The following is a 144,179-nucleotide window of genomic DNA, read 5'->3' as shown; positions in this document are numbered from 1 at the left end:
CTGCCAACTTCACTATTAACCTTTGGATAAAAGCCTGGCAGAATTATCTGGAATGGTTCTTATTGCTGGCGCTACTAGGGAATTATTTTATTGTATAATCAGGTGCTCCAATGCAAACAGTAACATTACACTAGGACACACGATGGTAAGATGTAATGAGAACTTAAAGCAGGGGGGGTGAACATTTTATAGAAAAAAATGCAAGATTAATAATACCTGTTGGTCCTGGGGTGATGGAAAAAAAAACTGCCTGTCTGCCACTGGATGTCCAGGGCATTAAAGGACCACTCTAAGCACCCAGACTACTTCAGTTAATGAAGTGGTCTGGGTGCCTGGTCCAGCTAGGTTTAACCCTTTTTGCTGTAAACATAGCACTTTCAGAGAAACTGCTATGTTTACATTAGGGTTAATCCAGCCTCTAGTGGCTGTCTCATTGACAGCTGCTAGAGGCGCTTCCGCACTTCTCACTGTGATTTTCACAGTGAGAAGGTGCCAGCATCCATAGGAAAGCATTGAGAATGCTTTCCTATGGACTGAGTGAAATATAAACAGGTGAGAGCACTCTAAAATATTTAAAAGGTTTTTACCAATACTTCATAGGACTTATTCCTGAAAATGAGATAAAAAGACCATAGGGTAATACAGTAAAACACTAATATTAAAACACCTCTTATTGGTCAAACTCACATTTGTCTGAGTCACTTAAAAGCTGACTCAGACTAAACAGCAGAGAAGAGCATCTGTATTGGTGGATATCTGTTCAGAATTCGGGATACTTCCTTTAGTGCCACACGGAAACCACTCCAAAAGACCCAGGATGCAGGATCACTTTAAGGTTACTTTATTGCACACAAATAACAAATTCTCTAAAAACAAGATGAGTCCACCAAAAATATCGCCACCTGACGCGTTTCGGCGTTACAGCCTTCTTCAGAAGCGGTGATTCTGCTCTTCTCCATTCCGTTGTTTTTAAATCTAAAGTTTTGGCGCCGTTTTTCCCTCCGGTAAAGTACTTCCGCATTCGTCATTGGTACTCGACAGACCTGTTCGGCGCATTTGTTTGGCATCCTTGCGCTATGACGTCGGGTCGTGATAGTAATCCCAGGGGTTGCCGGCGGCCATCTTTAAAAGTCCGTTTGCAATACTGTTTGCCAGGACTGTTCATTCTAAAGTTCTTTTGACATTAAAATTCAATACTGTGAAATATCTTTATACCAATATTCACATAAACACTAGATTAAATAGGAGACTTCCCTCTATACAAATAAATAAGATGGTTAAATTACACAAATAAAACTCATCTATAATACAAATTCAGCTTATAATGGATATACCCCAATCCTCCTAACAGGGACAAAAAAAAAAAAAAAAAAAAAAAAAAAAAAAAAATGGACTGGACCTATGGACTGGATGAATGCGTGCGCAGCTCTTGCCTTGCATGCGCATTCAGCCGGTGACGGAAGAAGAGGGAGGAGAGTTCCAGCGCCGAGGGAGCCCGGTGCTGGAAAAGAGGTAAGGGATTAACTTCAGCGCAGCGGGAGTGGGACCCTGAGGGTGTGGGCACCCTCAGGGCACTTTAGTGCCAGGAAAATGAGTTTGTTTTCCTGGCAATATAGTGGTCCTTCACAGTGGCGTACTAAGGGGGGGGTGGGGGTGGGGGGGGGGCGGCCCGCCCCGGGTGCCACTGACTAGGGGGGTGCCATGACGTCCAGTGTCATGTGTCACCCCCCATCATTACGCTGCGGCGGCTGCGCACAGCCGCAGCACCTTTGCGGCCCGGTGGGACTTACTTCAAGGATGAGAAGGGGGAGGAGTGTTGCGGGCCGCGGCGTTGCGCAACGTGATTACGTTGTGCGCAGCGCGTCAGCCCGCCTTCACGGATATTCAGCGGAAGGATCCAATATCCGGGCGGTGAGGCACCCAGTCGGTCAAGGCATCATCAAAATGTGAGTAGTCATTTTATGTGATGGGGCTAAATTAATTAAAGGGGGGGGTGGATAATGGATTAATTAAAGAATTAAAGGGGAGGGAGGTTTAATTAAAGGGGTGAGGATTAATTAAGGGGGTGTATTAAGGGGTGTGTGGATTAATTAAGGGGGTGTATTAAGGTGTGTGTGGATTAATTAAGGCGGTGTATTAATTAAGGGGGAGTGAGGATTAATTAAGGGGGGTGTATTAATTAAGGGGGAGTGAGGATTAATTAAGGGGGTGTATTAAGGGGGGTGTGGATTAATTAAAGGGGTGTATTAAGGGGGGTGAGGATTAATTAAGGGGGTGTATTAATTAAGGGGGGAGTGAGGATTAATTAAAGGGTGTGTGTTTATTAAGGGGGGTGTGGATTAATTAAGGGGGTGTGGATTAGTTAAGGGGGTGTATTAATTAAGGGGGAGTGAGGATTAATTAAGGGGGTGTATTAATTAAGGGGGGAGTGAGTATTAATTAAGGGGTGTATTAATTAAGGGGGGTGTATTAATTAAGGGGGGTGAGGATTAATTAAGGGGGTGTATTAAGGGGGGTGTGGATTAATTAAGGGGGCTGTATTAATTAAGGGGGAGTGAGGATTAATTAAGGGGTGTGTATTTATTAAGGGGGTGGGGATTAATTAAGGGGGGTGTATTAATTAAGGGGGGTGTATTAATTAAGGAGGTGTGGATTAATTAAGGGGGTGTATTAATTAAGGGGGTGTGGATTAATTAAGGGGGGTGTATTAATTAAGTGGGAGTGAGGATTAATTAAGGGGTGTGTGTTTATTAAAAGGGTTGTGGATTAATTAAGGGGGTGTGGATTAGTTAAGGGGGTGTATTAATTAAGGGGGAGTGAGGATTAATTAAGGGGTGTATTAATTAAGGGGGTGTATTAATGAAGGAGGGTGTGGATTAATTAAGGGGGGTTTATTAATTAAGGGGGAGTGAGGATTAATTAAGGGGGTGTATTAATTAAGGGGGAGTGAGGATTAATTAAGGGGGTGTATTAATTAAGGGGAGTGAGGATTAATTAAGGGGGTGTATTAATTAAGGGGGAGTGAGGATTAATTAAGGGGGTGTATTAATTAAGGGGGGAGTGAGGATTAATTAAGGGGGGTGTATTAATTTAGGGGGGTGTATTAATTAAGGGGGGAGTGAGGATTAATTAAGGGGGTGTATTAATTTAGGGGGGTGTATTAATTAAGGGGGAGTGAGGATTAATTAAGGGGGTGTATTAATTAAGGGGGGAGTGAGGATTAATTAAGGGGGGTGTATTAATTAAGGGGGGAGTGAGGATTAATTAAGGGGTGTATTAATTAAGGGGGAGTGAGGATTAATTAAGGTGGGTGCATTAATTAAGGGGGTAGTGAGGATTAATTAAGGGGGTTGTATTAATTAAGGGGGTGTGGATTAATTAAGGGGGGTGTATTAATTAAGGGGGAGTGAGGATTAATTAAGGGGGTGGATTAATTAAGGGGGGTGTATTAATTAAGGGGGTGTGCATTAATTAAGGGGGGTGTATTAATTAAGGGGGTGTATTAATTAAGGGGTGTGTGGATTAATTAAGGGGGGTGTATTAATTAAGGGGGATGTGGATTAATTAAGGGGGGTGTATTAATTAAGGGGGAGTGAGGATTAATTAAGGGGGTGTATTTATTAAGGAGGTGTGGATTAATTAAGGGGGGTGTATTAATTAAGGGGGTGTATTAATTAAGGAGGTGTGGATTAATTAAGGGGGTGTATTAATTAAGGGGGTGTATTAATTAAGGGTTGTGTGGATTAATTAAGGGGGAGTGAGGATTAATTAAGGGGTGTGTGTTTATTAAGGGGGGTGTGGATTAATTAAGGGGGTGTGGATTAGTTACGGGGGTGTATTAATTAAGGGGGAGTGAGGATTAATTAAGGGGGTGTATTAATTAAGGGAGGTGTGTATTAATTAAGGGGGTGTATTAATTAAGGGGGGTGTGGATTAATTAAGGGGGGTGTATTAATTAAGGGGGAGTGAGGATTAATTAAGGGGGGTGTGTATTAATTAAGGGGGGTGTATTAATTAAGGGGGAGTGAGGATTAATTAAGGGGGTGTATTAATTAAGGGAGGTGTGGATTAATTAAGGGGGGTGTATTAATTAAGGGGGGTGTGGATTAATTAAGGGGGTTGTATTAATTAAGGGGGAGTGAGGATTAATTAAGGGGTGTGTATTTATTAAGGGGGGTGGGGATTAATTAAGGGGGGTGTATTAATTAAGGGGGTGTATTAATTAAGGAGGTGTGGATTAATTAAGGGGGTGTATTAATTAAGGGGGTGTATTAATTAAGGGGTGTGTGGATTAATTAAGGGGGAGTGAGGATTAATTAAGGGGTGTGTGTTTATTAAGGGGGGTGTGGATTAATTAAGGGGGTGTGGATTAGTTACGGGGGTGTATTAATTAAGGGGGAGTGAGGATTAATTAAGGGGGTGTATTAATTAAGGGGGTGTGGATTAATTAAGGGGGTGTATTAATGAAGGGGGTGTGGATTAATTAAGGGGGGTGTATTAATTAAGGGGGAGTGAGGATTAATTAAGGGGGTGTATTAATTAAGGGGGTGTATTAATTAAGGGGAGTGAGGATTAATTAAGGGGGTGTATTAATTAAGGGGGTGTATTAATTAAGGGGGTGTATTAATTAAGGGGGAGTGAGGATTAATTAAGGGGTGTGTGGATTAATTAAGGGGGGTGTATTAATGAAGGGGGGTGTGGATTAATTAAGGGGGGTGTATTTGATGTAGAATTATTAAAAAAAATCTTAATTGAACTTGTATTGAATTATTGTACTTTTTGTCCTCATTACCTGACAGATCCTCCATCTTAAACTACATTACATGACAGAGTTTCCCAGCACATTTAATACAATGAACAGAGACTGTATTTTCTATAAAGACATAGCTGACTGCGGAATTATTGAATCTCCTGTAACATGCAACAAAGTATAACCAAGGCCAGAGTCAAGGCCATGAGAACACTGTACTAATGAAATGTTCTATTCATAAGAGAACCTTGCACCTGACCACAAGACCTGACATCACTGACTGTGTAAAATGACGCTCAAGCCCCCCTTTCCACCGAGTAAACCTCATGCTGGGAAAGATGGCGCTTGAGCCTTCTGTCCACACCCGTGTCCAGAACAATACCACCTCCCGGTGGGAGGACACCTAGCTAGTCACTCAAATCCCTGAGCCAATTAATAATATTGATAGGTGGACACTAACCCAGACACTTAACATTTAATCCAATTAATGATGTTTATTTGTTATTATCTGATATTCAATGATGATGTCATTTTGCCTTTAAAAGGGTCTGCATACTCGTTTTCTAACCAGATGCCATTAAATTTTCTGAAGTGCTTTTAACCTGAACTCCATGTGTCAGTGTGAACTTACTTCTGCGTATACGCAATTTAATCATCTCAGATTTGGACAGGAACAGATAGACATTTAAACATATTTGTTTATTTCTAAATTAATCTACATCAATTTGGCGCACAGAACGTGGGGCATCGGGCTATGTCTGGCCGGTGAGCCGTCCTAAGGAAGACGCTGTTGGACGGAGGAATCCGGGGGGAAGGAAAGGAGATTGATCACCTCCAGGTACACGGTAGAGACTTCTGCAGAGCCACCGGTATGTTCCGGCCCCTTTGATTAACCCGTCCACGTGTCTGTGACTGCTTCCCGGGAGGACATCAAAGACAGGTAATATCTTGCCCGGTGTCTTGTTACTCACTTGTTTACCTGCATTTAGTCTATCTGTTGCCTGGGTGTGTTTGTATTGGCCTATTTTAGCTTAAGTGCCCGGGTAGAGTGTTTGTCTTTTTACCCCTTTTGGGATAAAGGGGGGTGGACCTGAGGGGATTTGCCTGGGTCTTCTGTTTGAGTGTTTGTCTTTTTACCCCTTTTGGGATAAAGGGGGGTGGACCTGAGGGGATTTGCCTGGGTCTTCTGTTGCCTGTTTACTCCTTTTAGGAGCCACGTGGCTGTGGCTGTAGGGAAAAAGGGGGGTGGACCTGTGGAAGTTTTCCTGGGGGTCTTCTTTGCCTGTTTACCTCTTTTATGAGCCTTGTGGCTGTGGCTGTATGGAAAAAGAGGAGTGTTGGAACTGTGGATTTTGTGTAGACTCATAATTTCCTGTGATCCTTCTTGTGTCACTTTGATAGCCTAGCTAGCTCCATTGTGCACGTAACTCTGCTTGCAGAGAGGTGGTAACCCACAGCTTCGAGCGCTGAGGCTGGTGGAATTCCAATTTTTTTATTTGTGGCGGGCGGATTCAAGCAGGCATTGCTTGTCTCCAGCACCACGTAGTAGTGAGACTTATGAGTGGGTTCATAGGGGCACTACGGGAGTGAGGATAGAGGTGGCCACTGCTAGTGGACTGCTGTAACGAGGGAGGCTATACAGGATTCGGGTCGGAGATGGTTGCTGTTTCCTGTGGCCGCTGGTAGTGAGACTTACGAAAGTCGTTCTCCGAGGTTGAGGGAGGTGACTTACTTTGGTCGCACGAGTAAAGGAAAGGAATTACTGTTGATTTTATTTGAACTGTGATGCATGCACTATATTTCAATTGTATTGTTGTCTTGTTTGTTTAATTGGGAGTCATTCAAACTCCTGTGTCTGTCTCTAAAACTTCTCCTTACTTTTTACTTTTCCTATACTTCCTGTATTATTTACACTATCCTCTACTATTTCTCTTGTGAGAGAAGTGATTGGTCACACACTTCTCACCCCGCTCCAATCCGTGGCTACCACCTCGGGTACAGTACACGGAATTAGTGACTAGTCTGCGTTTTGGGAAGATGCACTTGGAGGGACCCACCCTTCTGAGTGGCAGCCGACCATTGTAGATAATCTGTTTCATCTTCTTTCCCCTATATCTGGGACGCCTGTATAGGGAGGGATATGGGACAGGAATTGAGTAAGCCCAATAAAGGGCTGGCTAGCGCGTGTGATCTAGTTGAAGATAGAGATTGCTAAAGTGTGTAAAATTGCTGTGCCTTCATGTGGTAGATTGCAGCCAGAAAGCTGGCGTAGATTGCTGACAATGAAGAAAGCAAGCTTACTGGTACAGAGTAACAATGCTCTTCAGCAGGAAGGTTGGGTTGAGGAAGAACTAGATCACAAAGGGTTAAGAATGTATGTATATCATAATAATTGTTTTTGTATTTTGTATTAGCCATTACCCTGGTAAAGGGTGGGGGTTTTGTATTGAGTTTCACTGAGAGTATTATTAAATGTTGTGTTTTTGTGTCTCTTTGCTTTTGCAATAGCTGTAACGTGGCTATCCTTCTGTCTTGTTACTGTACAGCATTGACATGGTTAAAGAGATTCTGCTGGCAGTCTCTCTCTCCCACTTCCCCCGCCTTCCTCTCTCTCTCTTGCTTTCTGTGAGGGGGGGTTGCGTGCTTGTGGATTCAGATTTGTGTTTCGTAGAGTTACTACTGATAAGACTTAGCAATGGAATTTTTGCTAGAAAATATTCTAATTGTGTATTTTGCTACTTACATAGGAGTGATGTGTCGTATAGGAGGTTTCTAGGGTTTGTGTGTTGTTGTTGCTGCTATTTGTGCGACGCCAGCAGGTTCCGTGGCGTTGTATATGTATTTGGACGTGTTGGGTGATTAATAGCTGGTGAATGATGGGGGAGGTTAGTTGCATCCCGTGAGTTTATTTTTGCACCATGTTATTTCAAAGCTTTCATTTTGCCTAACAGAATGTTGCTTCTCTGATTTATTTTTATTAAGCTATAATTTAGTGTAAAGCTAATGCAAGCTGAAATGCCCTAAAAGAAAATGGCCCCTAGAACAAAAGAAGGTTGTCCTTAAAGAGACACGTCAGTCCAGGCTCCTGCCCTCATATCCGCCCATATATCGTGTCAATTTGAGATCTACTTCTACCACGCTCATCCTATCCTAAGACATGCTGTCTTCCTTAATTCCCATATATTATGAACAAAAAGTTACAATTACTAAAATAATCCTACTATTAGTTTCCCTATATCAGGAAAGTGTCTGTGACAAGTAATGGTTAATATGTAGATGGAATATATATGTCTATCGATTCACGTATAAGTAACAAGTGTGTTTTAACTTTGTGTACAAAGATTGATAACATGCTGAAAGAAGGGTTATCTTAAAGAACATTTACTAAAAGAAAGTTCTAATAAACCAAGATTTCTTGAACAAATGGTGATACAATTAAGGATTGGTTTCAAAATGTCTTGATCTAATTGAAAAGGAACCAGTTAACATTATAAGCATAACTATTAACAAATGAATAAGGTGGGAGTGTGTTCCAATCTGGTTTTTTTTTTTACTAGATAATGTTTGCCTCCAAGATTAAAAGACTGACTAACATAATTTTTGTTGTAAGCCCAGATATTTTATTATTGCATATGCATAGGAATTGAGACTTTGGGCATTATAGTGTATTAATTCTAGATCTGTTACTAGCAGCAAGTGCTTAGCCTTATGCCTATCCCACGCATGCTTAAACACTTCTACTGAGTTAACCTCTACCACTACAGTTGGAAGGCTATTCCATGCATCCACTACCCTCTCAGTAATGTAATACTTCCTGATATTATTTTTAAACCTTTGTCCCTCTATTTTTGAGACTATGTCCTCTTGTTATGGTAGTTTTCCTTCTTTTAAATATAGTCTCCACTTTTACTGTGTTGTTTCCCTTTATGTATTTAAAATGCTTTTATCATATTTCCCCTGTCTCGTCTTTTCACCAAGCTATACCTGTTAAGATCCTTTAACCTTTCCTGGTGAATTTTATCCTGCAATCCATGAACCAGTTTAGTAGCCCTTCTTTGAACTCTCTCTAAGGTATTCATATCCTTCTGAAGATAGGGTCTCCAGTACTGTATCCAGTACTCTAAGTGAGGTCTCACCAGTGTTCTGTACAATGGCATGAGCATTTCCCTCTTCCTACTGCTAATACCTCTCCCTATGCAACCAAGCATTCTGCTAGCATTTTCTGCTGCTCTATTACATTGTACATTGTCATTAACAGCCAGAAACTGGAGAACAAGAAATGTGAATTAATGTATAGCTGTTTAACAATGCTTAACAAAATCTCCATTATCTTTTTCATTTATTTTGCAGAAGACAATGTTATTTGTCTATTTTGTATGTTTGAAAAAAAAAAAAAAAAATAGTAATAATACATTATCAGTGAAAAGTAGAATAAGTTTTATCCCATTTGCAAGACATAAAATTGTGATAATGTATATTTGTGATATAAATAAAATAAAGAACGAGAGTCAGGGATAGCGTCTGTCTCCACGGGCACAAGTCTGGTGTGGGAGAAGTGGTGGGCTAGCCGCTGCGGGACACCCACGGAGTGAAACGTTCGAGGCTTGTGGAGACAAGATGAGCATGTTAGCCTTTTATTATTTTTCTCTAGGGAAAGCATAGGGCCAGTTAATAGTTGTTGTACATGGGCTATTCGCAGCCTCCATTGCATTTCTACCTAGTCTTGATTTCTGATGTAGCCTCCATTGCTACATCACCTGTCTGCTTCCTTACCTGCCCACCCCCGCTTACTCCTTCCACCGATCCCTCCCCTTCATCTACAGTCTCCCACTTTCTCCTCCTACTCCTCCCTCTACTCCACCTTCTCCTCTTTCCTCCTACTTCTCCTCTACTCCTCCTACTCCTTCCTCCTGCTCTTACTCCTCCCTCCTCTTCCTACTCCTCCCTCTACTCCACTTTCTCCTCCTACTCCTCCCTCTACTCCACCTTCTCCTCTCTCCTTCTACTTCTCCTCTATTCCTCCTCCTACTCCTCCCTCTACTCCACCTTCTCCTCTTTCCTCCTACTTCTCCTCTATTCCTCTTTCTACTCCTCCCTCTACTCCACTTTCTCCTTCTACTCCACCTTCTCCTCTCTCCTCCTACTTCTCCTCTATTCCTCCTTCTCCTCCTCCTACTCCTCCCTCTACTCCACCTTCTCCACCTCCTACTCCTTCTTCCTGCTCTTACTCCTCCCTCCTCTTTCTACTCCTCCCTTTACTCCACCTTCTCCTCCTCCTACTCCACCTTCTCCTCTTCCCACTTTCCCTGTCCTTCCTACTCTACCTTCTTCCCCTCTCGCTCTATCCACTACTCATTCCTCCACCTCCCCACTACCATATCTATATCCTTTATATGCTTCCTCCCTTCTTATTCCTTACCAATTTCCTCCGCTCATATACAACTCTGCCTCTACCTGACAACATTATATTTTGAAGAAAAGTTGCTCTGGCCACTCTTCCGCCACTTCCCAGGGGGGAGTACTACACTAACGAAAAATTATTCAGACTGGTGGAGGTGCACTTCATCATGAAAGAACTGTTTTGGACACTCTCAAGGAAATAGTGCGGTCCTGACCCAGATTCCCATGGAAGTAAGACACCTGTAAGGGAGGTGGCTGTCCCTCATGTTTTCTTCACTAAGTCCCCAGAAATATCATGAAAGGAACCTGACTCATTAGAACAAAACATGAACAATCAATTTACAACTCTCTACAGAGGGGGGTCAGCAAGAGAACTGTAAATAGAAAGACAAATACCCCCCAATCTCACACAGAAATAGGTGAGGAAACCTCTTCTACTGCTCCTCATGGTTGCTTTGAACAGATGAAAGAAGAAACAAGACACCTTTCAACAGAGCATGCAGTAGCTTTACCAGATCCTGACTCCACTCTGTTTGCGGATAAAGAGGAAAGGTACCATACTGGATTTGCTGTTGCTACAGAAGATCAGGTACGTCAAGCAGGGCCGCCATCAGGGCATGACAACCATAACAGTTGTCATGGGCCCGGCGGTCCTGGGGGGCCCCGAGCCCCACATACTGCTGCAGTAAGTAATGGCTGAGCTGGGGAGTTAAACAATCTCCCCAGCCAGCCTGCACTCAGCAAGGGGCCCGCATAGCCGTCCGCGGGCCCCTGCTGCTACTAATCATCTCCTCCGTGCAGGGCACACTGAGGGACAGCTAAAGGGCCCTCCCAAAGACCCCACTAGGCTGCCCCTCAGTGTGCCTGTCTCAGAACACAGCCTCACTGAGCTGCCTGTAACACTGCTCAGGGCAGCTCCGTGCGGCTTGTTCTGCAGGAAGTGACATCACCAGTCACAGTGCAGAGTGAGCTGTGCGGAGCTGCCCTGAGCAGACTTACAGGCAGCGTGTCAGCATTGTGAGGTTCCTTCAGAAGAGGACCACCAGAGAGGTAAGGTTTGGGAGGGTTTTGGGAGCCCCTACCCCCCCCCCTTGCTCCCACTGCATCCCCTACCCCCCCTGCATCCCCTACCCCCCCTGCTCTCACTACATCCCCTACCCCCCCTGCTCCCACTGCATCCCCTACCCCCTTGCTCCCACTGCATCCCCTACCCCCCCTTGCTCCCACTGCATCACCTACCACCCCTGCTCCCACTGCATCCCCTAACCCCCCTGCTCCCACTGCATCCCCTACCCCTTGCTCCCACTGCATCCCCTACCCCCTTGCTCCCACTGCATCCCCTACCCCCTTGCTCCCACTGCATCCCCTACCCCCTTGCTCCCACTGCATCCCCTACCCCCCTGCTCCCACTGCATCCCCTTCCCCCCTGCTCCCACTGCATCCCCTACCCCCCCTGCTCTCACTGCATCCCCTACCCCCCTGCTCCCACTGCATCTCCTACCCCTCTGCTCCCACTGCATCCCCTACTCCCACTGTATCCCCTACCCCTTGCTCCCTCTGCATCCCCTACCCCCCTACCCCCCTGCTCCCACTGCACCCCCTACCCCCCCTGCTCCCACTGCATCCCCTATCACCCCTACCCCCATGCTCCCACTGCATCCCCTACCCCCGCTCCCACTGTATCCCCTACCCCCCTGCTCCCACTGCATCCCCTACCCCCCTGCTCCCACTGCATCCCCTACCCAGGGCCAGCGCGTCCATAAGGCGGCACAGGCGGCCGCCTTAGGGCGCACCGGCTCTGGGGGCGCAAAATTCCAGTGACCGGCAGGAGGTAAGTGCTCCCTCCTGCCTGGTCACCTCCTGGATCCCCGGAGCGGCGCTGAAGTTCATTAGGAGGCGGCGAGGGAGCTCTCTGACCGGCTCCCTCGCGCGCCTTTTGCTGATGCCGCGGGAGCCGGAATATGACGTCATATTCTGGCTCCCACGGCATCAGAAAACAGCCTGCGAGGGAGCCGGTCAGAGAGATCAGAGAGCTCCCTCGCCGCCTCCTAATCAACTTCAGCCGCACGCCTCCCAGCAGCCCCACTGGACCACCAATGAAAGACCCACGCCAGCACTCCAGGTAGGGAGGCTGGGTGGGAAATTTAAATTTAATTTAGATAATTAATTACTGTGTGTGTATGTGTGTGTGAGTGTGTATGTCAGTGTGTGTGTGTTCGAGTATGTGTCTGAGTTTGTGTGTGTCTGTCAGTGTGTGTGTGAGTGAGTGTGTGTGTGTCTGTCAGTGAGTGTGTGTGTGTGTCTGTCTGTGAGTGTGTGTGAGTCTGTCAGTGTGTGTGTGTCTGTCAGTGTGTGTGTGTGTGTCTGTCAGTGTGTGTGTGCATGTGAGTATGTGTGTCTGTCAGTGTGTGTGTGCATGTGAGTATGTGTGTCTGTCAGTGTGTGTGTGCATGTGAGTATGTGTGTCTGTCAGTGTGTGTGTGTTCGAGTATGTGTCTGTGAGTTTGTGTGTGAGTATGTATTTTTCTGTAAGCCTGTCTGTATGTATGTATCTGTATGACGGTATGCCTCTGTATGTATGTATGTGTCTGTATGTCTTGTACGTATGTTTCTGTATGTCTCTGTATGCATGTATGTAACTGGATGTATGTTTGTCTCTGAATGTCTGTATATATGTCTCTGTATGCATGTATGTAACTGTATGCCTTTATGTCTCTGTATGTACGTATGTGTGTGTGAAGTTCATTAGGAGGCGGCGAGGGAGCTCTCTGACCGGCTCCCTCGCGCGCCTTTTGCTGATGCCGCGGGAGCCGGAATATGACGTCATATTCTGGCTCCCACGGCATCAGAAAACAGCCTGCGAGGGAGCCGGTCAGAGAGATCAGAGAGCTCCCTCGCCGCCTCCTAATCAACTTCAGCCGCACGCCTCCCAGCAGCCCCACTGGACCACCAATGAAAGACCCACGCCAGCACTCCAGGTAGGGAGGCTGGGTGGGAAATTTAAATTTAATTTAGATAATTAATTACTGTGTGTGTATGTGTGTGTGAGTGTGTATGTCAGTGTGTGTGTGTTCGAGTATGTGTCTGAGTTTGTGTGTGTCTGTCAGTGTGTGTGTGAGTGAGTGTGTGTGTGTCTGTCAGTGAGTGTGTGTGTGTGTCTGTCTGTGAGTGTGTGTGAGTCTGTCAGTGTGTGTGTGTCTGTCAGTGTGTGTGTGTGTGTCTGTCAGTGTGTGTGTGCATGTGAGTATGTGTGTCTGTCAGTGTGTGTGTGCATGTGAGTATGTGTGTCTGTCAGTGTGTGTGTGCATGTGAGTATGTGTGTCTGTCAGTGTGTGTGTGTTCGAGTATGTGTCTGTGAGTTTGTGTGTGAGTATGTATTTTTCTGTAAGCCTGTCTGTATGTATGTATCTGTATGACGGTATGCCTCTGTATGTATGTATGTGTCTGTATGTCTTGTACGTATGTTTCTGTATGTCTCTGTATGCATGTATGTAACTGGATGTATGTTTGTCTCTGAATGTCTGTATATATGTCTCTGTATGCATGTATGTAACTGTATGCCTTTATGTCTCTGTATGTACGTATGTGTGTGACTCTGTATGCCTGTATGTCTTTGTATGCATGTTTCTGTATGTATGTATGTGTCTGTATGACGGTATGCCTCTGTATGTATGTATGTGTCTGCATGCCTGTATGTCTCTGTATGTATGTTTCTTTATGCCTGTATGTCTGTATGTATGTGCCTGAATGTCTTTGTATGTATGTTTCTGTATGCCTGTCTGTATGTATGTGTCTGTATGACGGTATGCCTCTGTATACATGTATGTCTTTATATGCCTGCATGTCTCTGTATGCATGTATATCTCTGCTTGTATGTCTCTGACTGTATGTGTCTGTATGTCTCTGTATGATTATTTCTGTCTTTGTATGACAGTGTACCTGTATGACTTTGACTGTGTGACTGAAAAATTATGCCTGTGGCTTGGGAGGAAAGACACAGGTGAAGATGCATTTTTTTTTTTTAATGAGGGTTGGGGGCGCCAAAATGCATCTTCGCCTGTGTAACTAAAAATCCTAGCACCGGCCCTGCCCCTACCCCCTGCTCCCACTGCATCCCCTACCCCCCTGCTCCCACTGCATCCCCTACCCCCCTGCTCCCACTGCAGCTCCTGCCCCCTGCACTGTTCACTAACACACTCTGCACTACATTCACTAAACACACTCTGCACTACACATACACTACATTCACTAAACACACTCTGCACTACACACACACACTACATTCACTAAACACACTTTGCGCTACAGACGCACACTACATTCACTATACACATTTTGCTCTACACACACACACACACTACATTCACTATACACATTTTGCACTACACACACACACTACATTCACTGAACACACTCTGCACTACATTCACTATACACTATCTGCACTCACTACAAACACTACATTCACTAAACACACTCTGCACTACACACGCACTACATTCACTAAACACACTTTGTACTACACACACACTACATTCACTAAACACACTTTGCACTACACACACACACACACACACACACTACATTCACTATACACACGTTTCACTCACTACAAACACACTACATCCACTACAAAAACACACACTCTGCATTCACTATACACACACCTGCATTCACTACACACACACTCTGCATCTAATGCATGCATACAAACATTACATACATTACACAAAACGTACAATCTGCATCCACTATATACACTGCATCCATGACACGCATACTGCATCCACTATACACACTGCATCCATGACACACATACCGCATCCACTATACACACTGTATCCATGACACACATACCGCATCCACTATACACACTGCATCCATGACACACATACCGCATCCACTATACACACACACACACTTCATCCTTGTGGGCGGACTCGGGGCTGGCCCCGGGGGCCCAGATCTTAAGCTGTGTCAGGGGCCCTAGAATTTCTGATGGCAGCCCTGGGTGTTGTGTACTCTGGAATAAAAGGTGTACAACCTCTTTGTTGCATGGTGAAGCCTCCATATATCATATAAATGATATATGGAGAGTAGTTTCTGTATTGATTTACAGTGGCGGTGTAGTGGTCTGTGCTGTGTACTCTTTGGCTATAGGGTTGTTTCTACCCTTGCATCCAGGACGTGATTGAAATCACCACAGACTATGAGCCACCCTTGCTGAATTTTGGATAGTTTAAGTAGGACCTGGTGCAGGAAATTCCGTTGGTTTGTGGTGGGAGCGTATATGTTAGCTATCATGTACAGGTGTTGGGTCTTTGACAGGTGGGGCCCAAGAGGCCGTAGTGAGACAAAGGTTAGGTACCAAATAAGGATAAGACAATCTCGTAGTCAGGTTAAGCCAAGGTCAGGGACAGGCAGCGCAGGTTCAGGAAAGGTACAACAGGCAAATAGGTAACGGGTTGGATGTTGACAGGATTCACAGAAGTGTGTATACCGAAGAGCACAGTAAAGCACTGTCCTATAGGAGAGAGCAAGAGACAGGTATGTAAGGTAGAGGTTTTAAGGCCCTTCTTAAATGATTGAAGACTATGGGAGAGTCTGATGGCGGTAGGCAGGCTATTCCATAGGAAATGAGCCGCCCGTGAGAGGTCCTGCAAGCTCGAGTTGGCCATTCAGGTGCGAGCAGCGGTCAGGAGGTGGTCACGGGGAGAGCAGAGGGAACGAGGAGGGGCATACCTATGGATCAGTGAAGAGATATAAGAGGGGCTAGAATTGTTCAGTGCTTTAAATGTATGGGTTAGCACTTTGAATTGACTCCTATAGGATACAGGGAAACAATGTAAGGACTGGCAAAGGGGTGTGAGAGGACCGACTAGAGAGGAAAATCAGTCTAGCTGCAGCATTCATTACAGACTGTAGCAGGACAATACAGCTTTTGGGGAGACCAATCAGGAATGGGTTACAGTAATCCATGCAGGAAATTACTAGAGCATGGACAAGCTCCTTGGTAGCATCTTGTGTAAGAAAGGGGCGGATGCGGGCTATGTTTTTGAGTTGGAACCTACAGGATTTGGCAACAAACTGGATGTGAGACTCAAAGGTGAGGCCAGAGTCAAGTATGACGCCAAGACAGCGCGCTTGCAGGGATGGACATATGTGGATTGAAGGGAGAGCAATAGAGGAGGATCAGTATTAGGAGGAGGAAAGACAAGGAGTTCAGTTTTAGAGAAATTGAGTTTCAGAAAGCGGGAGGACATCCAGTCAGAGATGGAAGAAATGCAAGCAGTGACATGTTGCAGGACGGCAGGTGAGAGGTCTGGGGAGGAGAGGTATATCTGAGTGTCATCAGCATTCAGGTGGTAGCGGAATCCAAAAGACGCAATAAGTTTGCCAAAATAGGCAGTATAAAGAGAAAATAGGAGGGGACCAAGGACAGAGCCTTGGGGAACTCCAACCGAGACAGGATGAGGGGAGGAGGTATCCTTGGAAAAGGAGACACTGAATGAGCGTTGGGAGAGATAGGAGGAAAACCAAGAGAGGACAGAGTTACAGAGACCGAGCAATTGAAGAGTTTGAAGGAGGAGAGCATGATCAACGGTGTCATAGGTAGCAGAGAGGTCAAGGAGAATTAATATGGAGTAGTGACCTTTGGATTTAGCTGAGATTAGGTCATTAGTAACTTTGATAAGAGCAGTATGAGTAGAGTGGAGAGGGCGGAATCCAGATTGAAGAGGGTCAAGGAGAGAGTTAGAATTGAGGAACCGAGACACATGGGTAAAGACAAGTCTTTCCTAAAGCTTTGATGAGAAAGGGAGCAGGGATATGGGACGGTAGTTAGACAGGGAGGACGGGTCAAGAGATGTTTTTTTCAGGATAGGTACTACAGTGGCATGTCAGCAGGAACAGTGCCAGAAGAGAGAGAGCAGTTAAAGATGTGTGTTAGGGTAGGCACAAGACAAGGGGAGAGAGATCTGATGAGGTGAGATGGGACAGGATCGAGCGGGCAACTGGTGGGGTGAGAGGAATGTTCAGTAGCCGGGGAGAAAGTCTGAAGGGTAGGAAAGGCATGATTTATGTGTGGTTGAGAAAGAGAACGGCAAGCAGGGGAGAATTGTTTCCTTAGCTGTTCAATCTTGTTGGTAAAGTAACATGCAAAGCTATCAGCTGTAAGGTTAGTTTGGGGGGTGGCCACAGCAGGGCAGAGAAGGGAATTAAAGGTGTCAAAGAGACATCTGGGATTGCGGGAGCATGAACTAATGAGAGAGGAAATGTATGACTGTTTGGCAAGGGCAAGGGCTGCGCTGTATGAACGCAGCATGAATCTATAATGGAGAAAGTCTGCCTGGGTGCAGGACTTCCTCCAGGAGCGTTCAGACAGTGATTAGGCCTTTGAGCTGTTTCAGATGTTCTGTCCCTTTAAGAAGCTGGCTATCGGGCTCTTGTGCGTCTAGAGTACGTTGAGTTTACACGTAGGTTCGGCTAGAGCTTCCCGTGGGTTGCAGCGTGGTGTGGGGAGCCGCGGCATTGAGTCCACGTGTCACAGGGATGCCTGCTATCTGTCCTTGCGGTCGGACAAGTCAGAGTCCTCACCATGCAGTAAGGGGGAACTGCTGTAGCTGTGGACGGAGACACGGTAGGGGACTCCCAGGTAAGTGTGGTCGTGACAACACAATATTGTTTATCGTTCTTACTATAAAGACATAACGACCCTGGTCTTCAATTTCATGGGCATGAATGGTGAAAGATAATCCCTTGTTGATTAGTATCGATGTCCCCCTGGATTTTGCAGGTGAAGGGGCATGAAATTGTATGGGGTAATCCCTAGTTAATATCTGTGGGTGGTCATTAGTTCTGATAAGCAGTTGTATCTAAACGAGATTTTCTTTAAGCTTCTCTCACGGAAAGCAATTAAAATGAGAGAGTGGCAAAAATTTTCCTTTAAACTCAGAAGAGCAGTTCCAAGGATTACCAGTCCAGCTTAATTACAATGAGCATTGGAGTGATTAGATATGGATTAGTTACTTTGCATTTGCTTTTCAGCAGATTTTTAAGTATGCCCAGCTACTAAATCAATTACGTAAATCATTTACACACTCACATCATTTAGGTAGCTTTGTGGCTTCTGTTGTACTTTATGATTTGCAGTCTCCACCTACTCGACCAAACAGGGTCTGGGCCAGCCATGCCACGGAGGAGCTCACAAAACGATGGTCGAACCATGTCAGCTGTCTCTAGGCGTTTCCCCCACTCCACCTCCGTAATCTCGGGTATCCCTCAGCTTCCCAGCATTCGGCACCCCAGCGTTCTTCACAGCCGATGCTCGCTCACTCTCCCATTACTTTATCTTGCATCTTAAAGGGTTACTCCAAGCGCTGTTATTGGACGCACTCATGATGCTTGGAGTCTGTATGTGTGAATGCTTTTAAACGCTACACATACAGAGTTTAACACCTTTGCTGTCTGCCATATGCGTAACACCACCTCGGTCAGAGTCATAGGAGCGTCATTAGCCAGTTTGGAATACCGTAAGCGTTCCAGGCTGGCTAGTGTCAATTATGTGCATATTCCTATATACAGCATTGCATTCAATGGTGACTGCACTAGCCACTGGAGGACCCTCGGCACCTAGCGAGGACCCAGTAAAGGGGGAAAAAAGATGCAAAATGGTATGCCCCATTACCGAAAAATGGGGTCATGGTACTCCTAGCGAGCTGTAGTCAGGGCCGGATTAAGAGCACACTGGGCCTGGTGCTGACAATTATGATGGGCCTAATTACGGGATCTTATTGACCAAAAACACTAAAACAGTCATGCCTCCCAAAAAGGGGGCATGTCTGTCTAAAGAATTTGAAGGACAGCCTGGCATGAATGCATGTCAGGCTGCCAGCCAATCCTGCAGGCTGTCCAACTAAGGGCATACTATGCAGGCAGCACCCTGAGCTTGACATAAATGTATCCTAAAATGCGCTCACTCCATGCTTTCTAAGGACGGTCCCCTAGCACTCACATGTCCACTTGTCTTCTTACTTTCTTACTAGCAGGCAGAAGTTCCTGGTATATAGTCTGAGACAGAGAAGGTGTATGTAGTGAGTGTAGAAGAAAGGGGACATGCCACAGTGTTAGAGAGACCAGCGTCTGCATTACCCAAACTAATTTTATTGTCAGCCAGTCCACACAAGTTTTGTTCCCATACATCCCTCTTAAGCTTCCAAACTTAAAGGGACACTATAGTCACCATAACAACTACAGCTTATTGTATTTGTTCTGATAAGTAGAATCATTCCATTCAGGCCTTTTGCAGTAAACACTGTCTTTTCAGAGAAAATAACTCCACTGGGCACACCTTAGATGGCTTCTAGAGGTGCTTCCTGGGGCTTCCTAGTGTGCAGCACTGCCATTCAGTGTCTCCACCCTCGGCATGCAGACACTGAACTTTCCTCATACAGATGCATTGATTCAATTTATCTTTATGAGGAGATGCTGATTGGCCAGGGCTATGTTGGACTTGTGCTGGCTCTGCCCCTGATCTGCATAGTTGACAGTCTCAGCCAATCCTATGGGGAAGTATTGTAATTTGCTCAGACCACCACTTCTGATGATGTCAGCAGACAGTCAGTTCAGAGGCAGAGCCAGCAGCTGCAGACTTGAATACAAGTTATATTTTACTATACTTAGGGAGGCAAGAAGGGGCCAGGGTGGTGGTTTTAACATAATAGGGTCAGAAATACATGATTGTGTTCCTGACCATATAATGCTCCTTTAAACAAGAGTATGTGAAGAGTAGTTAGGGTTGCCACCTTTCTTGGAAAAAAATACCAGCCTTAATCATTTGTATAATCACAAGGAGTGACATCAGAGAAAATTCTGTAAAATCACCAACAGACTACTCACAGTTTGAATCTGCTGTATAGATGGATTGCTCCCAGTGTCTCAGTCTCACAAGTCACCCAGTGTCTCAGGGTCCCTATGTATCACAGTGTCAGTGTCCCCATGTCGCCCAGTCCCCTAGTCTCTCAGTGTCTCAGTGTCCCCATTTCTCCCAGTGTCCCAATGTCTCAGTGTGTCTCAGTCTGAGAGACTCGGGGACACTGAGAGACCCGGGGACACTGAGAGACTGGGGGACACAGAGACATGGGGACAAACTGGGAGAAATGGGGACCACTGAGACACTAGGGAGACATGGGGACACTGAAACATTTGTGGACACTAAGACACTAGGGACACAGAGACATGGGAACACAGACACTGAGAGACTAGGGTAAACTGGGAGACTAGGGGACACTGGGGACACTTGCTGGGAGACAGACACTTGGAGACACTGGGAGACATGGGGACAGTTGTGGACATAGACATGGGGACACTGGGACATATAGGGACACTGGGAGACATGGGGACACTAGGCACACTGAGACACTAGGAACACAGACACTGGGAGACATGGGGACACTGAAACATTTGGGGACACTAAGACACTAGGGACACAGAGACATGGGGACACCGGGAGACTATGGGACACTGGCTGGGAGACAGACACTTGGGGACACTGGGAGACATGGGGACAGTTGCGGACATAGACATGGGAACACTGGGACATATAGGGACACTGGGACACATGGGGACACTAGGCACACTGAGAGACATGGGACACAGACACTGGGAGACTTGGGGACACTGAGACACTAGCGACACTGGATGGGGGACATGGGGACACTGGGAGAAATGGGGACATTTTGTCTCGGTGTCCCAATTTCTCAGTGTCTCCCAATGTCCCTATGTTTCACAGCATCCCCATGTGTCTCAGCATCCCCATGTGTCCCAGTGTCCCCTAGTGTCTAAGTGTCCCCATGTTTTCCAGTGTCCCCAAGTGTCTCAGTGTTTCCAGGTCTCCCAGTGTCTGTGTCCCCATGTGTCCTAGTGTCTCAGTGTCCGCTAGTGTCTGTGTCCACATTTGTCCCCTAGTGTCTGTTTCCCCTAGTGTCTCAGTGTCCCCATATGTCCCCTAGTGCCTCAGTGTCCCCTAGTGTCTCAGTGCCCCCATGTGTCCCTGCTGCCTTTCCCCCCATCCCTCTCTTAGCTGAGCTGTAGAGCTGCTGTCTGGACTCTGTGCTGTATTGCTGCTCCCCCACGGATCAGTAAGTAGTAGAGAGAGGCAGGAATATGCTGTAACTTCCTATCCCTGCCTCTCTCCACACACAGTGACCCCTACTGGCCAGTGCTGGTATTGCAGAGTAGTCTCCATTTATTCTAGAAAAATACCTGCATTTGTATTGCCGGTATTACTGCAATACTGGCACGGCCAGGCAGCCTCAAATACCAGTCAGATATCAAACCTAAGAGTAGTGTGTAAAAAAAAAAAAATGTTTATTTTTTTTAAATGGGCCTATTCCATGGACCTGGGCCTGGAGCTGCAGCTCCATCAGCCCCTATGTTAATCTGGCCCTGGCTGTAGTGGTTTTTAAGCTTGGAGTAACCCTTTTATAAATTCCTCAGGTGGGTTTAATAGGGTTAAATAAATGAGAAAACTAAAAAGATGAAACATGAAATGACTTTAAAAAACAAACAAAAACAAAAAAAACCAGAAAATCACATTTGTTGGGTGGTAGGCCTGAGCTAGTATTTAACCCTTATAATCCTGCAGTAGATGGCTTATTGTCCTGTACAGCTGTTTTCTACTCCGTGCAGGTTTGGAATAATAGTTCTTTGCTATAATTTAGGTTCAAAGCATGAATTCGGCTTGGTAGATGAGCAGAGCATTAGCACTAAACCCAGACTGCACGCAGAAAGGTTAGCTTTGGTTGGTAGTTATTTGTACATAGAAAGCAATTATATCATAAACCCTGTCTGGATTAAACACAGCTGGATTAAACACAGCTGCCTATAGAAATTAATTCCGCATTGTATGAAACAATGCTCAGGCACCGACTGTCAGAACTCTGTTCCAATTGTCAATTCCCACCAGCATCACGAAAGAATAGATTTAAAAAAAAAAAATGTTTACACCAATAACAAAAGACACATAGCAAGCAGAATTCTGGCAAGTTTCCCGACATTGTAACACAGCAAGCATTGGTTCTGCCAACTTCACTATTAACCTTTGGATAAAAGCCTGGCAGAATTATCTGGAATGGTTCTTATTGCTGGCGCTACTAGGGAATTATTTTATTGTATAATCAGGTGCTCCAATGCAAACAGTAACATTACACTAGGACACACGATGGTAAGATGTAATGAGAACTTAAAGCAGGGGGGGTGAACATTTTATAGAAAAAAATGCAAGATTAATAATACCTGTTGGTCCTGGGGTGATGGAAAAAAAAACTGCCTGTCTGCCACTGGATGTCCAGGGCATTAAAGGACCACTCTAAGCACCCAGACTACTTCAGTTAATGAAGTGGTCTGGGTGCCTGGTCCAGCTAGGTTTAACCCTTTTTGCTGTAAACATAGCACTTTCAGAGAAACTGCTATGTTTACATTAGGGTTAATCCAGCCTCTAGTGGCTGTCTCATTGACAGCTGCTAGAGGCGCTTCCGCACTTCTCACTGTGATTTTCACAGTGAGAAGGTGCCAGCATCCATAGGAAAGCATTGAGAATGCTTTCCTATGGACTGGATGAATGCGTGCGCAGCTCTTGCCTTGCATGCGCATTCAGCCGGTGACGGAAGAAGAGGGAGGAGAGTTCCAGCGCCGAGGGAGCCCGGTGCTGGAAAAGAGGTAAGGGATTAACTTCAGCGCAGCGGGAGTGGGACCCTGAGGGTGTGGGCACCCTCAGGGCACTTTAGTGCCAGGAAAATGAGTTTGTTTTCCTGGCAATATAGTGGTGCTTCACAGTGGCGTACTAAGGGGGGGGTGGGGGTGGGGGGGGGCGGCTCGCCCCAGGTGCCACTGACTAGGTGGGTGCCATGACGTCCAGTGTCATGTGTCACCCCCCATCATTACGCTGCGGCGGCTGCGCACAGCCGCAGCACCTTTGCGGCCCGGTGGGACTTACTTCAAGGATGAGAAGGGGGAGGAGTGTTGCGGGCCGCGGCATTGCGCAACGTGATTACGTCGTGCGCAGCGCGTCAGCCCGCCTTCACGGATATTCAGCGGAAGGATCCAATATCCGGGCGGTGAGGCACCCAGTCGGTCAAGGCATCATCAAAATGTGAGTAGTCATTTTATGTGATGGGGCTAAATTAATTAAAGGGGGGGGTGGATAATGGATTAATTAAAGAATTAAAGGGGAGGGAGGTTTAATTAAAGGGGTGAGGATTAATTAAGGGGGTGTATTAAGGGGTGTGTGGATTAATTAAGGGGGTGTATTAAGGTGTGTGTGGATTAATTAAGGCGGTGTATTAATTAAGGGGGAGTGAGGATTAATTAAGGGGGGTGTATTAATTAAGGGGGAGTGAGGATTAATTAAGGGGGTGTATTAAGGGGGGTGTGGATTAATTAAAGGGGTCTATTAAGGGGGGTGAGGATTAATTAAGGGGGTGTATTAATTAAGGGGGGAGTGAGGATTAATTAAAGGGTGTGTGTTTATTAAGGGGGGTGTGGATTAATTAAGGGGGTGTGGATTAGTTAAGGGGGTGTATTAATTAAGGGGGAGTGAGGATTAATTAAGGGGGTGTATTAATTAAGGGGGGAGTGAGTATTAATTAAGGGGTGTATTAATTAAGGGGGGTGTATTAATTAAGGGGGGTGAGGATTAATTAAGGGGGTGTATTAAGGGGGGTGTGGATTAATTAAGGGGGCTGTATTAATTAAGGGGGAGTGAGGATTAATTAAGGGGTGTGTATTTATTAAGGGGGTGGGGATTAATTAAGGGGGGTGTATTAATTAAGGGGGGTGTATTAATTAAGGAGGTGTGGATTAATTAAGGGGGTGTATTAATTAAGGGGGTGTGGATTAATTAAGGGGGGTGTATTAATTAAGTGGGAGTGAGGATTAATTAAGGGGTGTGTGTTTATTAAAAGGGTTGTGGATTAATTAAGGGGCGTGTGGATTAGTTAAGGGGGTGTATTAATTAAGGGGGAGTGAGGATTAATTAAGGGGTGTATTAATTAAGGGGGTGTATTAATGAAGGGGGGTGTGGATTAATTAAGGGGGGTTTATTAATTAAGGGGGAGTGAGGATTAATTAAGGGGGTGTATTAATTAAGGGGGAGTGAGGATTAATTAAGGGGGTGTATTAATTAAGGGGAGTGAGGATTAATTAAGGGGGTGTATTAATTAAGGGGGAGTGAGGATTAATTAAGGGGGTGTATTAATTAAGGGGGGAGTGAGGATTAATTAAGGGGGGTGTATTAATTTAGGGGGGTGTATTAATTAAGGGGGGAGTGAGGATTAATTAAGGGGGTGTATTAATTTAGGGGGGTGTATTAATTAAGGGGTAGTGAGGATTAATTAAGGGGGTGTATTAATTAAGGGGGGAGTGAGGATTAATTAAGGGGGGTGTATTAATTAAGGGGGGAGTGAGGATTAATTAAGGGGTGTATTAATTAAGGGGGAGTGAGGATTAATTAAGGTGGGTGCATTAATTAAGGGGGTAGTGAGGATTAATTAAGGGGGTTGTATTAATTAAGGGGGTGTGGATTAATTAAGGGGGGTGTATTAATTAAGGGGGAGTGAGGATTAATTAAGGGGGTGGATTAATTAAGGGGGGTGTATTAATTAAGGGGGTGTGCATTAATTAAGGGGGGTGTATTAATTAAGGGGGTGTATTAATTAAGGGGTGTGTGGATTAATTAAGGGGGGTGTATTAATTAAGGGGGATGTGGATTAATTAAGGGGGGTGTATTAATTAAGGGGGAGTGAGGATTAATTAAGGGGGTGTATTTATTAAGGGGGTGTGGATTAATTAAGGGGGGTGTATTAATTAAGGGGGTGTATTAATTAAGGAGGTGTGGATTAATTAAGGGGGTGTATTAATTAAGGGGGTGTATTAATTAAGGGGTGTGTGGATTAATTAAGGGGGAGTGAGGATTAATTAAGGGGTGTGTGTTTATTAAGGGGGGTGTGGATTAATTAAGGGGGTGTGGATTAGTTACGGGGGTGTATTAATTAAGGGGGAGTGAGGATTAATTAAGGGGGTGTATTAATTAAGGGAGGTGTGTATTAATTAAGGGGGTGTATTAATTAAGGGGGGTGTGGATTAATTAAGGGGGGTGTATTAATTAAGGGGGAGTGAGGATTAATTAAGGGGGTGTGTATTAATTAAGGGGGGTGTATTAATTAAGGGGGAGTGAGGATTAATTAAGGGGGTGTATTAATTAAGGGAGGTGTGGATTAATGAAGGGGGGTGTATTAATTAAGGGGGGTGTGGATTAATTAAGGGGGTTGTATTAATTAAGGGGGAGTGAGGATTAATTAAGGGGTGTGTATTTATTAAGGGGGGTGGGGATTAATTAAGGGGGGTGTATTAATTAAGGGGGTGTATTAATTAAGGAGGTGTGGATTAATTAAGGGGGTGTATTAATTAAGGGGGTGTATTAATTAAGGGGTGTGTGGATTAATTAAGGGGGAGTGAGGATTAATTAAGGGGTGTGTGTTTATTAAGGGGGGTGTGGATTAATTAAGGGGGTGTGGATTAGTTACGGGGGTGTATTAATTAAGGGGGAGTGAGGATTAATTAAGGGGGTGTATTAATTAAGGGGGTGTGGATTAATTAAGGGGGTGTATTAATGAAGGGGGGTGTGGATTAATTAAGGGGGGTGTATTAATTAAGGGGTAGTGAGGATTAATTAAGGGGGTGTATTAATTAAGGGGGTGTATTAATTAAGGGGAGTGAGGATTAATTAAGGGGGTGTATTAATTAAGGGGGTGTATTAATTAAGGGGGTGTATTAATTAAGGGGGAGTGAGGATTAATTAAGGGGTGTGTGGATTAATTAAGGGGGGTGTATTAATGAAGGGGGGTGTGGATTAATTAAGGGGGGTGTATTTGATGTAGAATTATTAAAAAAAATCTTAATTGAACTTGTATTGAATTATTGTACTTTTTGTCCTCATTACCTGACAGATCCTCCATCTTAAACTACATTACATGACAGAGTTTCCCAGCACATTTAATACAATGAACAGAGACTGTATTTTCTATAAAGACATAGCTGACTGCGGAATTATTGAATCTCCTGTAACATGCAACAAAGTATAACCAAGGCCAGAGTCAAGGCCATGAGAACACTGTACTAATGAAATGTTCTATTCATAAGAGAACCTTGCACCTGACCACAAGACCTGACATCACTGACTGTGTAAAATGACGCTCAAGCCCCCCTTTCCACCGAGTAAACCTCATGCTGGGAAAGATGGCGCTTGAGCCTTCTGTCCACACCCGTGTCCAGAACAATACCACCTCCCGGTGGGAGGACACCTAGCTAGTCACTCAAATCCCTGAGCCAATTAATAATATTGATAGGTGGACACTAACCCAGACACTTAACATTTAATCCAATTAATGATGTTTATTTGTTATTATCTGATATTCAATGATGATGTCATTTTGCCTTTAAAAGGGTCTGCATACTCGTTTTCTAACCAGATGCCATTAAATTTTCTGAAGTGCTTTTAACCTGAACTCCATGTGTCAGTGTGAACTTACTTCTGCGTATACGCAATTTAATCATCTCAGATTTGGACAGGAACAGATAGACATTTAAACATATTTGTTTATTTCTAAATTAATCTACATCAATTTGGCGCACAGAACGTAACACAGCAAGCATTGGTTCTGCCAACTTCACTATTAACCTTTGGATAAAAGCCTGGCAGAATTATCTGGAATGGTTCTTATTGCTGGCGCTACTAGGGAATTATTTTATTGTATAATCAGGTGCTCCAATGCAAACAGTAACATTACACTAGGACACACGATGGTAAGATGTAATGAGAACTTAAAGCAGGGGGGGTGAACATTTTATAGAAAAAAATGCAAGATTAATAATACCTGTTGGTCCTGGGGTGATGGGAAAAAAAACTGCCTGTCTGCCACTGGATGTCCAGGGCATTAAAGGACCACTCTAAGCACCCAGACTACTTCAGTTAATGAAGTGGTCTGGGTGCCTGGTCCAGCTAGGTTTAACCCTTTTTGCTGTAAACATAGCACTTTCAGAGAAACTGCTATGTTTACATTAGGGTTAATCCAGCCTCTAGTGGCTGTCTCATTGACAGCTGCTAGAGGCGCTTCCGCACTTCTCACTGTGATTTTCACAGTGAGAAGGTGCCAGCATCCATAGGAAAGCATTGAGAATGCTTTCCTATGGACTGGATGAATGCGTGCGCAGCTCTTGCCTTGCATGCGCATTCAGCCGGTGACGGAAGAAGAGGGAGGAGAGTTCCAGCGCCGAGGGAGCCCGGTGCTGGAAAAGAGGTAAGGGATTAACTTCAGCGCAGCGGGAGTGGGACCCTGAGGGTGTGGGCACCCTCAGGGCACTTTAGTGCCAGGAAAATGAGTTTGTTTTCCTGGCAATATAGTGGTCCTTCACAGTGGCGTACTAAGGGGGGGGTGGGGGTGGGGGGGGGGCGGCCCGCCCCGGGTGCCACTGACTAGGGGGGTGCCATGACGTCCAGTGTCATGTGTCACCCCCCATCATTACGCTGCGGCGGCTGCGCACAGCCGCAGCACCTTTGCGGCCCGGTGGGACTTACTTCAAGGATGAGAAGGGGGAGGAGTGTTGCGGGCCGCGGCGTTGCGCAACGTGATTACGTCGTGCGCAGCGCGTCAGCCCGCCTTCACGGATATTCAGCGGAAGGATCCAATATCCGGGCGGTGAGGCACCCAGTCGGTCAAGGCATCATCAAAATGTGAGTAGTCATTTTATGTGATGGGGCTAAATTAATTAAAGGGGGGGGGTGGATAATGGATTAATTAAAGAATTAAAGGGGAGGGAGGTTTAATTAAAGGGGTGAGGATTAATTAAGGGGTGTGTGGATTAATTAAGGGGGTGTATTAAGGTGTGTGTGGATTAATTAAGGCGGTGTATTAATTAAGGGGGAGTGAGGATTAATTAAGGGGGGTGTATTAATTAAGGGGGAGTGAGGATTAATTAAGGGGGTGTATTAAGGGGGGTGTGGATTAATTAAAGGGGTGTATTAAGGGGGGTGAGGATTAATTAAGGGGTGTATTAATTAAGGGGGGAGTGAGGATTAATTAAAGGTTGTGTGTTTATTAAGGGGGGTGTGGATTAATTAAGGGGGTGTGGATTAGTTAAGGGGGTGTATTAATTAAGGGGGAGTGAGGATTAATTAAGGGGGTGTATTAATTAAGGGGGGAGTGAGTATTAATTAAGGGGTGTATTAATTAAGGGGGGTGTATTAATTAAGGGGGGTGAGGATTAATTAAGGGGGTGTATTAAGGGGGGTGTGGATTAATTAAGGGGGCTGTATTAATTAAGGGGGAGTGAGGATTAATTAAGGGGTGTGTATTTATTAAGGGGGTGGGGATTAATTAAGGGGGGTGTATTAATTAAGGGGGGTGTATTAATTAAGGAGGTGTGGATTAATTAAGGGGGTGTATTAATTAAGGGGGTGTGGATTAATTAAGGGGGGTGTATTAATTAAGTGGGAGTGAGGATTAATTAAGGGGTGTGTGTTTATTAAAAGGGTTGTGGATTAATTAAGGGGGTGTGGATTAGTTAAGGGGGTGTATTAATTAAGGGGGGGTGAGGATTAATTAAGGGGTGTATTAATTAAGGGGGTGTATTAATGAAGGGGGGTGTGGATTAATTAAGGGGGGTTTATTAATTAAGGGGGAGTGAGGATTAATTAAGGGGGTGTATTAATTAAGGGGGAGTGAGGATTAATTAAGGGGGTGTATTAATTAAGGGGAGTGAGGATTAATTAAGGGGGTGTATTAATTAAGGGGGAGTGAGGATTAATTAAGGGGGTGTATTAATTAAGGGGGGAGTGAGGATTAATTAAGGGGGGTGTATTAATTTAGGGGGGTGTATTAATTAAGGGGGGAGTGAGGATTAATTAAGGGGGTGTATTAATTTAGGGGGGTGTATTAATTAAGGGGGAGTGAGGATTAATTAAGGGGGTGTATTAATTAAGGGGGGAGTGAGGATTAATTAAGGGGGGTGTATTAATTAAGGGGGGAGTGAGGATTAATTAAGGGGTGTATTAATTAAGGGGGAGTGAGGATTAATTAAGGTGGGTGCATTAATTAAGGGGGTAGTGAGGATTAATTAAGGGGGTTGTATTAATTAAGGGGGTGTGGATTAATTAAGGGGGGTGTATTAATTAAGGGGGAGTGAGGATTAATTAAGGGGGTGGATTAATTAAGGGGGGTGTATTAATTAAGGGGGTGTGCATTAATTAAGGGGGGTGTATTAATTAAGGGGGTGTATTAATTAAGGGGTGTGTGGATTAATTAAGGGGGGTGTATTAATTAAGGGGGATGTGGATTAATTAAGGGGGGTGTATTAATTAAGGGGGAGTGAGGATTAATTAAGGGGGTGTATTTATTAAGGGGGTGTGGATTAATTAAGGGGGGTGTATTAATTAAGGGGGTGTATTAATTAAGGAGGTGTGGATTAATTAAGGGGGTGTATTAATTAAGGGGGTGTATTAATTAAGGGGTGTGTGGATTAATTAAGGGGGAGTGAGGATTAATTAAGGGGTGTGTGTTTATTAAGGGGGGTGTGGATTAATTAAGGGGGTGTGGATTAGTTACGGGGGTGTATTAATTAAGGGGGAGTGAGGATTAATTAAGGGGGTGTATTAATTAAGGGAGGTGTGTATTAATTAAGGGGGTGTATTAATTAAGGGGGGTGTGGATTAATTAAGGGGGGTGTATTAATTAAGGGGGAGTGAGGATTAATTAAGGGGGGTGTGTATTAATTAAGGGGGGTGTATTAATTAAGGGGGAGTGAGGATTAATTAAGGGGGTGTATTAATTAAGGGAGGTGTGTATTAATTAAGGGGGGTGTATTAATTAAGGGGGGTGTGGATTAATTAAGGGGGTTGTATTAATTAAGGGGGAGTGAGGATTAATTAAGGGGTGTGTATTTATTAAGGGGGGTGGGGATTAATTAAGGGGGGTGTATTAATTAAGGGGGTGTATTAATTAAGGAGGTGTGGATTAATTAAGGGGGTGTATTAATTAAGGGGGTGTATTAATTAAGGGTTGTGTGGATTAATTAAGGGGGAGTGAGGATTAATTAAGGGGTGTGTGTTTATTAAGGGGGGTGTGGATTAATTAAGGGGGTGTGGATTAGTTACGGGGGTGTATTAATTAAGGGGGAGTGAGGATTAATTAAGGGGGTGTATTAATTAAGGGGGTGTGGATTAATTAAGGGGGTGTATTAATGAAGGGGGTGTGGATTAATTAAGGGGGGTGTATTAATTAAGGGGGAGTGAGGATTAATTAAGGGGGTGTATTAATTAAGGGGGTGTATTAATTAAGGGGAGTGAGGATTAATTAAGGGGGTGTATTAATTAAGGGGGTGTATTAATTAAGGGGGTGTATTAATTAAGGGGGAGTGAGGATTAATTAAGGGGTGTGTGGATTAATTAAGGGGGGTGTATTAATGAAGGGGGGTGTGGATTAATTAAGGGGGGTGTATTTGATGTAGAATTATTTAAAAAAATCTTAATTGAACTTGTATTGAATTATTGTACTTTTTGTCCTCATTACCTGACAGATCCTCCATCTTAAACTACATTACATGACAGAGTTTCCCAGCACATTTAATACAATGAACAGAGACTGTATTTTCTATAAAGACATAGCTGACTGCGGAATTATTGAATCTCCTGTAACATGCAACAAAGTATAACCAAGGCCAGAGTCAAGGCCATGAGAACACTGTACTAATGAAATGTTCTATTCATAAGAGAACCTTGCACCTGACCACAAGACCTGACATCACTGACTGTGTAAAATGACGCTCAAGCCCCCCTTTCCACCGAGTAAACCTCATGCTGGGAAAGATGGCGCTTGAGCCTTCTGTCCACACCCGTGTCCAGAACAATACCACCTCCCGGTGGGAGGACACCTAGCTAGTCACTCAAATCCCTGAGCCAATTAATAATATTGATAGGTGGACACTAACCCAGACACTTAACATTTAATCCAATTAATGATGTTTATTTGTTATTATCTGATATTCAATGATGATGTCATTTTGCCTTTAAAAGGGTCTGCATACTCGTTTTCTAACCAGATGCCATTAAATTTTCTGAAGTGCTTTTAACCTGAACTCCATGTGTCAGTGTGAACTTACTTCTGCGTATACGCAATTTAATCATCTCAGATTTGGACAGGAACAGATAGACATTTAAACATATTTGTTTATTTCTAAATTAATCTACATCAATTTGGCGCACAGAACGTGGGGCATCGGGCTATGTCTGGCCGGTGAGCCGTCCTAAGGAAGACGCTGTTGGACGGAGGAATCCGGGGGGAAGGAAAGGAGATTGATCACCTCCAGGTACACGGTAGAGACTTATGTTCCGGCCCCTTTGATTAACCCGTCCACGTGTCTGTGACTGCTTCCCGGGAGGACATCAAAGACAGGTAATATCTTGCCCGGTGTCTTGTTACTCACTTGTTTACCTGCATTTAGTCTATCTGTTGCCTGGGTGTGTTTGTATTGGCCTATTTTAGCTTAAGTGCCCGGGTAGAGTGTTTGTCTTTTTACCCCTTTTGGGATAAAGGGGGGTGGACCTGAGGGGATTTGCCTGGGTCTTCTGTTTGAGTGTTTGTCTTTTTACCCCTTTTGGGATAAAGGGGGGTGGACCTGAGGGGATTTGCCTGGGTCTTCTGTTGCCTGTTTACTCCTTTTAGGAGCCACGTGGCTGTGGCTGTAGGGAAAAAGGGGGGTGGACCTGTGGAAGTTTTCCTGGGGGTCTTCTTTGCCTGTTTACCTCTTTTATGAGCCTTGTGGCTGTGGCTGTGGCTGTATGGAAAAAGAGGAGTGTTGGAACTGTGGATTTTGTGTAGACTCATAATTTCCTGTGATCCTTCTTGTGTCACTTTGATAGCCTAGCTAGCTCCATTGTGCACGTAACTCTGCTTGCAGAGAGGTGGTAACCCACAGCTTCGAGCGCTGAGGCTGGTGGAATTCCAATTTTTTTATTTGTGGCGGGCGGATTCAAGCAGGCATTGCTTGTCTCCAGCACCACGTAGTAGTGAGACTTATGAGTGGGTTCATAGGGGCACTACGGGAGTGAGGATAGAGGTGGCCACTGTTAGTGGACTGCTGTAACGAGGGAGGCTATACAGGATTCGGGTCGGAGATGGTTGCTGTTTCCTGTGGCCGCTGGTAGTGAGACTTACGAAAGTCGTTCTCCGAGCGGGGACACTACGAGGTTGAGGGAGGTGACTTACTTTGGTCGCACGAGTAAAGGAAAGGAATTACTGTTGATTTTATTTGAACTGTGATGCATGCACTATATTTCAATTGTATTGTTGTCTTGTTTGTTTAATTGGGAGTCATTCAAACTCCTGTGTCTGTCTCTAAAACTTCTCCTTACTTTTTACTTTTCCTATACTTCCTGTATTATTTACACTATCCTCTACTATTTCTCTTGTGAGAGAAGTGATTGGTCACACACTTCTCACCCCGCTCCAATCCGTGGCTACCACCTCGGGTACAGTACACGGAATTAGTGACTAGTCTGCGTTTTGGGAAGATGCACTTGGAGGGACCCACCCTTCTGAGTGGCAGCCGACCATTGTAGATAATCTGTTTCATCTTCTTTCCCCTATATCTGGGACGCCTGTATAGGGAGGGATATGGGACAGGAATTGAGTAAGCCCAATAAAGGGCTGGCTAGCGCGTGTGATCTAGTTGAAGATAGAGATTGCTAAAGTGTGTAAAATTGCTGTGCCTTCATGTGGTAGATTGCAGCCAGAAAGCTGGCGTAGATTGCTGACAATGAAGAAAGCAAGCTTACTGGTACAGAGTAACAATGCTCTTCAGCAGGAAGGTTGGGTTGAGGAAGAACTAGATCACAAAGGGTTAAGAATGTATGTATATCATAATAATTGTTTTTGTATTTTGTATTAGCCATTACCCTGGTAAAGGGTGGGGGTTTTGTATTGAGTTTCACTGAGAGTATTATTAAATGTTGTGTTTTTGTGTCTCTTTGCTTTTGCAATAGCTGTAACGTGGCTATCCTTCTGTCTTGTTACTGTACAGCATTGACATGGTTAAAGAGATTCTGCTGGCAGTCTCTCTCTCCCACTTCCCCCGCCTTCCTCTCTCTCTCTTGCTTTCTGTGAGGGGGGGTTGCGTGCTTGTGGATTCAGATTTGTGTTTCGTAGAGTTACTACTGATAAGACTTAGCAATGGAATTTTTTCTAGAAAATATTCTAATTGTGTATTTTGCTACTTACATAGGAGTGATGTGTCGTATAGGAGGTTTCTAGGGTTTGTGTGTTGTTGTTGCTGCTATTTGTGCGACGCCAGCAGGTTCCGTGGCGTTGTATATGTATTTGGACGTGTTGGGTGATTAATAGCTGGTGAATGATGGGGGAGGTTAGTTGCATCCCGTGAGTTTATTTTTGCACCATGTTATTTCAAAGCTTTCATTTTGCCTAACAGAATGTTGCTTCTCTGATTTATTTTTATTAAGCTATAATTTAGTGTAAAGCTAATGCAAGCTGAAATGCCCTAAAAGAAAATGGCCCCTAGAACAAAAGAAGGTTGTCCTTAAAGAGACACGTCAGTCCAGGCTCCTGCCCTCACTCTGCCCTTAGTGAGGTCATATCCGCCCATATACCGTGTCAATTTGAGATCTACTTCTACCACGCTCATCCTATCCTAAGACATGCTGTCTTCCTTAATTCCCATATATTATGAACAAAAAGTTACAATTACTAAAATAATCCTACTATTAGTTTCCCTATATCAGGAAAGTGTCTGTGACAAGTAATGGTTAATATGTAGATGGAATATATATGTCTATCGATTCACGTATAAGTAACAAGTGTGTTTTAACTTTGTGTACAAAGATTGATAACATGCTGAAAGAAGGGTTATCTTAAAGAACATTTACTAAAAGAAAGTTCTAATAAACCAAGATTTCTTGAACAAATGGTGATACAATTAAGGATTGGTTTCAAAATGTCTTGATCTAATTGAAAAGGAACCAGTTAACATTATAAGCATAACTATTAACAAATGAATAAGGTGGGAGTGTGTTCCAATCTGTTTTTTTTTTTACTAGATAATGTTTGCCTCCAAGATTAAAAGACTGACTAACATAATTTTTGTTGTAAGCCCAGATATTTTATTATTGCATATGCATAGGAATTGAGACTTTGGGCATTATAGTGTATTAATTCTAGATCTGTTACTAGCAGCAAGTGCTTAGCCTTATGCCTATCCCACGCATGCTTAAACACTTCTACTGAGTTAACCTCTACCACTACAGTTGGAAGGCTATTCCATGCATCCACTACCCTCTCAGTAATGTAATACTTCCTGATATTATTTTTAAACCTTTGTCCCTCTATTTTTGAGACTATGTCCTCTTGTTATGGTAGTTTTCCTTCTTTTAAATATAGTCTCCACTTTTACTGTGTTGTTTCCCTTTATGTATTTAAAATGCTTTTATCATATTTCCCCTGTCTCGTCTTTTCACCAAGCTATACCTGTTAAGATCCTTTAACCTTTCCTGGTGAATTTTATCCTGCAATCCATGAACCAGTTTAGTAGCCCTTCTTTGAACTCTCTCTAAGGTATTCATATCCTTCTGAAGATAGGGTCTCCAGTACTGTATCCAGTACTCTAAGTGAGGTCTCACCAGTGTTCTGTACAATGGCATGAGCATTTCCCTCTTCCTACTGCTAATACCTCTCCCTATGCAACCAAGCATTCTGCTAGCATTTTCTGCTGCTCTATTACATTGTACATTGTCATTAACAGCCAGAAACTGGAGAACAAGAAATGTGAATTAATGTATAGCTGTTTAACAATGCTTAACAAAATCTCCATTATCTTTTTCATTTATTTTGCAGAAGACAATGTTATTTGTCTATTTTGTATGTTTGAAAAAAAAAAAAAAAAATAGTAATAATACATTATCAGTGAAAAGTAGAATAAGTTTTATCCCATTTGCAAGACATAAAATTGTGATAATGTATATTTGTGATATAAATAAAATAAAGAACGAGAGTCAGGGATAGCGTCTGTCTCCACGGGCACAAGTCTGGTGTGGGAGAAGTGGTGGGCTAGCCGCTGCGGGACACCCACGGAGTGAAACGTTCGAGGCTTGTGGAGACAAGATGAGCATGTTAGCCTTTTATTATTTTTCTCTAGGGAAAGCATAGGGCCAGTTAATAGTTGTTGTACATGGGCTATTCGCAGCCTCCATTGCATTTCTACCTAGTCTTGATTTCTGATGTATCCTCCATTGCTACATCACCTGGCTGCTCCCTTACCTGCCCACCCCCGCTTACTCCTTCCACCGATCCCTCCCCTTCATCTACAGTCTCCCACTTTCTCCTCCTACTCCTCCCTCTACTCCACCTTCTCCTCTTTCCTCCTACTTCTCCTCTACTCCTCCTACTCCTTCCTCCTGCTCTTACTCCTCCCTCCTCTTCCTACTCCTCCCTCTACTCCACTTTCTCCTCCTACTCCTCCCTCTACTCCACCTTCTCCTCTCTCCTTCTACTTCTCCTCTATTCCTCCTCCTACTCCTCCCTCTACTCCACCTTCTCCTCTTTCCTCCTACTTCTCCTCTATTCCTCTTTCTACTCCTCCCTCTACTCCACTTTCTCCTTCTACTCCACCTTCTCCTCTCTCCTCCTACTTCTCCTCTATTCCTCCTTCTCCTCCTCCTACTCCTCCCTCTACTCCACCTTCTCCACCTCCTACTCCTTCTTCCTGCTCTTACTCCTCCCTCCTCTTTCTACTCCTCCCTTTACTCCACCTTCTCCTCCTCCTACTCCACCTTCTCCTCTTCCCACTTTCCCTGTCCTTCCTACTCTACCTTCTTCCCCTCTCGCTCTATCCACTACTCATTCCTCCACCTCCCCACTACCATATCTATATCCTTTATATGCTTCCTCCCTTCTTATTCCTTACCAATTTCCTCCGCTCATATACAACTCTGCCTCTACCTGACAACATTATATTTTGAAGAAAAGTTGCTCTGGCCACTCTTCCGCCACTTCCCAGGGGGGAGTACTACACTAACGAAAAATTATTCAGACTGGTGGAGGTGCACTTCATCATGAAAGAACTGTTTTGGACACTCTCAAGGAAATAGTGCGGTCCTGACCCAGATTCCCATGGAAGTAAGACACCTGTAAGGGAGGTGGCTGTCCCTCATGTTTTCTTCACTAAGTCCCCAGAAATCTCATGAAAGGAACCTGACTCATTAGAACAAAACATGAACAATCAATTTACAACTCTCTACAGAGGGGGGTCAGCAAGAGAACTGTAAATAGAAAGACAAATACCCCCCAATCTCACACAGAAATAGGTGAGGAAACCTCTTCTACTGCTCCTCATGGTTGCTTTGAACAGATGAAAGAAGAAACAAGACACCTTTCAACAGAGCATGCAGTAGCTTTACCAGATCCTGACTCCACTCTGTTTGCGGATAAAGAGGAAAGGTACCATACTGGATTTGCTGTTGCTACAGAAGATCAGGTACGTCAAGCAGGGCCGCCATCAGGGCATGACAACCATAACAGTTGTCATGGGCCCGGCGGTCCTGGGGGGCCCCGAGCCCCACATACTGCTGCAGTAAGTAATGGCTGAGCTGGGGAGTTAAACAATCTCCCCAGCCAGCCTGCACTCAGCAAGGGGCCCGCATAGCCGTCCGCGGGCCCCTGCTGCTACTAATCATCTCCTCCGTGCAGGGCACACTGAGGGACAGCTAAAGGGCCCTCCCAAAGACCCCACTAGGCTGCCCCTCAGTGTGCCTGTCTCAGAACACAGCCTCACTGAGCTGCCTGTAACACTGCTCAGGGCAGCTCCGTGCGGCTTGTTCTGCAGGAAGTGACATCACCAGTCACAGTGCAGAGTGAGCTGTGCGGAGCTGCCCTGAGCAGACTTACAGGCAGCGTGTCAGCATTGTGAGGTTCCTTCAGAAGAGGACCACCAGAGAGGTAAGGTTTGGGAGGGTTTTGGGAGCCCCTACCCCCCCCTTGCTCCCACTGCATCCCCTACCCCCCCTGCATCCCCTACCCCCCCTGCTCTCACTACATCCCCTACCCCCCCTGCTCCCACTGCATCCCCTACCCCCTTGCTCCCACTGCATCCCCTACCCCCCTTGCTCCCACTGCATCCCCTACCACCCCTGCTCCCACTGCATCCCCTAACCCCCCTGCTCCCACTGCATCCCCTACCCCTTGCTCCCACTGCATCCCCTACCCCCCTTGCTCCCACTGCATCCCCTACCCCCTTGCTCCCACTGCATCCCCTACCCCCTTGCTCCCACTGCATCCCCTACCCCCTGCTCCCACTGCATCCCCTTCCCCCCTGCTCCCACTGCATCCCCTACCCCCCCTGCTCTCACTGCATCCCCTACCCCCCCTGCTCCCACTGCATCTCCTACCCCTCTGCTCCCACTGCATCCCCTACCCCCTGCTCCCACTGCATCCCCTACTCCCACTGTATCCCCTACCCCTTGCTCCCTCTGCATCCCCTACCCCCCTACCCCCCTGCTCCCACTGCACCCCCTACCCCCCTGCTCCCACTGCATCCCCTATCACCCCTACCCCCATGCTCCCACTGCATCCCCTACCCCCGCTCCCACTGTATCCCCTACCCCCCTGCTCCCACTGCATCCCCTACCCCCCTGCTCCCACTGCATCCTCTACCCAGGGCCAGCGCGTCCATAAGGCGGCACAGGCGGCCGCCTTAGGGCGCACCGGCTCTGGGGGCGCAAAATTCCAGTGACCGGCAGGAGGTAAGTGCTCCCTCCTGCCTGGTCACCTCCTGGATCCCCGGAGCGGCGCTGAAGTTCATTAGGAGGCGGCGAGGGAGCTCTCTGACCGGCTCCCTCGCGCGCCTTTTGCTGATGCCGCGGGAGCCGGAATATGACGTCATATTCTGGCTCCCACGGCATCAGAAAACAGCCTGCGAGGGAGCCGGTCAGAGAGATCAGAGAGCTCCCTCGCCGCCTCCTAATCAACTTCAGCCGCACGCCTCCCAGCAGCCCCACTGGACCACCAATGAAAGACCCACGCCAGCACTCCAGGTAGGGAGGCTGGGTGGGAAATTTAAATTTAATTTAGATAATTAATTACTGTGTGTGTATGTGTGTGTGAGTGTGTATGTCAGTGTGTGTGTGTTCGAGTATGTGTCTGAGTTTGTGTGTGTCTGTCAGTGTGTGTGTGAGTGAGTGTGTGTGTGTCTGTCAGTGAGTGTGTGTGTGTGTCTGTCTGTGAGTGTGTGTGTGTCTGTCAGTGTGTGTGTGTGTCTGTCAGTGTGTGTGTGTGTGTCTGTCAGTGTGTGTGTGCATGTGAGTATGTGTGTCTGTCAGTGTGTGTGTGCATGTGAGTATGTGTGTCTGTCAGTGTGTGTGTGCATGTGAGTATGTGTGTCTGTCAGTGTGTGTGTGTTTGAGTATGTGTCTGTGAGTTTGTGTGTGAGTATGTATTTTTCTGTAAGCCTGTCTGTATGTATGTATCTGTATGACGGTATGCCTCTGTATGTATGTATGTGTCTGTATGTCTTGTACGTATGTTTCTTTATGTCTCTGTATGCATGTATGTAACTGGATGTATGTTTGTCTCTGAATGTCTGTATATATGTCTCTGTATGCATGTATGTAACTGTATGCCTTTATGTCTCTGTATGTACGTATGTGTGTGTCTCTGTATGCCTGTATGTCTTTGTATGCATGTTTCTGTATGTATGTATGTGTCTGTATGACGGTATGCCTCTGTATGTATGTATGTGTCTGCATGCCTGTATGTCTCTGTATGTATGTTTCTTTATGCCTGTATGTCTGTATGTATGTGCCTGAATGTCTTTGTATGTATGTTTCTGTATGCCTGTCTGTATGTATGTGTCTGTATGACGGTATGCCTCTGTATACATGTATGTCTTTATATGCCTGCATGTCTCTGTATGCATGTATATCTCTGCTTGTATGTCTCTGACTGTATGTGTCTGTATGTCTCTGTATGATTATTTCTGTCTTTGTATGACAGTGTACCTGTATGACTTTGACTGTGTGACTGAAAAATGATGCCTGTGGCTTGGGAGGAAAGACACAGGTGAAGATGCATTTTTTTTTTTTAATGAGGGTTGGGGGCGCCAAAATGCATCTTCGCCTGTGTAACTAAAAATCCTAGCACCGGCCCTGCCCCTACCCCCTGCTCCCACTGCATCCCCTACCCCCCTGCTCCCACTGCATCCCCTACCCCCCTGCTCCCACTGCAGCTCCTGCCCCCTGCACTGTTCACTAACACACTCTGCACTACATTCACTAAACACACTCTGCACTACACATACACTACATTCACTAAACACACTCTGCACTACACACACACACTACATTCACTAAACACACTTTGCGCTACAGACGCACACTACATTCACTATACACATTTTGCTCTACACACACACACACACTACATTCACTATACACATTTTGCACTACACACACACACTACATTCACTGAACACACTCTGCACTACATTCACTATACACTATCTGCACTCACTACAAACACTACATTCACTAAACACACTCTGCACTACACACGCACTACATTCACTAAACACACTTTGTACTACACACACACTACATTCACTAAACACACTTTGCACTACACACACACACACACACACACACTACATTCACTATACACACGTTTCACTCACTACAAACACACTACATCCACTACAAAAACACACACTCTGCATTCACTATACACACACCTGCATTCACTACACACACACTCTGCATCTAATGCATGCATACAAACATTACATACATTACACAAAACGTACAATCTGCATCCACTATATACACTGCATCCATGACACGCATACTGCATCCACTATACACACTGCATCCATGACACACATACCGCATCCACTATACACACTGTATCCATGACACACATACCGCATCCACTATACACACTGCATCCATGACACACATACCGCATCCACTATACACACACACACACTTCATCCTTGTGGGCGGACTCGGGGCTGGCCCCGGGGGCCCAGATCTTAAGCTGTGTCAGGGGCCCTAGAATTTCTGATGGCAGCCCTGACGTCAAGCATCTTCACTTTCCTCACCCACATCTGCTCAAGACGCTGAATTGACAGCCTTCTCAGTGGCATACAAAATGCCTGAAGGAAGACATGCCAATATCTACACTGACTCAAGATATGCCCTGGGTGCAGCACATTATTTTGGATCAATCTGGAAGATAAGAAGCACCACTCAGCTGACCAAGCTGCCAACCAAGCCACAAGTGCACCAAGGGAAGTGGACAGAATGGTGTCCGCTAAAGAAACTTCTATACTCACCATGTAGGCCCTACCCGCAGATCTCAGGCTTCTGAAAGAATGACCCTGAAGAAATACAAAGCTGGAAAAACAGAAAGGGGCAACCCTTGAAGACGGGCTGTACTCCAACACTCTCAAGTTCTGTTTACCCAAAAACATGTACTGGGCAGTGGGCCCATGGAACTTTATACCTATCCAAGACCCTCATGAACTCTTTGATCTCTAAATACTCTAAAGCACCTAGAATTACTCCTCTAATCATCAGTTACTGCCGATCCTGTGTTATTTGTGCCAAGGACAACTCAGGCAGAAGAGGAGGAGAATCTTAAGCACCCAGCTAACTCTCACCATCCCTTTCAAGAATCCAGGTGACAAAGAGCTGCTGGGTCAAATATGCACTAGTTATAATAGACATTTTGTCAGGATGGCCAGAAGCCTAGCCGGTCATCAATTTGACAACCAAGACCATACACCCAATAGTGCATTGTGAAAGTTGCAGAGATCACTCAGTGGATTCATTGTTCCAGATTCAAGACTCTCTCTCTCTCTGCAACATGGGAAGTAACATTTGTTGATTTTGACACACTTTTGACTCTAAAGAAAAAATGACTTGTTAAAAAAAAAAATAGGGGGGCGGAGCCTGACAGCCCAGCCGAGAGGTCGCAAGCCAGAAGAGCTCCGGGCTAAATAGCCCAATTTAAGCATAATTTAAGCCTGAAACACCTCCACACACAACGAACTACTCACCTTTAGACCCCAGAACTAGGGGCCTATAACGAGAGGAAGGCCAAATTGACGAATAGACCCGACTGGGTGACCACGGCCGATGGATGGCCCTGAGGCCTACGCGAGGCCTACCCGGGAGGCGCGGGGGAGGCGGCCGATCCCTCCGCAGACTGGGACCCGCTACACTGGAGGTCTCCACGGGCCAACCTCTCTCCCCCCCCCCCAGCCGGTGAGGGATATCCCGGCAACTCCAGCATGCAATCCAGCACGAGGGCATCACACTCAAACGCACGGCACCACCGTACCAGGGACAAGCAACATGGCGGACGCCACGTGGGCCTCCGAGCCGGAGCCCGACCTGCCCCCGCTATCGGTGAGGCTGGATCGCATCTTTGCCGACTTCTGGGCCAAGCTCTCCAGGCGTGAGCACACCCTGAACGGAAACCCAGGGACCGCCCCAAGAGTACCAAAGAGAGCGGGGAAGAGCCGACCAAAGTCCCAGCACACCGACCAACAACCACGGGTGACCCGTCTGAAACTTCGACCAGCGGTGAGTCGCCCCAAGTTCCCACAGAGACTCACTCCTGTATTGCCCCACCGGCGCCTCGCACTTCACCGGCGATGGGCTGGGAGACCCCGGACACCATGGCAACCTCCCCGAGGTTCTACCACACGCCAACCCGGCAAAGACCCTGCAGCAGCTGCACAGAGGACAACATACCCACTTCAGTGCTCTATAGTGCTTGGAGCTTCCTATAATACCTCACCGCGGTCTCTAATGCCCGGTCCGCTAGCAATTCCAAGGAAGATGCAAGTACGCGCCAACACCCACAGAGACAGCACCACCCGGAATACACACCTGCCCACACTAAGCTTCACGACCCGGGGCATAGGCTGACTGCTCACTTGTGTAGCAGGGCAGTTTCACCGTGTGTACCTTGGACTTACCGATCCGCGGCTGTGGACAACCGGTCCCGTTTGGACTGTGAAACTAACGAGCATTTTGACCTGCCACGTATGATTATGATTTTTGTGCTTTTATTTCCTTTTTCTTTTATTGGAAACCAGATATAACCGTTGTTTACTGTTCTCTGCTACATCATAGCTTAGACCAGAATAGCAAAATACATATATTGCATATTTTCTACCCTATTGAGCCTGTGTAGTTACTCGTGTCTTACACACAAACGCAATGGTTTAGCATGTATATAACGCACTGATATCTAAGCATAGTCCCACTAAACAATACTATAGACACACGACGATTATTAAATGCTAGGGTACAAACACCTGACAAACCCAGGAGAGACGCTTATATGCCTCCACTAAATATGACTAATACAAAGCGTAACCACACTAGGCTGATTTCTTACATAGCATTGAATACATGCATTACATAAGTCAATACTAGACTACCACACGCACTAACCAAGCCTGCGTACCGTACAAAGCAACTTACATTAAAGTCAACGTTCTAACGTTAACAAGTTTGTTTTATTATGATACTACCTTAGAAGCGTAAATATGTTTATAGCCAAACCAAAAAATGTGCTTGTTCTAACATGTACCTCTGTGTCTAACTGTTTAAATGCGCTAGAGGATTGCCTTTGGGGTACCTCACATGCGAATGTTATAAGCTTACGCACAACAAAAATAAAGAATTAAAAAAAAAATATATATATATATATATATAAAAAGATACCAACAAGTAGGTGTTTGATGGCCATAATAATGCCTGACCACCTGCCATCGATGGAAAGCCGAGGACCCCAAAAGGAGACCTCGTGAAGCTAAAGAGATCCAAACGCCAAGCTTCCTCAGGATTATTTGCCCATCCTGAGTTTGTGGTGATATTAATATTGACTAAATGATCCGAGTCCACCTACGCTGATGTAGCGTGGGACAGGTTTAATACTACAATGCATAAGCAAATGTGCCCTAGCCAAGGTTATTATGTCCATACACATAATACATGACAAGGTACTCTTGACACACCACATTCATGCTTCAGAACATAAAAAGGAGCACCCCTCTAAAGGGAAAGTTTGACACATATATATATTGATGCCATAGGTGTGCCAAGGGGGGTACCAGATGATTTTGCAGTAAAAGGAAAGTTTGAGTCCATTTTCCCAACCGTCACTGCTAATAATAATATTTTGATTTGCATTTATTATATCTATTGCAACCAACAACGTTTACCTGTCACCATGACTTGTTGTGCCTATACTCCAGATAACACAGGTCCATATGGTAATGTAAGCTTGTCTATTTATGATGTCCCTCTGAAGAACTAAGAAGACTTTAAGAACCGTTACTTCATAGGGTTTTGTGCCTTTGGGCTAACCTGTCTTCTGAAACTAACCAATAAAGTTTATCTCTTAGAATCTAACATTTCATAGGGGGGACTGATGTAGAATTATTAAAAAAAATCTTTATTGAACTTGTATTGAATTATTGTACTAACTCCATTTTAACCTCACATTGTGACAGACCCTCCATTTTGTCCTCATTACCTGACAGATCCTCCATCTTAAACTATATTACATGACAGAGTTTCCCAGCACATTTAATACAATGAACAGAGACTGTATTTTCTATAAAGACATAGCTGACTGCGGAATTATTGAATCTCCTGTAACATGCAACAAAGTATAACCAAGGCCAGAGTCAAGGCCATGAGAACACTGTACTAATGAAATGTTCTATTCATAAGAGAACCTTGCACCTGACCACAAGACCTGACATCACTGACTGTGTAAAATGACGCTCAAGCCCCCCTTTCCACCGAGTAAACCTCATGCTGGGAAAGATGGCGCTTGAGCCTTCTGTCCACACCCGTGTCCAGAACAATACCACCTCCCGGTGGGAGGACACCTAGCTAGTCACTCAAATCCCTGAGCCAATTAATAATATTGATAGGTGGACACTAACCCAGACACTTAACATTTAATCCAATTAATGATGTTTATTTGTTATTATCTGATATTCAATGATGATGTCATTTTGCCTTTAAAAGGGTCTGCATACTCGTTTTCTAACCAGATGCCATTAAATTTTCTGAAGTGCTTTTAACCTGAACTCCATGTGTCAGTGTGAACTTACTTCTGCGTATACGCAATTTAATCATCTCAGATTTGGACAGGAACAGATAGACATTTAAACATATTTGTTTATTTCTAAATTAATCTACATCATATTAATTAAGGGGGAGTGAGGATTAATTAAGGGGGTGTATTAATTAAGGGGGAGTGAGGATTAATTAAGGGGGTGTATTAATTAAGGGGAGTGAGGATTAATTAAGGGGGTGTATTAATTAAGGGGGAGTGAGGATTAATTAAGGGGGTGTATTAATTAAGGGGGGAGTGAGGATTAATTAAGGGGGGTGTATTAATTTTGGGGGGTGTATTAATTAAGGGGGGAGTGAGGATTAATTAAGGGGGGTGTATTAATTTAGGGGGGTGTATTAATTAAGGGGGAGTGAGGATTAATTAAGGGGGTGTATTAATTAAGGGGGGAGTGAGGATTAATTAAGGTGGGTGTATTAATTAAGGGGGTAGTGAGGATTAATTAAGGGGGTTGTATTAATTAAGGGGGGTGTATTAATTAAGGGGGAGTGAGGATTAATTAAGGGGGTGGATTAATTAAGGGGGGTGTATTAATTAAGGGGGTATGCATTAATTAAGGGGGTGTATTAATTAAGGGGTGTGTGGATTAATTAAGGGGGTGTATTTATTAAGGGGGTGTGGATTAATTAAGGGGGGAGTATTAATTAAGGGGGTGTGTATTAATGAAGGGGGAGTGAGGATTAATTAAAGGGGTGTATTAATTAAGGGAAGTGTGTATTAATTAAGGGGGTATATGAATTAAGGGGGGTGTGGATTAATTTTTAAGGGGGGTGTATTAATTAAGGGGGAGTGAGGATTAATTAAGGGGGTGTGTATTAATTAAGGGGGGTGTATTAATTAAAGGGGAGTGAGGATTAATTAAGGGGGTGTATTAATTAAGGGAGGTGTATTAATTAAGGGGGGTGTGGATTAATTAAGGGGGTTGTATTAATTAAGGGGGAGTGAGGATTAATTAAGGGGTGTGTATTTATTAAGGGGGGTGGGGATTAATTAAGGGGGGTGTATTAATTAAGGGGGTGTATTAATTAAGGGGGTGTATTAATTAAGGGGGGTGGGGATTAATTAAGGGGGGTGTATTAATTAAGGGGGAGTGAGGATTAATTAAGGGGTGTGTGTTTATTAAGGGGGGTGTGGATTAATTAAGGGGGTGTGGATTAGTTACGGGGGTGTATTAATTAAGGGGGAGTGAGGATTAATTAAGGGGGTGTATTAATTAAGGGTGTGTGGATTAATTAAGGGGGGTGTATTAATGAAGGGGGGGTGGATTAATTAAGGGGGGTGTATTAATTAAGGGGTAGTGAGGATTAATTAAGGGGGTGTATTAACTAAGGGGGAGTGAGGATTAATTAAGGGGGTGTATTAATTAAGGGGAGTGAAGATTAATTAAGGGGGTGTATTAATTAAGGGGGTGTATTAATTAAGGGGGAGTGAGGATTAATTAAGGGGTGTGTGGATTAATTGAGGGGGTGTATTAATTAAGGGGGGTGTGGATTAATTAAGGGGGAGTGAGGATTTATTAAGGGGGTGTATTAATTAAGGGGGTGTATTAAGGGGTGTGTGGATTAATTAATGGGGGTGTATTAATTAAGGGGTGTGTGGATTAATTAAGAGGGGTGTATTAATTAAGGGGGGTGTGGATTAATTAAAGGGGGCTGTGGATTAAAGAATTAAAGGGGGAGGTTTAAATAATGGGGGTGCAGGGTTTTTTTGATTAAGGGGGTTGCAGTATTCTATTTATTAAGGGAGGATGTGCACTGCAGATTTTTGTTTTTTGTTACGGGTGTGTGTTAAGGGTTTTTATAAGGGGTGTGTGCAGGTTTTTTGTTATTAATAGGGGTTGTGCACGTTTTTGTTTTTTATTAAGGGGGTGTGCAGGGTTTTTTATTAAGGGGGTGTGCAGGATTTTTATGTGTAGGGAGTGAATGAAATTTATGTGATCGGGGTGCAGGGTTTTTATATGAAGGGCGAGACAAGGGGCTTTGTAGAAAGGGGCAGGGCAGGAGTTTTCTAGAAGGTTCTCACAAGCCCCTTTCTACAAAAGCAATGGTCTTCCGCCTTCTACAAAACTGGCGCATTTTACAAATTTTACTAGCAGTTTACAAATTTGTGCAATAAATATTGAAAACATTGAAAAAAATGTGGGTGTTTTCTTACATTTTTATTATGGGGGAGGGGGGGGGGGAGTGCCACACTCTGGGTCCGCCCCGGGTGCCAAATGCTCTAGGTACGCCCCTGGTCCTTCAAGTGATATAAAGATCACACCCCTGTTTAGTAAGAAAAGATATAAACCTAACAGAAGTAAATTGTTTCTTAAACTTAAAAGGGAACTCATGGTAGAGTTGGCCCGCCATTTTAAATGCAATGAAATACATTCAATTATGCAACAAATTTTCCCTTATGCAGCAAATCTGATGCTGGGATATTTTGTTCACCTGGAATGTTGTGCATAAGAGCCATGCCCAGCCAGGATTCTTGAGATATGTTTATAACATTGTATGATGGTTTATGATCGGTAATCAATGGAAAATGTCTGCCATGAAATATTTTTCACTGCTAGTGTATCTGCTAGTGGAGGGGCAGTACACAACAATATACATGATTTGTGTGACAATATTGCCCCAAGAAAAGAGATGCGGCATGAGCTAATATGGAATTAAAGTGATACTCCACTTCACTTGTTTTTTTTTTTTAGAATAAATATACCCATAATGAAAACATGCATGCATTTAATTGTGCAATTTTTTCATTAAGGGTGTATCTAAAAAGAGCTTGCAGAAGCTTCAGATTTCTTGTCTGTAGCCTTTGCAAGCCCGCCCATACTAACCTCACCAAGACTCTCTGTGTCAGGGTACCTGTTGTCTCTACCTCAGAGGAGGTGAGACACTTAGACGTTCATCCTCTCAGAGGGGCTGACTCACTCGTTCCTCGCAGTTCTCTCGGTCGTTTACACGCCGGCCGCGAGGGACCCACTTCCTTTTATGACGCGGCGCTCAGTAGCCGACGTCATGACGACAATCCGTTCCGACCTGTCAATCAAGTCCCGAGCACGAATCAGGACTCGTCGGGGGCGTGATTACCTATCTAGAACCAGGGTATAAAGTAGGGCTTTCTGCATTTGTTCATTGCCCTGTCGTGGTTCTAGCTTGTCTAGTCACTCAGTGCTCTTGTTATCTATTTGTCTCTTTGGTTTTGACCCGGCTTGTTTGTTCTACCCTGCTTACCTCTGTTACCCTTTGACTCGGCTTGTCTCTCGCTTATCTGCTCTCTCGTTCCCTCGACCTCGGCTTGTCTCTAGACCATTCTTTGCTAACTCCTTACGTTAGTCCGGCCATTCTAAGGTCCGGTATACGTACCTACCTCCTGTTTGTACTTTGCGTGTTGGATCCCTGTCCCGATCCTGACATTACGACAGGGCCAATGGATCCTGCAGGTACAAACACTCAGGTTGGTTCTTCCGACTCTAGATTTGAGGCCATGGATCATAGAATGGATCAGATGGCTCTAGCGCTGCAGGCTTTATTATCTCGTTCTAGTAATCAACCAGAAGAGATGCGTACTACATCCATCTCCCCTGTAAGTTCAGGTCTAGAGGTAGCCACAGTAGGTGCTTCTTCCCGTATTACTCCCCCTGTACGTTATGGTGGCTCTCCGGATAAGTGTCGTGGTTTTTTAAACCAGATAGGTATTCATTTCGAATTACAACCCCGCTCCTACCCTACAGATAGGGCGAAGGTTGGATTCATTATCACACTAAAGCTCTGAGATGGGCCAATCCATTGTGGGAGAATGATAACCCGTTAGTCTATAATTATAATGCCTTTGTCGCTGCTTTTAGAAGAACTTTTGACCCTCCAGGTAGAAAGGTCAATGCAGCTAGATTACTGTTGCGCCTTAGACAAGATAACCGAACCCTTGTGGATTAAGCACTAGAGTTCAGGTCCTTGGCGGCAGAAGTTAAGTAGAATGAACAGGCTTATATAGACGTATTTTTAAACGGATTATCAGATGAAATTCTAGACGAGGTTGCTACAAGAGAGCTTCCTGAAAATTTGGAGGATTTAATTTATTTTTTTTCTCGTATTGATGAACGTTTAAGAGAGAGGCAGAACACTCGAGATAGAACCCGCAGACCTTCCTTTAAACTAGCTCCTTCATTTCAAAGTCCTGAATCCACAACCTCAGCTTTTCCAGAACCTATGCAGATAGGCAATACTCGCCTCTCAGAAGAAGAGAGACAGTACAGGAGAAGGGAGGGGTTGTGTATGTATTGTGGAGTAAGAGGGCACCTACGCCTAAATTGTCCTAATCGCCCGGGAAACGCTCGCACCTAAGTTTCTCTAGAGGACAGGCCTTGGGTGTTTCTATTTTGTCCTCTATACACAATTATAAAGATCACAGGCTTTTGCTACCTGTTTCTTTAGCTTGGGAGAAGGGAGTACTAAAAACTATGGCGTTGGTAGATTCCGGAGCTGCTGAGAGCTTTATTGACCAAGTTTTTGTTACTAAACACTCTATTCCATCCCAGCTAAGGGATACACCCTTGGCCGTTGAGGCCATAGATGGTAGACCATTATCTGAACCTGTTATTTTTCGTGAGACCATACCTGTTAACTTAACTGTTGGTATCCTACACGAGGAAGGTATATCTCTTATGCTTATTTCGTCTCCTTCTGTTCCTATAGTCCTGGGGTATCCGTGGTTAAAGAAACATAACCCTATTATTGATTGGGAACTAGGGGAGATAGTCTCATGGGGCCAGGGTTGCCAGAGCAGGTGCTTACAGAAAGTCTCACCGGTTTGCGTAGTTAACGCACCGGCTAATTCTACCCAGTCTACAGACGTACAAATACCGCCTCTGTACCTGGATTTAAAGGCAGTCTTTGACAAAAAGAATGCTGACACTTTACCTTCACACAGGCCCTTTGACTGCAAGATCAGACTCCTGCCTGGGACCATGCCTCCGAGGGGTACGGTATACCCTTTATCCACTAAGGAGAACTTAGTCTTAGAGGAGTATATTCGTGAGAACCTAGACAAAGGATTCATTAGGAGATCCTCCTCTCCTGCCGGCGCCGTTTTTTTTTTTGTGAATAAGAAGGATGGTACGTTAAGGCCTTGCATTGATTATCGAGGCTTGAATAAAATAACTATTAGAAATGCCTACCCGATTCCTTTGATTACTGAGCTCTTTGATCGTCTAAAAGGCTCCAAGATTTTCACCAAGTTAGATCTCAGAGGGGCGTATAACTTGGTGAGAATTCAGCTGGGAGACGAGTGGAAAACAGCGTTCAATACCCATTATGGGCACTATGAGTACACGGTAATGCCTTTTGGGCTCTGTAATGCACCGGCAGTATTTCAGGACCTGATCAATGAAGTTCTTAGGGAATTTCAACATGATTGCGTTATTGTATATTTGGATGATATACTAATACACTCTAGAGAAATTGAGACCCACCACAGACAAGTCAGAAGGGTATTGCGCAAACTTCTACAACATGGGTTGTACTGCAAATTGGAGAAATGTAGTTTTGACCAATCTCAGATAAACTTTCTTGGTTACGTGATTTCTGGGGACGGGTTTAAAATGGATCCGGATAAACTCCAGTCTATTTTAGATTGGCCATTACCCAGGGGTCTCAAGGCCATTCAGAGGTTTATTGGATTCTCCAATTATTATAGGCGTTTCATTAAAGGATACTCTTCTATTATTGCTCCTATTACCAATATGACCAGACAGGGGGCTGACACTAAGACTTGGTCTACTGAAGCTCTCGTTGCTTTCAAGACACTCAAGGAACTTTTTACTTCTGCACCGATTTTAGTTCACCCTGATACGACTTTGCCTTTTCTACTCGAGGTAGACGCCTCAGAGACAGGTATAGGCGCTATCTTGTCTCAAAGGTTAGGTGTGGATAAACCGTTACATCCATGTGGTTTTTTTTCCAAGAAATTATCTGGGCCTGAAAGCAGATATGACATTGGTGACAGGGAACTACTAGGGGTTATCATGGCTTTAAAGGAGTGGAGACTTTTATTGGAAGGGACCTTGCATCCTGTTACTATTTTGACAGATCACAAGAACTTGTCCTATATTGGGGAGGCCAAGCGCTTGTCCGCCAGGCAAGCTCGTTGGTCCTTGTTCCTCACTCATTTCAATTACGTGCTCACTTATAGACCTGGTTCTAAGAACTCTAAAGCCGATGCTTTGTCTCGCCAACATGAACCTTCTACTATATCTGAGGCGGTTTTGTCTTCTATAGTTCCCAAGTGCAATATTATCGCCAACACGAGTCTCAGGATTCATTCTCCGTTGCTTGCCGAGATCATGAAGTTACAGCATCTGGCTCCTAGACAGGGTCCTGGGGCACGGTATTTCGTTCCTCCTGAACTCCAACTGGAACTGTTACAGTGCTTTCACAACAGTAAGGTGGCTGGGCATCCTGGCATTCGCAAGACGTGTGCCTTGATTTCTAAAGATTTCTGGTGGCCTTCACTACGTAAGGATATTAGGGATTTCATCGGAGCATGTGAGGTCTGTATGAAGACTAAACAACCTCATACGCTTCCATGTGGGTTTTTGCATCCCTTGGAAATTCCCGAGAGACCGTGGTCCTGTCTGGCTATGGACTTCATTGTCGATTTGCCTGTTTCTAAAAAACAGACTGTTATTCTCACGGTGGTTGACAGGTTTACTAAGATGGCTCATTTCGTGCCCTTACCTAAACTTCCATCTTCTCCCGAATTGGCTGAGATATTCGCGAGAAAGATTTTTCGTTTACATGGGATACCCTCCGAAATTGTTTCTGATAGAGGTTCCCAATTTGTTTCCCGTTTTTGGAAATCCTTCTGTTCTCAACTGGGCATCAAATTGAATTTCTCTTCTGCCTATCATCCCCAGTCTAACGGAGCTGCTGAACGCACCAACCAAAAGATTGAACAATATTTGCGTTGTTTTGTTTCCGAACACCAGGACGATTGGGTCGGTCTGATTCCTTGGGCGGAGTTTGCACACAACAATCTCGTTTGTGATTCTACTCGTTCTAGCCCCTTTTTCATGAATTATGGCTTTCATCCTTCCATTCTTCCCTCGGTTTCTCCTTCCCAAGGGGTACCGTCGGTTGATGTTCATGTTGCCAATTTGAGGAAGTTGTGGGATCAAACTCGACTAGTTCTCCTGCATAATTCCGCGTTGTTCAAGAAACACGCTGATAAGCGTAGAAGGGCGGCTCCGGTTTTTGTTCCAGGTGATAGGGTATGGCTGAGTACCAGAAACATTCGCTTGAAGGTTCCTTCTATGAAATTCGCCCCTCGTTACATTGGTCCTTACAGGGTTCTGACTCGAATTAACCCAGTTGCGTATCGTCTGGTCCTTCCATCTGCCTTACGCATTCCTAACTCCTTTCATGTTTCCTTGTTGAAGCCTCTAGTATGTAACAAGTTTTCCTCCACTGTATCCTCTCCTCGCGCTGTTCAGGTTGAGGGTCAGGAGGAGTATGAGATCAACTCCATCCTCGATTCTCGAATCTCTCGGGGGAGGTTACAATATCTTGTTGACCGGAAGGGATATGGTCCTGAGGAGAGGACTTGGGTACCTCAGGAGGATGTGCATGCTCCTCGCCTCTGCAGGGCTTTTCACTCTCGTTTTCCATCTTGCCCCGGTTCCTTCCGCCCGGTGGGCGTTTCTGAGAGGGGGGGTACTGTCAGGGTACCTGTTGTCTCTACCTCAGTGGAGGTGAGACACTTAGACGTTCATCCTCTCAGAGGGGCTGACTCACTCGTTCCTCGCAGTTCTCTCGGTCGTTTACACGCCGGCCGCGAGGGACCCACTTCCTTTTATGACGCGGCGCTCAGTAGCCGACGTCATGACGACAATCCGTTCCGACCTGTCAATCAAGTCCCGAGCACGAATCAGGACTCGTCGGGGGCGTGATTACCTATCTAGAACCAGGGTATAAAGTAGGGCTTTCTGCATTTGTTCATTGCCCTGTCGTGGTTCTAGCTTGTCTAGTCACTCAGTGCTCTTGTTATCTATTTGTCTCTTTGGTTTTGACCCGGCTTGTTTGTTCTACCCTGCTTACCTCTGTTACCCTTTGACTCGGCTTGTCTCTCGCTTATCTGCTCTCTCGTTCCCTCGACCTCGGCTTGTCTCTAGACCATTCTTTGCTTACTCCTTACGTTAGTCCGGCCATTCTAAGGTCCGGTATACGTACCTACCTCCTGTTTGTACTTTGCGTGTTGGATCCCTGTCCCGATCCTGACACTCTGTGGCTGTCCAATCACAAACGTCCCAATGCAGCTCAATTAGAAGTCTTTGCAAGGCAGGTGCTCTGAGAAATTGCTGCCTCTTGAGTTCAGCGCAAATAAGCTAACCAAACCAGGAATTAATAGAACCTGTTGTCTGATTGGCAGCCAGGTGGGCGTAACCAAGTTAGTTTATAAAAGTGCCAATTTTTATTCAAATCTGCACTTTTTGTAAAATGAGAACAAACCCTTCACACAACCTTTTCAGCAAGAGCTGCTTTTGGGCTGCTTTAGGGGTCTGGAGTGTCCTTTTAAGTAATTTCTTGCTTTTCAACCTATCAAGCATAATGAGTATCAACATTCGGCTAGGATAGGTGAAAACGTGACTGAAGAGGAGAAAATGGTCTAAGACCCTCACTTTACTCTTTGTGATATGGAGGCTACGGTGCTGCATGCTATAGGCACAAACTACAATGCAGTCACATATTTCCATTTTCTGCACAGGCACAGTCCGGGAAAGCCCCCTCTGTGTGCATGTAAACAATCACATTCTTTTTTAACTTTTACCATGTTTTCCTGAACACATATCACTAACACACACTAAAGCACATGATTAAAGCAGTGTAGGCCATAACGTTGTTCTGTTCTGAAATTTACCCAAATAAAGTTTGATTTTATACCATCCGTGGAAGCCCGTTCCTGCATGTTTTGTTGGTTACTGGAGAAGGCATGGTGGGTTTAACACTATAGGGTCAGAAATACCTGTCTGTGTTCCTTTAAGTAAGCTATACATGTGACAGTCTACCATTTAATTTTGATAATCTGTTTTAAATACCAAATAAACCTTTTTGGCCATATTTGTCTGTTTATTTCTATAGATGGTGCATTTTGCAATATGTAATGGCGACGTACCTACAGGGTTTAGTAAAGTGAGAATTCAACGTGAATTTTAAATTTACGTCCAGAGTAGTCGGACTGAACGCATAGCTGGCTTAGAGAATGATTCCAGTTCAGCTCACCTGGAATTCTCACTTTGGTGACTAACCCTACTAGTGTTCATTCAGTAACTTCCATATTAAATGAACACTTAGTACGCAGCCTAATTGCTGCAGCTCACTGTAGTGGTTAAGTTGCCACGAGTTCCCTGATGCCATCCCTTGGTTTAATATTTAATAACTTCAGAATAATTTATTATAAACATGGAGTCTCTCTGGAGCTAAGGGACAGCCCTTATCGACCTATTGATAATGTAAAATTAACACTTTTTTTTCATTCAATTTCATCCTACCTGCACAACACTGACTGGCTGAACGTACTGGGCTGACTCCCACCACTGTCAGCCAACCTAAGTCGCACAAAATTTACACTGATAATGCAGAAGTGCTAAACTTAGGGATGGCACCATAGATTCCCAACAGTCCATATTTAGAGCCGAAATCCCTATTTTCTATCCTAATGACCCACTTTTCTAGGAGCTCCCTAGTGTCTGTCTGCGTCTATAATTACTGGGAGTATTATTGCTGTGGAGCTCTGTTATACACTCAGACACATTACTGGGAGTATTATTGCTGTGGAGCTCTGTTATACACTCAGACACATTACTGGGAGTATTATTGCTGTGGAGCTCTGTTATACACTCAGACACATTACTGGGAGTATTATTACTGTGGAGCTCTGTTATACACTCAGACACATTACTGGGAGTATTATTGCTGTGGAGCTCTATTATACACTCAGACACATTAGTGGGAGTATTATTGCTGTGGAGCTCTGTTATACACTCAGACACATTACTGGGAGTATTATTGCTGTGGAGCTCTGTTGTACACTCAGACACATTACTGGGAGTATTATTGCTGTGGAGCTCTGTTATACACTCAGACACATTACTGGGAGTATTATTGCTGTGGAGCTCTGTTATACACTCAGACACATTACTGGGAGTATTATTGCTGTGGAGCTCTGTTATACACGCAGACACATTACTGGGAGTATTATTACTGTGGAGCTCTGTTATACATTCAGACACATTACTGGGAGTATTATTACTGTGGAGCTCTGTTATACACTCAGACACATTACTGGGAGTATTATTGGTGTGGAGCTCTGTTATACACTCAGACACATTACTGGGAGTATTATTGCTGTGGAGCTCTGTTATACATTCAGACAGATTACTGGGAGTATTATTACTGTGGAGCTCTGTTATACATTCAGACACATTACTGGGAGTATTATTACTGTGGAGTTCTGGTGTACACTCAGACACATTACTGGGAGTATTATTACTGTGGAGCTCTGTTATACACTCAGACACATTACTGGGAGTATTATTGGTGTGGAGCTCTGTTATACACTCAGACACATTACTGGGTGTATTATTACTGTGGAGCTCTGTTATACACTCAGATACATTACTGGGAGTATTATTGCTGTGGAGCTCTGTTATACACTCAGACAAATTACTGGGAGTATTATTGGTGTGGAGCTCTGTTATACACTCAGACACATTACTGGGAGTATTATTGCTGTGGAGCTCTGTTATACATTCAGACACATTACTGGGAGTATTATTGCTGTGGAGCTCTGTTATACACGCAGACACATTACTGGGAGTATTATTACTGTGGAGCTCTGTTATACATTCAGACACATTACTGGGAGTATTATTACTGTGGAGCTCTGTTATACACTCAGACACATTACTGGGAGTATTATTGGTGTGGAGCTCTGTTATACACTCAGACACATTACTGGGAGTATTATTGCTGTGGAGCTCTGTTATACATTCAGACAGATTACTGGGAGTATTATTACTGTGGAGCTCTGTTATACATTCAGACACATTACTGGGAGTATTATTACTGTGGAGTTCTGGTGTACACTCAGACACATTACTGGGAGTATTATTACTGTGGAGCTCTGTTATACACTCAGACACATTACTGGGAGTATTATTGGTGTGGAGCTCTGTTATACACTCAGACACATTACTGGGTGTATTATTACTGTGGAGCTCTGTTATACACTCAGATACATTACTGGGAGTATTATTGCTGTGGAGCTCTGTTATACACTCAGACAAATTACTGGGAGTATTATTGCTGTGGAGCTCTGTTATACACCCAGACACATTACTGGGAGTATTATTGGTGTGGAGCTCTGTTATACACTCAGACACATTACTGGAAGTATTATTGCTGTGGAGCTCTGTTATCCACTCACATGACTGGGAGTATTATTGATGTGGAGCTCTGTTATCCACTCAGACACATTACTGGGAGTATTATTGGTGTGGAGCTCTGTTATCCACTCAGGCACATTACTGGGAGTATTATTGGTGTGGAGCTCTGTTATCCACTCACATTACTGGGAGTATTATAGCTGTGGAGCTCTGTTATACACTCAGACACATTACTGGGAGTATTAATGGTGTGGAGCTCTGTTATCCACTAAGACACATTACTGGGAGTATTATTGGTGTGGAGCTCTGTTATCCACTCAGACACATTACTGGGAGTATTATTGGTGTGGAGCTCCGTTATCCACTCAAATACATTACTGGGAGTATTATTGGTGTGAAGCTCTGTTATCCACTCAGACACATTACTGGGAGTATTATTGGTGTGGAGCTCTGTTATCCACTATGACACATTACTGGGAGTATTATTGCTGTGGAGCTCTGTTATACACTCAGACACATTACTGGGAGTATTATTGGTGTGGAGCTCTGTTATCCACTCAAATACATTACTGGGAGTATTATTGGTGTGAAGCTCTGTTATCCACTCAGACACATTACTGGGAGTATTATTGGTGTGGAGCTCTGTTATCCACTATGACACATTACTGGGAGTATTATTGCTGTGGAGCTCTGTTATACACTCAGACACATTACTGGGAGTATTATTGCTGTGGAGCTCTGTTATACACGCAGACACATTACTGGGAGTATTATTACTGTGGAGCTCTGTTATACATTCAGACACATTACTGGGAGTATTATTACTGTGGAGCTCTGTTATACACTCAGACACATTACTGGGAGTATTATTGGTGTGGAGCTCTGTTATACACTCAGACACATTACTGGGAGTATTATTGCTGTGGAGCTCTGTTATACATTCAGACAGATTACTGGGAGTATTATTACTGTGGAGCTCTGTTATACATTCAGACACATTACTGGGAGTATTATTACTGTGGAGTTCTGGTGTACACTCAGACACATTACTGGGAGTATTATTACTGTGGAGCTCTGTTATACACTCAGACACATTACTGGGAGTATTATTGGTGTGGAGCTCTGTTATACACTCAGACACATTACTGGGTGTATTATTACTGTGGAGCTCTGTTATACACTCAGATACATTACTGGGAGTATTATTGCTGTGGAGCTCTGTTATACACTCAGACAAATTACTGGGAGTATTATTGCTGTGGAGCTCTGTTATACACCCAGACACATTACTGGGAGTATTATTGGTGTGGAGCTCTGTTATACACTCAGACACATTACTGGAAGTATTATTGCTGTGGAGCTCTGTTATCCACTCACATGACTGGGAGTATTATTGATGTGGAGCTCTGTTATCCACTCAGACACATTACTGGGAGTATTATTGGTGTGGAGCTCTGTTATCCACTCAGACACATTACTGGGAGTATTATTGGTGTGGAGCTCTGTTATCCACTCACATTACTGGGAGTATTATAGCTGTGGAGCTCTGTTATACACTCAGACACATTACTGGGAGTATTAATGGTGTGGAGCTCTGTTATCCACTAAGACACATTACTGGGAGTATTATTGGTGTGGAGCTCTGTTATCCACTCAGACACATTACTGGGAGTATTATTGGTGTGGAGCTCCGTTATCCACTCAAATACATTACTGGGAGTATTATTGGTGTGAAGCTCTGTTATCCACTCAGACACATTACTGGGAGTATTATTGGTGTGGAGCTCTGTTATCCACTATGACACATTACTGGGAGTATTATTGCTGTGGAGCTCTGTTATACACTCAGACACATTACTGGGAGTATTATTGGTGTGGAGCTCTGTTATCCACTCAAATACATTACTGGGAGTATTATTGGTGTGAAGCTCTGTTATCCACTCAGACACATTACTGGGAGTATTATTGGTGTGGAGCTCTGTTATCCACTATGACACATTACTGGGAGTATTATTGCTGTGGAGCTCTGTTATACACTCAGACACATTACTGGGAGTATTATTGCTGTGGAGCTCTGTTATACACTCAGACACATGACTGGGAGTATTATTGCTGTGGAGCTCTGTTATACACTCAGACACATTACTGGGAGTATTATTGCTGTGGAGCTCTGTTATACACTCAGACACAATACTGGGAGTATTATTACTGTGGAGCTCTGTTATACACTCAGACACATTACTGGGAGTATTATTGCTGTGGAGCTCTGTTATACACGCAGACACATTACTGGGAGTATTATTAATGTGGAGCTCTGTTGTACACGCAGACACATTACTGGGAGTATTATTAATGGGGAGCTCTGTTATACACTCAGACACATTACTGGGAGTATTATTGCTGTGGAGCTCTGTTATACATTCAGACACATTACTGGGAGTATTATTACTGTGGAGCTCTGTTATACATTCAGACACATTACTTGGAGTATTATTACTGTGGAGTTCTGGTGTACACTCAGACACATTACTGGGAGTATTATTACTGTGGAGCTCTGTTATACACTCAGACACATTACTGGGAGTATTATTGGTGTGGAGCTGTGTTATACACTCAGACACATTACTGGAAGTATTATTACTGTGGAGCTCTGTTATACACTCAGACACATTACTGGGAGTAGAAAATGTGTGGATATCTGTGAAGTAGGCGCTTATACAATTTAGAAACAACAGTAGTACAATAGCAGCTGCCACCAAAATAGGAACCCTTCGTCCTAATACAAAGTAACAAATAACAAAATAAACACCATAACCTCACACAGTGGGAAAATGGTGCTCAAAAGTGGAGCGCTTAAATCGTGCACTTACCCCTCGAGGTTTTTAAAGAGGAGTGTACAACTGTGGTGGAATCCTAAATGGATATATAAAGTAAAAAAATATAGGGTAGTACTGTATAACAGACGTACTTATTAAATATTTAACAAGAACGCACTCACGTGGTTCAGAGCCTATGAATGACCGGCTCTGATCTTGTATGCAGACGTGTACTCTAAGGCGACACACACCTTTCTTGTATAAAACACAACCTCAGAAAGGGGAACAAAAACGGAGAGAGCAGGGAAGCCAGACCAACCCTGGTGTAGATACCTTTGATATATTCAATTCATAAATTGCTAATGCAAGTAGTTGCTCACCTTCTAAAGAGCCTATAACTCGGCTCCCAGCGTGTGCACAGGTATATCAATACAGGGTGATATTAGCCCTTCTTAGTAGCAGAAAGTGGAGTTCCTTCAAACCGGCTCGTAATAAAATATTTATTCAAGTATAAAATACATACAAATAATGCCGGTGTCGGTCCTCCGTCCAAAACGCGTTTCACTGATTGGATTCAGCTTTCTCAATTGGTAATACATTATCTGCTACATATGGTTTAAATAACCCACACGGTCACACCATTGGTGCGCCAGGCCGATATTCTAGCCAATCGCTAGTTGTAGTTACCTCGCCTGCCAGGTGATGTTAGTAGTGCGTAATCTGTCCCCCTTGTGATGACATCACGCACCATACGCCGTGCGGATGACGTCACATATGGGACGCTAGTCCTACGTTCTTCTAAACCCGGAAATGGAAATCCTAGCCGATCGTAATATCCTCATTAGATGGTCCTTAATGTTATGTTCAAAAGTCCGGTTTCTTTATACAGAAGGTGGCCATCTTAGTTGCTGGCAAAGTCCTCTTAACAATGTAGACATGCAAAGAACAGCTCATTCCCAGATAATGAAATGAAGTATGAAAAAAATGGGAAATAGTGATAGAAATTACCATAATGTGGAAAAATAATAATTTTAAAAAAATGCATAAATGTATATACATATAGTATTGTCTAAAAATAGCTAACATTCTGTATATAATGCGGTCCATATAATGGTATTAAAGGACAACCTCGAGCTAGTATATATCTATACAAAAGATTTAGTCATTAATAAAAATACAATAACATTGTTCCAATAGTATATAATAATATTGTTATAGTCTGGCAGCACACCTACTACCGAATACCAAAAAATATATATATGTAGTGCACTACACATGTACGGCTAAAAAACAATGCAAATGAACAAAAAATTCAATTATAAAAAATGACATAGCTCGAAGTCGTCATTTAATCCATACGGTTGCATAGTCTCTAGACCAAAAACCCATTTCATTTCTGCTCTTCCTATGGTCTTAATTAAATCACCTCCCCTCCAATTGGTGTTAATTTTTTGTATACCTAAGAAATCTATACCACTTGGGTCACAGTTATGGTGGTCTCTAAAGTGTAGGGACACACTCTGTTTATCAAAGCCTTTTTTCACATTTCGCACATGCTCCTGTATTCTGGTCTTTAATGCTCTTGTGGTTCTTCTTCATGGTGCGTGATGTCATCACAAGGGGGACAGATTACGCACTACTAACATCACCTGGCAGGCGAGGTAACTACAACTAGCGATTGGCTAGAATATCGGCCTGGCGCACCAATGGTGTGACCGTGTGGGTTATTTAAACCATATGTAGCAGATAATGTATTACCAATTGAGAAAGCTGAATCCAATCAGTGAAACGCGTTTTGGACGGAGGACCGACACCGGCATTATTTGTATGTATTTTATACTTGAATAAATATTTTATTACGAGCCGGTTTGAAGGAACTCCACTTTCTGCTACTAAGAAGGGCTAATATCACCCTGTATTGATATACCTGTGCACACGCTGGGAGCCGAGTTATAGGCTCTTTAGAAGGTGAGCAACTACTTGCATTAGCAATTTATGAATTGAATATATCAAAGGTATCTACACCAGGGTTGGTCTGGCTTCCCTGCTCTCTCCGTTTTTGTTCCCCTTTCTGAGGTTGTGTTTTATACAAGAAAGGTGTGTGTCGCCTTAGAGTACACGTCTGCATACAAGATCAGAGCCGGTCATTCATAGGCTCTGAACCACGTGAGTGCGTTCTTGTTAAATATTTAATAAGTACGTCTGTTATACAGTACTACCCTATATTTTTTTACTTTATATATCCATTTAGGATTCCACCACAGTTGTACACTCCTCTTTAAAAACCTCGAGGGGTAAGTGCACGATTTAAGCACATTACTGGGAGTATTATTGCTCTGGAGCTCTGTTATACACTCAGACACATTAGTGGGAGTATTATTGATGTGGAGCTCTGTTATACACTCAGACAAATTACTGGGAGTATTATTGCTGTGGAGCTCTGTTATACACCCAGACACATTACTGGGAGTATTATTGGTGTGGAGCTCTGTTAAACACTCAGACACATTACTGGAAGTATTATTGCTGTGGAGCTCTGTTATCCACTCACATGACTGGGAGTATTATTGATGTGGAGCTCTGTTATCCACTCAGACACATTACTGGGAGTATTATTGGTGTGGAGCTCTGTTATCCACTCTGACACATTACTGGGAGTATTATTGGTGTGGAGCTCTGTTATCCACTCACATTACTGGGAGTATTATAGCTGTGGAGCTCTGTTATACACTCAGACACATTACTGGGAGTATTAATGGTGTGGAGCTCTGTTATCCACTAAGACACATTACTGGGAGTATTATTGGTGTGGAGCTCTGTTATCCACTCAGACACATTACTGGGAGTATTATTGGTGTGGAGCTCTGTTATCCACTCAAATACATTACTGGGAGTATTATTGGTGTGAAGCTCTGTTATCCACTCAGACACATTACTGGGAGTATTATTGGTGTGGAGCTCTGTTATCCACTAAGACACATTACTGGGAGTATTATTGCTGTGGAGCTCTGTTATACACTCAGACACATTACTGGGAGTATTATTGCTGTGGAGCTCTGTTATACACTCAGACACATGACTGGGAGTATTATTGGTGTGGAGCTCTGTTATACACTCAGACACATTACTGGGAGTATTATTGCTGTGGAGCTCTGTTATACACTCAGACACAATACTGGGAGTATTATTACTGTGGAGCTCTGTTATACACTCAGACACATTACTGGGAGTATTATTGCTGTGGAGCTCTATTATACACTCAGACACATTACTGGGAGTATTATTGCTGTGGAGCTCTGTTATACACTCAGACACATTACTGGGAGTATTATTGCTCTGGAGCTCTGTTATACGCTCAGACACATTACTGGGAGTATTATTGCTGTGGAGCTCTGTTGTACACGCAGACACATTACTGGGAGTATTATTAATGTGGAGCTCTGTTGTACACGCAGACACATTACTGGGAGTATTATTAATGTGGAGCTCTGTTATACACTCAGACACATTACTGGGAGTATTATTGCTGTGGAGCTCTGTTATACATTCAGACACATTACTGGGAGTATTATTACTGTGGAGCTCTGTTATACATTCAGACACATTACTGGGAGTATTATTACTGTGGAGTTCTGGTGTACACTCAGACAAATTACTGGGAGTATTATTACTGTGGAGCTCTGTTATACACTCAGACACATTACTGGGAGTATTATTGGTGTGGAGCTCTGTTATACACTCAGACACATTACTGGAAGTATTATTACTGTGGAGCTCTGTTATACACTCAGACACATTACTGGGAGTATTATTGCTCTAGAGCTCTGTTATACACTCAGACACATTAGTGGGAGTATTATTGATGTGGAGCTGTTATACACCCAGACACATTACTGGGAATATTATTGGTGTTGAGCTCTGTTATACACTCAGACACATTACTGGGTGTATTATTACTGTGGAGCTCTGTTATACACTCAGATACATTACTGGGAGTATTATTGCGGTGGAGCTCTGTTATACACTCAGACAAATTACTGGGAGTATTATTGCTGTGGAGCTCTGCTATACACCCAGACACATTACTGGGAGTATTATTGGTGTGGAGCTCTGTTATACACTCAGACACATTACTGGAAGTATTATTGCTGTGGAGCTCTGTTATCCACTCACATGACTGGGAGTATTATTGATGTGGAGCTCTGTTATCCACTCAGACACATTACTGGGAGTATTATTGGTGTGGAGCTCTGTTATCCACTCAGACACATTACTGGGAGTATTATTGGTGTGGAGCTCTGTTATTCACTCACATTACTGGGAGTATTATAGCTGTGGAGCTCTGTTATACACTCAGACACATTACTGGGAGTATTAATGGTGTGGAGCTCTGTTATCCACTAAGACACATTACTGGGAGTATTATTGGTGTGGAGCTCTGTTATCCACTCAGACACATTACTGGGAGTATTATTGGTGTGGAGCTCTGTTATCCACTCAAATACATTACTGGGAGTATTATTGGTGTGAAGCTCTGTTATCCACTCAGACACATTACTGGGAGTATTATTGGTGTGGAGCTCTGTTATCCACTAAGACACATTACTGGGAGTATTATTGCTGTGGAGCTCTGTTATACACTCAGACACATTACTGGGAGTATTATTGCTGTGGAGCTCTGTTATACACTCAGACACATGACTGGGAGTATTATTGCTGTGGAGCTCTGTTATACACTCAGACACATGACTGGGAGTATTATTGGTGTGGAGCTCTGTTATACACTCAGACACATTACTGGGAGTATTATTGCTGTGGAGCTCTGTTATACACTCAGACACAATACTGGGAGTATTATTACTGTGGAGCTCTGTTATCCACTCAGACACATTACTGGGAGTATTATTGGTGTGGAGCTCTGTTATCCACTCAAATACATTACTGGGAGTATTATTGGTGTGAAGCTCTGTTATCCACTCAGACACATTACTGGGAGTATTATTGGTGTGGAGCTCTGTTATCCACTAAGACACATTACTGGGAGTATTATTGCTGTGGAGCTCTGTTATACACTCAGACACATTACTGGGAGTATTATTGCTGTGGAGCTCTGTTATACACTCAGACACATGACTGGGAGTATTATTGCTGTGGAGCTCTGTTATACACTCAGACACATGACTGGGAGTATTATTGGTGTGGAGCTCTGTTATACACTCAGACACATTACTGGGAGTATTATTGCTGTGGAGCTCTGTTATACACTCAGACACAATACTGGGAGTATTATTACTGTGGAGCTCTGTTATACACTCAGACACATTACTGGGAGTATTATTGCTGTGGAGCTCTATTATACACTCAGACACATTACTGGGAGTATTATTGCTGTGGAGCTCTGTTATACACTCAGACACATTACTGGGAGTATTATTGCTCTGGAGCTCTGTTATACGCTCAGACACATTACTGGGAGTATTATTGCTGTGGAGCTCTGTTGTACACGCAGACACATTACTGGGAGTATTATTAATGTGGAGCTCTGTTGTACACGCAGACACATTACTGGGAGTATTATTAATGTGGAGCTCTGTTATACACTCAGACACATTACTGGGAGTATTATTGCTGTGGAGCTCTGTTATACATTCAGACACATTACTGGGAGTATTATTACTGTGGAGCTCTGTTATACATTCAGACACATTACTGGGAGTATTATTACTGTGGAGTTCTGGTGTACACTCAGACAAATTACTGGGAGTATTATTACTGTGGAGCTCTGTTATACACTCAGACACATTACTGGGAGTATTATTGGTGTGGAGCTCTGTTATACACTCAGACACATTACTGGAAGTATTATTACTGTGGAGCTCTGTTATACACTCAGACACATTACTGGGAGTATTATTGCTCTAGAGCTCTGTTATACACTCAGACACATTAGTGGGAGTATTATTGATGTGGAGCTGTTATACACCCAGACACATTACTGGGAATATTATTGGTGTTGAGCTCTGTTATACACTCAGACACATTACTGGGTGTATTATTACTGTGGAGCTCTGTTATACACTCAGATACATTACTGGGAGTATTATTGCGGTGGAGCTCTGTTATACACTCAGACAAATTACTGGGAGTATTATTGCTGTGGAGCTCTGCTATACACCCAGACACATTACTGGGAGTATTATTGGTGTGGAGCTCTGTTATACACTCAGACACATTACTGGAAGTATTATTGCTGTGGAGCTCTGTTATCCACTCACATGACTGGGAGTATTATTGATGTGGAGCTCTGTTATCCACTCAGACACATTACTGGGAGTATTATTGGTGTGGAGCTCTGTTATCCACTCAGACACATTACTGGGAGTATTATTGGTGTGGAGCTCTGTTATTCACTCACATTACTGGGAGTATTATAGCTGTGGAGCTCTGTTATACACTCAGACACATTACTGGGAGTATTAATGGTGTGGAGCTCTGTTATCCACTAAGACACATTACTGGGAGTATTATTGGTGTGGAGCTCTGTTATCCACTCAGACACATTACTGGGAGTATTATTGGTGTGGAGCTCTGTTATCCACTCAAATACATTACTGGGAGTATTATTGGTGTGAAGCTCTGTTATCCACTCAGACACATTACTGGGAGTATTATTGGTGTGGAGCTCTGTTATCCACTAAGACACATTACTGGGAGTATTATTGCTGTGGAGCTCTGTTATACACTCAGACACATTACTGGGAGTATTATTGCTGTGGAGCTCTGTTATACACTCAGACACATGACTGGGAGTATTATTGCTGTGGAGCTCTGTTATGCACTCAGACACATTACTGGGAGTATTATTGCTGTGGAGCTCTGTTATACACTCAGACACATTACTGGGAGTATTATTGCTGTGGAGCTCTGTTATACACTCAGACACAATACTGGGAGTATTATTACTGTGGAGCTCTGTTATACCCTCAGACACATTACTGGGAGTATTATTGCTGTGGAGCTCTGTTATACACTCAGACACATTACTGGGAGTATTATTGCTGTGGAGCTCTGTTATACACTCAGAAACATTACTGGGAGTATTATTGCTGTGGAGCTCTGTTGTACACTCAGACACATTACTGGGAGTATTATTGCTGTGGAGCTCTGTTGTACACTCAGACACATTACTGGGAGTATTATTGCTGTGGAGCTCTGTTATACACTCAGACACATTACTGGGAGTATTATTGCTGTAGAGCTCTGTTATACACTCAGACACATTACTGGGAGTATTATTGCTGTGGAGCTCTGTTATACACAGACACATTACTGGGAGTATTATTGCTGTGATCCTCTGTTATACACTCAGACACATTACTGGGAGTATTATTGCTGTGGAGCTCTGTTATACACTCAGACACATTACTGGGAGTATTATTGCTGTGGAGCTCTGTTATACACTCAGACACATTACTGGGAGTATTATTGCTGTGGAGCTCTGTTATACACTCAGACACAATACTGGGAGTATTATTACTGTGGAGCTCTGTTATACCCTCAGACACATTACTGGGAGTATTATTGCTGTGGAGCTCTGTTATACACTCAGACACATTACTGGGAGTATTATTGCTGTGGAGCTCTGTTACACACTCAGAAACATTACTGGGAGTATTATTGCTGTGGAGCTCTGTTGTACACTCAGACACATTACTGGGAGTATTATTGCTGTGGAGCTCTGTTGTACACTCAGACACATTACTGGGAGTATTATTGCTGTGGAGCTCTGTTATACACTCAGACACATTACTGGGAGTATTATTGCTGTAGAGCTCTGTTATACACTCAGACACATTACTGGGAGTATTATTGCTGTGGAGCTCTGTTATACACAGACACATTACTGGGAGTATTATTGCTGTGATCCTCTGTTATACACTCAGACACATTACTGGGAGTATTATTGCTGTGGAGCTCTGTTATACACTCAGACACATTACTGGGAGTATTATTGCTGTGGAGCTCTGTTGTACACTCAGACACACCAGCAATGAGTTTATAGAAAATAGGTACATTAGTATAAGAAGGACATAAGGATTTGGGTCCAAAATAGGGACTGTCCCTCCTAACTAGGGACACTTGGGAGGTATGTTTCATTTTATTATTATTTTTACTATACAAGTGTAATATTTATAATGTATACATTATATACCGCAATATTAAGCAGTAACCCATGGCATGCCATTACTGTGCTGTACCCCCTCCTCTCTCCCGCTAATTTACTAACTGCCCACACAGAAACAGAAACATGCCATCTGCAACCAGGAAGTCAGAGGCGAAATTACAACGAGGCTTGGAACGCAATGTGCTTCTGGGAGTCGCAGTTCTTCTTCGTTTCCCTTCGCTGTGTCTGGAAGACGATGCTCCTGCGCTGAACTTCAACAACCGTCATGCACCGGGGGTGGGGGGGCGCGTTTGGTTTCACGAGTGATCCAGTGACCCGGGAGAATTAAATGTGGTGGCGCTCAGGGCGGTGTGTCAGATACTGGGACAGGGATGCTGAGGCCTCCAGTGACTGGAGCATGTGAAGTGGGGTAATCATGGTAAGTAGTGGGCCACCTACTGAGCCAACTGCCAGGGTGGGGGATCCTGGTAAACATTCACAATTGGCATGTTATAAAGACATGTTCAATGTCAGAGGTTTATTCACTAAATAAAATTCAATTGCAGTGAATTGAAATGTCAAAGTCAACATTTAGGCTAAAAAAATAATAATAAAAAAAAAAACCTCTTTAAATGAGTTTATAAAATAGTTTCCAGATGAGCGATTTCAACACAAATTTTGCCATTTGGCTTTTAATTCGATAGGAATCGCAGCCCATGGTGAATTTTTTAAATATTAATTTTCATATTAAAGGGACACCCAGACCACTTCTGCTCATTGGAGTGGTCTGGGTGCCAACTCCCATCACCCTGAATCCTGCAAGGGCTAAGTCCTCCTCTAGTGGCTGTCTGTCAGGACTTCGGGGTTCTTAAAACCCAAAAAGTGTTTTAAATGACGCTGGATGCATGAGGACCTCCAGCATTGCCGGAATCCCCATAGGAAAGCATTGAATAATGATTTCCTATGGGGAGGTATAATGTGCGCGGGCGGCCATCGCCGCGCATGCACATCAGGTCTCCCTGCCGGCTGACGAGGGGGCGGAGCCTAACCCCAGCGCCGAGGTACATCTGCGCTGGATTCAGGTAAGTGTGTGAAGGGGTTTTAACCCCTTCAGCAACATGGGATGGGGGTTGGGAGGGAGAGAGTACAGCAGGAACCTGCAGTGCCAGGAAAACGGATATGTTTTCCTGGCACTGGAGAGTCCCTTTAAAGGCAAAATAACTGAACTGATAACAGCGGATTTAGACAGTTCTGAAAATTGTTGAATTGGAAAATTGTGGTGGCAGCGTGTTCACTGCATTGACATTATTATTATTATTATGTTATTTATTTAGCGCCAACAAATTCCGCAGTGCTTTACAGTGGGTGGACGAACAAACATGTAGTTGTAACCAGACAAGTTGGACACACAGGAACAGCGGGGTTGAGGGCCCTGCTCAATGAGCTTACATGCTAGAGGGAGTGGGGTAAAATGACACAAGAAGGTAAGGATAGTGTTAGACTAGTGACAGTTGCAGAAGAGGAATCAGTCGGGAGCTATTAACAGTTTAATCGATACGCTTTTATGAAGAAGTGGGTTTTTAATGATTTTTTGAAGGAGAGGAGACTGGGTGAGCGTCTAACGGAGGAGGGAAGTGAGGTCCACATTACTGGAACTCTCTAACTTTAGGAATGTAAACATGTATTTATAACCTTTTGTGGGGGTTTTTTCCCCTTACAAAGGTTTCGTCCCAAACCCAGAGACAGACCCGTTACAGGGGAAGAGCACGCAGACGGTATTAGAGGAGGATAGGAGAGTTGTTAACCTGTCAGATGTCACTCTAACTCCCCCACAGGTTAAGGTACTAACGAGAGGGTTATCTTTCGTCCCAACCCCCCCCTTTAATCATTTCGAATGGATAAAAGATATTAACCTCTTTGGGAGAAAACTGGCCCTCCACAAGTTCTTCAAACAAAAAGAGGATAAAAGGGCTAGGGACCTCGGTTTAAATCCCAGGGAATACCAGTGCGTACAAGAATTGGTATCCCTCTTAGAAGAAAGTGACATCAACCAAACAGCACCCTACACCGATCTGCGTTTGAAAAGCAGGTTTACACCCAACCTTAGAGAGTTTAAAAATATTGAAACATTCTTAGATGCCACTACCAATTTGATCAAAGCCATGAATATGATATGCTGACAGTGAAACCAAGGGGGAATCTGCCCGGGAAAGAGTGGAAAGCACTATGTGAACTCAAAAACAACGACAAGATCATAATCAAGCCTGCAGACAAAGGCGGCAATATCGTCATATTAAACAGGCAACACTATGTACAGATTGTTGAAAATATCCTACATGACGATAGGACTTACAAACTACTGACCACCGATCCCTCTTTGAAATATCAAAGTGAATACAAAACACTCTTGGACAAAGCCTTTGATCAAGGCATACTCTCAAAGGAAGAATACTGCAGTATTTTCATTAAAAACCCGACGCTCTCCACCTTCTACTGTCTCCCCAAAATTCACAAACGACAAGAGACCTTGACAGCTAGACCAATTGTCTCAGGAACAAACAACTTTACCAGTAAGGGCAGTATCTATGTGGACAGAATTCTACGTCCGTTCGTAGAAAAGCTGCCATCATACCTGAAAGACACAAAAGATACCCTCAAATGCCTATCATCAATCAAGGTACCAAAGGGAGCAACACTCTGCAGTTTAGATGTGGAAGCTCTCTACTCTTCCATCCCTCATGCAGGAGGTTTGGACCATACTGAGGTTTTTCCTGAAAAAAAGAGGTACTGAACACAATACCCACACTGCCTTTGTATTGGACCTTTTGAAGTTCATCCTCACACACAATTTCTTCCTCTTCCAGAGTAAATACCACCACCAGGTGCAGGGGACTGCGATGGGGACATCTTGTGCCCCTCCATATGCCAACCTGCACCTGGGCTGGTGGGAGAGTGAGATAGTGTTTACAGAGCTCTATACCACCTTCACTGATTGCATCTTCTTATGGAAGAGGTACATTGACGATGTCCTTATTATCTGGACAGGTACCCAACTTCTCTTTGAAACTTTCGTTGAAGCTCTCAATACGAATAACCTCAATCTCAGGTTTACTATGGAGTTCGGTGATCAGACACTCAACTTCCTAGATTGCACTCTCAGGATAACTAAGGACCTGGAGATAGAAACCACCCTTTATCGAAAGCCCACATCCACTAACAACATGTTACGATGGGAGAGCCACCACCCCATCCCCCTTAAAAGAGGGATTCCGGTGGGACAATACCTTCGATTAAGAAGAAACTGCTCATCTATTGAAGACTTCAAACTGAAAGCCAGAGACCTACGGCAGAGATTCAAACAGAGAGGCTATCCTAATAGATGCCTCAAATACGCCTACCAAAGAGCATTGAACCTTGAACGCAAGGATCTACTCATTAATAAGCCCAGTTTGGACCCCAAAAAAGTCATTAGGTGCATAGCAAACTATGACGCTGGGTGGAACGAGGTGAAAAAGGTGATGGGCCGTTTCTGGCCGTTACTAACCCAGGACCCCCACACCTCAAGGACACCATCCCTACCAAAGTGTCCATTACAGCCAGGAGAGGAAAGAACTCAAAAGAAATACTAGTACCCAGTCATTTTTCAGCATCAAAAAAGAGAACCAGTACCTGGATGAACATACACGGCACATACCAAAGTGGGAGATGCGTTGCATGTGTATACATGGCCAAAGGCTCTAAAACCATCACAGACTCCAGTAACTCCACCAATATCGCCATCAAGCAATTCTTTAATTGCAATACCCTAGGTATGGTATATCTACTTACATGCAAATGCGGAATGAAGTATGTGGGCAAGACCATACGTCCATTCAAAAGACACATTATGGAACATGTCCACTCTGTTACCTCTAATAGGGATACACCAGTTGCCAGACATGTTAGAAACCATAATCCTGACACACCCAAATGCATTAAGTTTGCGGGTATTGAGAAAGTTCAGCTAGGTAAAAGAGGGGGTGACCTAGACCAGACCCTAAAGAGGAGGGAATGCTATTGGATCTACAAATTAGATACACTAGCCCCCCAAAGGCCTCAATGAGGGCTTCACATTCACCCCTTTCATGATGTTTTTCTGTACATTTGTATATAGTTATGTGTTGGAATGTTCTAACCTTAATCTTTCCTTTAATTTATGTTTACTTTTGTTACCATGGATCTATTAACATTGGGTACTCTTCTTCATTACAACGTATCACGCATTTTTATCAGCCCTTCCTTTAGATAGTGGCCTTCAAGCCTGCAGCTTGATACTTACCTCCTTCCTTCATCCAGATACTATGACCTAGGGTATTCCGTATAAGGGGAATCACTCGGACTAGGTAGCCCTCTTTTTGATCAATAGAAAGTTTTTTACTTCCATTTACACAATGTAGTCCGAGTTAGGGACTTTAACATTGAATAAGGAAGTTCATGTATCCCTCAATGGTATCATGGCTAAGCCCAGTATTCCTCCTTTCTGCTCTATGTTTTCATACAGTAATAAAGTCCATGTCCCCTCTCATTTTGAGCCTTTTGCTCAAATATATAATTCTAGGGACGTTCCTTCTCCTAGAGGTGTACTTTGTCACCAATCACCTCCATATATATATATATATATATATATATATATATATATATATATATATATTTTATCCGGACATACACTGTATGCATTAAATAGAGGGACAAGGTGGCACCATAGATCATTTTTCCAATATCTATGGACCTTCGAGAGGCTGTCCGATATGACAGATTCCTTCCCCATATCACTTAGCACTTGTCTACGAGTTTTCTCGCCGGTCTCATAGTCTCCGCCCCCGTTTACACCCACGGGGACGGACCATACACTATTAGCTGACGATCGCTCTTGTTCAGTATCAAAGACTCCGCCCCCGTTCACACCCAGGGGGGCAGAACGGACTCTACATCATCATCCACACGGCACCTATTGATTGGTGCATACAGGCACGACACGTGTAACATTTTGATTGGCCATAGCACTCTCTGAAGGAGGTACTTAAACGCTGTCTGATCAGTACCCGAGTTACCTTTGACAAAGGCGCTTGTGGTAGCGCCGAAACGTACGTTAGGTCCTTTTCTTGTATTGTTTTTAGACCAGCACGTTTGATGTGACACTAGGTTTGGGTGGATGGGAGCAATAAGAGTCTAACCGAAGCTAGCATGAGGAAACAACCTGTGTATATAGATGCAAGCTCCAGATAGGAGTTTTCCTCCAGAGTAGAATCCTTTTTTCTCCACAGCAATATCCCAGCAAAGATACAATTGACTTCAAGCTCTGCACAACAGCAGGATCTATTCAGACAGGATCTCTGCATTATTTGCAACCTGCTGATGCAACTAAGTAGCAGGGACACTTTTGTTTTCCCGTCTGACCCATTCACATTTTGTTATCCTGGTTATTGCGATATAGGTTTCTCCTTACAGTCTGGTATTTAGCTTGCCACAAGCACTCCCAGGCTAGCATGAGGAAACAACCTGTGTATATAGATGCAAGCTCCAGATAGGAGTTTTCCTCCAGAGTAGAATCCTTTTTTCTCCACAGCAATATCCCAGCAAAGATACAATCGACTTCAAGCTCTGCACAACAGCAGGATCTATTCAGACAGGATCTCTGCATTATTTGCAACTTGTAGATGTAACAAAGTAGCAGGGACACCTTTGTTTTCCCATCTGACTCAGTTACATTTTGTTTATCCTGGTTATTGCGATATAGGTTACTCCTTACAATCTGGTATTTAGCTTGCCACATGCACTCCCAGGCTCTCTATGTAGCTACATCCCTGCCTTTCTATTAGCGGGACGGTTAATCCTAGGTCACAACTAGCACGGTTTATATACAGACTTTTGCATTCCCCCCACCCTGTTTTATCCTTAGTGGTGATGGTGCATTAAGCTTTTTTTCTTGTTTTGGGATCATAATTTTTGTATGATGCCCACATTAAAGTAAATTATTTTAAGTTTGTTACTTTAAGCAGAACTATATCTGCAGAACCATTTTTTACTGTGCTCCCTTGGCTAATTCAGCTTGGGATCACGGTTCATCCATTTGTTCAGTTTATGTACATACGCAAGGGTTACCCCCTTTGAGTTCTGCAGTCACACTCCTGTTCCCACCCGGTTGGGAACTCAGCACTCCAGTGCTTTCTTTCTTTTCTAAAGGTTTCGTCCCCCAACGTAAAAAGTGAAACAAACTGTTCTAATTGTCTCAGCTACAGTAAGTCCACAACAGTTGGTGTCTCCGTAAAGAGATGCATTGACTCAGTGTGCGTCTCAATGAAGAAGCCAAACCTGGCCCCTGCAGTGATTGCAGGGCTGTTATAGGAAGCACATCTAATAGCTGTTTGAGTGAGAGTTACTACAGGTATACTAAACCATGCCTTTTCAGAGAGACCGCATGAACAGCCTCTGTGCACCAGAACAACTACAAAAAGCTGATTTAAAGAGTGTCTCTTTAAATCTTGCAATTCATAAAATTGTCTGGAATGAGCAAACATTGAAAACACAAGAGTGTGTGTTTGTGTTCGTAAAAGCGCCCATGTGCGTATATTTACACAAATCCCCCAACTTCATAAATATAATATGTATTTTTTCATGTGCAGTGTTTATATGTTAGCAGATTTGTCTAATTTGCCTTTTGAAAATGTAATACATTTGGTAAATACGGAAAACTCTTAACAGCCTGTCAAAATCAACAGCGCCATATTGTGAGCACATGTTGGAAATCGCTGTGAACGCCTATAATAGCTGATATTTGTACACGAGGGAGGAAAAGGTTATGCACAGCCTCATAAACCTCTTTAACTTTCAAATAAAACTAACTAGTTAGAAAAGTCAAATTTTTTTGTTTTTGTTTTTTTAATTTTCATTTGTAAATTCTTTACATTAGAGGAGGAGTCTGGCTCCCAGTCAGCTGGCGAAGAGGAAGCAAGATGATTCTTCTGACGATGAGGACTGGCATGAAGATGAAGTAAGTCATTCTATGAAAATTCTTTAATTGGATTTCTCTCTCCTGAAACAGTACCTGACTTTAAGCTCTGCCCATTGTCACAATTTGTCAACCTGACTGAAAAGTAGTCTCTACACTTTTTTATGTATTTTATGAAGACTAGAATGCTCAGGGGAAAAAAAAAACTAAAATTAAATTCAGGCAGTGGGAGATATATAGAAGCAGATTAGATAAAGTACATTTATGGTGATAAAGCTGCTTATCCATATATTTGTTTAATTAAGTAAATGCTAAGTACTGCATGTTTCTGTTATAATATAATTCAATTGTTTAAGGTCCCAAAACGAAAACGTTCAGCCACTGATAAAGATGGTCCGGCGTGCTGGATCTCGCCATTTCGGAAGCCGTTGACGCCACTTACAAATCGTCCGGTCTGTGTTGACAGCAGGCAACATGTAAGAATTCATGTTTAAATTATAAATAAATGTATGCATGTTTAGGTCAGTACAGCCCTTCTTTTTCCTATTAATTATTAATAAACCTTTAAAAAATAAAATAAAAAAATGTTTAGATATCGTACAAGGCACTGTATCATACAGCTTATTGAAGTGGTTATGTTGCTACGAGTCTTTGGATGGATTGGCCCTGTTTCTCCATCAGATAGTTTAGGAGATGTTTGGCCAAAAAGAAAGAAAAGTAATTATCTGGCCATAGTATTAATGTAGAATATGTCTAATCTTAGTAACTGTATAAAAGATTGAGAGCAAGTAGAAAAATGTAGTCACTTTGGATACAGTATATGAACATAAAATTAGTTTTGTTTTTGTTTTGTGTGTGTGTTTGAGAATGTTGCATCACATGCTTTTACCATGTAAAATATGTACACACAATGAATACATAATGAAAGCACATGCACGAAAAACACCATGAAGAAATGCCTATACAATCCATCCAAGGTGCACGTTCTAATGGCACTAAATTAACCTTTGCTGTGAACTGGACCTCTGAACAATAGGCTCAAACAGGCACTGCAGTTGCAACAGCAACTAATTTAGTAGGCAATGGACAGTCTATGAAAATAATAATAAAATATTGAATGTCCCAAAAGAGCAATCAAGGACCTGTTTTATTATTACTGAAATTAGAAAAAAGATATCCGGCTACAATCTTCTCTTTCCTGTTTTACAACCAAGGGACTTCAACAGGGAGACCTCCTACATGTTTAGCAGACAATGGGAAACCGTTAAAATAACATCACATTCTGTGATAAGATTATGCTTCTAACTCTTTTGGTGACATTGAAATTAATTTTGGCATAATGAGAAAAAAATGGAAAAACCAAATGAGCAGATAATCACGGTTACTACTTTGCTCAGTGTTTGCATATTCACACCATCTGGTTAATGAGGGATGGCTCCTGGCCATTTGTGAATAATTCTTTGTAACCAGCTGTTTACTAGCTTTTGTCCCACATAATTACAGTATTTATTTTGTTGGTCAAACTCACTGTTAACATTTTTTATTTTGTATATTGTATGCCAATATGAAAAGCATAGAAACCATGCTTCGAAAGGAGTAATGACGCCAAGTTTTAAATAGCTTTATGGGGGAAGGGGGAAAAGGGGTTAGTTAAGGTTTTATTTTCCAATTTGATACATATTTGTTTCATTGTATTTGCTATAATTTTCAGTCCTTTTAATTGTATTTCTTTTCAACTTAAACTCATTGTCAAGTTCTTTAATTTTTAATTTTTTTTAATTCCTTTTTTTTTGTGCATATGAGAAAACGAATAACATTTAATCTTGCAGTGCCACAACAGCGGCTGCAGGCTTGTTATGAACAGGAGATTGACATGGCATGCGAATAGACGGCACAATTTTATATTATATTATATTATATCGAGCTAGTCGTTGAGAGATTATGTCCGTGTAATAAACGCAGCTTTAAACAAAAGAATCCAGCTGGTTCAAGAATATTCAGAGTAGGCATTGTCATGAATAATTGCATATGTTGCAGAGGAGAAACAGGCTTATACGGGTAGCAGTGGTTTGTCAAGTGCTACAACAGTATCGGTCTACCCATGCATGCGGGGTTATCTATGGCAAGAGTGTTTGCCCCTTATTAAATATTTCCAAGCTTAGTGGAACAATCAGAAGAGCTTATTTGCAACACAGATTCACAAGACATGTATATCTTTCGAGGTTCTATAGCTAATTGAATCGATTATCAATAGTGTTGACCAACAGTCTGTATACCCACTGGGGGGGGGGGGTGGAGGAGCACGCACCTCAGGCTATCCCCAACAGGAGGGGGCATTACTGCATTGGGGACTAGATGCAAGATTAAGTGGGTGAGGATGCCGCCCGAGTCTATCCCCCATGTGGGAACAGAGACCTGTAAACCAACCGCCAAGATATAGTTTACCCCTTACTGATGAGCTTAGTCAGTCGGGGTTCTCTGCTCGGGGTACAGTGGGGGTGATGTTTCATTAATGCTGGGTATTACTAGTATAGTAAGCTAGGGTCTCTGCCTATCACTGCAGTATAGTTACCCCTTTAACTGGCTTGAGCATTGGAAAGACAACAAAACAATAAAATACAAGGCAACAGGCCAAAATCAAAATAAAACTTTCAGTGAGTGTAGGTTTACCGATCTTCTCTGTTAGATCCCCAAGAGTGGAGGTTGCCGAGGTGTGCTGAATGATCTGTGCTGCCCCCCATCTGAGGCTCCCAGGGGTACGCCTGCAAACCAGTCCGCTCCTGCCTCCACACAGTGACCTTCAGCAGATTCATGCTGTGTGGTCTGGAAGCACCACACTGCCAGCCCCCGGTACTTCATGGACCAGCTACCTGCGCCCTCCGTCCTGTCTCCTCAAAACCGACAACGGAAGTCCAGGGGGAAGGAAGCATGACCAGGCGTGGGGGTGTGGTGAGAGGGTTTACCTCAGAGGACTCCATGAGCACCATCCCAGATCCAAGGTTAAGTGGGTTAGAGCTGCAGTCTCATGTATAAGGCCGCCCGCAGGTCAGTGAAGTTGTTTAGGTCAGCTTCAGTTACTTTGCTGCCATTTTGTCGCTCGGGCTCCTGGTGCTCTGTGCTGGGTGGGCATGGTGTGGGGCTGATGTTAGGCGGTATTAACCCTCAGTGGGGTCCGGGATAACTCCCCCGGCCCAAGGGGGGGGGGGGGGGGGAGCGGGGCCTGCGAGGCACATATACAGGATGGCGGCCGTCCGTCCCGATCTTCACCTTCACAGGCCCCAAAGCCACGTATCGCCTCCAGGTGCTCCGAAACTCCCGATCTCGGGAACCGCAGCGTTACCAGCAGCTTTCTGGATACATGGGGTAACTCCTGGGCTCCAATGTAGGTAGGAAGCTTAGGTATTTTGCCCCTGGAGAATAAGTTTTTTACAGGAGCCTCTTTCACCTGCGACCGGGCAGCATGGCGGTCGGGCACCGCCCCCTGTCAAGTTCTTATTAATCATAAAATTTAACATTTCCATAGCTATAATTTTGATTTTTTTTTTTTTTTATGGGTTTAACACAGTTGTGTCTTTATCATTTATTTGTTTATTTGCATCTACTTTTAGGAGGCATTTATACGCAGCATATTGTCAAAGCCCTTCAAAATACCAATTCCAAACTACAAAGGTAACCTTCCAACAGCTGTGGCTGTAATGTGCGTCATTTATTACTTTTTTTTCCTCTCTCTTTTTATATTAAGTAGGTAAAAGAAAATAATAAGTAACGGCTAGTTTTATATCTTTGATTAAAATATACTTTTCCATTAAATCTAACCATTTCTCTTTTAACCCGATTTTCTTTTGTGGTCTCAGAAATTCTGAAATATTTTGCTTGTGCATTTTGTTTAATGAGAAGGTATAATTGGTACATGAGTCTATATACTTTCTTTCATAACTTCATCTTTGCATTTGATTGGCTCTCTAATTATATATTTTTTTCTTACTGGAAGTGATTAAAGAAGTGATAGTAGAGATTTCAGAATGGATCTGCAAGTTTTGACAAGTTGGCAAAATGAAATTGGGATTTGAGAATTTTTCCAAATTAAACTATTTTAGCTTAAAATTTTTCAGTTTTCCAGAATTCAGTTTAATAAATAAATAAGACTTTTCTTAAACACGTAAAACAGGTCAAGCACCATATACTTCCTTGCATTCTTGTTACTCATAGAAAAAGCGATTTGCAGTAATTGCTGCACGTTGAAGCTGTGTTTTCTCCTTCTGATACATGTACCTGTAAAGTCTTGCACTCAAGCCCTGCACCTTAGGTTATCTGGCCACATGTTGCTTCATTCGTGTCAAGCATAGTTTAAGCAATTTGTCCATTTAAAATAAGCTGCATTGTGTAGGTACTATTTATCTCAATGTGCGACCAGTGATTGCTGAAAAATAGGGACATTAAAGGGTATGTTTTGTTTGTAGGGCGTGTTGTTTTTCTTCTTATTCCGAGATTTGGATTTATTTATGTATTATGTAAGGTTCACATTCCTGTTTTTAATTTTATTTTTAGGCGGCCTGGGCCTGCGAGCTCTGGGCATTAAGAAAGCCGGTGTGAGGAGAGCGCTGCATGATCCTTTCGAGGAAGACGCTTTAGTTCTGTACGAGCCTCCTCCGCTGAGTGCACATGATCAGCTCAAAGTAGACAAGTAAGTTACTCCAATCACGAGGATAATCGTTGCTGCTAATCAAGGTACTTACAATTTGATTTTTGTAGAGTTAGCAGAGGGTAACCCATTCACGACCAAAGACATGCCAGGAGTGTGATATCAAAGTAGTTATTTAGCTCTGCTGCGGTGATGGGATATGTCAGTGATATCTGTATTATGGTCATTTTGTTGATCAAAAATTGAAAGGAACTCTCATGTTCTAAATACATTTCAAAATTTGAAATATTAGCGTTCTTTGGTCACCTATTGATTGTTGTCCCCACCTTATATATTAAAATTATTATCCAGAAACGTCCTAGTCTTGCATCAGCTGACACTCTTTCATTTGAGAACATTTAGATGTATGATCTCTGCTAAAGAAATGCTTCTCCAATGTGAAGCATTGAGGTCCATACTCCTCATGCGTGGCAATTGTCACACTGTGCTTATACTAGTCTCTTCGTAGAGAAGCTTTACAATGCTTCAATACAAGAGACCTAACTGTGTTTGGCGTCATGTTGCAGAATGTAAAAACTGGCAAATTTTTTAGTGCTCATTAGGAAGTCCCTCTACTTGCTATTTGAGTGTGATATTGACAGCCACTTGAGGAATGCTAAATGTAAGATTGACCGCCACTAGAGGTACACTGACTACTAAATATAAACATTACTGTTTCTCACAAACTGCAGTGCTTACACTTGTCACACTGCAACCCCTCAACAAGCCTTACTAAAAATAACAATCTGCTAATGCAATTGCATATGTTTTTCCATTGTTTTCCTCCAAAAAGTTGTTCTTCCAAATGAATTTGCTATCATAAAATTCAGTCCAGCTAATAAAAGTAGCTATCACGTGCATGCATATTTTTTTTTTATCCAAGAGGTGCTTTTATAAGCTTTATTGCCTGTACGATATGAATATACGTTGTGTGGCGGTCTGCCAAGGTATCACGGTCACGGATACCCTTTTTCCCATATAAACAAGCAAATAATCCCATAGGTAAAATGTAACTGTTGTAGCATATACCCCCAACACATGAACAGAGGCTTAATGCTGGGAAAATACTGTTTAATGGAAGTACAGGCATCAAATTTATACAGTCAATTGAGTCAGGAACTGTACAAACGCAATTATCTCCAGGGACAGAAAAGTATATAACCATTTCTGAACACCCCAAAAGTACCATAGCTGGGATCTTGGCGAACAAAATATCCAAAAATCAACCAGATCTGTTCTGTAGTTTTGGATCGCCATTACAGGGAAGTTTTGACTTGTCTGCCACGAGGTTGAAGCCCAAAATAGTTCCTGTGAATTTGTGGCAAGAGCCGGTCTTGGTTCTTTGGGTTTTGTACGAAAACCACACAAGTTAGACGAAAGCAGATCAGTAGAACATGCTCCCTGTGTTCGGTAGTACAATCTCCTGAACACCGTTCGTGTAGGTGTAGTGGAATGGGCAACAAGTCCATGATGACCATTGTTCACTGGAGTGCCTGGCCGAAATGAGTTCCACACATTCGACGACCAGGTCCCGCTGCCTGCGTTCGGAGACAAAATGGCCGTTATCCACTGTCCCGAACACGTGGGTTCACTTGCACGATATGGTGGCCACCCAGTGGAGCATTTAATTAATTGTTTTGGTTGTGGTTTTCGTACAAGATACTTAATGTTCCACGTTCCAATGGGTCTCTGGGTTGGTCTCAGTTCGGGAATCAAACAAAATAAACTTGGGCACAAATCCAGACAACGAAAGGTAGCCTAGAGTGATGGGGTATTCCGTCACGCTGATTTATGGGTGTATTCTTTATTTTGAAAGGAACCACAATCTTCTCATACATTTTTTAAAAATCCTTAATGCAAAAATAAGAATAGTCTTTGAAAGCTTATCAATGTGCAGGTTTTTATTTTCTTTTCTTATGTAGCCTACCACTGAACAGCAAGCATCATTTTGTACTTGTTATTTCTGTAGATAATGTCCATGTGACTGAATTTTCTGGTGTGTCCTATCTTCTTTCCAAGGGAGAAGATTCCTGTTCATGTTGTGGTTGACCCAGTTCTCGGAAAGGTGTTGAGGCCCCATCAGAGAGAAGTATTAATATGGGCGTTTCTTTTAGTTGCTTAGATGTTAACGCCTCTTCCTCCTCAATAAAACGTTAATCTTTTATATACCTTTTTCTTGTTGCTGTAGTTTATTATAAAGAGAATACTCCGTTAGTCTGTTATTACATTCTATAATATGAAGAGCTGACAATCTCCTTGTCATTCTCTATAAGGAACCATGTAACTAATTCCTCTCAGCTCTGTCAGCCCTGTCAGTTGCTGTAAGTCCTTGGCACGGTCTCCAGCTGCCTCTGATGTAGGACATGGTAGCGGGGTACATGTTTTATCTGCTGAATTCTAGCAGAGTTAATTGTCTAAAAAAATAAGAATATGTACAAGAAAGACAAAGAAAAAAGTATTTACACAGTTGAACAGATACTCCAAGCATTATAATTACTTCTAGTCTTTTATAGTTTGGGCAATTTCGGCCTTCAATTTTAAATTTGCTTTGAATTCAGGCCAATTCTCACTTAAGTAAATACCCTTCTATGTAATGCATTATCTAACCGTTGATATCATATTATTTTAGCACATTTAAATGTCTGACCTCAGTATGTCTGTTAGGAAGTGTTTTTTAAATCCTCATGTCTCATCCTTTTAGGGTGTGAAGTTCTTATGGGAGTGTGTGACTGGCAGGAGCATCACTGGAAGTTATGGCTGCATCATGGCGGATGAGATGGGGTTGGGGAAGACCCTGCAGTGCATTACTCTAATGTGGACCTTACTGCGGCAAAGCCCGGATGCCAAACCTGAAATTGAGAAGGCTGTTGTTGTCTGTCCCTCCAGTTTGGTAAAAAACTGGTATAATGAAGTTGGTAAATGGTTGAAAGGAGTAATTCAGCCTCTGGCTATCGATGGAGGCTCCAAGGATGAGATAGACAGGCAACTAGGTACGTAAAATGGGAATTTACTTTTCACAGATATTCGTCCTGTCCGCATCTCCCCCTGTGAGATATTGGGGAGTAACTGTGTGTCTGTCTTTCTTTCCTTCCACGGCTCTTCACTTATTATTTATTATTATTATCGCCATTTATATAGCGCCAACAGATTCCGTAGCGCTTTACAATATTATTAGAGAGGGGATTTAACTATAAATAGGACAATTACAACAAAACCTACAGAAACGAAGGGTTGAAGAGGGCCCTGCTCAAACGCGCTTATAGTCTATAGGAGGTGGGGTACAAAACACATTTTGGACAGGAAATAGCAATCAAATAAGGTGGGAGTGAGGCAGAGCTGGAGGAGAGAGTAGAGTGCTGCGCTTTAGGAGAGTGCAAGAGACAGGTATGTGAGGTTAGTCTGGGAGGCCATAGACTTTCCTAAATAAATGGGTTTTAAGGAACTCGTTAAACGATTGAAGACTAGGGGAGAGCCCGCAAGAAGTCCTGCAAGCGCGAGTTGGCCGTACGGGTGCGAGCAGCGGACAGAAGAAGGTCACGGGCAGAGCGGAGAGACCGAGAAGGGGCATACCTATGGATCTGTGAGGAGATATAAGAGGGGCTAATATTATTCAGTGCTTTTATGGGTATGAGTTAGCACTTTGAATTGACTCCTATAGGATACAGGAAGCCAATGTAAGGACTGACAGAGGGGAGAGGGGTGAGGTGTGAGAGGACTGACTAGGGAGAAAAATCAGTCTGGCGGCAGCATTCATTACAGACTGTAGAGGGGCAATACGGCTATTGGGAAGACCAATTAGGAGAGAGTTACAATAGTCCGTGTGAGAGATTACTAGAGCATGGACAAGCTCCTTAGTAGCATCTTGTGTAAGAAAGGGGCGGATGGGGGCGATGTTTTTAAGGTGGAATTTGACAACAGACCTGATGTGAGGCTCAAAGATGAGGCCAGAATCAAAAGTAACACCAAGACAACATGCTTGTTAGGATGGGCTGATATGGCTACCACCAATCTGAAGGGAGAGCGAGAGAGGAGGATTAATATCGGAAGGAGGAAAGACCCAGAAGTTCTGCTTTGGAAAGTTTGAGATTCCGAAAGCTGGAGGACATCCAATCAGAGATAGAAGAAAGGCAAGAGGTGACACGTTGCAGGACATCAGGGGAGAGGTCTGGGGAAGAGAGATATATCTGGGTGTCATCAGTGTACAGGTGGTATTGGAATCCAAATAAGGTAATAAGTTTGCCAAGAGAGGCAGTATAAAGAGAAAATAGAAGGGAACCAAGGACAGAGCCTTGGGGTACTCCAACTGAGACAGAACACTTCCACTAGATTTTGGTGGTGGAAGTCCAGTCCTGGCAAGTGTCTATTTATTTATCCCCGCAGGACTGCCATTGACCCCTCACTGCTGTTTGAAAGCAGAAACATGTTGTAATGGTGGCCACAAGGCTGTCATCAGCAGCCATCGGGATTGGGGGTTACATCAGGGAATTGAGCAGCTGCATTCTATCATGTTGTATATAAGCAGCTCTGGACCCTTAAGCCACACCACTCCTTTCTCTGCTCCACCAGAAATGCAGTCACTCTGACCATTCATAATTGGGATTTTATTTTTCTGCCCAGGGCAACAGAAAGTAGAAATCTGCCAGTCAGCCACAAGCCATCAGTTGGTGTCACTCGGGGAGTACTTTAAACACAGCAGCGAACAGCCGGAAGGCCTCACAGATGGCCGTCAAATTTATAGAAGAGGGAGATCACAAGTTCCTCCCTCTTCCTCTTCATGCATTGTATTGTAGGTCTCCTAACGTCACTGCGATTTAACTATTAAGTCATGCATTACGTGATTACAATTTTATGGATACTTTGTGCTTGCCAAATTGCTTGTATTAGTTTAATTATTTCAACTTGATTTCATTCTGACTTCCTTGGCAATCTCATCTTCTTAGAAGTAAATATTACAAATTTGGGTTCTGCATGGTGACTGTGAGTTCTGCTCTCTTGCTCATGGGGTCACATTTTGCGAGGAAGTTTGTAGCGGCAAACATCTTTTAGACATTTATTGCAAATCGTGTTTCCCTTTAAAATGTCGACCTTGCCTGTCTCTATATCTACCTCTGTCTGATTTGTCTCATGCTACCTTTATATATTAATACCTAGAGCAGCACTTGCAGAATCTTCTTCAGAATCCAAATAACCGTTCTGATAATATAATAATGCTCAGGACCCACTTTTATTTTCCTCTTTTCAATATTCTCTCCCAATTTCTCTGTTCACATCTCAATTTACCAATGCCAAGCACCCCCAACCCTAGATATTTTTAGTGCCAGGGGTCTCACTTTATTAGAAAATATCCAATAGGGTTAACTCTGAATTTTTGTAAATTAAAACTGAATGGCAACAATATCTGATTGGGAACAAATTCTGCAACAAGCTTGAGCAATTTTGCATTGTTTTTTTCCATCTAAATGTAAATTGCAAAAACAATATTTGTGAATAACCCAATGCCTTCATGTACAAGCAAATGAAAATAGCTCAGGTTGTTAGTATGCACAGTATCATGGGAATTGTAGTTCCCCCAGCATCAGCAGAGAGGACAACTCCTGATCTCCTAACATATTCACAGTGTGTAGCTTGCAACTTCATTTGGATAGCTATATTGAAATTAAAGTGACACTCCATTGCCCAAAAATCATTGAATAGTACATATACCCCCAATATAAGCGTTCATGCATTTTTTTTCATTAGAGGTACATCTAAAAACAGCTCACAAAAGCTTCAGATCTCTTGTCTGCTGCCTTTGCAAGCCCTCGAATACTAATCACACCCAGACTTTCTGTGATGTCCAATCACAGGCTTTCAAATGCAGCTCAATGAGAAGTCTTTGCAAGGCACGTTCTCTGGGCAATTGCTGCCTCTTGAGTTTAGCTCCACTGAGATAACCAAACCAGGAAGAAACAGGACTGGTTGTCTGAAAGCCAGGGGGTGTAACAAGGGTAATTTATAAAAGTGCCATTTCCTGTTGAAATCTGCCTTTTTTTTTGTAAAAATTGAAAACAATAGACACAGACAGTGTCTAGAGTGTCCCTTGGGTTTTTTATATAATGCTGTCTGCATGAAAAATAATAAAACGTATTCCAATCCCAAATGTGGGAGCCATGTGTATGGCTCATAATGGGAAGGAAATAAAGATTCAGGCTAAAATAATGTTATAGAAGTATAAGCCTGCATTTGGGCCGTGGCATTTAATATTGATTTTAAAGTTGGTCAAGGCTGCTCAATAAACCAAGAAATGTGCCTTTAGCTTGCTATTTTTGACTTTAAACGTGTTTTTTTTTTCTTTTTTTACTTCCATTTAGCTAGTTTTATGAATCAGCACGGTGTCCGGGTACCTTCTCCAATCTTAATTATCTCCTATGAGACATTCCGCCTGCATGCTGAGGTCCTGCATAAGGGTAGCGTGGGACTGGTAATCTGTGATGAGGTACGAAGGTTTTAAAGCAAATCCTTATATTATTTTCATATTTTCACAATACAGAACAGAGGAGTCTTTCTGAGTTTGTTTCTCTTTTCTTACTCTTTTTTATATATTCTTTATTTTTCGTGCTGAGCAGATTCAAAAAGACATGTGTGGCTTGCGCAGAAGCCTGTTTTGTATTTAAGCGGTAGGTATGATTGCACGCATCATAGCGATGTTGGTGCCTTTTTTGGTTCCGTAGCCTGTGGCCTGCGCAGAGGCCTATTAAGGTGTCGTTTGCTACAGTGTCTGTCAGCGTTTTCCTTTTGACTCTTTTTACATATGTTGTAACAGTTCAATACATATTAAACCATATGAAAATTAACTTAAATAAAACGAAATAGTTCCATTACACAAGTGAGATTTCGCCGTCCCTGATCTGTCATTTCTATTTGTTTTAGATGTCGTATTGTTCCCATGTGGCCCAGACTTTCCGGAATGTGTTGGTGGTATTTCTCACCTGAGCTGTCATCTTATCCATTAGGTAGTTGTCCCTAATTTTTGCTTTGACCAGGGTGAGTGGGGGTGTGTCTGGGTTTATCCAATGTTGCGCTATCGCTCTTCGAGCGGCTAGGTAGAGCATATTTAGAAGTTTTTGGTCATGTTTGTGGAGCCCCTCTGTGGGTCTCGAGAGGAGGCAGGCCCATGGGTCTAGCGTCAGTCGTCGTTCTAAAATTTGTGAGCATAAGTCTACTATCTTTCCCCAGTATTCCTGTATCTTTGGGCATTGCCACCACATATGGATGTATGTGCCCTTCTCTCCGCACAGTCGCCAGCATGTGTCTGTAGGGCTCAGTTTCATATGATATTGTTTCACTGGGGTGGTATGCCACCGTAACATTATTTTGTAAGCTTGTTCTTGTAGTGTTGTGCAGATGGACACCTTTGCGTTTGCCTCCCATATGTCCTGCCAGTCTGTTCCCTCCAATGTTTCCCCCAAGTCCTCCTCCCATCTATCCGTGTAGGTTTGCGCACCCCATATTCCTGATGTCGTGCATATGTGGCTATATAGCCGCGAGATTAGTTTCTCTGGCATTTTTTCTTTTAGACATATTTGTTCGAAAAAGGTTAGGGGTTTCGCCGCGGCTGTTTTAACCTCTTGCGTTTGTGCGAAATCTCGCAGCTGTATGTACCTAAAGAAGTCGCGGGTTTGTAGCGGGGCGAGGGATTGTAAGTGCTCATATGAGACTATGCGGTCGTCCGCGTAAAGGTGAGTATATCTCTGTAAGCCCGTTGCTTCTATTCCTTTGAAGTCTTGTGCCCTTATCCCTGGGGGGAATGCCCTATTGCGCAGCACGGGTGTCATTGGTGAGGGGATATCCGCTATTTTGTATTTTTGTGTGAATCGGTCCCATATGCTAATGGAGTTTAGAATGGCCGGACACCTGGTCCTTAGGAGCGCTCTGTGTTCCCTTGGCGTCCAAATGTGAAACTGTGGTAGGTCCGCACCTGTCATCAGTGCTTCAATGTCCACCCATCTACGTTGGTCTATGGGGCAGTGCCAATATGCTATTTGGGCTATCTGTGCCGCTACATAGTAGTGGTGGAGGTGTGGCAGGCCCAGCCCCCCCCTCCATTTTGGGTTGTACATTGTGGCTCTGGCTATCCTAGGTCTTTTCCGCTGCCATATGAACCCGTCTGCTGCCCTCTGTATGTCCTTTAAGTCATTTTTGGTTACGTTAATTGGGAGCGCTTGAAACAGGAACATTAGTCTGGGTAAGATATTCATTTTTATTGAATGTAGGCGGCCTAGCCAGGATATGGGTTTTTCCGTCCAATTTTCCAGGTCGGATTTTATTTTTGAGAATAGGGGCGTATAGTTTAGTTTAAATAATGTGTTGGTGTCTGCCGTTAACTTCACTCCTAGGTACGTGAGAGCTTCCGTGTTAATTTTGATTTTGTGTATGTGTCTAATCAGTTGTATGTCTTGGTCGGCTATGTGAAAAGGCAGTGCTACGGATTTGGTGAGGTTGATCTTGTAGCCGGACACGTCCCCGTATGTTTGTAGTAGTCCCGCCAGGTGAGTCAGTGAGTGGCTTGGGTTCGTAAGTGTGAGGAGTACGTCGTCTGCGTACGCTGCTATCTTAAATTGTTCGTTCCCAAGTTGTACCCCTGTAATATTTGGGTCGTTTCGGACTGCGTGTAGGAATGGCTCTAGGACAAGAGCGAATAACATTGGGGATAATGGACATCCCTGCCTTGTTCCGTTTCCTACGTCAAAGGGTATCCTGGGTGCTCCCGCCACTATGGTTTGAGCCTGTGTGTTTGTGTATAGTGCTCGTATTGCTGTGATGAAGGGGTCAGGGAAGCCTAGTGTGTGGAGCAGTTGCAGCATGAAGGGCCATTGCACTCTATCAAAGGCCTTCTCTGCGTCCAGCGAGAGGGCCAGTGATGGTGCTCGTGTGTCTGCCATGTGCCACAGCAGGTCTACCCCCCGGCGGGTGTTTTCGTACAGCTGGCGTCCCGGTATGAAGCCTACCTGATCCGGGTGAATTAACTTGGGTAGTAATGGAGCCATTCTGTGTGCCAGGATTTTAGCAAAAATTTTTAGGTCCGAATTTATTAGGGAGATAGGCCTGTAATTTGTGGCTAAGGTCGCGTCCTTATCGGGTTTGGGTAGTAAAACTATGTTTGCTATGGCCATGTCCCGGTCCGGGGTGCCTCCCTGTAGGAAGTGGTTAAACAGTTTGGTGAGGTGTGGCAGTAACTCTGTGCTGCATTTTTTGTAATACGACATATCGTACCCATCTGGTCCTGGTGCCTTATTACTTTGAAGATTGGAGATTGCTGCCCCCACCTCTTCCTGTGTGATTGGTTCACTTAACTCGGTGGCGTCCCCTGTCGTTACTTTGGGTAAGCGTGTGTGTGCTAGGAATTCGGTGATGCGGCTTAGGTATTGGGCTTGTTCTTCCCCCTCTCTAGGCGTGTGGTTGTATAATGCCTTAAAGTATTCTGTAAACGTTTCGTTGATAGCTTTCGGTGTGTTGTCTATTTGGTTTGCTGAGTTGCGTATTTTGGTGATGTGTTTACGTTCCTGTCTGGGTCTAAGTGTGCGTGCTAGCATGGTGTCCATTTTATTCGCCTTTTCGTAGAATAGCCTTTTAGACCAGAGTACGGAGCGGGTTATTTCTGCTAGGGTTTGTTCCCTAATGAGATGTCTAATGTTTTGTAATTGGTTATATAAGGTGGCGGTGGGGTTTTGTTTGTGTTGTTGGGCGGTTTTCCTCAGTGTTGCCTGTAGCTCCAGTATGCGTTTTGTTTTTGCACGTTTTTTATGTGTAGCTGCTTGTATGAGGTGTCCCCTTAACACTGATTTGTGGGCTGCCCATAGTGTGGTCGGGTTTATGTCTTCTGTGTCATTAGCGTTAAAGTAGTCGGTGATTGTTTTTCTTGTTGCGTTGAGAATGTCTTCGTCGGCTAGTAAGCTAGTGTTGAGTTTCCACGTCCAGGTAGTGTGGTGTTGCAAGTTTCCTAGTGTGACTGTTATGTCTGCGTGGTCCGACCATGTGATGGTGTTTATTTCTGATTGGATGAGTTTGGCCATTCCCGCTCCGTTGAGGAGTATATTGTCTATCCTAGAGTAAGTGTTGTGTGGGGCTGAGTGGAATGTGTAGTCTGATGTATCTGGGTGTTGTAGCCTCCATGCGTCTAGTAAGCCAGTGTGTTGGATGAAGGAGTGGAAGATTTTATCCTGTCCCCCTCTGCCCTGGGATCTCTGTGTTCCTGGTTTGGTGGTGCGATCAAGGGCTGGGCAGGGAACCGCATTCATGTCGCCTCCTACCGCTAGGATACCCCCCTGTAAGGTGAGTAGTAGTGATTCTATGGTGTTCCAGAAGTCTTGGTCGGGTTCGTTGGGTGCGTATACATTTACCAGGTGTAGTTTAGTGTTATGGTACGTTCCCGAAAGCACTATGAATCTGCCCGCCGGGTCCGTTTGCTTATGTAGTAGGGTAAAAGGGCAGTGTTTGTGGAGGAGTATGGCAACGCCCGCTTGCTTGCGCAGCGCTCTCGCCTCATGGGTGACTGTGTATGTGTGGTCACCTAATTTGACCGGAGCGGCCCTAGGAATATGGGTCTCCTGAATTAGGGCTATGTCGACCTTTTTAGTTTTTAGGTCGCGTAGGAGGGTCCTGCGCTTGATGGGCGTATTGAGTCCCCTAGCATTAATCGATAGTATTTTTAGTGCCATGGGGTGACTAGTCTGGCGGGTGGCGTGTCTGTGCGGAGAGTTGGGCCCATACCTGTCAGGGGTCCGTAGGGTTCTCTCTCCGGAGTCTTTGTTGTCGTCCTCTCTTTTGTGGTCTGGGTAGCGGTCTCACTCGTGTTGGAAGAAGAAAATAAAAACATAATGAGTAACAATTCAAACATTTCATAACCGGTATAAACATTATAATATTGTTTTTTTAATCTAGTCTTACTTTTTTGCCAGATTCGGACGGGGACGTGTCCCCCCCCTGTAGGCCATCAATGTGTGTTCCTTACAGGGTCGGGTTTGTCTCCGATCCACCGTGCCTCTTTACGAGGTCCCTGGTATAGCCCCTTAATAATATTGCCCTTTACCATGCCCCTCCCTCCCCCGTCATCCCAAGCCTCTCTTCCCTGTCCCTTTCTATTCGCTCCTAGGGATCTCAGCTTCCCGTCAATCCCATCCCTTTCTCTTAGTTCAGCGTCCGCCCTGGGCGCTAATTCCTGTTTTGTGCGATCTGATTCGTAGGGGGTGAAGCCTAGCTGTAGTAAGCCCTTGAATGTTGTGTTGTGTGTAGTGTGCGTGTAGAGACCTGTCCCCTGTATTCCTTCTTTGTCTACTAGTTGTCGTCCCTAAGTGTTTGTCTCCTTCTGTATTGGCTGAGGGAGTTGTTTGGGGGAACCGGGACACCATGAGTCGGGTGTCCGTCGGTTCCGCCACGCCTTTGGGTATTTTTTAGGCCCGTGGGCAATAGCTTTGAGTTTTTTGTTTTTCCCTCCTCCATGCCCCCTGTCCCCTTGACATGGCTTAAGCCCGTGTGGTTCTGCTAATTCCCCAGTCCCAGTTCGCTTGACATGTGAGTTCATAGAGGTCTCTTGGTTCCCCTCTCAGGGGTTTTTAGCTCAGCGTCCCTCTGTGTCTCCCACGGTTCTCCATTCTGTGGCCAAGGTGTCCAGCTCGGGTATGGGTTCCTGCTGCAAGGTGAAGTCTCGCGGTGGGTCCACCCGCATGTCCCGGAGGAACTTCTGAGGATCAGCGCCCGGTATCAGGGTGTGTGTCGTGCCGTCCTTGAACGCCACCAGCTTAAACGGATGTCCCCATGTGTATTTTATGTCCCTGTCCCGCAGCAGCGTGGTGAGGGGCCTCCATGCTCTTCTACGCTGTAAAGTGGTAGGGGAGAGGTCTTGATAGACGGTTATCACTGCGTCTTTGTACGATAATTCGTTGTTCCTGGCATACTGCATCACCGCCTCCTTTGTCCGGTAGTAATGGAATTTAATTATAATGTCCCTAGGAGGCTGGTTTGCTGACCTGCGGGCTCGTAGCGCCCTGTGTGCGCGGTCTATCGTCCATTGTTCTTCGGGTATGTCTGGGATGAGGTGTTTAAAATAGTGCTCCATTGCGGCTACCAGATTCCCTTCAGTGGGGGACTCCGGAAGGCCTCTGAGCCGGACATTATTACGCCTGGACCGGTTAGCCAGGTCGTCTATGGTGAGTGCGAGGTCGGTTAGTTGTCTCTCCATGGTTTTGGAGTGTGCTACTACCTTGTTATGTGCCTGGGTGACCTGTTCCATTCTGGTTTCTAGGTCTGCTGTTCTGCAGCCCAGCGCCTGAATCTCTGCCTTCACTTCTTTTGTGCAGTTGGAAATTTCTGCAGCCAGGTAGTTGCTCACCTCTGTTAATTTGGCCAGTATGTGTGATGTTCCTCCTGCTGTGATTTCGGGACTTTCCTCTCCCGTTCCGGTCTCAGGATGCTGATTTCCCCGCGGGCTCTGTTGTCGGCCATCTTGTCCGGCCTGTGTGCCTCGTGGCGCCGTCAGCATTTCGGCGACGGTTTTAGGGGTTTCTCTGCCGTCGTCCTTTTTTTTCCTGGCTGGTTTGTTGCCGGAGTAGGAGCCTGGCATCCTGCTGCTTTGCAGGGCTACTGTCTGGGCCTCGTTGCCTTTGGTAAGTGCTTTATTCGTTGTGGATTAAGCGGAGCTCCTGTGCTACACGGCCATCTCGGTCGGCAGCCAAGCCACGCCCCCCCTTTTCTTACTCTTTTTAACACATCACATTCATTGTTATAGATGTAAATATTTTTGTGCAGTAATGTCCACATTCCCCAGACACAGGCCACACAAATACCGAAAATATCGTTTAGTGAATCTGACTGCATATCCTGCAACTTGATGGTACAGATATTTTTTTTTTTAAATTCTTTATTTTTGTTTGTGCATAAGGGTAACAGGCGAATTTGTACTGCCACAATAGCTGGTACAGTCAAGTTTGCATACAGTCTTAATCACATGGCATTAATGACATTGCACTTTTTTTTTTTTTAAGTAGTTATGTAAATAAGATAATATCGTAAGCTTAGTAGTGATAGCAAATTAAAGACTTAGACATAGACTTGGAGAAACAGTTATGTGTCCTATTAACTTTGCACATTTTTATGGGTTAATACAGGAATGTAGGAGCATGCGAAGTCTATTGAGGCTATGGAGTGTTATGCAGGCTGAACATTGTTATTATACATAGCCCTATAGAGTGTGTAGAGGTTGTGCTTTGTTAAAAGTTTGGCACATGTTTATACTAGTGTTGTTAGTCGATAGGCATACAAGAGTATTGCAGTGGGTTAGCGTGTGAGTTGCAGAGCATAGCATATGAGCATGGGAGTAACACTATATTTCTCAGGGGAACAAGAAAATGTCCTTAGTAGCAGGTAGGGACTTTATGAGGCATAGGGTTAATGACTCATCTGTGTTGTCAAATGTCCCGGTCAGCCAACACCTGCCAGGGGTATGTCACAGCTATATGTTTTGCCGCCTCTCGGGGAGCGAGTGGACCAAACACTCCCGTTCGTTGGGCAGTGAGTTGGCTCCGTGCTGCCTCTAGGTTTCCTGGTGGCTTCGAGTGGTGAGTGTTTGGGAGTCCTGTGTGTGCCTTTAGACCCGGAGGGTTGCTGTTCTGAGACTGAACCTGCCTGAGTGTGCTAGGCCGGTTCTTAGAGAGGACTTTTTGCGGGTGAGAGGGGTGGTGATGGGGCAGCCCTGGAGATCTTCTCCGTTGAGGCTTTGGGCAACTCACCAGCAGTCTAAGAGTCGGGCGCTGGGACTTTCGGCGTTTCTTCCGCCTCTCACTCCCTGCTGTCTCGATCTTTCTCGGGTTCCGCACCGGAGCTGCAGGCTGCTGTGTAATGTCCTTTGTGGCTAATGCCGGTGGGACTTGTGTCATCAGCTGTCTCTGCAGCTGATGAGTTTGGCCCAAAAATTGCCAGTGGAGGCAAGCTGGGCTTGGATGCTGAGATCCACGTGGTCTCCGCCATGTCATGAGTCGGCGGTCCGGCGGTGCAAGGTGGCTGAGCTCGGTTTCTCCGTCCTGATCCACATGCTCTGGTTGCCGGGATATCCCTCACCGGCAGTGGGGGGGGAGAGAGTGTTCCGGGGAGACCTCCTTTGTTACAGGCTGCAGTCGGCTGAGGGATCGGCCGTCTCCCCCATGCTTCCTGAGTAGGCCGCAGGTAGGCCTCAGGTCCATCCCCTGGAATCGGTTGCATTTTGTGGTCCCAGGCTCGGTTATGCATTGTCTAGATATTAAGCCCCAGTGTCTGGGTTGTAAAGGCATTGAATTTGCAGGTTTTGCAGCGATTTTGCTAGTTTTTCAGGCTATTTAGACAGGAGCTCTGCTGAGGTGCGACCACTCAGCTTGGCTGTCAAGCTCCGCCCCTGATGGTACAGATATTTTAATCGTAGAGCATTGAAGAAACTTCAGGAGTTATGTGATGGGATTTATTTGAGAACTTTGGAAAATGGAAAACCTTAAAGTATGTGTGAGAGGCCGCATGTGTTCTTGACACTCGGATTATGTGAATGCCATTGTGGTGTGCCCAGCGCATGGCAAGGTTGGCACTCAGTTAATGCTTCATTTGACATTTATTCATGAAGATGTGGCTTGGGGTCATGTTACAGCACTGAAGCTGGTGTTCCGGTAGGTCAATAACAGTACCTTAGTGATGATTCTAAGACTAGCTCCATTTATACCAGTATTCAGTTTGTGAAGCAGTTTCATAACACCCCAACCCCAAGTCTCCAGCTTTCTCCGTCACGGGAAGCGCAGCTCTAATCCACATTATATTTTTAATTACATGCATTGTAGAGCAGGTGCATTAGATGTGAATATAAATATTCACATAAATCTCGGATTCTTCTTTGTGCGTTCAAAAATGAATAAAATGATTGCTTTCAGACGTGGTTGTATTTTCCCTTTTCATAACTTAAATATTTGTTGATTTCATGATGTGTGTTATGTTGATATACATTGGTGTGAAAGTGTTTACAAGCAATATTTATTGTATTGTTTTTTGTTTGTTTTTTAACGCCTTTCTCTACTTCACTCCCCAATATGACGTAGATCACAACTTATCCATTTCAGCAATAGGAAGAGATATGGCAAATACACCCCATTACACCTATAACCTTGTGTTTACCTTTTTCTGTATTGGGTGCTGCATTTTCTTTAAGGGAACACTCCAAGAACCATAACCACTACAGAGCGCCGTAGTGACTATGTTGCCAGGAATGTGGAGGCACCAGCCAAAACAATTAGTCAAACCGTTCGTTCACAATTTGCCGTCTTACCTGGACTCTACCATGTGCTGCTTCCTACCACTCTACTCCTACTGTGTCTGCCTGAACTAAGTCAGCAGTGCAGGGGTTAGATAAAGCTAATGGAAGCTCCTAGCAGTAAAAAGTCACACCATCAGTAAGAAGTTTGATTATTTATATGGGGGCGGGGGTGATATCTGTAGTTTTGGTGCTTGGAGTGTTATTTTAGGATTTGTATTAAAATTTTTACAAATTACTTTAGAATCCTCTGTGTGCTATCGCTATGCTCGCTGCCAGGTGTAAACGTCAGAACTTATATCAATGACTGACCGGGAGCTCAGATGAAGGTGTCCAATTCCAGGGTGCAGATTTCTACATTTACTTTTAACACCTCACAAATACATATATATATAATATTGAGGAAGTGCCAGTTCTTGATTAAGGATACGGTCTTACAAAGGGACAGAAAAAACTTCCCTACTGAACAAATTACAAATGCAAAATATTTATTTCTTTTGAATGTTAGTATTCCTTACTTTTACATAACAAGTTGTCCCCCCTTCTCCCTACCCACCCTCCTCCCCCTTGAATAATAATAAAACACCTGACTATCAATAAGCGATAATAATTGACAGTTCAAGACAGACATCTTTTGAGATAATCCATCCTGACGATCTCTGGTTAAGTCCACTGATTCTCATAGGTTAACACTGGGCGTGTGCACCAGTCATTCAGCTAGTCCGATGCTTCTCATAGAGAAACACTGGGCGTGTGCACCAGTCATTCAGCTAGTCCGATGCTTCTCATAGAGAAACACTGGGCGTGTGCAGCAGTCATTCAGCTAGTCTGATGCTTCTCATAGAGAAACACTGGTTGTGTGCAGCAATCATTCAGCTAGTCCGATGCTTCTCATAGAGAAACACTGGGCGTGTGCAACAGTAATTCAGCTAGTCTGATGCTTCTCATAGAGAAACACTGGGCGTGTGCACCAGTCATTCAGCTAGTCCGATGCTTCTCATAGAGAAACACTGGTTGTGTGCAGCACTCATTCAGCTAGTCCGATGCTTCTCATAGAGAAACACTGGTTGTGTGCAGCAATCATTCAGCTAGTCCGATGCTTCTCATAGAGAAACACTGGTTGTGTGCAGCAATCATTCAGCTAGTCCGATGCTTCTCATAGAGAAACACTGGGCGTGTGCAGCAATCATTCAGCTAGCCCGATGCTTCTCATAGAGAAACACTGGGCGTGTGCAGCAGTCATTCAGCTAGTCCGATGCTTCTCATAGAGAAACACTGGGCGTGTGCACCAGTCATTCAGCTAGTCTGATGCTTCTCATAGAGAAACACTGGTTGTGTGCAGCAATCATTCAGCTAGCCCGATGCTTCTCATAGAGAAACACTGGGCGTGTGCAGCAGTCATTCAGCTAGTCTGATGCTTCTCATAGAGAAACACTGGTTGTGTGCAGCAATCATTCAGCTAGTCCGATGCTTCTCATAGAGAAACACTGGGCGTGTGCACCAGTCATTCAGCTAGTCCGATGCTTCTCATAGAGAAACACTGGGCGTGTGCAACAGTAATTCAGCTAGTCTGATGCTTCTCATAGAGAAACACTGGGCGTGTGCACCAGTCATTCAGCTAGTCCGATGCTTCTCATAGAGAAACACTGGGCGTGTGCACCAGTCATTCAGCTAGTCTGATGCTTCTCATAGAGAAACACTGGGCGTGTGCACCAGTCATTCAGCTAGTCCGATGCTTCTCATAGAGAAACACTGGGCGTGTGCACCAGTCATTCAGCTAGTCCGATGCTTCTCATAGAGAAACACTGGTTGTGTGCAGGAATCATTCAGCTAGTCTGCTTCTCATAGAGAAACACTGGTTGTGTGCAGCACTCATTCAGCTAGTCCGATGCTTCTCATAGAGAAACACTGGGCGTGTGCAGCAATCATTCAGCTAGTCCGATGCTTCTCATAGAGAAACACTGGGCGTGTGCACCAGTCATTCAGCTAGTCTGCTGCTTCTCATAGGGAAACACTGGGCGTGTGCAACAGTAATTCAGCTAGTCTGATTCTTCTCATAGAGAAACACTGGGCGTGTGCACCAGTCATTCAGCTAGTCCGATGCTTCTCATAGAGAAACACTGGTTGTGTGCAGCACTCATTCAGCTAGTCCGATGCTTCTCATAGAGAAACACTGGGCGTGTGCACCAGTCATTCAGCTAGTCCGATGCTTCTCATAGAGAAACACTGGTTGTGTGCAGCAATCATTCAGCTAGTCCGATGCTTCTCATAGAGAAACACTGGGCGTGTGCAGTAATCATTCAGCTAGTCTGATGCTTCTCATAGAGAAACACTGGGCGTGTGCACCAGTCATTCAGCTAGTCCGATGCTTCTCATAGAGAAACACTGGTTGTGTGCAGCAATCATTCAGCTAGTCCGATGCTTCTCATAGAGAAACACTGGGCGTGTGCAGTAGTCATTCAGCTAGTCTGATGCTTCTCATAGAGAAACACTGGTTGTGTGCAGCAATCATTCAGCTAGTCTGATGCTTCTCATAGAGAAACACTGGGCGTGTGCAGTAGTCATTCAGCTAGTCCAAGGCTTCTCAAAGAGAAACACTGGGGGGTGGGGGGGGGTAGCAGTTATTCAGCTTGTCCAATGCTAGAGAAGCATTCACAGCGCTGAATAACACAGAATGTGAAGATAATCATTGAAAGTTTACAGTGAGGAAGTACCTCTTGTGAGTGTCAGTCGGTCATCCACTAGAGGCATGTTTATGGCCAAATGTAATTATTGCTACAACAAATGGGCAGGATTTGTTCACCAAAGTAAGATAAAGCGGTTTTGGTGCTTAGACTGAAATTTGAAGAAATAACTTTTTTACATGTTTAAAACAAGCCATGACAAAAATTCTTACACTCACAATTCGATAATATTGGGGGGGAGGAGGGAGGGGAGAAGGGAATCTATCATCTGAATTACTTTTCTTAAAAAGCACTGATTTTCTTAAAATATTTTGCAGGGCCACAGATTGAAGAATTCTGAGAATCAAACCTACCAAGCCCTAAACAGTCTGAATACTGTGCGCCGAGTCCTCATCTCTGGCACACCCATTCAAAACGACCTTCTCGAGTACTTCAGCCTGGTGCACTTTGTCAATGCTGGCATTCTAGGTGACTGATCATTCTTCTAGAGGTCACTTGTCTCAGAACGATTTACTGTCTCATGGTTCCATTCATTCATTTTATCGGTTCATTTCTTTCCTAGAAACCTTGTAAGTTCTTGGGGGTAATAGAAAGCTAAAGGCAGACCTTAAAAGAACGCTTCAGACCAAAGCAGTATAGCAAGCTGAAGTGCTGTGTGTATGAAGAGGGGGTCCACTTTTTTTTTTTTTGCACTTTACACAAAGTGCAGATTTCAGTAGAAATTTCCAAGCAAGCTGAAGTGCGTTATGTATCTGCAATGTTCATTTAAGACAAAAAAAGTCTGAAAGATCAGATGGCAAGGGGCACCGTATTGTCTCTCATTATTTTAATATAGTCATGCAAAGGATCAATACTAGAAAAATAAACGTACACATTTTAAATATAAAAGATTCTTAAGCAAACAAAACATGTATTCCTGACCCTATGGTGTGAACCCACCTGGTTCCCCCTACATATAGCAAAATCTTACCTTTATCCTAGTCTGCTGCTGACTCTGCCCCGGTCTGCCTGCTTGACTGATATCAGAGGTGTTGAACAAAAGCCAATCACAATGATTTCCCACAGGATTGGCTGAGACTGACAAAGAGGCAGATCAGGGGCAGAGCCAGCATAAGTCAAACACAGCCCTGGCCAATCAGCTTCTCCTCATAGAGATGCATCAAATCAATGCATCTCTATGAGTTCAGTGTCTCCATGCCGAGGGTGGAGACACTGAATGTTGGTCACACTGTGCAGCACTGCCCCAGGAAGCAACTCTACTAGCCATCTGAGGAGCCGCCAGTGGAGTTATCACTAGGCTGTAAAGTAAACACTGCATTTTCTCTGAAAAGACCATGCTTACAGCAAAAAGCCTGAAGGTAATGATTCTACTGACCAGAACAAATACAATAAGCAGTAGTTGTTCTGGGGAATATAGTGTCCCTTTAATAAACTTGTGTAAAATAAAAGCTGCATGGCTCTGCCCTAGTCTGTGAACATGCTGCAGGTGACGGTGATCATGGGTTGCCTAGTGGCTGATTTCAACCCAAGATTACACAAAATGGCAGCGCAGGCAGAGCGAAGGTGTCTTAGAATAATATTGATGATGAAACAAAAGGTGCCATGAATTGCCAGCAAAAGCCTTATACTGCAAAATATTAAAAGAAAACTCAGTGGCCATTTTTTTTGTTTAATGTGTAGCTTTGTGTTGTAACTGGTGGTCTTGTCTGTTTCTTTTTGTCTTGTGTTTGAATGGTCTTACTCTCTGTTCACCCGTTTTACACAGGTACAGCCCAAGAATTTAAAAAACGCTTTGAAATCCCTATATTGAAGGGCAGAGATGCCGATGCGAGTGTGGCAGATAGACAGAAAGGAGAAGAGAAGCTCAAGGAGCTGATCAGCATTGTAAACAGGTTTGTGGTTTTGTTTGTGCAATATGGTGCATAGTCTTCAGGAGGTGGAACTTATGTCCCCCCCTAAAGGGTGTATTTACCGTCCACTCCAACGCAATATTAACCTACAACTCCTTCAGGTGCCTAATAATATAAAAGGCCTCGGTCTTTGCGATAGCAGGGGAAGTTTGGCAGAAAGGATTTCCCTAGGGAACCATTTTAACACCACCCTGGCATTCTTCCTACAAACCTACTCTCTGCCAGGCTGCAGCGAATTGATTGTATGTTGGCTGGGGAAGTGCTAACGTTATAATATGGCTAGGTTCTGCATACTGTGCCTCCACACATGATAGAAAATGTTTTGTATTAGTTTGCACTTGGGGGTGCACTCTGCAGGTCTTTGTTTACTGGCTCAAAGATCTCTGCTTCCTGACTAGGTGTTGGGCAAGAAAATCCCACCAGGAAAGGTAGATTTGATGGTTTGACAAATTGCTCCTGGAGATAGTTCTGCCTTTGTACATGCCTTTTTGTTTTCTTATTGCAGATGTCTGATTAGAAGAACCTCAGACATCCTCTCAAAGTACCTGCCGGTGAAGATCGAGCAAGTGATATGTTGCAGGTTAGTGATTAGAGTCAATTACACAATACTGAAAGAGGTTTGAGTTTAATATACGACAGCTGCTCGCCTCGTACATTGTGTTTTTCCTGCATGTTGAGCTGGCCTTTAAATTCCTGAGATACTCAGTGAATATACAGTGCAAACTGGGCCGCAACAGTCTGTTCAGTTTGAATCCAGGAAACAAACAAAATCCGACTAGTGCCATCCACTGCAAAGCCATATGGCCTCCTCTTCATTTAGTTAAAAAATGGATCTTCATTGTAGCTATGGTACACCATTATTTATATATACTGTATGTCTAACAAACATTTCTGACTCCATGTTAAATTTGTATAGATTTTATAAACCCCAAATGTGTATTCCATGTGGTGTTATTAAATTTCCATCCTTTATGTGAGTTCCTCATTGCAGATTTAGAGACAACCCTTTCTCTTTAACCTCTTGTTATAGCAGAATGTGTGCTTTTCACTAGAGTCCTTCATTGACTAAATGTCCAGATTAACTGTGGACTACATTTCCTATAATGCCTGGCCCATGCAATTAATAAATATATATTTGGTTTTATTTTCTCCCAAGATTAACACCCTTGCAATCCGAACTCTACAAACTCTTTTTAAAACAAGCCAAACCTGCGGAGGAGCTAAGCAATGGGAAAATGAGTGTATCCTCGTTGTCATCAATTACTTCATTAAAAAAGCTTTGCAACCGTAAGTATCCTATTAGGCTCGATGAACGTGGACATGATTGAACTATTAGAGGCAAATGCGTATGTTCAGGCTGTTACTCTGATATAAAATTTAAATCACTAACAAATATTGAGCAGCATTTTAGGATATGTCTTGAGTCTAGTGATGCATGTGTATATATAGAGGAACCCAAACAACACAACCAGCATAGCTCAGTTCACAGACACCCCCCTAACATGGAAGTCAATGATAGGATGAGAGTGTTGGGCTAATTAGAACAACCCTATCACTCTCAGCCTGTCATTGACTTCCATGTTGGATGAAATTGGTACTGGTAATGTAAAATTCTGATTTATCAGCATGGCTAGAGAGGGGGATTGCTGGATGCTTCATTTTGTTATCAAATCACACCCCAACGGTCACTGGAAGCAATACAGTGACCACATTAGCATCAAACGTTTTAAGCGAGGAGTTAAAATGTTTGGAAATGTGATGTCATCATAGTTTGTGTGTGTGTGTGTGTGTGTGTGTGTGTGTGTATATAAATATTTTCTTTTCTTGTGGTGGTTAGAAATGAAGGCTATGCTGATTATTATTGGGTATTTGCCTCGCTGCACATATCTCATTGTAGAGAACTGAACTAGCAAGCTTAGGATTTATGGCTACTTTTCCCTTACTTAGCGGGGATATGTTTTGAATGAAAAGAAGTGGATGTGCTCAAGGGATTGCTGCAGATAAATGAGGAGCAGGTAAACTGGCTAACGCAGTGATTGCCACAGACGCTGGCGATAATCTGTAGTTTCTGTGTTGATTCTATGCTGTACAGATCCAGTCCTGATTTATGATAAGTGTGTAGAGGAGGAGGAAGGCTTTGAGGGGGCTGTGAGCTTATTCCCACCCGGATACAACGCCAAATCATTGGAGCCGCAGTTATCGGGTATGTTTTGTTTTTACATGTGTCTGTCTCTTCCTTATGAACAAGAAAAAAAGTCAGTGGTTTATTTTTCAAACCTCGTTTCCTTCCCCCTGACCTGAGCCCTGTACAGCAAACCTCACTTCAATCAGGGCAGTTGTTGCAGATTATTAATATTTATTGTAACAGGAAAAAATGTTCATATAACAATCAGTTATGATCTTTACAACTGGAAAACTCTGTTACACAACGTCTTGTCATTTATTTAGCTGGTCATTTTTATTACTTGGACAGCTTTTGCATGCCTAAGCAACTTGCTATTACTATAAATCTTAACGATCTCCCTGGGCAAATAGGCAGTTTCTCTTTTGAGGCAGTAGTAAGTTAGTTGGTATAGGCTATTTTAGGTAGATGATAGGCTGCCTTAAAGCAGCAGTGTTTAGCTTATTTTACACTGGCTATATCTAGTTTGAGGGGTTACCCTGAAGTAGTTATTTACAAAAAAAATTCTATCTTTTCTATACTACTGGCTAATCTCTGTATCTTCAGGGTGTATCCTATATGGGACTACGTGTTCCTTTACTTATGAGCGGACCGATTTAGGACTGCATACTTGTCTATCATCTACATATTATATATATATATTGGCAATCAGCACTATTATAGTAGGGGCAATTTCATATTGAATTGTTGGCTTCCCGGCTGTTATAGTTTCTCAGCCTTGGGTTTATTGCTTTGGATTACCCCATATATTCCAATTTCCTTTAATTTCTATGGTTTCTTAACGATTAGTTAAGCTGATTAATAAGAGAGTCACTGATTAACACCATACAGAGCCTTCTTTACTCTACATTTTCTGCCTATGATCCATTGCACTGCCTTTGGATCAGTCTGCTATTCTTTATCTTCATTTATTGTTGTATATTAGATTTTATCTTCATTTATTGTTATATATTAGATACTATATCAGACTTTCCTAGCCCCCAGCACCTCAATTTGTATGCAATTTTACAACATAGTATCAGGTTACGTTCACCTGCTTTCTAGTCTATTTCCAACCTAGGAGATTCTGACTATTTATATACAATCCATCTGCTTGTCCAATTTTACTTACCATTTTTTCACTTTATCACATTTTTTCTGGCACTGTTTTTTTGTGTCATCCTTATAGGGATTTAATAAAGTTGTGAATTATAAATGTTTTTTTTTTTTTTTTTCTTCTCATTCCATTGTTGGACTAGTACTTTATAAGGGTAATAGTCTGTACTAATCTTCTTATTGATTTCTATGTTGGGTTATGCCCTAATTACCCCACAATTATTACGGACTCGGTGATCGATTTCTCTTTCATCGTGTTTGTATATTTAGCTGGAAAGCAGTATGTGTCCCTTACAGGTTTGACAGGACAGTTTGTTACCTCGGGCTCACTCACACCGACTGCATCATGTGATCTCTCTCAAACAGTTCAACTACAAGCTCTATTTCTGTGTCCTGGGTATGGGTGTATTATTAATGTGTTTTTTTTTCCCAGGGAAAATGCTGGTTTTAGATTATATCCTTGCCGTCACCAGAAGCACAAGCAGTGATAAAGTCGTTCTGGTGTCAAATTATACTCAAACTTTGGATTTGTTTGAAAAGCTCTGCAGATCTAGAAGGTATTATCTGTACCCTTTTATTCAAATGGAATTGCTCTGATTTAGTTTTAATAGAAAACCCCATTGGTGGCATGTTTTTACCCTAACTTATATGTTACGCGAGTATCAAAACTCTCTTATTTTGCACCAAACATCTAGAATATACACATACAATAATATGCATCAGTGTGTCCCAGTCCTAGACCCCCAATACCCATAGAGGTTTGTCAGCCATTACCCGTGTTTTTTCTTTTCCTTTTTTATTTTTTTTTTGGGTGGGGGAGGGGGGTGATCTAGGATAATTGTAATCTCAGTTAAAGGGACCCTCTACGGAGTAAAACAACATTAGCTTAATAGATTAACAGAGCAGTTTTGGTGTATAGATTATGTCCCTTTGCTTCTGTTTATGCACCCCTAACTAACCACATGTCCCCTGGCTGTGACCCACACAGCCTACATAAATATATTGGTCTTGTTTTCAATCAGGTCTTACAGCACTGTGTGTTTACTTTAAAAGTTATCTCCTGCTCTGTTAATTACATTTCAATCACACACACGAGAGAGAGAGAAGAAATTTGAAACTTAACAGTCTGGGCAACAAATTACAACTCTTTACATAAAGTGTGTAGGGAGACGGTGTTGGTCACAGTCAGGGGAGGTGTTGCTAAAGCAATTTTCACTCCTGAATGGCAGAGAATTGAGCCTTAAAGGCACACTATAGGAGATGGGGAGGCAGAGCCTGACCCAGCGCTGTGGACCATTTGTGGGTTTGGCTCATGTGAACGGCCACCAGGGAGCTAGCGTTTGGTTCAATTCGTTAGAAGGGAAAGTGCCGGACCAGGGAAATCTGCTAATGGCGGCTGGGCAGGGTAACTCACGAATGGTATCTCAGGCCTGGACCATAGTTGGTGGGCGGGCGGGCAGGAGGCTGGCTTCCATGCTCCTCCAGGAGTCCATGGCAAAAGTTTGTGGGAAAGAGCGTTTGTCACAGCGAACGTTCAATTCGGGAGAGAGACAGTGCCGAACCAGGGGCACCGAGGAAAAGCTGCTGGGGGAGGCCAGGCAGGTTAACTCCCGAATGGGGTCCCCAAACCATAGTCTGTGGGCTGGAGGCCAGCTTTCACACTCCTTCAGGAGTTCGTGGCAAATGTTCATGGAAAGGAGCGTTTGTCACAAGTCTATACACCAAAACCACTTAATTAAGCTAAAGTTGTTTTGGTGCTTAGTTCCCCTTTAAGTAGCAAAACTAAAATGTTTTTATATTGCAATTCAATATTTGATAATTTGTGTATTACTCTAACGTCTGTAAAAGATGCTGATCTTTTGTCTTCTTAACCGATTAACCATGTCACATTGTGTCAGGTATCTGTATGTGCGTTTGGATGGGACCATGTCAATAAAGAAGAGGGCAAAGATAGTGGAACGCTTTAATAACCCTTCGGTAAGTGCCCTTTGTCGTGGGCATGGGCTGCTTCAGGCTGCTAATAACACCGCGTACCAGAATATAGTCCTCAAGTGGATATTGGAAATTCATTTGTAATGGGTTAGAAGAGCTAGCACAGCAATCACTTGTCTCTGGCTGCTCTGAGCAGATCACTTAACATCACAAACTTGAAAAATCAAAACAATACTGTGCATGTTGAAAAGAGAAATATGCAGAGTAGGAGAATTGTGTTTCTTAAATGTACATGGGATGAAGGTAACACATTTCTCAGGAATAGAAATGGCTACATATATGTTCATGTAACACATGCGGTATCATAGCATATCAAGCTAAATGCAGGGTTCTTTAAATTCAAATAGAAACTCTTGTTTAAAAGTCCTATAAGTACATTGTTTGTTCCTTGCATACATCATGTGCACGCTGCATATTCCTGTACTTCATTCTCTTTTGACTGGAGCTGTGATAATTAAATTTTTCCATAAAATTCCTTGTTTCTTTCTCTCCTTCTAGAGCCCGGAATTTGTCTTCATGTTGAGCAGTAAAGCTGGTGGGTGTGGATTGAATCTGATTGGTGCAAACAGGCTGGTGATGTTTGACCCAGATTGGAATCCAGCTAATGATGAGCAGGCGATGGCCCGGGTATGGCGAGATGGGCAGAAGAAGACTTGTTTCATTTACCGGCTCCTCTCGGTAAGTTCCATTATGGCCCATGTTTCATCATTCTATATATTTAGCCCTAGTTTGGAATTCATTTAAGATTCCATAAATCATGTAGATGATAAGTTTACATTAAGTTAGATATATATCCGATCGCCAGCAATATCACCCAAAAATGTAAAGGACATGAAGATCACTTCCTCTATCCACATGATGACCTCAGGAAATGTACAAGTGCCTCTTGTTGCATCTGTTATTAGTGGCATTTCTTGTCTGCAGCCCTCCCATTCTAACCCAACCCAGACTCTCTGTAGCTGTCCAATTACAGCTTTCCCAATGCAGCTCAATGAGGAGTCTTTGAAAGGAAGGTACTCTGGGCAATTGCTGCCTGCTTGAATTAAGTTCCACTGAGCTAATCAACCAGGAAGTAACATGTTTGGTTGTCTGATTGACAGCAAAGTAGATGTAACAATGTTATTTCTTTTATTTTAAAACCAAAAAGCCAATTTATATTGAAAGCTTGTGAAAGGGAAGGGGAAACACTGCTCACACATAAATTACTTGAGCAAGATAAAGGTCTTTAGGTGTTTGTATTGTTCGCTTATGGCAAGATTATAAAAAACAAAAAAAACATGCCATGCATGGGAGAATACAGTCACATTAAAGCAGGGATCTCAAACTCTAGCCTCCCAGATTTTCATGGCCTGCAACTCGAGTTATTTGAATGCAATAGATGGCTCGAGAATCATGGGAGCTGTAGTTCAGCGACATCTGTTACTTGCAGCGATGGTTGCACAATTGAGAATTTATAACCAGCTGTATTAAAGGGACGCACCACTGCCCAAAAATTTAAAAAAATATTTTATCTTGTCTGCTGCCTTTGAAGGCTCCCAGACTTTTTAATTGCTGTCCAATCACAGACTTCCCAATGCAGCTCAATGAGAAGTATTTGCAAGGCAGGTGCTCTGGACAGCGGTTGCTGCTTCTTGGCATTGGCTCAACTGAACTAAACAACCAGGAAGTAACAACTAAAGTGCTTTAGGAGTTTGGAGTGTCCCTTTAAAGAGCTCTGGATATAACATTATTTGCCCTTCCTGACCCATCATGTTTAAAGGAGCTTAATGAAGTGGTCTGGGTGCCAGGTCCAGCTAGGGTTAACCAATTTTTTTATAAACATAGCAGTTTCAGAGAAACTGCTATGCTTATCAATTAGTTAAGCCTTCCCCTATTTCCTCTAGTGGCTGTCTCACTGACAGCCGCTAGAGGCGCTTGCGTGATTCTCACTGTGAAAATCACAGTGAGAGCACGCAAGCGTCCATAGGAATGCATTATGAATGCTTTCCTATGTGACGGGCTGAATGCGCGCGCAGCTCTTGCCGCGCGTGCGCATTCAGCCGACGGGGAGGAACGGAGGAGGAGGAGAGCTCCCCGCCCAGCGCTGGAAAAAGGTAAGTTTTACCCCTTTTCCCCTTTCCAGAGCCGGGCGGGAGGGGGTCCCTGAGGGTGGGGGCACCCTCAGGGCACTCTAGAGCCAGGAAAACGAGTATGCTTTCCTGGCACTAGAGTGGTCCTTTAATAGAAAACCTAAAGAAAGCAGCTTTTGATATGTTTAAAAAAAAAAAAAAAAAAAAAGTTTTCTTAGCTTTGTCTAATTGATATGACTTGTTTGTCGTGACAGTTTCACTTACAAACTGCACTGTCACGTGGGGGGTCTTTGCATTTCTGTGGTGACCAAAGCTGGGAGAAGTTAGTGATATAGATATATATATACTCACCTTAAAGGAACACTGTCATTGATTTTCGACATTACATTTTCTTTCTTTTCATGTGTAGATTTTTATTTATTATAGTAAATTAGTCTATTACCTTTCCCATCACTGACCTACTCTCTTATGAAAATCACTGTAATCTGTGCTGCTTTCTGCTCCGGTTTCCTGCCTCTCCTTACATTCTCCCTCTGCTCTGTCATTAGACTTTGTTTTTGGTGAATCTGCTGCTTTGTGTTTGATTTAGGTGTCTTGTCAGACAGCAGTTTCTTCATTTTATTACTTGATCAGCTTTGTGCCGGTCTCTCCTCCTGTTCTTTTATTATAAGCTGCTGTTTTACTCCTTATTTATTTCTTATACTGTCAGAATTAAAGGGACACTGTAGGCATCCAGATCACTTTAGCTCATTAAAGTGGTCTGGGTTTCAATGTCCCATAACCCTACAGTGGTATTTATTGCCGATCCTGAGAAACTGCAATAATTACCTGCCAGGGTTAACTCTTCCTCTAGTGGCTGTCTACAGCCACTAGAGGGACTTCTGGAATCAAAACAGACCTCCAGCGTCAGATTTTTTTCCCCATGGACGGAGGGACATGGGCTCTGGATTCAGGTAAGTGGTTGAATGAGTTTTAAGGGGGAGGGGGGGGCACTGCAGGAGCCTATAGTGCCAGGGAAACTGCTTTGTTTTCCTGGCACTATAGAATTCCTTTAATTTCTGCTGCAGGCAGTTAGTACTTTTTCTTCTTTCTGAACCCACCGTACTCTCGGCGAGGCAGAGTGAGCTTTGCTCCTTGCCGCCATCTTTCCTCTGCCATGATGCTTTAGGGGCTTCACCTACCTGTAGAGGTCATCGCAGCTGTATTCTTCTGCATGTCTGCTGGTGAGATAGTGAGAGTACTAAACTGGGTCTATGGAAGATCCTGCAAAACTGACAGCTGCCCACGCCCTCCATATTTCCCATTTTATTTTGTGAAGCCCTTGTATAATTTGAATGGGTGGGAAAGTTTAAAAGAGGTTGTTTTTTTTTTTTTCCTTTTCTTTTTTTTAATTGAGTACAATAAAGACACTCGGGATCATTCACGAAAGTGTAAATTGCTGGAAATGTAAGGTGAATGTTTTTAGGCCAAAATAGTCACATTTTAAGTCAATCATGTCCAGTTCAGCTATTTTGGCCTTAAAGTTTAAAACCCACTCTGCATTATCCGTAATTAACACTTTATTGAATAACACAGACTGTGGGTTCAGTTTATTTTCAATATATGTCTACAATGTGCCCTGTGCTTCTACACTCGATCGGACTGCATGTGCACAGAATACTCTGCAATGGGAACTCCAGATTCCATTCATGTTTCTAAATAATTGCTAATAATTTAATTAGCAATTTATATAAAATATCATATGGGAAAATAATTACCCTTCAACAAGGCACTTGCTAACTTAAGGATTAGTTTACTTTTAGAATTTGAGAGATCCAGAGACTCTGAGAATGATTTACTGTTTTTTGATTTGCAGACTGGCACGATTGAGGAGAAGATTTTCCAGCGTCAGACCCACAAAAAAGCTCTGAGTAGCTGCGTTGTGGACGAGGAGCAAGATGTAGAGAGGCACTTTTCTATTGGCGAGTTGAAGGAACTTTTCACCCTGAATGAAGACACAATCAGCGATACCCACGACAAGTAAGTGTTGAGCTGTAGAAGGTATTCCGTAATTGGCTAGGGTGTCTCATCGAGACATTCACTTTGAAACGGGATGCCTTCTCTGGGTATTTGTTTAAAATTATAATTGTGCCTGAATTTTTTCAATCTCTGGTTCTGTTTAGATTCAAGTGTCGTCGCTGTGTAAACGGACATCAGGTTAGACCGCCACCTGATGGAACAGACTGTACGTCAGATCTGACACAGTGGAATCATTGTGCCGACAAGCGAGGGCTGCAGGACACGGCATTGATGGCTGCCTGGGATGCTGCAGTCACTTTTGCATTTCATCATCGATCCCACGAAGCTCAGAAGGGGGTCCTTTAAGAAAGAATCAAATCTGGACTAGTAAGACGACATCACATTCAAGATTATTTTTTTTGGTTTTTAAGGCATTTGTCCTTTGAAGAAGGTTTTGAGCAATCCTACTAGCTCATATTGTCCAAGTGTTCTCTGACTCCGATGAACCCCGACACAGCTGAATTTTAACTCTTGGCTGCCATCTGGTGTCCAGGAAGAAGCTATATACAGTTATTGAAGCAGTGACAGAAACCTATTAAAGACCGTTTTACCGTCCTCTAATGAATGTTGACCCTAAATAAGTGAGCTCATTCCATCATACAGTAAAGATTACAGAACTGTGATTTTATTTATTTTTTCTGACGTAGTAATAACTACTTTCCCCTTGTTTGCCAATTTGAGAGAAGCGTCGGGAAGGGCAGGTTAATGCTGATCCTCAGCCGTATTAGTGTTATTAAAGCTTATCGAAGACTATGGATTCTAATCATCCCTAATACAACTCGTTATTGGTTCTTGACTGCGCATCCTCTGTCTGCTGACAATAAGGTGAAATAACTGCTCCTTTAATCACGAACTAGCGGAATCATTTAATATGACGTACTCTCAGTACTTGGCATGTGTTTTAATATGCTCGTCTTAATGGTTGCCCAGAATATGTAATATGTATGTATATAGTAGGTTTTTATTTGCCTGTTCTTTTTTATATGTGCATTGTATTACTTTTTTTCCAGGGTTCCTGCGACCATTTTCTGTTTACTTAGTGCAAATGATCAAAATCCGCTTTTCTCGCATTTGGGAAGGTACAAAGTTCCCGGCTATTGTCCTACTGGAGTGTTACGGAGATGTTTCCAGCAGTATTGTTTTTAGAAATATTTCCGTATGTTCCCATTTAAATGTTGAATCTTCGGTCTTGGATTACGAATGGAATGCAGCCAAGTGGGCAAAATAGTTTTATTTAGCAATCTGTTTGGATATCGCTCCAGCATTCTGAGCAGTAACTGACAATCTATAACATGGACCCAGCTGGATGTTTATAGCCCTGAATGAAAGCCTTGTGGCTTTCTAATGTAATTACTTTATACAAGGTGGTCTTCTCATTCTAAATATAAAATATTATTTACCATATATACCAGTGGTTTCCGATTTGTAAATGTGTGTTTTCTTTCAAATTATCTTATATTTTGTCATAGAACTGGGGGGAGAACTTTTTCCCTCCGTTTTCTTTTTTTTTTTACGATCTTATTAAAGGTAAATGAGAGTTGAATTAGTGGGACAAAGCCATCAGAAAAATTACAGATTTACTAAAGGGATTTAAAGGCTACTTGTGGTTGAAAGAGAACCCCATTTAAATGCATTATACAGATTAGATTGTAACTGTTAAATAACCGTGTCACGATTGCTTTGTTCACAGAGCTGTACAGTGGATATCTGATTATACAAACAAAGCTGCAGCTCACGGTTTCTCCCAGTCAGTCAGGGGCTGTGGGCAACACAGCGTGCACAGCATTAAAAAAAATAAAAATAAGTGTACATGCAAAGAGGGAAGTATTCCATCCACGCCTAAAACTGTATCAGCAGACTTATACCTGCAGAGAGTTTTGGCAAATTGCAGTGACCGGTGCGTCTGACATATTGGCAATCAACATAAGATGTTACGATGCTTAGAGTATCCCAGTGATATTTTCCGTGTTTGCTTCCCTTGGCATGGTCTCCTTACCACAACATCTGGATACTGGCTTATGAAAAGACGTCTTTAATTTACACACTGCCATCTACACATAGGCACTATTGTGATGATCTTCACAGATAATACGAGCACTCGTTAATTTTTCGGATAAACAACTTGGATAATGGGATCTCCACCTGACAGAAAAAAGCCATTTCCCTTGATAATAATTAGATGCATGCATGTTTGCATTGGTGGTATATCTACTAAACCGTTCTATATCATTTTTCTTCTTTCATTTGGGCTGTGGAGTGTCCCTTTTTAAGACTGCCTGGGCCAGAAACACTAGAAATCCATAATTAATGAATTAATTACACAGGGTAATTAATAAAGGTAATTCAATGAACCTCACGGAGCTAATCCAGCTAGCATTAAACAACAAAGCAGAGACTGGATAATATGAGGTTTCACACAGAGGGATAGGTTGACCTCACCCAACCTCAGATGGATCTATGTGATGCTATGAGTCACAGGAGATTTATTGAAGAATTAGATTTCACAATCTGATAAATCTAGGAGTTACGGGTTTATGTGGGTTCTCTGTGTTTTGGATTATCGTTATTTATTAAGTGGGTTTTATATAGTTATATCATGGAATGGTATAAAAAAACCTGGTAATGCCAAATATGTATAAACATTAATTTGGATTCATAATTGAACATTTATAGATTTATTAAAATGTAACGCTTTAAACAGTTTAATCATATTTATTTTCACTCAGTATATCTTCCAGTAAGTTTTCGTAGCCTACAACTCAATGAATTAGTCTGCCTGCATTGTCGTCCCTAACCCCCTTATCGGAGAAACTGTATTGATTGCATTGCAGGACTAAGATTGCCTCTAGTGGCTCTCAATCGTCAAGCACTTACTGGTGGCTAACCAATTTTAGGTCGTCTGATGCTGGACTTCCTCGCACTCTGCTTGAAGATATCCAGCGTCTGTGAATTCCCCACAGAAAAGCCCTCCCCAGTTAGAAGAGGCAGAGTGCTCTCCCAGCACCGAAGGAGATCAGCACTGGAATTGGGTAAATAACGCTTGTGACTTTATTTATTTTTTTTAACTTTTTTTCATTCTGGATGGTGGGGAACTGTGCGAGTGATGTGGTGGCCAGGGGGAACTGTAGTGTAAGAACACAACTTATTAATTACACTATAGAATGCATTTACATTTTTTTTTGGCAAGAGGGACTTTGATTTGGATAATTAGTTATTACTAAGGGATGTCTCTATTCCATACTCCTGCCTTTGCAATGTTCCAATGGAGATAAAATCTGCCATAGTTTTGCTAATCTTGTATTCACATTGATGTGAACTGTGTAATTGGAGGTCTCGTATACCTTCAGAAGACCGTATTTACATATGAGGATGAGAAGGTCTGGCCCTTGTTACTCTGAGATATGAGGGACCCATGACAAGGCATAACTGGCACCTTGTTTTATCTTGAAGCGATCACTTTTGATGCAGTGAGTTTTGTATAACTGCTGTTTAACTATATTGATGATTGCCTTATCTTGCCATCACATTAGGAAGTGACCTCACTAATTTGAACAAATGCTTTAATAAAGTTTGGATTTTAATGTGTGTGGTTGTGCTCCTCTATGTAAATGGTAAAATGTAGCTGAAGATGTCAGATTTGGAAAGGGTTCCATACCTTTAAAGGGATACTGTAGTGCCAGGAATACCCCCCCGGTAAATAAAGGGTTAAAAACCCTTTATTTACTTGCCTTATCCCAGCGCTGATGTCCCTTGACGCTGGGTCGAAACACCGCCCTCTCATCTGTCCTGCGACAAGCGGAGTCTAATGCGCTTGCAGCATTTGCTGCGCATGCATATTAGACCTCCCCAAAGGAAAGCAATGAATTAATTATTTCCTATAGGGAAACTGACGCTGGAGGTCCTCATGCAGAGCATGAGGACCTCCAGCATCAGATAACGGACCAAAAGTCCGTTACAATTCCGTTAGTGCCCCCAGTGGGGTGTCTGGTAGACAGCCACTGAGGGCAGACTTAGAGCTGCAAAGTAAACATTGCGATTTCTCTGGAAATGCAATTTTTTGTGTTACAGCACCCAGACTACTTCATTGAGCTGAAGTGGTCTGGGTGCCTACAGTGTCCCTTTAAGATTCTGAAAATGTGTGTGTGATCTTTAAGGCTTTTCCAGCATTTCAATGAGGGTCTCCCGTAGACACAAATGGTGTAAATTAAATATGTTTTTGCTCCCAAACAAGGGTAGCCACTAACAGAAGAATTGTAAGAAATTCAAAGTGTAGTTCTAGCTTTAGCTTAAAGTAGCAGAATCAAAACACAGATGTGTATCCAAAAAAAAACCTGAATTCCCAGCTATAACACAGAGATTGAGAGGAGCATGTGCTGGAGCGGATGTACAGCTGCACCCTCATTCTGGTTCCAGAGCCTATGGGGTGTAAAACATTTACCGACACCCAAATTGTAACCCCCATCCCCCAATACAAATTCCAAACGTGGCTTCATTCTGCATGTTGATTGGTTCTAGCAATGTCCAGCCTTCGTTATCACATTTACTTTATTATATTTACTAAAATTCCACTCTAATCGGCGCACACATCTTCAAAAAAAAAAAAACAAGTTTACAAATGTTTTTACAATTTAATCCATAACTTTTCTGCAATTCAGATTAGAATAAAATATATTTACAGAAGCACAGAGTCAGGATATCTGTAATTGCTGGGTATTCTCACTATTCCAGATTTAGACATCTGGCCCACTTGATTGTGGCTAAAGAGGTTAGGGCAGAGTACGAGAGGCTTGGCTACAAGACACAGGCAGCAGTCCCAATGATGTCAGTGATGGAAGGAGATCTTGAATATATATGTGGATTAACCAGATTCTGTTATGTCTTGAGGTTCTCAACGTCAGATCTGTGACATTTTGGTTCTACCATTGAAAATTGACATTCATTATTCATTTTTTTTCTTAGTTTTTACTTTTCTTCTTTGAACTCCAGTTACTCAGATTCAAATGTTGTTGTGTTAATGGACAACCATGTTCAACCACCTCCTAGCCATCAGAGCTGTCCCAGTGGAAACTTTTCAGATATGCTGGGTCAGTAGGATCTTGTCTCAGGAACTGCTTTTGGTAGATGTAAGGTCTCCTTTCAATCACTGAGTCCACCCATGACTAAAGTCAGCCCTGTAAAAAGGAATACATTCGGGCCAATAAACACAAGAACTTAGCTCAGATGTCGGTTGAATGTAGCTGTAGTAGACTTTTCTTTCTGCTGGTTTCATAATGCAAATGGGAAATTGAAGACCCCTAGCAACTTACCATAACTAGCACTTTGCTAACATAAATGTGTGCGATATTGGAATAACCTTCTTAAAACCCATCCTGGTCGATCAGTTTGCATGGCAAGTTGGTGCCACCACCGTCCTACTTCTCGAGATCTAAATGGAAAGGACCAAAATAAAAGGAATGATAGGAATGGATTAACCTTTGGGTACTGGTGATTTCAATAAATGTTAGTCCTAAAATATGTACAGGAAATCATGTTACCATGAAACAAAGGCTCCAGGTCAACACGTTCTACAGAATTCCATGTGCATCTTTTATCCAGCAGGAGGTATAAGTGTTCTCTTTGAGCTAGAATTCAGCAAGTCCTGACACAGATGGTATAGACATCCCTATTATTACAGCTTTGCAGAATGCTTCTTTGTTTCTTAATCCCGACTTTGCAGTCTCTTCTGCCAATAAGGTAGACCGCTCAAACCTTCCACCCCCCATTATAATGATCAGCAAGCCGGTTCCTCAGCATTCAATTTCCAGTTAACATCTGGCTACAGTTTGTCAATTAAAAACATCACCTTTTTCCAGCATAAGGTTTGTGAATACATTTTCAAGAAACGTGTATTATGAGAAGAGTATTTAACGGGAACATCAATAGTTTCAAATATAATTCTGTGCAGGGAGCAGAAACTGTATTCAGAGTAAGTGTGTAGTTCTGACAGTGGGTTTTAAAGGTCATATGTTGGGCAGCCTGATTTTATCACTAGAAAGCGCAGTCCGTTTCCTTCCTACTGGTTCAGCATCCAATTAGTCGTAGTGATTACACAAAATACTCCACTTGGCATAGTATGTGGACCTTACAGCCATCCTGTAAACGTGACTCTTAGACTCTTATAGGGGAAGCTTTTTTATATCAGCAGAAATCCTCGTTTCAACATGTGTTGGCATGGCTGGTGCTAACAAAAATGGAGCATACAAGCCAATAAAACCCACGGATTCCATTGCTATCCATTCTGATTAACCTATTTGCAACACTTAGTGTCCCTTTCAGCTCCAAAACCACTTTAGCAAATGTTGGGGTTTTGGTACAGAGATCATGCCCCTGCTATCTCGTTGCTCAAGTATGTGCTCTTTTAGGCCTTATCACTTTGCTTATGCAACCCTAGTCGCCCCTCCCTGTGTGTGACCTTCTCATTTCTAGTAAAGAGAGATTTAATGTTAACATCTTTGTTTGCACAGTCTGATATCAAATTAAAATGGATTAGTTCAATTAAAGCAATGGATAATAAAAACAAACTTCTAAAAGTAAAACACACTATGCTGCAACATTGATTAAAAAAATATTCCCCCTCAACCCTTTCATGTAGGCTGTATAAGACAGCCAGTGAGGTGTGACTCGGGGTGCTTAAACAAAGTGATTGATTTAACCCCTAAATGACAAATAAGAGCAGTGAGCCCACAGGATGTATCATAGTTATCACACCCAGCAAGTGTAATTGTTGCACTCTAGAATATTTATATTAATTGTGATTGGTGAATTGGTCACTTAGAGGCGTTCTAGCTCATTTCAGCATGAGAAGGATTCACTTGATTGTGCAAGAATATTCTAGATGTCAAAGGATTTACAAAATGAGTTGCCGCTTTTGAAGCTGTGAGTACAACCAATATTCCTTTGCAGGTGTGAATTTTTACACGTGTTGCCTCAAAGTCTAACTTCTATGTAAACCAGGCCTGCGGCCCACCAACCTGCGGCCCACCAGTTGTTGCTGAACTACAACTCCCATGATTCTTTCAATGAAACAGCCAGGGAATCATGGGAGTTGCAGTTCAGCAAACATCAGGGGCGGGGGGGGGTCGTCACAGGTTGGACAGCCCTGATGTAAACTATCATCCCAATAGCCTCCTAGATAATGGATCCTTTTGAGAAGCTACTATTAGCAGTCATGATACCATTGACTGCCAGTTATATTAAAATAAAACCACATGAATAATAGTCATATTCAGAACGGAAAAAGCACACCCTACGAAAGGAGTCTAAATAGGGGTAGCACAACTCAAGTCGTTTTGAAGGAACTGTGAAGTCCGCTGTAGTGGGTCATAGGTAGGAAGTGTGACATGTCGATAAAGTTAACAAATATAAGAATTATTTGTGTGGTAAGCATAGAACATGAAAGTTCTAAATTAAATTATTGTTTCTCAAATGAATTTGCAGTTCCTAAATGGACACCTTCTCTTCAACTATACCAGCACTGGCCTGGCTGGGAAGCTTGATATAAATGCAGCAGGTATAAACCGGATTATGTGCAAATGAGTAGTCTTTAGAAGTTGCCCTCTTTCCTTGCCGGAGCCCAGACTAGAAGAAGATTTATTCACTAAAGAGTAGGGATTTCAGTGTGAATTTTAAATGTTAGGTCCAAAACAGTCTGGTTTAAAAAAAAAAGCCTAATATATGAATTCTAGTGAATAACATGATATTTATGCACTGGATTTCTGCAACCCTTAGAGGGGCACTATGTTTCTAATTGATGAAATCTTCAGATTATGGTGCCTGGAGTTCTCTGGCACTGTCCCTCCATTCGATATTAAAGCCATTTTCAAGCAGTTTAACCCCTTAAGGACCAAACTTCTGGAATAAAAGGGAATCATGACGTGTCACACACATCATGTGTCCTTAAGGGGTTAAGGGTCCCAAGCATCCCATAACTCACCCAGAATTTACACACTTCCTTCTAACCATACCAATTCATACCTGCAATAAGCGCTATTATAAGGTGAAAGCAGTCAGCTGACACGCTCAACCAATCACAGCTGCCTATTGCTGCTCAGACCAATACTTCCTCATTAGTCCAAGCGGCCCTGAGGAGATGGGCTACTGGGGACTCTTGTATAGCATTAAAAAAAACCTGTTTAGCACTGAATGAAAAGATGGCACCAGGGGAATTCAGACACTATAACCACTTCAAAGACATGAAGCAGTTAGAATTCCTACATTGTCCATTTAATGAGCACCCTCAATACAGAGAATGGTAGGTAAACTTTAAATAAATACAGCATGTTTGCAAATCATAAAAAATGTGTCTACTTCTCTAAAGTGGGAAACAAACGTCCCTGTTAATGTACCAACAGTGTTACAAAATGTATGACGTGTGTCAGTCTAATAAAAATGTAAATAAATTGTATTTCATTTAAAATAGTATTTTTTTTTTTTTTTACATTCCTGTCCAGACACACTAAAGAAGTCGACAAAACTCCAAAGTTTATTGATCAACTTTTATTAGTGTGCTTTATTATTTCAATTTAAACACATTTAAAACAAGTCAACGAATATATAAAAAAAAAAAAAAAAAAATTATATTTACAGTAGCATAGAAACAAGATACAAGTGTGTAGTTGCATGGAGAGGTATATATAGGTTTCCTTGGCACATGCTGGTTATAAATGCTGTTCCAGATATTAATTCCGTATGGAGAACAGAAATGAGACGAGTTTGGGAAGGCCCAACGAAGAAGAATACATTCTATTTACACATGGAACTATTATGGGCCTATTCACTAAAACTTGGGAGAACTGATCGGGAGAATCGCAAATTCTAGGTCATAACAGGTTGGCGAGAAAATGGCTGAATTTGGGATTTATTCTAAATGTGGCCAACACCTTGTAAATTCTCCACTGACCGTCAGTGAGAGAATGAGGGGACAGACCTGTGCAGCTCAGGAAGACTTTCACTTGGTATTTTAGTAACTTTTAGGACTGTCTGCTCATTAAGGCTCACAGTTTAGTGAATAAGCCTTTATATTCTTATCAGAAAGCAGGTTTCAATTCATGGAGAAGATCAAACGGTGCAATGGACTCACGTAATAATTCTGAATGCACAGGGTGATTCCTTAACCTGGGAACTGGACTAGGGAACTGCACCGCTTCGAGATGGAAAGGGACCATTTTAAATCCTGACAGGGTTATTCATTTCTACAGTTTAGGTTACTAAATCTGCCTATGAAGGAATATGAAAAATGGACCATTGGCGATCCTTGCAAACGCGTTGTTAAACTATTGGAACATTAGAGAATACATTTATTTGTAACACTGGATTGCTGTGTTAATTTTTTATTTAAGACACCCACTATTTCTCTAAAGAAATAAAAAAATTGTTTTTAAATTACTTACTTAGCCCTACTCGAGCAGCGTGACCATGTCGTCACCACCGCTCTGCCCTGCCTCGGTTGTTGATTATCGCCCAGGCCAATCGAATGTTTCTCATAGAGAAGACAAAAAAAAAAAAGAACACGTGAAGCAGTCGCCACAATCTACCAATGGAATGCTTCTGCGAGAGCTTGGAGAGTGCAACTTAGGTCAATTATAAAAGGGTTTATTTCAAGAGAAAACAGCACTTTTACAGCACAAATAGGACGTGAAGTGACATGCTTTAAAATGCCATAGGGGTTTCTCGATTACACTATACGGCTCATATGATCTATTATATTGCTTTTAGTATCACGGGACATATGGAATGAAAACATACATGATCTGTTAATCTTCGAGTTCATGTAAACTGACATGCAAGTCAAATGGAACAGCTGGAAGAAAGTATGCAGTGTCTCACTGACCAGGAATATATAAAAAGGCAGAAGAGGTGGATAGAGGGCCAGATTTGCCATCCTACTGATCTCTTGGTACACATATGCGTTCCCATAGATATGGGGGGAGCAACCAGATTATTATTATGATTACTGGCATTTGTAAAGCACCAACATATTCTGCAGCGCTGTACAAATGGGGGAAAAAGACAACAATATATCCAGACCAAAAACAAACTGTAAAGAGGGCCCCCCGGCCTTTGAGCCATCAGGTTTACTTCATATCGAGTTGCGAGTGCAACGTACAGATCAGAAAAAAGATAAATGGTTTCCTCAACTAAAATGCATGCAGTTATTTAAAGGTGTATTCCTAAAGACGTTGTTAAAACAGTAATGAATGCATTTCCCATGACACGCAGCCAGACAGAAAGTCAAATGGCTGGTTAGCAAGAGGAAATACAATTCTGCTACGTCAGGGGGGGGGGGGGGGGGGGACACTTTGGGCACTTTTTTTTATGTAAACGACTCATAACCCCATAAACTTCAGCAAACTGTGCTCACCATCCCCTACATATTGCAGAGTGGACGCTGTGCTCACCATCCCCTACATATTGCAGAGTGGACGCTGTGCTCACCATCCCCTACATATTGCAGAGTGGACGCTGTGCTCACCATCCCCTACATATTGCAGAGTGGACGCTGTGCTCACCATCCCCAAAATATTGCAGAGTGGACGCTGTGCTCACCATCCCCAAAATATTGCAGAGTGGACGCTGTGCTCACCATCCCCAAAATATTGCAGAGTGGACGCTGTGCTCACCATCCCCAAAATATTGCAGAGTGGACGCTGTGCTCACCATCCCCTACATATTGCAGAGTGGACGCTGTGCTCACCATCCCCTACATATTGCAGAGTGGACGCTGTGCTCACCATCCCCTACATATTGCAGAGTGGACGCTGTGCTCACCATCCCCTACATATTGCAGCGTGGACGCTGTGCTCACCATCCCCTACATATTGCAGCGTGGACGCTGTGCTCACCATCCCCTACATATTGCAGCGTGGACGCTGTGCTCACCATCCCCTACATATTGCAGAGTGGACGCTGTGCTCACCATCCCCTACATATTGCAGAGTGGATGCAATAAAATTAAAAGGGCATTGTGATACCATGACCGAACCCTGCGACCTGGTTTAATTAGTACATGCTCAATGTATAATACAGAGCTGCTTTAATGTACTCTTTCAGAAGACCCTTCCTTATCAAATGATTGGTATGATCACCCAAACCTATAAAGGTGAAAAAGCACTACCCAATTTAAGGAAGGAATTCTTTTTAAAAAAAAAAGCACAGATTCAGATATCTGTATCAATGTATGATATATCAAGTTTGTTTTAGAACCCGTTTCTTTGTTATAGCCCTATGCTTAGACTGTTCAACTAACAGTATTTGGACTCAGTGTCAAACTAACCCTCCCCATTCCTGTCTAGCTATAGCAGCCAAGGATTCTGGTTTAAATTTACTAAGCCAGCTGATGAGCCCCACATCATATTATCACCAATACATTAAAGGCACGGTCTGTATAATATATGCACAGCTCACACCTTCTCACTCCGTAAAGTGAGAATTAAGCTTTGCTTTCACAGTTTTTGCTGTATGTGCTCAATGTTCTAAATCTGCTTTAAATGTGACCGTTTAGGTTACAATCATACCGTGAATTTTATTCCCTAGTGTGATTTTTTTGAAAAATCAAAAAGCAGCGACAGCCTCATGTATCAGCTACCCTATCCAATGAAATAACTGCTGGGGGCTCTAATTATACAAACTGCCCTCACACCTATCCTACGATACCTCTGATTGAACGCCATCGTTTCAGTTTTGTAGCTTTCACCCACTGATTAACATCATTTGTTCCGTAAGTGGACTACATGTGCCGATTACTTTAAATGGTTTTAAATTCTTGGGTGGGTGTAGATTTAAGTCCATTAGCTATGTACTTGTAATGTTATAGAACATGTGAGGATAACATTTAAATAAACCTTAAATCTACACATTTCTTTTAAGTGCCTGCTGGGATATGTTCCAAACACAAGGAAGTATTTTATTTAAAGCACAACGGTCACCTCAACACCAGTTTTTAATATAAATAATAATAAATTTGAAAAGGAAATGGATTTTTTTTTTTTTTACATATACTCCCAATATATGTTGGCGCTTAAGAATAATAATAAAAAAGGCAAAAACGCAACCTCCTCTTTAATGTATGACAATCTTTCAGCAATACACATGCATGTTGGATCATTGTATTAAAAGGATAGCGTTGAAGTGACCGTTGTCCTTTAATGTGCACTTGCCATGTTTTGTCAATTATTTTTACAAAATCTGACTAGGTTTATGTAATTTTTTTATTTATTTTTTACCAAATACCATGTGTAACTTTTTAAAGTTGATGTACAAATATAGGCACTACTTAATATACACATGTGAATGTTAATTGGCTTCCTTTCCAAGATAGAAAACAGAGAGGAAATATTCTGTCCGAGGCCAATAATGGAATTAAAATGTAACTTTTAATAGCTAGATTAAGAAGCTAGAGTGAAATCTAGCTCTAACAGAATCACACAAAGAAAAAAATCAAAACCAAACAGGGAAGAGGGGAGGAGGGTATACGTGGCTGAATAAAGAATAAAGTAAAGAAAAATATGTACAATATATACAGTGAACAACTGGTAATATATCAAAGGAGTTTCCTACACACGAGGAAATAGACAGCTTGAGAGCTGATAAATAATTGAGGTACAAAGTTGCAGTAACTCTACTAAACTTATCAGGTGGAGACAAAGCCTCTCTATAGTCGGTTACTGCAGAGATTATTACAAATTCAAGATATATGGTAATATTGCCTGTTTTATACTTGGTTACTGCAGAGAGCCTGATGTTTCTGAATATGTGTAAAGTGAAAATCCCAATACCCCAGAATTGCATAGTAATAGGACCCCAAAGACAAACCAGAGGTTAGCTAGTATTGGTATAAAGGTCCACAAATGTCTGTAGATGCACCTTTATTTGCCCTGAAGTATCTATGACCAAGATCTGATAGCACTGGGTAAAAGTAAAAAAAAGTGCAATAGCTAGAGAGAGTCCTGTGCCCTGTAGTTAGGGTTCTATTATTATTCTTAGTTTATTCTTAGTTTTTTCTTAGTTCTGATGAGATCATATGATCTGTGTCCATGGATACAATATAGTATTTTAACGTAATGTCAATCTAGGTAACGAGTACAAAGTATCTCGGTATCGGTTACTGCAAAATAGATCCAATGGGTTTATTGGCGCCCTATTTAAACTTGGTGCCCTAGGGTTTCGGTTACCCCCTGAAGAGCCGCCCACCGGCGAAACGCGCGTCGGGGCTCCTACCATAGATGTCAAACTGCAGACTTGAGTTATCAACTGGTTATCAGACCCCTCATTCTATGCAGTATCCTTCTTAGACGCACTGTCCTATGTTATTCTCATTATCCCACGATTAGATAACGGTTTGTTACTATGTACATTGTTCCTGATATCTTATCTAGCTAGTGTAGCAGATTATGCTCTGATTTAGGTGCCCTTGAACACACAGATTCACTCACCTAGACTAGAAGCCTGTGCAGATATAGCAACCTTCTATACCCATTGGATCTATTTTGCAGTAACCGATACCGAGATACTTTGTACTCATTACCTAGATTGACATTCCATTAAAATACTATATTGTATCCACGGACACAGTGTTCTATTATTATTATTCTTAGGTTTTTAGTTCTGGCTAGTACTCGAGATCAGGCACTTAGGCCAACGTGTCCCTGGAGCTTCTCTATGTAGCTGCACCAGCAGATATTCGACTAACTCTAAGTCACTTGTGACAGTGAGAGATTATATCGTCCCTGCTATCATCTCTAAGTAGAAGATTTTGTTCTGCTTTAGATGCTCTTATAGGCACACCTGCTGATTTGGAATAGACAATATTGCAGGCACTTTAGGTCTGTTTGTATCTACTACAACTACTCTGCTTTACTTGACACCTTATAAAAATGCTACCTCTAGTAATATTCCGGAGAGCTCACATGATCTAACTACCAGGCACAGGACTCTATCTCTAGCTATTGCACTTTTTTTTACTTTTAGCCAGTGCTATCAGATCTTGGTCATAGATACGTCAGGGCAAATAAAGGTGCATCTACAGACATTGTGGACCTTTACACCATTACTAGCTAAACTCTGGTTTGTCTTTGGGGTCCTATTACTATGCAATTCTGGGGTATTGGGATTTTCACTTTACACATATTCAGAGACATCAGGCTCTCTGCAGTAACCGACTATAGAGATGCTTTGTCTCCACCTGATAAGTTTAGTAGAGTTACTGCAACTTTGTACCTCAATTGTTTATCAGCCCACTAGCTGTCTTTTTTCTCGTGTGTAGGAAACTCCTTTGATATATTACCAGTTGTTCACTGTATATATTGTACATATTTTTCTTTACTTTATTCTTCTTCAGCCACGTATACCCTCCTCCCCCCTTCCCGGTTTGGTTTTGATTTTTTCTTTGTGAGATTCCATTAGAGCTAGATTTACTCTAGTTTCTTAATCTATTAAAAGTTACATTTTGATTCCATTATTGGCCTCGGACAGAATATTTCCTGTCGGTTTTCTATAGATCTCTAAGGCTCACCCCCCTAACTGTTCTGTACTTTTGATAACATATATGCTTCCACCACTTTCAGTTTTCCCTTCCAAGATAGCTTGATTAACACCTATGATCAGTTAACTGCAAACATACTGGGCATGAGGGAAGGAGGGGAGAAAAACAAAACCTAAAATAAAATTCTGACACAGCGATACCAAGCCTTTGTAACTATTAAGGTAAAGGTAATGCACGTTGGTTACAGGTCAGATGTTAAATTCTATCCCCTGAGCCGTTTTACTGACCATATATTGACTATATTGACTCAATATAGAGTTTAAGAATGCAGATTCTTAAACTATGGCTTTAAAATAAAAAATATAAAAAGAAACCAGTAAAGGAGCCATGCTGATATTCTGAAGAGAGTGCTAGCCAGTTTAATAAACATGTTAAAATACTCTCACAATAATAATAAAAAAAAATTAAAATAGGAAAAATAAATAAAAACAAGATTCTCAGCCAGGGTCAGTCCACACATTAACCAGAGAGCTGCACATTGGGCTGACACCTGTCTCTTCCACGCAGTGTTCACGACAGAATCCCTGGGGCTTTCTGAGCGCTCGTCAAAGTCAGTCCCCATTTGGAAACAAAGCGCGCCTATGTAATGCAAGAACAAAGACTACCAGATTAGACCAAAATGGTTTTATATCAGGAATAGCCCAAAGGCAGCTGTCCCACTAGCTGTTGTAAAACTACAGCCTCCCACAATGCATTGCCTGTGTTTTGGATGACAAAACATGGGACCGCAGTGTCCATGGTAAGTGAAGCTTACCATGTTGTCTAACCCCAAACTTTTACCTCCTCCTTGTCTGCAGCACTTAAAGTAGTAAGGCATCAGCCCCAATTGCTCACTGATTGACTATCAGGTAAATATGAGCAGTGGGATAAATTCATGTTAATGTGAAACACTCTAACCCAGTAACTTTCAGTGGTTACAGCCAGATTACAGAGAAACCTCTTTTGAAAAAAATATGCAAAAGGAGGATGGAGAGGGAAGGCGTGAGCCTACCAATATTCTATTTACAGCGGCAAAAGTGTATAACACACATAAGCACTCCCTTCCAATAGTATTCTGTACCCGTCGTCCTTACATATTCCAATAATTTAGAATTAAACAGCACTCTCAGGTACTCAGAATAAATATCGATGAGTTGCGATGCCAGCGTGCTCCTTTATGTCTACATTATTAGGAATATCAGCATATATGACTGTGGACAAAAAAAAAAAAAAAAAAAAAAACACTTTTAAACCAGGGTGAAGTTGCTAAATGGGAACTAAAGTGCGAAGAACGGATCTGTCCATGGACATTGGGATGGGAGCATGAAGATTCTGTGCTTTGTACAGATTAGTGTCGGAGTTGATTCTTCCGAGGACAATACAAAATTCATGCATTGACACCGGCTTGGAACACACAGGGCAGCAGAGTTCACTAGGTACCATCCTCTAAGGAAACATGCATGGGGGTATCAGACTGGAGCAATGACCCAAGACACAGCCATTGCATATTCAACATGCATACGTTACACCAAGGCTGTGAAGAATGCAGCCCTCTGGTTGTTGCTCAACTACATTTCCCATGATTCAAAAGAAAGCAAATGAATGGACTGGCATCACCAGAGATGTAGTTTAGTAACAGCTGGAAGGCCACACTTGACAAGCCTGCTTTACATTATGAACTTATGTGCGGTACATTACATTATGCTGAGGTGGTCAACAAGTGCCTGCGTAGAATCCCATCTGTCACTGACGACGCAAAACATGTCTTCCATGCACTTCAAGGCCTCTTGTGCCATTACTGGGTCGCGATCCAGCAAATTCTGCGCAATGCTTAAATATCTAAGCTTGGGATTCCCATATTTTTCCAGCTTCTTTGCAAACTGAAGGAGTCCATCGGGTCTGATGCAGTTGGAGCTAAAAACATGGCAAAACAAAAATACCTTTGAATGAAACAAAACAAATCTCACATTGTAGGTAACAGCTGAAAGCACAGGTCTTGTTATTCATCTGTTAAGTGTGTTCTCTCCAAAACTGGAAGTTCTGGAACAAGTGGAGCAGAAAGACGAATACAAGATGTGACTTATTTATAAATCTGTTCAGTACGTTTTTTGAATATCACTTCTATCTTTGTCAATTTTCAGCATACGGCATGCTGCTCACTTGCATGGTAAGACTGTTGTGAGCTAAACTTGTTAGATTACATTTTTTTTTTTAACTCTTCACGATTGTCTCATTTTTACAATATTACCAAATTAGCTCTAATTGATTATATTAAAATGGACACACATTACTTGTCAATTTTTTTTTTAAAATCAGTAAACACTTTTAAAACAAATATACAAACCAACCTACACCAAGAAACACAGACGTATGTAATAAACATTGATAAACTTACTACCAACTTTAGTCACGTTGCATTATTGGGCACACCTCTCAGCTTAGAGGAGTTTCTTTAGTCTCCCTCAATTTACTAACCCATTTCGGTTTAAAACCAGTCCACTAATGACAGAAATAGTGCATCATTCGCAGCAGCAAAAGTGGATCATTCTCTGAATTAAAACTGATCAGACTCCCTCTCTTGCCCTGTAAGGATGTTGCAAGGTGAAGAGATTTTCTAACCACACATGTGTTGATCTGTCAAAAAAAAAGTTGTTTTCCTGGCACTAGAGCTCCCATTAGTGCCCCACTCCCCATGGCCACGCTTGCATTAGAACAGCCCCAAAAGTTGTCTAACGACCCGGAAGTCCCTCTAATGGCTGTCTGGTAGACAGCCACTAGAGATGGAGTTAATCCACAAAGGTAACTATTGCAGTTAATGAAAAACTGAAATAATTACCTTTCCAGGCTTAAGGGAGCTGGGAATATGCACCCAGACCATTTCAATGACACCTATAATGTCCCTTTAATAATGTCAGTACAACACCAGAAACCCTGAACAGATTGCCTCTCAGAATTATCCATACACACCATTTCCCTAAAATGATATTGTGAGATGGCCCCTCCTTACCCTATACAAGAAGCATGTTATGGTGTATGCAGCTTCCATTTTAGAAACGTGATAAATAATGCTTGCTGCTATCTAGGTGCATACATGGTCAAAGAACAAGTACTAAGGACTATGTATGAAAAACCATCGATAATACCAGATAAAACATTACCTGACATCCAAGTGATGAATCCTCGACAGTGAATCAGGGGCATAGATTTCAGCCATTACAACCAATCCCTCATTTCCTATGGACAAAGACATGGGGCACGATTTAATTACGTCATATAGTTCGTCTAGGCAGCAAGTTATAAACAGCGGTTACCATTTCATACACTAGATGCTTTGAACTTAATTGGGTTATGTATCCCAAAGAGAGGATTATAGATCAATGCAATGGGTGAGTCCAATCAATTATTCAACGCACAGAAACACAAACACACGTATGGTTATTAGATTGTCTCGAGGACAAGGTGATACAGAGAGAGACACACAACTTCGTGTGAGGCAAATATTTTAACATTTCTACATTGAAACACATAACACTTGTTTGTTACTTGCCATTTGGAGGGGTTCCAGTCTACTTGGAAGCACATTTGAACTTTAAATAAGACCTCACTTTATTATTAATTATTTGCACCAGTAAATGGATAGAAGTGACTAAAACGTTAATACTAAAGTATTTGCTATAAAATAAATAGAAAATCTTGTGAAACCAATTAAATTTTTGAGAGCTATTTGAATATCGGTGGTGAATAATGCACAATAAAACAATCAGGAGAGTAAAAATAAATGAGTACCAAGACGATTCCCACAGAGCTTCAGAACCTTTAAACATTTATTTTTTTTCAATGCTCCGGCAAACTGAGTGAAGAAATCCACAGTTGTTCTCTCAAACAGCCGACAGAACGATAATCGGAGATCTATAAAACAAAACAAGACGGTGTTTGTAACCAAGAGGTAGGCAGGTAACGGTGATGCATGATCAGCTTATATGAATGATCTGCATGCCCCATGAAACTCGGCAATTGGCAGAGTATCAAGGAAAAAGGTTATTCACAGGTACACGGGATAAGACGAAAAAAAAAATAAAAAATTTTTTAAAAAGCCAGCCAGAATTCTCCTATAAGAAGAAAACAAACCAAAAAAAAAAAACACACCCCTGACCATTTATACTTTACCTTCAATTTTGGTATTTTCTAAGAACCACACAAGTTCCTTTTGTGCATCGATCAGCTTTATGTCATGCAAGTTTAACTTCTTCAGCGCAGTGTTGTGTTCTATGGATACACAGAAAGCAATAATACATAGTTAGTTACATAGTTACAACGCTGAAAAGAGACTTGTGTCCATCAAGTTCAGCCTTGCTCACATTTGTTTTTTGCTCTTGATCCAAAAGAAGGCAAAAAAAACGGCAAAAGTTTGAAGCACAATTTTGCAACAAGCTAGGAAAAAAATTATTTTGACCCCAGAATGGCAGTCAGATTTATCCTTGGATCAAGCAGTTATTACCCTACATTGAAAGATTATATCCTTGAATATTCTGTTTTTTCAAGTATGCATCTAGTAGCTGAACATCTGTATGGACTCTGATAAAACCACTTCTTCAGGCAGAGAATTCCACATCCTTATTGTTCTTACAGTAAAAAATATGTAAACCTAGATTACTCCACTTAATCCAATGTCAAACGGACACCTCGGCTCGGGTGATCTAGGAGGTCTTGATCACATTACATGGTAGAGACCTCGGCAAATAAAACAATTTGTGCAAGCCATGCTTACTCATAGCGAGTGTTACCTGAGAATGTGCGCAGCAAGGTTTTTATGAGGTCATTATTCGGAAATGTGGAATTGTCCAACGAGAGCTCCAACAATGAGGTAGAGGCTTGCAATAAGGATACCAGACGTTCACTATGCAACGGGTCCTGGGGAAATCTTAGATCCAACTGCTTTAGCTGGTTTTCTGCAAAGACACATACACACATCAATTGCGTTCCCCAACTTAGTGGCTTTGAATATTTTTGTACAGAAAAAAAAAAAAAAAAAAGAAAGAAAGGGCCAAATCCAGCCTGAATTGTCCCTTTAAAGACTTTTACTTGGAGTACACGTGACAAACCTTTGAATTCGGATACAGTCATGGATTCCTTGAACATTTCAATACTGCTGGGATTCTCCATGTCATAGCTTAGAGACATTATCTGGAGGCGAGGGAAGCTGGAAAGTATCATTTGAGACAGGTGAATAGTTGGGATGAACGCTGTAAAATCACTCAGGGATATTGCTTGGAGGCTGCACTCCGGATGGTTGGAGAGATTGGCAAGCGAACCTATCACCATGGCAATATTTGCACCTATATCTGAAGGGAGGAGTAGAAACAGAGGAAAGAAGGAAGAAAAAAAAAAAATTAAAATTAAACTCAAACCTTCAAAAAGATAAAAACCGTCACTGCTTACATTGATTAGAGCGGTGGACCCTTGTTCTAGCACTGTGAAGGATGCACAATTCTAATATACACATTATTTATAATAACAGAGGGTAGCTCAATGTAAAGAAAAATTGAGTTTATAAAATTTTATATATATACACACACACACACACACACACACACACACACACACTGTTAAATAAAAAAAATATAAATAAAAAAACCTTAAAGTTAAGGGAGGTATTATAGATTGTGGAATGTTACCTCCATACAATGTTATGGTAAAAGGACCATTCACTCCTCTGGACAGTTTTTTTTATGTATGGTGGTTTGGTTTTTTCAATGTATGAGATTTGTAGAAGATCATTGACCGAGGGAAACGGTTCTCCCATTTGTAAAAATCAAATATAAGTTAGCTGGGTCCACTCTGGTATTTTGAACAGGTTTTCATCCTGGGCGCATGCCAGGGGTGCTTCGACATTTTGGGCCTCTTGAAGTACACACGAGGCAGGAAGCATGTTCAGTTTTTTAATCCAGTGTGTCCATTCCTTATTCTAGAATCTAGATTATAATTTTCAAGAGCATTTTTCTAAAATTGCGTGACAATGCAACCATGAAGGGCACCTTGTAGACCTACTTTATTTCATGTACATTTTTAATATATGCATGTTAAAAAGGGAGTGATAACATCATGCATGCGTAATGTCTGGATCATTGAATCCAATGTACACGTTATTTTTAATCTCTGACTATTGTGTTGACGATTTCCAGTGCCCTCACTCATGGAGGCAGGGATCGGCTCTCATCAGTGCTAGCACTTGTTTAGAGACACAATTACTGCACATCAGAAAAGGAGACGCAGGCACATTATTACACTTCAAATACACGTAGGTATGTATGCATGCTAGTAATTGTGCACAGGCTTGAAAGTGTGTGTGTGTGTGTGTGTGTGTGTCTGTTCTAAAGATCTCAAAAATACTGATTGAAGAAAAATAAATAAAACCACAAACCCAACAGAAAACTACCCACAACAATGAAAGTTAATAAATACCATTGTAAGCCAGCGTGAGTCTTTCCAGAGACACCCATGTTTGGAGCAGGACGCACAGCGAGTGGCAGGCCGCCTGACTCAAGCTGATGTTGTGCAAGTTTAGAGTTCTGACACTTCGAAGGTAATGGGCACCTTCAAGATATGGTATAGTAACGTTTCTGTTTTTAAAGGTAATAATTGTCCTCTTAACGGGCACTGCTCCCAAGTTTACCACCTCCCCAGCAGAGCTTTCTTTGTGTAAATCATTTAAGTCCTCAGCATTACCTTCCCCCTTAGGAGCACTGAAAATGAAGTCATACAAGTCATCTTGTTTAGAGTCAACATCGTCCTGTAAGTCTGAACCAGATTTAAGATCTTCCTTTGAGGTAGATGCTACTTTACTGCCCACAGCAGGCATAGGCAGTGTAGGGTCCATAGAATTGTCAGCACACTTGGTGTTAGAAACATCTATGGCAACATTCTGACTGATGTTAAGGGGCTGCAGGCTTAACAAGGCACTTTGGCTAACCACCTCCTCTTCTATGCAATGCACTCTGGAGACACGTGCAGTACATGCAGTCTGTAAAGGATGTGCCCCAAGTCTGGGATCATGGGCATTCTTCAAATAATCACGGGATGGGCTATTTGAACAGATTGTACATGGTGGGTCTCCATACTGCCAAAACCCAGCACTGATACTTAAAATGATTTCCAACAGCTTACTGTCCGGAGCAGGCCAGGAAAGTAGAGCCAACTTGTTCACTTGTCCATGATGGATGAGACGGTGTAGAACGATCTTCAAAAATCGCATGCCAACGTCATCAGACGATCGGAGATGTAGCAGTTTCAGGGTTTCAACAGACTCTGAGAGGCAGTCCAGTACTCCAGGTGAGAGCTTCGACACCCCCGGCTGCCTATTGGTCATAGTAAACTCCTTTACATGCCGTGAGCTGAAGAACAAAGGGGAACATCTCTTGTCATCCAGGCGCCCGTCCACAGAAACATCGACAACACCACGCAGCACGTTGTGAAATAAGGCTTCCATGAATTTATTCCGCCAGCATTTCACAGACTGTAATTGAGAGACAACACTGACATTACTGATATGTTACAAAGAAAAACTATGCATTTTCTTCTTTCAATTGTATTACATCCTAAATTGCAGTAGAAATGTTTGGGGGCGGGACTATAGTAAATTAACATTTTGAAAGCCGTTTTTACAACACATTGATTAGGGTTTTTTCTTATCCTGCTAAAAGGGAGACTCAATGCTGGAGAAGATACCGCTTCTATTGGCATTCTTTACAAGATGCAAAATACTCACTTGTACCTTGCAGGGATGTTTGTGGAGACCTCCTGGGTCAATACTGATCCTCCTTTAGTTTTAACAGAATACGAACTGAAGAAGTAACATTTCATAGTGCTCTCCAGAGTATGCATCAAGAAATGGTGTAATGATTCAACTGAATCACCACTTGGTCTCTCTGGCATTTAAATTTATCCATCTGAAACTCTTATCTTATAACTTACAATGAGGAGTAATTTTATACAATTAATACAAGTTTTACGAAGGACCTTGGAAATCAGCTTTCAGTTCAGAAACTGAAGCATTTAAAGAGGCAATGGTACCAAAACCACTTTGTCTTAAGTAAATATGGGGCACGGATGCTACCCATTCAAATGAAGACCGTGCCATTTCTGAGAAACACCGCTGTTTACATTTTGCCATTTTAAAGCCTCTTGTTGCCGTCAGACAGAGCAGATAATCTTGGGAATATTATAAGAAGTTTGCTGGAAAATATTGCTGAATTAGTACAATGTTAATGTGCCTGGCAATACAATTGGGGAGACTAAGAGGTAATAAACGATAGTAAAGGTAAATTGTGTGTTGAGACAGATCCTGATGTCCGCCAGGCACAGCTTGCGTAAGAAAACACCTATACCTTTTCCAATTGAAGGCGTCCAAAAGGTAGGAATTGACATGTCTCCTGACGATTCATCAAGTACACTAAAGCCACCAACACCTAGTACATCAGAGGCAGAGAGATAAGTCAACATGCGAACAAATACAAAAAAAATTAAATTAAAATCCAGTCCTTATTAGAGAACTAAAAACGGTAACCCCATTTATCCATAGAGAAGAATAGAGTGCAAGAATGCAACTTATTCTGAATAATCCCACCGCCGTGGTAGCACATACACTGGTATCTGGCACCCTCCGTTGTATGTAGTGTTATCTTTATGTACGCTTGCTCATTTATGGTTTTGAAGGTTGGGGAGTAATTGGGCCACCTGTCAGCCTGTCTGTGGTTTAACTGTTTTACTTAATAATTACCCAAACATTTTCTGACAATAAGGTCACTGTATCTTTAATAATTTTTACTTTATAACAAAGAAAGAAGCATAATATAAACCAGATTTATCACAAAAGGAGACACTTGGCAGTCCACTACCAATGTTTGGCAATATGGCATGTTACTAGATCAGCACTTTCAATTTTGCTAGATTATTTAATTTAGATGTCTGCTTAAGAGTAAGCACCACATGGGCGTGAAATGTGTTAAGGGACAAATAAATTAAAAATAGATCACTACATGGTATTGTAATGTGGTCTGGGCGTCTCGATGCAGTCCCTTTACTCGGACATTGTACAGCAATGGTGGATTACAAAAAATGGCATGTTACATTTTGCTTTAAGAACACCTCATGGCTTTCAGTCTGAAAAACTTTAGAGGCACCTCCTCCATTTTTCAAAGTCTTTCATGTTGGCATCATCCCATCAGCACTAGGACTCTATGCTTCTCTGAGATGAGGTTTAGCAGTGTTTAGACTGGTGCAACAGAGCAACGCACTATGCACAGTAGGGAACACAATGACTCTGTGGCGAAGCACTGGATTAGGCTGAAGATCATCCGAGTATTAATGGCACAGTACGTGGGTGGCTGCTCATGTCCCCAGTGATGGGGAAAGCTTTTTAGAAAGGATTTCCCTCTTACCTGTGTCCCTGCCGGCCTCCGGGATTCCGAAAGCCAATCCAGTCATCATTCATTGGCTGTGGGCATTAGCTGACCGCTGATGATTGGCACACTGAGCAGAAAAATGTGCACAGAATTGACATTAGTCAATGACAACTTATGACGCTGCCGGAAGTGGAGTTGGCCAACGCCTTTTATTTGCATGCATATGGACTTTTATTCGGCACCAAATAAAAGCGATAAATGTAAAAAATAAAAAATATATATATAAAAAAAAAAAATGTAAAAAATAAAAATGTAAAATATTACACTTTAATCACAGCGTGTGTTTACATGTAAATGAAGACATTGTTTGAGACCTGAGGGGGGACTAACGAAGAGCAAGCTACAGAGTTTCTCTAAGTTTTTTCCTGTTCTCTGAGTTCTCGTACTCCGTGTTTTTGTTTCGTTTATGGGCACAAAATATCACTTACTCCGTTAAAACACTGAGTGCAGGAGACCCCTGTATTAAAGACCTACTCCAGCCTCTGTGACCATTTCTGTTTTCAGAGAAGCATTTGATTGGACTTCAGAGAGAGAGAGAGAGAAAAAGTGAAGCGGCATCAAAGAAACTTAACCAGAGCTGGATTACTGTTAAGTTTACTCTTATTTTTAAGCTTTTATACTTTTTTTTTGGACCAAGCTGCTAGTGCTTAATAGGGAATTCTAAAATAAAAGGTTAAATTGTAACAATTGTTTTGTTTCTACGTTTATTTTCTTTTTAATGCAATATGGAGTTGAAATAAGGGCTGGCAAGCATGACTCATTTAGAACATGGCAGGAAGTATCCTTTCATTTTGTTTCCTGAATATTTAAAAATGAACCCGCTTTGGATGATTTTTCTTTTGTACTCTTTAGATAACTAGAAACTGTCTGAAAGTGGAATGAAAAGTACCGGTAATTTTAAAAAGTATTACTGAAGTCAGCAATAGGTTCATTAGAATACACAGCCTAGTGATACAGTAAAGGACCACTAAAGTCACCCAGGGCAACAAATCTCAGTAAACTGGCTTCTGTGCAGTGTTTCAGTCACTAACAATGCAGAGGTAAAACGTTTACCTTGTAGTGTTAAGGACATCGTTAGTGGCTGTTACACTAACAGCCACTGGAGGCGCTTCCGCAGCAATGACTGAGTAAACCTACGTCACAGGACGTTGCCGTCCCGATAGGAAAGTATTAATTCAATGAATTCCTGTGGGGAAGCTTGCATGCGCATCAAGTCCCCAATGCTCATCTGTGAGTAGGATTGAATTAGACCATACCTCCTCCATAACGTTGCAGGTAGAAGATATAAATTAAGGTATATTTATGGCACAAAAAAGGGGGGACAGGTCAATAACTAGGGACAGGGACACTAAATTGTTAGGAACACCTCAGTGTTCATTAAAAAAGGGTTACCCCAAGCTGTCTGACCACTTCAGTGATTTAAAGTGGTCATGGTGGATTTAATAGCAATACACTGAACACACAGTTTAATGCACCTGCTGCGGGAGATCTAAATTTGTCTCTGACCACATAATTGGGGCTTCATAACCCAGTCTGAAATAAAAAGCTCCAGGCTGGCTAATGTGAGTCGTGCAGATTTGGCATCTCATCAGCATGCACACTTTTTTTGCCCCATAAAATAAATAAAAACTATAGTAAGAAAACCAGCATTCTACCTTAAAAATATTAGCCTTGGTGCTTCCCCTATATAACTCTAAACACACACATGCCATTAAATGGAAAATAGGAGCATTGGTAGGTATTTGCAATCCAAACAATCGTTTCTTTTAGTCTGTGAAGTGTTACATACAAGATCAATGTTTCGGCCTCGCCTGGGAATCAAGACCTGAGATTCATTAGAGTATATCGAAAAACAGCTTGCAAAAGCTGCAGATCTCATCTTCAGTCTTTGAAAGCCCTCCCCTTCAAACCCTGCCCAGACTTTCTGCATCTGTCCAATCACAGATTTTCCAATGCAGCTCAAAGAGTAGTCTCGGCAAAGGCAGGTGCTCTGGGCAATTGGGGCCTCTTGAGTTTACCTTCACTGAATTAAATGACCAGGAAGTAACAGGACCAGCTGTCTGGTTGACAGCCAGGGGTGTGTAACAAGGGTAATTTATACAGGTGTCAATTTCTATTGAGATCTGCATTTTTGTATAAGTTCTTCAGAGGTCTGGAGTGTTCCTTTTAATAACGGCACATCTTTTAACAACTTCTTTTATTTGGGAGCTCCTGGTTTTCTACCTTACAAAAAGAAGCAATGATTCAGGTGCTACTAGCTAGCTTGCCTATAGTCACACTTGCTTTTTCAGGAATTAAGAAGTTACTATACAGGTTTGTATTGAAGACGATACAAGTACCAGGATTTGCCAAGAAAACACAGACACTTTCTGGTCAGTGGAGAACAAATGGTTTTCAAGCACATGGTTATCAAAGGGAGATTATATTTTATTTTCATTATTTTTTTATTTTATTTTTTTGAATGCAGCCTACTCCAGCATAGAGGGCCCATCTAAAATGAATTTAATTTAAATGTATGCATTAATTTACGAAATCTGATTTTCACATTGCTCTGCAAACAGTTTTACAGTAATTTGCATTGCGTTTAAAGTAAATAAAACTGAAAAGATTAGCTCTTGGGAATATGGAATAGTTTCCCAATATCACAATCATAAATAAACGGAATGCACTTTTTAGAATGATTCACTACATGCCAATATATTGAATCAGGAGTAGGCAATCTTTGGCACTCCAGGGGTTTTGGACTACATCTCCCATAAGGCTCATGTAGCTAGAATGCTGGTAAAGCGTCAAGGTAAATGTTATCCACAACATTCGGAGTGCCGAAGGTTGACAACTCTTGTATCAGATGTTTCTTAAAGGGTTATTCAGTAAAGTAAGAACTGCTTGGAATTCAAAGTGAATTTCTAATGTATTTTTTAAAAATTGCTATTTTGGTTTACATTTTGAAATTCCCTTGCAGTTCCCCGCAATTTTCACTTTGGTGAATAACTCTGTTAGTGTCCAAAGAAAGCACGCAGTCTTCAATCAAGCTTTCCTTTTCCATCAAGCTTTCTACAAGAGTTTTGACGGTCGGAAAAGCTGGTTATAAATTTGATGCTTACATTAATATCACAAACCAATAGATTTTAGCTTTTAATTGGTGTTTTGGGAAACTGAGCAACTCACCACACAATCTGGCCGTCCACCTTTCATGATCTCTGTCCAGTACTTACGCCAGAGATGCTGCGTTGAAAGACCTACAGAATTAAATAATCAGGAAAAAAAGAGAAATCGGTGAAGGCATAATCAAAGACTAGAGAAATTATGTGGGAAAAAAAAAATAATTAAAAAACCACTAATGCAAACGTGACCAATATAAAGAGAAATATTTCAAGGGCTCCTCGTAAGTTCACAAGTCCTAGAGCCCTTCTAACGGTTAGATTATTGGGGAAGGGGCAGCGGTCGAGCAGGGAAGGACCAGTTATCTGTTGCATCCTGCAGTTATTTCCTTTTTCAGACTTGTATCACCATGACCAATGGTTAATGACAGAATATCTGAATTATTTAACTATTCCAGCCGTCAGTAAAGCTCAACATGAATCTGTATTGAAGGATCACTATAGGGTCAGGAACACAAACATGTATTCCTGACCCTATAGTGTTAACACCACCATCTAGCCCCACTGGATCCCTCATGCCTCCATAAATATAGTAAAAAAAAAAAATCTTACTGTATTCAAGCCTGAAGCTGTAAAGCTGCATGCTGTTAGACTCAGAAAAACAGGCAGTCTGCTGACATGTGGTAGCCTGATCCAATCACAGTGCTTCCCCATAGGATTGGCTGAGACTGACAAAGAGGCAGATCAGGGGCAGAGCCAGCACAATTCAAACACAGCCCTGGCCAATCAGCATCTCATCATAGAGATGAATTGAATCAATGAATCTCTATGAGGAAAGTTCAGTGTCTGCATGCAGAGGGAGGAGACACTAAATGTTTGGATACATTTTAGGCATCCATGACCCAGGAAGGATCTCTAACAGCCATCTGAGGAGTGGCCAGTGAAGTTATTACTAGGCTGTAATGTAAACACTGCATTTTCTCTAAAAAGACAGTGTTTATAGCAAAAAGCCTGAAGGTAATGATTCTACTCACCAGAACAAATTCAAGAAGATGTAGATGTTCTGGTGACTATAGTGTCCCTTTAAGAAGCTCTGTTCAGGAAGGCAGGAAAAACAGGACTAAATACACACACCCTATAAAACCATATATACCACCTGTGCAGTGGCCAGCAGATCCTGCACGTTGGGAGGTGGGGTTTCCAGGGATCGGATTTTTTGTTCCAGCACATCCCAGACAAGCTCAATCGGATTAAGATCTGGGGAACTTGGAAGGCAAGGCAACACCTTGAATTCTTTGTAATGTTCCTCAAACCATTCCTGAACAATCTGTGCAGTGTGACAGGATGGCACTATCCTGCTGAAAGTGGCCATTGCAATTAGGGAACATCATTGCCATGAAAGGATTCACGTGGCCTGCAACAATCCTGAAGTAAGTGGGACGTGTCAAATGCATGCCAGAACCTTCTTCCATTGCTTCATGGTCCAGTTTCGATGCTCATGTCCCCACTGAAGGTGCTTTTGGCAGTGAACAATGTCAATGGCATTTTGAAGGGCTAGGCTAAACCTTGGGCGCCCGTGATCCAAACACCAGTTGTCCATCCTTGCACCACTTTTGGTAGATAGTAACTAACCACTGCATACCGGGAACAACCCACATGCAGTTTTGGAGATGCTCTGACAAAGCCATCGCTATTTGGACACTGTCAAAGTCACTCAGATCTTTTCTCCTTTCACAAGATAAAATTAAAGTACCGACTGTCCACTTGCTGCCTAATGTATCCCACCCCCAGACATATTGCCATTGTAATAATATAAACAATGTTATTCACTTCACCCATCAGCGGCTTTATTGTTGTTGATGATTAGTGTATGCATTACCAGTAATAAACATTGATATAAAGCCAAAGCAAACATACCTTTCTTGACTGCAGCCTGTTCTATTCTTTCCAGATGGTAAATATTCAGCAGCGGCAAAACTCCCTGCAGTATCACAGCCGGCAAATCTAGAAAACAAAAAAAACAACTTAGTGTTGAAATGTGTCTGACAGGGCCATAACAGTGGATAATGCAGTGAAGATGGAAGTTATAGCTGTGCAGTACTGAGTTAGTATAACATTAGATTTAAACCAAAGAAAACATGAAAAAAAAAAAAAAAAAAAAGATATAACACATTGCATTAAACCTGTGCACAGTCTAAAGACCATGTGTGCTGCTACAAGCTAAATGAATTACAAACACAGAGTAGCAGAAATTCCCTACTACGGTTTTGTCAGAACTTCCAATCCTCCATCTCTATGTGTATCTTAAAATCCGCATTCAGCTTTGCAAGTTCTCAGGTCAACCAAATGTCCATCAAAGAAGGTGCACACCTCTAGAATTCTAGTAAACTTACAAGTCAAATACAGCTTCATATAAGGGGAAGGGACACAGAAACACGCAAAGCGTCTTGTGCGCAACTGCGCACTTATTTGAAGGCATTTGCATTAGGCATTTCTAGAACATAGATTTTGAGTTAGTACATTTTTTATAATATAATATTTTATATATTTTTAAAATATTTTTAAAATATTTTTTAAATATTATATTTACATTTTTATATTAATATCTTTTCTTCTAGGATGTTTCCTCTCCCTTCCACATCCCCCTGAGTTACATTTCTTCTATTTTATATATGATGTTTTATATGTACCTATATTAACAAATATTTTGTATTTTATATTTCTATTCCGATTTATTTATTCACAGCTTACTCAATTTGTTTATTTACTCTACTATATTATTGTATTATTTGTTTGGGCAAATGCCCTCTTTCAATATGAACATTTTCTGTAGTCAATTCCACCATGCCCGAGTGTGGAACGCATGGTGGAACACAAATACATCACATGACCGCATCCAACCGGAAGTCACATGTTTTTTAAATGGAAAGAAAAAAAAAAAAAAAAAAAAAGAAAAGAGAAAATTTTTTTTTTTTTTTTTTTTTTTTTTTTTTTTTTCCAAAACCGGAAGTGATATGGCTGGCGGGATTTCTCAAGCACAGCTGGATGCAGTTGGACTTATCAAGGGGGCTATTTAAGCCCTGAAGGTTCTCCAGGAATTTAGCACTGAGGAAGGCCCTATCTAGGGCTGAAACGCGTTTGCACTTTACTGGGACTTTCATTTGGCGGTATTGTTATTTTGTGTATATGCTGTGGTGCTTTGCTGCTTTTAATTTTGGCCATTATTGCAGTACCATACCACGCTGTATTTTATACATATATCTGCCTATTTTTGTCCTATATTATTAATATTTTAATATAATATTTTATCAATTAATAAACCCTTATTTACTCTTGAATTCGTGGAGTCTGGGTCTTCAACTGAAAATTATCGAAAGCCTGAATAGGCACCCGAGAGCGAAGTACATAGAGCCTAAGAGGCTCCATCCTTGTGAGTTCAATCCTCATATGATACAATTGTTTGTTTTTACCTATATGGAAAACACTATGTATGTCTCATTTGTTTTACAGATGTAACCACCATATCTATATCTGCAATAGGTGGTATATCCTTTTTACTCTGTATATTTTTCTAAGTGGGTGTGAATTATTTTAATTGTTTCATTAAACCAAAGAAAACATGAAAAAAAAAAAAAAAAAAAAGATATAACACATTGCATTAAACCTGTGCACAGTCTAAAGACCATGTGTGCTGCTACAAGCTAAATGAATTACAAACACAGAGTAGCAGAAATTCCCTACTACGGTTTTGTCAGAACTTCCAATCCTCCATCTCTATGTGTATCTTAAAATCCGCATTCAGCTTTGCAAGTTCTCAGGTCAACCAAATGTCCATCAAAGAAGGTGCACACCTCTAGAATTCTAGTAAACTTACAAGTCAAATACAGCTTCATATAAGGGGAAGGGACACAGAAACACGCAAAGCGTCTTGTGCGCAACTGCGCACTTATTTGAAGGCATTTGCATTAGGCATTTCTGTGCTCCTCCATTTATATGGGGATGTATTTGTTTTATGAGATTGAATAAACGTGGATTTTACCAGCATTCTGGAAGAGCACCGTTTCTGTGATGGAAATTCAGTAGTTTCTCTAAATATCCAATTGCCCCCACTGGATCCCCTGGATGTGCTGCCACTGCCCGGCCCGTTCCTAGGGGTCTCACTGAAGGAGGGTTTGCTGCGGCGAGTGACTTTTAAGAATGGCAAGTTACAGAGAACTTGAAAATGTGGAGCCATGCATTAAACTATTCCATATATTGTATTCAATTGGCCTTGCTGTATTTGTGCAATGGTATCTTGATTCAAGCTGTTTGCAAGTTACCCCCCAACAATCCAAAACCCCTAAATTCACTTTTAAATAACATGTCTCACGGTCACTCCGTGTAAACTCACTTATCCAACTCCTTCTATAGAACAATAGGACAGATTGTATCACTTTGTATATATTTTTGATGATTCATTGTGTTTACTACAATGTGTCAGCCCTTACCAAGCGAATTTACATCTAAATAAGAGTAACTAAGACAATGGAGCAAGAACAGAGGTGCCTAACCAATACCCAGCTGTATTACAATTCCCATATTCTAATCTATTCCAGAAATTGGCCAAAAGCTAATCAAGGAAGACGTAATACAATGGCAGATAAAGAATTTGAGGAAATATAGTCCACCCATTAATAGGAGTGGCATAAGAGTCTTAACCCCTGAGCTGAGAGCTTTCAAGTTGAGCAAAAGAAGACTTAAGACAACTGGATGATAAAATAGACAACAGAGGTTGGGTATAGACACATTATGTAAATCCTCAAACAGGACTTGTCGTGATAGTGCCCTTTTATATTTAAAATTAAACCTTTGTCCTGTGTGAATAGGGTGATGTTTTGCCTAGGCACACGGGCTCTTATGGGAACAGCACAATTAAGTTCACCTCCATGCTGTAAGTGTAAGGTGTGACTATAAATGTATTTGTGGTGTGGTGGGTACATAACCAACAAAGACAAGATGGAATTGTCCTACTGCCCTGTGTTAATGTTAATCCCAAACATGTTAACGAACGGAGCATTTGCTTAAAGGCTTCAATATGTTACTGCATTACAAATTAACTTCTTCTTTATATGCCATTGTCCATTTAACATACTTATATGAAAACCTAACATACGGATGATATTAAAGATTTACATTTTTTCTTTGTCTCATTACATGTCAAATTATTTCTGGAATAGAAAAATTATATTTTTGGGCGTTTTTGCTCTAGTGTTAGAGCTTTATGGACAATTGCCATGAGGTTGTTTAAACACATTGTAAAAAGTGCAGAGAAAACTGAACTGCTGTATGGTAATTAAAACAGATTTTGAAAAGGGGGGAAAAAATGCACCTCTGCTAGGGCCACGGACTTCTCATAGTCATAGATTTTGTAGTTCAGTGTTTACGGTATTTCAATGATTGCAGAGTTTGTTTGCATGTGAAGCAAGACCACTATTGTAGATACTAAACCAAAAGTATAGATTGTAGGAGAAAATGTACTTGAAAAACAATGGCAATATCCTATATATCTTCTAAGAACACTACAAACACCATAACCACTACAGTCCACGTTAGTAACTATGGTGTCAGAAGTAACCAAGCACCGACCCATGGTAACAAGTCGAATTGTTTTAGTATGGTCTGACAACGTACCTGGCTTCCTCAGGCACCCTCTCTGCATTCCATTTTCTCATGCAGGAGAAGCCAGAGGGCTGTATATAATTAAAGCAAAGATCTATGCGCAACAGAGCGTCAGTTGAGCACACTCAGCCAATGAGTTCGTAATGGGATGCATGGAATAGCCTCCCAATGCTTTCCTATGGGAATTAAATGTGCATTGACTGAGATCATCCAGTTGTCAGCCAAAGTGAAGAGCACACTTTTGTTACTTCAAAATGAGAAAGAGAACGTATTTGTTTTACTGCTGTGCAATAGCATACATTCACAATGTCAGTCCAATTACAAAACTTTAATTTCCCCGCTTCCATATCTGCACACTATGTTGGCGTGATATGAAAGCGTGTCTAGTGACATGTGTACCCCCCAGTGACCCTTTCTTGTCCTTCTTGCAGAGCTGCACACATGGTGCTGGAGATAGAGAAAGTCCTGGCAGGGGAGCCAGAGGAGGTGATGGCAGGGGGCTGGCTGAGGATTGTGGGTAATGCAGTCTGTGTGAGAGGAGGGTATAGCCTGGCCTGCTGCCATCTCACACTCTCTATGGCATTATGGGGCTGGTATAGAATTTTTTTCAGGGCTGCTTTTCATTCCCAGTCCGGCCCTGATTGCAAATATGGTTCCCTCATATACATAAAAAATGTATTTTTATTTTTTTTAAAGGAAGGTAAACGAAAGCAATTTGTACATAATCATAATTTGCTAAATCCTCACTGAAATAAGAGCCACAGGCTCAAATGAACTCAACCACAGTTATATATTTAAGCATGCCATACCCTACACTTTGTGGAGTACACTGTCACAATATCTACCCTACTCTCCTCCTCAGGAAACAGACAAATCACTACAGCCCACTAATAGACATTAATTAAAAGCCCAATGTTATGCAAAACAGGACATTGTATCATAATGATAGTGTTATGCAAATTGAAATGGCCTTAAAAATATATACACATGTAACTGGACTACAACCACCATAATTCTCTGGCAGGCTAAGCCTAAAGATTGGCTGTGGGTCGCAGATATTCAGATTTAATATACAATACCAAATTAATGTTAAATGTTCAACAACATACATTCCCGTCCACTTGGAGGAGCTGGGTCTTCTTATTCACTGGTGAATGTTACCTGGCCTCCAGGTTAGTCCATGTTAAACGAAATGCTTATGATTATTATTACGGATCTTGCCCCAGTCAGTTCATGTTAAATGAAGTGGCTATTGACATAGTTATTGCTATTATAATTGCTGCTGTTACCCCGCACGTCCTGCTCCAGGCGGTCCTGGTTAAAGTGGCCCTCAGTATATTATTATATATTATTATTATTCTCACCCCACACCTCCTGCTCCAGGCGGTCCTGGTTAAAGTGGCTCTCAGTATATAGTTATTATTATAATAGTTATTATTATTACCCCACATGTCCTGCTCCAGGCGGTCCATGTTGAAGTGTCTCTCAATATATATTTATTAATAGTTATTATTATTATTTATTATTGCTAATCTCACCCCACACGTCCTGCTCCAGACGGTCCTGGTTAAAGTGTCTCAGTATATATTATTATTCTCACCCCACACGTCCTACTCCAGCCAGTCCATGTTGAAGTGGCTCTCAGTATATATTATATTATTATTATTATTATTATTCTCACCCCACACCTCCTGCTCCAGGCGGTCCTGGTTAAAGTGTCTCTCAGTATATATTATTATTATTCTCACCCCACACGTCCTGCTCCAGGCGGTCCTGGTTAAAGTGTCTCTCAGTATATATTATTATTATTTATTATTCTCACCCCACACGTCCTGCTCCAGCCAGTCCATTTTGAAGTGGCTCTCAGTGTATATATTATATTATTATTATTATTATTATTCTCACCCCACACCTCCTGCTCCAAGCAGTCCATGTTGAAGTATCTCTCAGTGTATATATTATATTATATTATTATTATTAATTATTATTATTATTTATGATTCTCACCCCACACGTCCTGCTCCAGGCGGTCCATGTTGGCACTCACCACCCGGGCACACAGGTTGAACAAGGTGGGCGACCCTCTTCCATCTTCCGCCGATCTCCGCACGGCCTGAGTCCTCCTCCTCGCGGGGATATGCAGCATCATGGAGGGGAACCGAAACCTCGATCGACAGACAAGTCAAGAGGGAACCGCAACCGGCGAGCCGAGCGCACTGATCAGGAATTGAAGGGGGAGGCCATCTTGAGTGAGTCAACGGGCACTCTGCTGGTCACGTGACTGACAAAAGGAAGCGCGCTCAGGCGGCCATCTTGAGAAGGTCAAATTAGTAAAAACATTTATTTTCTTTTTTTTAAATAGTCTCTTGGGACTAAAAATCAATAAGTTTGGCCACTCCCTAATTTAGAGTCCATAAATATCCAATAAGACTTTTGTTAAATAAATATTTAATTTAAAAAAAAAAAGTGAGAATTCCTGTCATAGCACTGTGTTCATGGTAGCCCCAATCACCCCACAACTCAGGGTATCACTAGCTGGGAAGAATTGCTCTGAGGGATTTTCAAGAAAGTGAGAATTTAAAAGTGAATTTCAAATTTAAAGTCAGATTAGCCAAAGCGGAGTCATTTTGTAACTCAGCTTTGGCTCCAGTCCTGGCATTAGATTTGAAACTCACTTTGAATTCTCACTTTAGTGAATAACCCTGAAAATATCAATGGGAAGAATGTTTTCCTGTAAAAAGGTGTGTTTTCAGTGTCTTATTATGTGGCAAACCTATAGGATTACACGAGTACTGAGAGAAAACGTATAACACGTCCCTGAAATAACTTTCCATTATAATTTCTCTAAATTAGAAAACAAAAACATATGTAGACGATTATCTTGAACTATTGTATGAAATGACACGTGCCGGTTAATGGCAATTACTTTCCTTATAAAGCCTTGTGTGTCTGAGCATCAGGTATAAAATGTAGCATTGATATACACGCGCTCATTTACAGACACTTTAATTTTAAACATGCCTAAACATGTATTTCTAGGTTCTGATTATTCCTTTCACTATAAAGCAATGTGTTGCTGTGTCTGAGCGTGTAACAGAGCTCCACAGCAATAATGTGTCTTTAAAAGAACTCTATAGTGGCAGGAATACAAACATGTATTCTTGACACCATAGTGCTGGTGTGGCTATTTAGGTGACCATCCTTGCTCCGATCCTTCTGAAAAGGTGAATTTTCTCCCACGCCGGTCTCACCGCGGCTGGTCCTGCCTCCTGCCTCCATGGCTCAGATTATCAATCTTTATGATCTCAGCAAAATCAATGCTTTCCCGTAGGAAGGAAAGCATTGGTAGGCTATTGCACATATGCGGCAAAACGCATGGATATGCTGAACGCCACTAAATCAGGAAGCACCTCTAGTGGCCATCTTAATGACTGTCACTTGAGGTTTTACTATGCAACAATGTAAACACTGCCTTTTCCATGAAAAGACACCATTTACATTGATAAGCCCGTAGGAACAGGCAGTAGACACCAGGACAACTACATTAAGCTGTATACTATACATTAAGCTGTAGTGGTTCTGGTGACTATAGTGTCCTCACACTTTGCACAAG

At 42.5% G+C, this 144,179-nt stretch overlaps 2 protein-coding genes across 4 annotated transcripts; one reads left to right on the top strand and one right to left on the bottom strand.

The window, feature by feature from the left end:
- Positions 1-67,177: 67,177 nt before the first annotated feature.
- RAD54L (RAD54 like) lies at positions 67,178-109,151 on the top strand. Its single transcript, XM_063427185.1, has 18 exons — positions 67,178-67,271; positions 73,782-73,862; positions 74,177-74,296; positions 77,429-77,489; positions 78,369-78,504; positions 80,521-80,590; positions 81,203-81,491; positions 84,852-84,976; positions 96,801-96,951; positions 98,249-98,375; positions 98,899-98,973; positions 99,550-99,680; positions 100,486-100,596; positions 102,104-102,227; positions 103,569-103,647; positions 104,161-104,340; positions 107,587-107,750; positions 107,894-109,151. Exons 1-18 carry the CDS (start codon positions 67,269-67,271, stop codon positions 108,093-108,095), a joined length of 2,229 nt encoding a protein of 742 aa, XP_063283255.1. The 5' UTR covers positions 67,178-67,268; the 3' UTR covers positions 108,096-109,151.
- A 3,714-nt stretch (positions 109,152-112,865) lies between these two features.
- On the bottom strand, positions 112,866-142,875 carry LRRC41 (leucine rich repeat containing 41). Of its 3 annotated transcripts, none has more exons than XM_063427756.1 (12): positions 142,574-142,875; positions 136,826-136,912; positions 134,976-135,046; positions 128,809-129,859; positions 127,449-127,688; positions 127,131-127,295; positions 126,514-126,612; positions 126,133-126,255; positions 125,505-125,580; positions 124,045-124,260; positions 113,096-113,214; positions 112,866-112,960 (listed from the first exon to the last, which is right to left on the bottom strand). In XM_063427756.1, the coding sequence occupies exons 1-11, from the start codon at positions 142,713-142,715 to the stop codon at positions 113,112-113,114; spliced, it is 2,373 nt and encodes a 790-aa protein (XP_063283826.1). In that variant the 5' UTR covers positions 142,716-142,875; the 3' UTR covers positions 112,866-112,960; positions 113,096-113,111. The 3 variants fall into 3 exon arrangements, with proteins under 3 accessions (XP_063283826.1, XP_063283828.1, XP_063283827.1); XM_063427758.1 differs by lacking the exon at positions 142,574-142,875 and adding an exon at positions 141,676-141,758; XM_063427757.1 differs by lacking the exons at positions 112,866-112,960; positions 113,096-113,214 and adding an exon at positions 122,293-122,946.
- Positions 142,876-144,179: the final 1,304 nt, after the last annotated feature.

This window comes from Pelobates fuscus, chromosome 7 (genome assembly GCF_036172605.1).
Source record: "Pelobates fuscus isolate aPelFus1 chromosome 7, aPelFus1.pri, whole genome shotgun sequence".
NCBI lineage: Eukaryota > Metazoa > Chordata > Amphibia > Anura > Pelobatidae > Pelobates > Pelobates fuscus.
The sequence above is the reverse complement of the archived record's forward strand: the minus strand, read 5'-3'. Positions and strand labels throughout refer to the sequence as shown.

Bases quoted from the DNA above. Each gene is read 5' to 3' on its own strand.
- RAD54L (XM_063427185.1), top strand. The intron at 100,597-102,103 runs GTATGTTTTGTT...TTTTTTTCCCAG, and splicing joins ATTGGAGCCGCAGTTATCGG to GGAAAATGCTGGTTTTAGAT. The intron at 104,341-107,586 runs GTAAGTTCCATT...TTTGATTTGCAG, and splicing joins TCATTTACCGGCTCCTCTCG to ACTGGCACGATTGAGGAGAA.
- LRRC41 (XM_063427756.1), bottom strand. From the start codon at position 142,715: ATGATGCTGCATATCCCCGCGAGGAGGAGGACTCAGGCCGTGCGGAGA. The intron at 126,256-126,513 runs GTAAAGTATAAA...TTTGTTTTATAG, and splicing joins AGAAAATACCAAAATTGAAG to ATCTCCGATTATCGTTCTGT. The intron at 124,261-125,504 runs GTAATGTTTTAT...CCATGTTTTTAG, and splicing joins ATTCATCACTTGGATGTCAG to CTCCAACTGCATCAGACCCG.